Genomic DNA, 144,179 nt, shown 5'->3' with positions numbered 1-144,179 from the left:
ACATATTAAGGTTAAGATCAAAGTGCTCTTCATCAAGCCTTAGTTAGTCTAGGTTACATTTTTCATGTATATTTTTGCAAGTGTTGTAATTTTTTTCTAGAAATACTCAAAATTTACCATACCCGCTTTTATTTATTTATTATAAATGTTTAATATTTTGTCATGCATTATAATATGTCATTCTTATACCCACACAATATGCAACTGGCATGCATTACATTCATGTAGAAACATGCTATTAGGCACGTCCTATATTATTTGTTATATGTTTATATGTGATCATTCATATAATAATAAATTTAGTCTTAATTAGTTAAGATGGTAAATCAAAATTAAAGATGTTTAATTTATTGTTTTAATGAAAATATTTTATTAAAATAAAAATGGTATTCTCTTAATTAAAGCAAAATTAGAATTAGAATTAAGGGCACAATTTTAATTTTTTGCTTAATTGGATTAGTAATTAATATAATATCAATTGGAAAAAATAAATAATTTTTTTTTTTACAACTATTAAAAAATATATTGATTTTTTGAAAAATACACTTTTCCAAAATAGTGAGTGGCAGATGGAGTTATGACAAGAAGTGTAATGCCCTGGATAATCAAGACTGTTACACTGTGTATTTTACAATAGTGTCAGACTTGCTAATCAAGTCATTTGAACAATAATGTGTTCCTAAAGTCAACTATCAACTTAGGGTTAAAATATTTTTTATTGTAAACAGTTAATTTTCATTAAAACAGATGTTTAGTACATGGGATCCCAAAAACAGGGTTAAGTGACAATTTACAATCCTCAAAAGTTTAATACAAACAAAAGCCACTCTAATGGAAAAATACAAATTTTAAGCCTCTGTCCTTGTACTTTCCCTCGGTCATGGCGGTTGAATAGCTGACTATGTACACTCCGCCCCTAGAGCTCTCTAACTCATGGTTGGCCCAACTTTCCTTTGCCTTTAACTTCACCATGTAGCACTCATGAGCCAAGGCCCGGCAAGAAAACCATTATCAGCAAACACATATACAATAGTAACATCCAATCAATCTCAGTACATTCATTCAGAAATTCAACAGAATATAAGCATCAAGCTAATAATAGTAAACATGTATTTTCAAGAATATAATTTAACCAATGATACAGATGCCCATGGTCGGTGTCCTTAGGCCGAGCCCTTTGTTTACTAAGCCGACTCTGGCTCGCTTAGGTCGAGCCCATGGTTTACTTAGCTAACCCCGGCTCACAGTGGCCGAATCGCGTCCAATGCGCTAATCATCAGCCCCGGATCCCTTAGGTTGTACTTTCACATTTCACATAATAATAATACAATTACACAACACATATATCCAGATACATGGAACCTTAGTCCCAAACACAACCACATGGGTGCAATTTTGTTACCTCGAATTCCGAGCGAAGAATATAGAACAGTCCCGAGCACGATCCTCAGTCTTGAGCCTTGGTGATAATCCTATTTAATGTCTCAATGGGTAACCATCAATTTATAATTCAAATAAATACATAGGAAATAATAGCTAGCCTCCGGGACCTCGATTTCTACTAAACCGGGTAGTAGAAATCGTCTCGAGCGTTTAGGTTTGAATTCATGGGCCACCCCAAGCCTTAAACATTATTCCCCTTAATTTCCCCATTGTGAGCCACGGCTCGCCCCTTGGACAGAGGCTCAATCCTCCCGGATGGGGGACACGGGCTGCGACCTGCCCTCCTCTGAGTCACGGCGCACCTGACAAACTGAGGCCCCCCAGCCTCAAAAACTCATGTGGGTCACGACGCTTGTAGAACAAGGTCGCGATCCGAGCCTCTAAACCCAGAAAATCCTCCATTTTCTTAACATTTCTCCTCGAGCCTAACCTCAATTCATAACCCAAAACAACATCCATACCAGAATTTAAGCCCAGAATTCCCATCCCTTTGGTCAAAACATTATACCCAACTCATAATCAATTCTTACCATTATTAAATACTCAAATTCAACAAAAATTAGCTAGCAAACTAAGGCTCATTTAAACTCTAATTTCCAACATAGTTTCAGCAGAAAATTCAACATGCTGAGTATTAATTTCTTACCTCAATTACAGCTTAGATACTCAACAATACTCTAACTAATCCCAGCTTAGTTTCCTCCAAATTCCCAGCTCAATGTCCAGCTTGGTCTCCTTCAATTCTTCGAATTTCACCAAAGTTCTAGAGAGAATGAGAGAAGAAATGTGAAGGAGGTGAGAGAGAGAATTATGTGAGTTTTTGGTTCATTTCCTAAGTCTTCTGAGTATATCCTAACCCAACCAAAGACTATTTTGCCCCTTTAAGCTTATTAGTCCTCTAAGAGTTCTAAGGGGTAAAGCGATCTTTTTCCCCCGATTCCCGCTAATTCCTCAAATATTCCTACTATTAACCAATTAACCCCATCACGTCTAATAAATTACCAAATGCTCGTTCATTACCCAATAAATTCCAAAATATTCTCTAAATTCCCAAAAACTCCCTGGCTCCCCCGAACCGGGTATTTAAACCTCGTTGTGACTATTTCGCTAATCTGCTCATTAGGACCGTCTCGAGCCATATACTGCAAATATATCCACACAATAATGTGGTCTCAGCCATTTATCTCATAAAATTACATTTATGCCCTCAACGACCCAAAATTACAAATATGCCCTTGTAAGCTATAAAGGGCCCACATGCATATCTAATACTCATACACATGCATATAATATATTCATATTAATCATGCATGCCACATAGTCACGCATTTAACCAATTAAACATACATATATCCAATTATGCCCTCCTGGCACGGAAATCAAGGCACTAAGCGCTACTAATAATTTTGGATCGTTACAACTATCCCCTCCTACTGAGAATTTCGTCCTTGAAATTTACCTAAATAACTCGGGATACTGATCCTGGATCACTGACTTAAGCTTCTAAGTCGCTTCCTTGATCTTGCTATTCCTCCACAACAATTTGACTAGAGGAATCATCTTGTTCTGTAGAATTGTCTTTTTTGTCTAGGACTTGAACTGGTCGCTCCTCATATGACAAATCTGTTTGCAACTCCGAATCCTTATACTTCAACACATGAGTCGTGTCCGAGATGTACTTCCAAAGCATAGAAATGTGGAATACGTTGTGAACCCCTGACAACGATGGCGGTAGTGTTGGAAAAACTTATACAGGATCTTTATTTATTTTCATGTATATCTAATATTAAACAAATTAATACGAGATAGCCTAAAACATGTTTCTAAAATTGAATTCAAAGAGAAACAAAGAATAGAATACTTACAGTATACGCAGCGGAATTAAAGAGTCCTTCTTTCAATTTCTCTAACTCTTGTATCCTCTCTGTCGCAGAGTATTATCAAGAAACTGAACCGATCTTCTATTTTCTTCACAATCTTCCAATGTATCCTTAGAACCACCTAGACTAGTGTGGGAAATTCTCAACACATGAGATAGATATAGAGAGAAGAAGAGAAAATAACAAAGAGGCTTAGAAAAGGACTTGTGTTTAGAGAGAATCTAAAACTATCAGAAAATCTGACTTGTGACTTATCAAACTTCTTTTTGACTTCTCTCTAAGCACTCCTTTTATAGACTCAATTAGGCCATTTAATTTAATTAAAAAAATCAATAAAATAACAGCCATTTTGAAGCTCTAGGTCAAAATTATCATGGGCTATAGGCCCGTGAAATTTCCCATTTGATTATAAGCCCATTGGACTTTAAATCAAGGCCTGTATTATTTTCTATTGATTTAATTAATTAAATAATTATTTAAATCTTTTATCAAATTTATTATTTATAATTTGAACCTTGATTTAAATTTATTTATTAATTTAGATACCAATTTATCTTAATTAATAAATTTGCCATAATTTCTCTTTTCTTCTCAAAATTACACAACTCTGTGAAACTATCCAAAATTGACCTGGTAAACTTTGATAATTCTAATTGATAATTAAATCAATTAATTGAGACTATCTAGATGATTTTATCCAAGGTACAATGGGGACCATGGGCCTATGAAATCAAGCTCCAATAAGTTATCATAAATCTAACAAATAAATTTACTAACTTATTAATTCCTCGTGACTCCACTATAGACTTGGAATTGCACTCTTGAATTCATAGAAGGCTCTATAACAAATATAGATACGCTATTAATTATGCATTGTTACAACCATAATTGTCACTCAATCCTCTATAGACGGTCTACAATGAGATGGGAATAAAATACCGTTTTACCCCTCATTGTATTTTTTCCTTAAAACACTTAGTTGCATGTAAATGATATTTCAGTAAACTAATTTAATTACTGAAATGAGATCTCTATCATTTATCACCTTGAACCAAACTAAAAGGAAACCATCGTTTCACTTCTTCATCAGAAGCTATAGATGTTCATATCTATGATTAACACTCCCACTCAATTATACTACCGAGTTCCCAAGATGTAAGTATGGGCTAGTCCGTAGGGTAAGCTGGTAACGAACAAGTCAAAGAACTCAAATAATACAATCAGTTAGAATACTAACCACTCAGAATTGAGATTGAATTGACATATGGTCAACTATATGATATGACTAGAATAGATAATAACGGTATGTTTACTTATCTTATCAACTGTCAATATCGGTCCTGTCCGATGTAACAAATACATCCGATCTTATCTACTTTGCTAATGTTCTGGAAAGAACATAACACTGTAATGTGTAAGTAGATCATATCGTAGATTGGCAAGTCAGTGTAAATCCGGTGCACTGACTAATCTTAGGACTAACTTATTTTGAACATATAATCATATTTATATTCCACTGTGATTACGTCACTATAAATAAGATTAGCTATATGCTCGGGATTTAATAGAAGTTTATATTAAAAAAATAATCATGAAAATAAAACATGTGAGCAAAGTGATTGACCAAGTCAAAAAATGATTTCTATTCTTTTATTGATAATTAAATGAGATTACAAAGAATTTGGGTTTTAATTAGGGCATAAAACCGCAACAGGTAGTGCCAATCTATAAGACACTAGCCAGATCCTCTCCAGGATCTCAAAAGGTTCTATGAATCTAAGGCTTAGCATGCCCTTTTTCCCAAACACCCACACCCCTCGTAGTGGTGACACCTGCAGAAACACGTGGTCCCCCACCTGGAACTCCACGTCCCTACGCTTAGGATCAGTGTAACTTTTCTGTCTGCTCTGCGAAGTGAGCATTCGGGCTCGGATCTTCTCAATAGCTTCATTAGTCTTCTGAACCAACTCTGGTCCAAAATACTTCCTCTCACCCATCTCATCCTAATGAATGAGCAATCTACATCTCCTCCCGTACAACATCTCATATGGAGCTATTCCAATCGTTGATTGATAACTGTAGTTGTAAGAAAATTCAATCAACGGAAGGCACTTGCTCCAAGACCCCTCAAAGTCCATTACACACTCTCTAAGCATGTCTTCCAATATCTGAATTGTCCTCTTAGACTGTCCATCTGTCTGAGGATGAAAGACTGTATTGAACTTCAAGTGAGTCCCCATAGCCTTCTGCAAACCACCCCAAAACTTGGAGGTAAATATGGGATCCTGGCCTAATACTATAGATTTAGGATCCCCATGGAGACGTACGATCTCCCTTACATACAACTTCGCGTACTGATCCATAGTATACGTCATCTTCACTGGTAGAAAGTGAGTTGACTTGGTGTATCCATCTACTATCACCCACACCAAGTCATGTAGCCCACTGTCTTGGGTAAAACTCCCACAAAATCCATAGAACAAATTTCCATTTCCACTCAGGAATACGCAAAGGTTGTAGCAACCCTGCCGGTTGTTGATGCTCAACCTTCACCTGCTGACAGATTAAACATTTGGCCACGTACTCCACTACGTCCTTCTTCATCCTAGGCCACCAATATAACGTCCGTAGATCCTGATCCATCTCCGTGGTGCTTGGATGGAGTGAGTATGGTGTAGTATGGGATTCATCAAGTATCTCTCGTCTAATACCCACATCTGTCGGGACACAAATCCAACCCTTATACCGTAATAAAATTGTCTCTGAAATAGAATAATACTTAGCCACTCCAGCTAGGACGTTCCCTCTAACCTCCTGCAACAGTGCATCATCCAACTGACCCTCTCTTATCCTCTCTAGAAGGGTCGACTATAAAGTGATATTGGCCAACCGGCCCACAACCAGCTCTATCCTTGCTCTAGTCATCTCCTCTGGCAACTCCTTTGATATATGTGCAGAGCTAAATAACTGTCCCGGGCCCCTCCAGCTCAATGCATCTACCACTACATTGGCTTTCCCTGGGTGGTAAAGGATATCATAATCATAGTCCTTCACCAACTCCAGCCAATGTCTCTACCTCATATTCAAGTCCTTCTGGGTGAAGAAATACTTCAATCTCTTATGATCAGTGTATATCTCCCACTTCTCTCCATACAAGTAATGTCGCTAAACTTTTCAGTGCGAATACCACCGCTGCTAACTCCAGATCATGGGTAGGGTACCACTGCTCATACTCCTTCAACTCCCGTGATGGATAAGCAATAACATTTTCATTCTGCATCAGAACACATCCCAATCCCAATCTCGATGCATCACAATGTACTACAAACTTCCCTCCCTCCGAAAGGAAGACTCAACACTAGAGCAGTAATCAGTTGTCGTTTCAATTCCTGGAAGCGATTCTCACACTTGTCCGACCAAACGAACTTCAGATTCTTTCGTGTCAATTCTGTCATTGGTGCAGCAATCTTCGAAAACCCTTCTACGAATCGTCTGTAATACCCTTCTAATCCAAGGAAGCTCCTAACCTTTGAGGCATCCCTTGGCCTCCGCCAATCTCTCACTACCTCTACCTTAGCTAGTTTTACCTTAATCCCATCCTCACCAACAATGTGTCCAAGGAATGTCACTTATGGTAGCCAGAACTCGCACTTCTTAAACTTGGCATACAACCGGTGCTCTCTCAGTCTCTGCAATACAAGTCAAAGATGTTGTTCATGCTCTGCCTCTGAACTGGAGTAAACCAAGATGTCGTTGATGAAGACAATCACAAACTGATCTAAGAAGTCCTTGAACACCTTGTTCATCAGATCCATGAATGTTGCTGGGGCATTGGTCAAACCAAATGACATGACCAAGAACTCATAATCCCCATAACTTATTCAGAAATTCATCTTCAGTATAACACTGTCCATGACCCTCAGTTGGTGATAACCAGATCGAAGATCAATCTTTGAGAATACCGTCTTTCCTTGCAGCTTATCAAACAGGTCATTGATCCTTGGTAAGGGGTATTTGTTCTTGATGTTCAACTTGTTCAACTCCCTGTAGTCTATACCCATTCTCAGATTCCCATCTTTCGTCTTTACAAACAAAACCGGAGCACCCCATGGCGAGAAACTAGCTCTAATACACCCCAAAATAAGAAGCTCTTGCAGCTGTATCTTCAACTCCTTCATTTTCGCCGGAGCCATCCTATATGGTGCCTCTGATACTGGCTCTGTACCTGGCGCTAACTCGATGGCAAACTGAATTTCCTGGTGTGGCGAAAATCCTTGTAAATCCTCAGGAAATACATTTAAGAAATCGCGTACCAATTTGGTCTCTCCTGGCCCTGGTGGCATAACTTTGGTGGTATCCACCACGCTAGCTAGAAAACCTATACAACCTCCCTGTAATAGGTCATTAGCCCTCAATGCTGATATCATGGGTATGTGGAGTCCATACCCACGAAAACAAAGGGATCGTCACCCTCAGGCTCAAAAGTCACCATCTTCTTCCTACAATCTATAGTAGTCCCATATCTAACCAGCCAATCCATCCCTAGAATCATATCAAAGTCATCCATACTCAACTCGATCAAATCTACTGATAGTTCCCTACTATCCACCATCACTGGCAGTGCTCTAATCCATCTCCTAGAAACTACCAGCTCCCCTATAGGTAGTATAGTCCCAAACCCCGCAGTATAATACTCACTAGGTCTACACAATCTATAAATTACCTTACTAGAAACAAACGAATGTGTAGCACCAGAGTCAATCAATACAGTATATGAAGAGCCAGCGCTAGAAAGCCGACCTGTCACTACCGAGGGACTAGCCTCGGCCTCTGCCTGCGTCAAGGTGAACACTCAAGCTGGAGTCAAGTTGTCCACCTTCCCTGGTTCCTCCTTCTTTGTTGTTGGGAAGTCCTTCTTGAGGTGTCCCGCCACCCCGAACAGATAACAAGCCTTTGCCCGACAATCACTAGGATGGCACTTCCTACATCTCGCGCATTCTGGATAACTCCTCCATGTCTCACCGCCTCCCTGGCGGCCACCATAAGCACCCGACCCATCCTATCAAGACCAACAGTGGCTAAAGTGTCAAGGGTTTTCCTCTTCAAATCACTGGGGCCTCCGCCCCTACCAGACCCTGCAGATGGAGGCACCGTCCTGCGAACATCTCGTCTCGCAGCGTTATCCCTCCAGATCTTATTCTCTGCCTCTTCCACAGTAAGGGCGTTCTCAACAGCCTGAGCATAAGTCGTCTGCCCAGGTATCGATGTAATCTTCACATCCCGGGCTATCATTGTAACGACCCAAAATTACTACTAGGGCTTAAGGGCCTTGATTAGTGTGCCAGGAGGGCATAATTGGTTTATGTGTGATTTAAATTATTTAATGCATGATTATGCGATAAGCATGCTTATATGGTTACATGGATATATGAGATATATGATTATGAGTATTAGTATTAGTATGCATGTAGGCCCTGTTTAGCTTATAGGGGCATATCTGTAATTTTGACCCATTGAGGGCATAAATGTGATTATATGTGATAAATTGTTGAGAGCACATTATTATGTGGATATATTTTCAGCATATGGCTCGAGACAATCCTAGTGAGCGATTTGGCGAAATAGTCACGGCAGGGATTTATACCCGACTCGGGGGAGTCTGGGGGTATTTTTGGGAATTTAGGAGATATATTGGAGACTAATAGACATTGAGTAATTAATTGGTGATTAATTGGATGATGGGATATAAGTGGTAAATATTAGGAACACCTGAGGAATTAGTGGGAATTGGAAATAGATGACCATTATACCCCTAGATTAAGTTATATGCTAGATATTTTATGCGAGGGCAAAATGGTCATTTCCCTAGGACTAAGGATATATTCAGTTTTTCCCTTAGAATAGAGTGGAAGGTTGGGGAATCACTGAAGAAGGGAATTACCACAGGAAGCACTTTATTTCTCTCCCTCACGTTTTATGTTCTCACTCTCTCTCAAGTTTGATATGGAAGCTTTGGATCAAAGGGGAGCTTAAACTAAATTTGGACTAGGAATTCTTGGAGGAAAACAGAAGATAATTAAGTTATAATTGTAGTTGGAAACTCAGAGGAAGAAACTACTACATTGAGGTAAGAGTTTTGGACATTCAATTCTTATTTTTTCTGCTGGGTTAGCTTGGGTTTTTTGAGTTCTTGTTTATGAAATTGTTGGTGATTTTTATAAGGTTTCTGGGTTGGATCATGTGATAATTCTGGGTATATAGGAGATGAATAGCTGATGTTTTAGAGTGTAGTTATAGGGTGATTGTTGAGGTTTCGGGTGTTTAAAATAAGTGAATTTGAGCTTTACTCGTGGTTGAAGTTGGTGTTAAATTATAGAGTTTGGGGGAAAAATTTCGGGCAAGTTAAGGTGATCTTGGCTGGAAGAAAGAGGAGAAAAACCCAGGTTTTCCCTGGGTTCGCAAGGCGTGCCGCAACCTAGTTTGGGGGCGCCACAGCGCGTGTGGCCCTCCTGGCCATGGGAGCTCTCTGTCTTGGGGGGGCGCCGCGACTTGCCTGGCCAAGTTGCGACCCGCCTCCCCTTTAGTGCGAGAGCTTGCTCTCTGGCTTGGGGCAAGTCACGACCCGCCTGGGGGTTTTGAACTCTAAAGGGTTCTTAGTGTCGATAGGGCTCAGGGGATTCGAACCTAAGGGCTCGGGACAATTTCTACTGCCTAGTTTAGTGGAAATTGAGGTCCCGGAGGCCAGTTTTGCTCTCTAAGTATTTTATTTCTGATTGGAAGTTGATAGATACCTATAATTCTTGTGACTAGGTTTGTCGCCAAGGCTCAAGGCTAGGGATCATCCTCGGAGTTAATTCACTTTTTCTGCTCAGAACAAAGTTAAGAAAACTGCACCCGGTTATGTGGTTATGGTCGGACTAAGAGTTCCCTATATTTTATATGCAATGTCATATGATGGTATTATGTCATGTGGGCATGAGATAAACAACCTAAGAGTGTCGGAACTAATATTGGCACACATGGACGCAGCTCAGCCATTGGTAGTTGAGGTTAATTATATAATCATTGAGCTCGGCCTAAGCGAGCTAGAGTCAGTGGGGTAAACAGAGGGTGCGCCTAAGGGTGTCGACCCTGAATATTGAATGATATATTTGTTGTTATTAGTCTGATGATCATGGCATGTTTATTACTTGGATGATTGATTATTGGTTTGTAGATTGATATCACTTATTATGTGAATTATGTGGTCTACTGAGTATTTGATTGATGTTTTGTGAATTATTTGGTTATTGATTATTGATTATGCTATGTTATATGGTTTTCTTGCTGGGCCTTGGCTCACGGATGCTACGTGGTGCAGGTAAAGGCAAGGGTAAGCTGGACCAACCCTGATTTGGAGAGCTCCAGAGGCAGAATGTACATAGCCGACTGCTCGGCCGCCACGGTCGAGGGATGATACAGGGACAAGAGACCCTAAAGTACTTATTTTTCCATTAGATTGGCTTGTGGTTGTTTATACCCTTTGGAATTTTGTAAACTGTTCCTTAACCCTGTTTATTTTTGGGACCCCGTGTAACAAACATTTGTTTAATTGAAAATTTGTCTTTTCTGACCAAAATCTTTTAACCTTAGTTCAATAATGGTTTAGCGACACATTTTCAACTGAATGACATGATTAGCAAGTCTTGCACCTTTATTAACACACAGTGTAACTGTCTTGGTTATCCAGGGCGTTACAACCATAGCATTGAGCCCTCGAACAAACTTGTCCTGCCTGGCCGCATCTATAGGCACTAAGTCTAATGCAAACTTCTCTAGCCTATCAAACTTCAGGGCATACTCTGTAACTGTCATGCTTCCCTGTACCAGCTCCGTGAATTCATTCACCTTTGCTTCCCTGATGGCAACATTGTAATACTTCTGGTTGAAAAAATCTTTGAACCCATCCCAACTCAAGGTTGAAATATCCCTGGTCTGTGATGCCACCTCTCACCAAATACGGGCATCCTCTCTAAGCGTATAGGTGGCACAGGCCACCCTGACACTACCTTCCACCCTTATGAAATCCAGGATGGAAGTGATTATACTCATCCACTGTTCAGCCTTCAGTGGATCTGGTCCTCCCTCAAAGGTTGGAGGATGCTGTCACCTGAACTGTTCATACAGTGGCTCCCACTTGCTCCCAACCTCAAGTGGCTATACAACTGGTGCCAAAGCAGGTGGCATAATATGGGGCAGCACTCCCTGACGGAGCCTGCTGTCTTAGAAGGCAAATATGCTCTTCTTGACTCTGTACTTGGGCTTGCATATCAGCAAGTATCTGCTGCCAGTTCTCAGGGACAGGTGTTCTGAGCCTAGTCATCATCTCTAGCCTCAGACCCTATGCCAATTATTCATATTGATTGCCTTGGATGTATAGCTATCCAAGTTTATCTGCCATCAATGACTTGACAGTCAGGAAATGATGACATTTTAACAATCTTTCCATAGTCCACCATTGAAACTCAACCAACAATATGCAATCAGGACGCAAACAAGCATTTAAATATTCATTCACATATAGCAGTGATGCTAATAAGCATGCCTCATTATAATCACACAGCAGTCAAGGGCCAGGCCCCATCAATATCTCATGCTCCCTATTGATCATACATGTTAAAAAATTTATATTTCTTTCAAGCATTTAAGAATGTAATCATATATATACAGTTACCAAACCCTGAGTCAAGCTTGTCTCTAGTAGTGAATGAACATGCCCAGCCAGTCTTCAGGAACCCTTAAACCTAGACGGTTCTGATACCAAGTTGTAACGCCTTGGATAACCAAGACCGTTACACTATGTAATTTAAAACAATGCCAGACTTGCTAATCAACTCGTTTGAATAATAATGTGTTCCTAAAGTCAACTATCAGCTTAGGGTTAAAAGATTTTTTTATTGTAAATAGTTAATTTTCATTAAAACAAATGTTTAGTACATGGGATCCCAAAAATAGGGTTTAAGTGACAATTTACAATCCTCAAAAGTATAATACAAACAAAAGCCACTCTAATGGAAAAATACAAGTTTTAGACCTTTGTCCTTGTACTTTCCCTCGGCCATGGCGGTCGAGTTGTTGACTATGTACACTCCGCCCCCAGAGCTCTCCAACTCATGGTTGGTCCAGCTTTCCTTTGCCTTTACCTGCACCATGTAGCACCCGTGAGCCAAGGCCCAGCAAGAAAACCATAAACAACAAACACATATACAATAGTAGCATCCAATCAATCTCAGTACAGTCATTCAAAAATTCAACAAAATATAAGCATCAAGCTAATAACAGTAAACATGTATTTTCAAGAATATACTTTAACCAATGATACAAATGCCCAGGGTCGGCGCCCTTAGGCCAAGCCCTCTGTTTACTAAGCTGACCCCAACTCGCTTAGGCCGAGTCCATGGTTTACTTAGCTGATCCCGACTCACAGTGGCCGAACCGCGTCCAATGCGCTAATCGTGAGCCCCGACTCCCTTAGGTCGTACTTTCACATTTTACATAATAATAATACAGTTACACAACACATATATCCAGATACATGGAACCTTAGTCCCAAACACAACCACATGGGTACAGTTTTCTTACCTCGAATTTTGAGCAAAGAATACAAAACGGTCCCGAGCACGATCCTTAGTCGTTAGCCTTGGCGATAATCCTAGTTAATGTGTCAATGGGTAACCATCAATTTCTAATTTAAATAAATACGTAGGAAATAATAGCTAGCCTCCGGGACCTAGATTTATACTAAACCGGGTAGTAGAAATCGTCCCGAGCATTTAGGTTTGAATTTCCGGGCATCCCCAAGCCTTAAACCTTATTCCCATTAATTTTCTCATTGCGGGCCACGACTTGCCCTTGAGGGCTGCGGCTCCCCCCTTGGACAGAGGTTCAATCCTCCCTGATGGGGGACACTGGCCATGACCTGCCCTCCTCCGAGTCGTGGTGCGCCTGACGAACAGAGGCCCCCCAGCCTCAAAAACCCATGTGGGTCACGATGCCTGTAGAACAAGGTCGTGACTCGAGCCTCTAAACCCAAAAAATCCTCCATTTTCTTAACATTTCTCCTCGAGCCTAACCTCAATTCACACCCCAAAACAGCAGCCATACCAGAATTTAAGCCCAGAATTCCCATCCCTTTGGTCTAAACATTATACCCAACTCATAATCAATTCTTACCCTTATTAAATACTCAAATTCAACCAAAATTATCTAGCAAACTAAGACTCATGCAAACTCTACTTTCCAACATAGTTTCAGCAGAAAATTCAAGATGCCGAGTGTTAATTTCTTACCTCAATTGCAGCTTAGATCCTCAAATATACTCTAACTAATCCCAGCTTAGTTTCCTCCAAATTCCTAGCTTGGTCTCCTTCAATTCTCCGAATTTCACCTAAGTTATAGAGAGAATGAGAGAAGAAATGTGAAGGAGGTGAGAGAGAGAATTATGTGAGTTTCTGGTTCATTTCCTAAGTCTTCTGAGTATATCCTAACCCAACCAAAGACTATTTTGCCCCTTTAAGCTTATTAGTCCTCTAAGGGTTCTAAGGGGTAAAGCGGTCATTTTCCCCCGATTCCCACTAATTCCTCAATATTCCTACTGTTAACCAATTAACCCCATCAAGTCTAATAAATTACCAAATGCTCGTTCGTTACCCAATAAATTCCAAAATATTCTCTAAATTCCCAAAAAACTCCGTGGCTCCCCCGAGCCGAGTATTTAAACCCCGCTGTGACTATTTCGCTAATCTTCTCATTAGGACCATCTCGAGCCATATACTGCAAATATATCCACACAATAATGTGGTCTCAGCCATTTATCTCATATAATTACATTTATGCCCTCAACGACCCAAAATTACAAAGATGCCCTTGTAAGCTATAAAGGGCCCACATGCATATCTAATACTCATACACATGCATATAATATATTCATATTAATCATGCATGTCACATAGTCATGCATTTAACCAATTAAACATACATATATCCAATTATGCCCTCCCGGCACAGAAATCAAGGCACTAAGCGCTATTATTAATTTTGGGTCGTTATAAGAAGTCCCATGGTCTCCATTATTGGTTGAACACCGACAGGCATAGTAATGACCTCGTGCGCCTCCGTTTGTGGCCTCCCTAAGGACAGGCTTCCAAATATATTTATTTTATCTCAAGGTTGACTTCTCTGATGAGAATATAATTAGTGATGTATTTCAAGTTTGACTGATCTTAAGGCACACTAAGTCATTAATTGAAAATAATGGGTTACACTCCAAAGGTGTAACTAGGCTTTCGAGCATGACTAGTACATCTTGACCGAACTAGCGGTAGTTCATAAGTAAAAAGAGAAAAATACGTTTTTAAGTTCTCACTTATGAAATTGAGATTTGTCTCAAAATTAATTTAGGGTTAGTCTGACCTACCATAAGGCGGTCCATTAACTTTTCAAATTAGTTTATCGTGGATTAGTATTTTTTTATGTGTTTTTATATGTTGCATTCATGCATCATATTTACTTTTCCAAATTAAATTTGATATTTATTATATGTTTTAATTTATTATATTCTATTTATATATTTCTAGAAACTATGGTTTATTCTTTTAATCCTGATCTTGTACTTGAAAACTTGGGAAATCAAACCTACCTCATTGACAAACTCTTGGAAAGGATTCCATTTAATCTTAACCACATGAGAAGTTGGTACGATGGGATTCACATTGTCTTCAAAACACAAAATTTGTATGGAGCGATCTATGATCTACCACCACAAAAACTAAGTTTTTCATCTAGCTTTGATGAACATGAAAAATATGGTGAATGGATGAGATTGAATCACCTGGCACATCAATGCATGTTATCGACCATGCATGTCAACATTAAAGAAAGATATATGGTTATTGAAACTGCATACGAGATGTGGGACATGATAAAAGATGATGTTATAGCACATGCTCAATTTTTGAAATACAGGGTAAATTCGATTTACTCAAAAACTGTTCTTTAATATTTTTTGAATGCTTGATTGAACATTATGCGACTAATAACATTTTTCATATGTTCTTGTTTTGAGGGATGCAGAAATCCTTTGAGAAAAAGAGTAGTTGCATTGAAACCAAAGCGAAGAAGAAATGATGAAGACAATTGAATAAATAAAAGATTTGTTTAGAAATTTATTTTGTTTAGTTTAAAACAATTTAAATTTTTTCATTTTGGAATAGTTGATTTTCATTATGAAAGAAATTAATAAGTTATTTTTCTAGAAACTATGTTTTTTAGATTCCTTTATTTGATGAATGAACAAGTTTAGTATTTCTTTTGAATAATAAATTCAGTTGTTATTTTTTTAAATATACTTGTTCCACCTATTTCACCAATGAGTATAAATGATAATTATGAATTATTCATTATTGTGCAAATCATAGATTTAATAAGACATTTTATTCCAGCCCCAATTAAGTGAAACATATATGTGAATTACTTTTTATTGGTTTATAATTAATTAGACTCATAAAAAAAATAAAAGACAGTCTTTTATTTCAACAATTCAATGGTTCTCTCCCTGTTTATATAGCATGTTAATTAAAGTTAACCGAAAGACCTTTCTCTAATAAAGGCTCAAAAATCACATAATCATTTAGCTAATGTTCAAAGCTAAAGGAGATAATAAATAGTAAGTCAATATTGATTGACATTTATTTTAGATATGTTTAACTTTGATCAAATGCAAAGAAATTTTCTAGAAACTTTTCACGCAACATTCAAAGTAAAGTCACTGAGAGACTTGTTTGATCTGATCAAAAGGAAGTCTAAACTTGAATTTGGAATTCAAGTAGTTTGCATGTGAACTTGGAATTCAAACTCAAATCACATACAACTAGAATGCTAAGCATAATTTGTAACGAGCCAAATTTACTAATAAGGCTTAAGGGCATTGATTAGTGTGTTGGGAGGGCATAATTGGAATATACGTGATTTAATGATTAAAAGTATGCTATATGACTATTTGAATATCTGATATGCATGACTATGTGTACTAGTATGCATGTAGGCCCTGATTAGGTTAGAAAGGGCATAACTGTAATTTTGGCCCGTTGAGGGCATAACTGTATATATATGTGATAAATTGTCAAGATCACATTATTATGTGGATATATTCATGATTTGTGATTCGAGACGATCCTAGTGAGCAGGTTAGCGAAAAAGTTACGGCGGGGATTTATACCCGGCTCGGGGCGAGCCTGGGGGTATAAATGGGAATTTAGAGAATATATATTGGAGTTCATTTTGACATTTAAGAATATAATTGGTGATTGGTTAGGTGTTGGGAAGTAAGCGGTAAATATTAGAGACAATCGAGGAATTAGCGGAAATTGGGTGAAAGGACCAAAATGCCCCTAGGTGCATTTAAAGGCTTAGAATTAAAGGGAGGGCAAATTGGTCATTTCGCTTCTATAGGATAAGTGTTATCAGGTTTTATGCCTTAGTGGGAAAAGTCTAGAGTCTGAAGGAAAAGAAGGGAAAGAAAAGGGAAAGAAGAGCAGACCATTTCCAAGGTCGGTTTAGGCATATCTCCATTAGTTCTTGAGGTATTTTGGGGCAGAAACTTAGGGAGAATCAGAGCAAAATCTTGAGCTTAAGGTCTTTGATCTGTCTGGAAGAATTAGTAGGGATTTAGCAAGAATAAGCCATCCATTTGAGGTAAGACTCAAGGTAGTTCATCAGTTTTAGTATTGGTTTTGAGTTGATTTTCTAAGCAAAGTTTTGTGGGAATCCTAGGGAGTTTGGGCTGAGGATTTGAGGAGGAGAAGGTCAAGCTTGTGAGGAGGACAACCTAGGCTAAACTCATCTAGCAAAGGTAAGGGATTCTACTTTGAACTTTGTGGTTTCAGTGGCTGTTTTGCTGAGGTTTTGAATTCTAGGTTCAGCCATGGTGAAATCTTTGATTTTGGGTGCATGTGGTTGAGTTGTGTATGGTTGGGATGCTTGGGATGAGTTAGACATGTTAGAAAGCTTGTTTTTAAGTTTGGGTGAAGTTTGGAAGAGTTTTGGTCAAGTTTGGTTTGGGGAAAATCGAAGGAGAAAATGGCAAGTTTTGTTGTTCTGTGACTAGCACTACAACACTAGCCTTTGGGCACTGTAGCACTAGCCAAGTGTTCTGGGCGAGTTTGGGCTCTATTTGTAGCACTGTAGCGCCCTCCTTAGAGCGATGTAGTGTTAGGAATGAGTTTCCTAATACACAACGGAAAGGTGGTGTGGTTGGCCCAGTGTACAAAAAAATTTTTGTAACATATTTAAACTACCTTTAAATATGCGGATCCATTAATATACATACATTAATCATAAACAAGATACTAATAGAAATCATACCTCTTGAAGCCTATCAAGTGTCCTTGCTATCTTTTCGTATTTAGAACGATCTTTCTATCCAAGCCGCTCCCACGTACTCACACCAAGATCTTCCAAAGCGTTCTCTACACCTCAAGAAATGTGTGGGCACTTAGAGAATGAAGGATAGTTTATTTGTGATTCTTCTTGATGTACTCAACTCATGAGATCAAGAGAATAGGCCTGAGAATTTGTTCTTTATTTTCAGGGAGAGAGAAAACTATCGTTCTATTTTTCACAGAGCGAATGTTTTTTTTTTTAAAGTAGTCTCACTCTCTTCACTTATCTTTTCTGAATAATTTTCTGATCAGTCATACTTAACAGAAAAATTCAAAATTTAAAAATTAAATCTGTAACCATTTTACAATTTAATTTTTAATTAATTAATTATTCCATTAATGAAAAAATATGAAAAACCAAATTTTGAATTATCCATTAATTAATTAATTAAACAAATAAAATTGAAAATCCCATCCCTGAAAAGTTCTGTCCTACACGCCACACACAGTCCTGGACTGTGTGTGAATGTGTAGCTTCCTAATTTCTAGGGATATTGGTTTTTCAAATTTTATTTAATTATTTATTCAAATTTCTTTGTCAGATAAGATCTAACAACCTCATAACTAATTAAAATTTGAATTCAAATTAATTATCTTTTTAATTAATTATCAAATATAATTAATTATTTGAATAAATATTAATCTTTTAAATTCAAATCCAATTTGAACTTATCAGATTATTTTCTCCCACTCAAATAAAGATATTTAATTAATTCTACCAATTAATTAAATCCAAAATTGTCGAAAATAAATATTTAATTAATCATAATTTCGAAAATTACAATTAATTAATTATTTAATTAAATTTCGAAATTTAATTTAATTATTTAGTATAATTTCAAAAATTATACAATAATTAAATATTAATTAATTTTGTTAACTACAACCAATTTGTAATTAATTAATTAATCACTATTATCATATAATTGCATATTTGGCCTGAAGAACAAGTTTCTTCTTAAATATGTCTTTAAACTATTTTCCCTTCATATCAACTCTTACCTTGAACAGTGTTGATAGAGCCGCTATGGGGACCTATGGACCTATAATTCCAAGCTCCAATAAATTTGAGATTATTAATTAAACTCTTTAATTAAATAATCTTAATTTATTAATCTCATGATTATTCCACTATAAATATGAGACTGCACTCTTGTAATTATAGACATTTCATTTACTGAGTACTTTATAATCATAAAGCGTCCATTGATATAATCATTGCATACAACTTGACCCTCTAATAATGGTTCATAATTAATCGGGAATAAAATTACCGTTTTACCCTTTTAATTATCTCTTATTTCCTTAAGTACCATTGACTCTACTAGTGAAGGTTAATTCATAACTAAATTATGAATTTGAGCTCAATAACCTTTCAGTCCCAAAAGTCAATCCTTAAGAGAACCATCATTCAATCTCTTGCGAGAAGGTATAGAGTCCATATCTGTATACTATGTCCCCATCCATCTATATCAATGAGTTCCCAAAACAAAAGTTTTTAGCCTGATCATTCTGACAGACCCTAACAAGTGAATCAAAGAACTCATATAACATAAACAGGAGTTCATAGTAACCTCAGGATTAAGATCTATTTGTATATGATCATCAGTTGATATATTTAATTAATACTTCGAAACGGTATTTAACTAAGTATTAATAAACATATCTGGTCCAGTTCTATATATTCTCTAATATATAAAGTACCTCCACTAAAGTGTCCTACCACACTAGTGATCCGGATCTAGATCACATGTATTCATAATACTAGTGGACCGTACTTGCAGTAATTAATCTAAAGATTCCATAACTTTATTTTACTTCGAACTATTCAAGTTCATTTATCTCAAACACAATCCTCTCGTACTAATACGTGTTTGAGATTACATTCATGAACTTAGGAATTTTCCTGATATTTACATAATATTATCATAGAATAATATAGTCCATAAAATATATGCATAACAAATTCAATTTATTTATTTATTTCATAAAAGCAATGCCTACTACATATGCTTTCAAGGCACATCTCCAACATGTAGCGCTACCCTGTTTCCAGAAAGGGGTTTTTGAGTTATATTCAAGGGTTTTTGCCCGAGGGTTCGAGGTTCAATTCCACCACCCCGTTTGGTGGAATTAGAGCTTCCAGAGGGCTCGGGATTGGTCCTGAGGCTAGGTTTTGGACTTGAGGTTTGGTGATGATTTTGACCTATGGTTGTGACTAGGTTTGCGCTAGGGCTCAAGAGGGATCGTGCTCAAAGATCAAAGTGAACGAAGCTAGCGAATTTAAAGGTAAGAAAACTGCACCCGGTTATTTGTTTGTGATGGGACTAAGTGCTCCCGATATCTGTATAATGTCATAGATGGTATTATGCCATGGGACATGTGATAAATAGCCTAAGGGTGTCGTATACAATATTTGCGCACAGGGCGCAGCTTGGCCACTGGTAGCCGAGGACAGCTTAATATTCACTGAGCTCAGTTTAAGCGGGCTGGAGTCAGTGGGATATACAGAGGGTGCGGCCTAAGGGCGCTAACCCTAGTTATCATATGTGGATTGATTATTGATATGAATTGATATACTTGGTGTGATGAATACTTGATTGTCATGAAAGCTTAAACTGATTAAGTACATGTTTATGCAATATGAGATATTTGACTATCTGTTGATTGATTATGCTCTGTTATTGTGTTTTCTTGCTGGGCCTTGGCTCACGGGTGCTACGTGGTGCAAGTAAAGGCAAAGGCAAGTTGGACCAACCTTGAGACGGAGAGCTGCGGGGCTAAATGTACATAGCCAGCTATTCAACCGCCATGGTTGAGGAGTGGATCAGGACAAGAAATGCTTAACAGTATGTTTTGCCTTAGAGTGGCTAGTATTTAAATCTTGAATCTTTGTAAATGGCTTTAATCTTATTATTTTTGGGATCCCGTGTAAACAGAAAATGTTATCTATAAGAAATACAGTTTTTGGGACCAAAATCTTTTAACCCTAGTTCCATTATAGTTTCAGTAGCACGTTTTTAATATAATGACTTGATTAGCAAGTCTAGCATCTTTATAAACACACAGTGTAACGGTCTTGGCTATCCAGGGCTTTACATAATTAGTATTTTGGAAATGGAATATAATCATATTAGATAAGATTAAATAGATAATGAATAGTCATTATCGTCTTTATTATTTCTATAATTTTAACACTTGTTATACTCTGTACATTTTTTATTATGCAACACCAAAGACTTAGAAGTTGGGATTCACAAGTGGTTGTGTGAATGAAAAATTGAAAATTTTCCATGAAGTCATTTAGTGAAACAATTTAATAATCATAAAAGATTACAAAAGAGTTTGTATCTCTTTAAATGTTATTTTAATGAAGCATGATTATTATAATCACTATATTTTCTAGTTAAGTTGTACTAGAAACAATGACTGCAAGTCAAGTAAGTGAGTTACTAATAATTAACAATGATAAAACCAAAGAATATCACAAATTTTGTAAAGCATTTTTGTAGTGGCAGTGTTAGTTAGTAACTACTCCGTTACAAATGTAAAGATAGTTAAATTGTGTGTAGCACAATCTAACTATACTTAATTCATACTAGTATATGAAATGAAGAGTTTTTATAGAAAACAATGGTTGAAACACCATGAATCACGAAATGGAATTTGGAATTCAATGACATCCGGATTCTTCAACATCCAACTAAAGTTCATTGAACTTCAATTTAAAATAGGATATTCAAGATGAAGAGGAGAACAAAGGAAAGTATGGAATTTTCTAAGTTAGGTTAATGGCCAAAGGCTATGAACAGAAAGAAGATTTTATTGCTTGAATAAATGTCTTTTACTGCAACCAAACTTGAATCTGCTTACAGGCTCTTATCCACTACTTTATGCATGGATTATGAGATTAATTTAAATGGATCTCTAAGTAGTCTTTACTAGAATGGCTGACATGACTAAAACATTTGAAGATCTCGACCAAAAAAAGATTCTGTTGTGATTCTTATTCTTGATATTTACAAACGTTCTAATCATTATGAATGATGTAGAGAAATCATCAATAGAAAAGAAATAGTTAGCTGAACATTTCTAAATATTGGATTTAGAAAAGCCAAGAATGTTCTATACATTCAATTTTGTAGAGATTGAAAGAACAATCCTTAGGCCCTTTCTCAAGCAAATTATATTGATAAGAAGCTTAAAATACTTTAGTTTACAAAATCCAAGAATGGCTTTTTTGCTTTCCCGGTAAGGAGGATGTATTATCTAAAATAATAAAAGTCCATTTATTCTTTTACTAGAAAATAGGACACTAGACAACATTCCTACAACTCAGTGATAGACTGTTTAATGTATCAAATGTCATATTTTTTAATTGACATTTGCTAAACGGTGGGAATAATCAGCAGTTGTCAATCCATTTTGGATTGAGTCATTGAATAATTATAAGGACTTAGTTTTGAGTACCTTAAATATAATAGAGATTATATGTACGTGCATTTAGGTAGAGACCTAAAATCCCAATGGATGATATGATATTAAATCTTCAAAGATTGATATCAGAATCAGATTCCATAACTGTGGAGGAAACACATTAATCTAGAAATGTGTTAGACATTTCAAATTTATATGTTTCATCCCAAAATTCGATATATAACAGCTACGAGCAGTTAAATAGGCTATTTTATTTAGTTAAGTTCTTTGACATTCTTGAAAGAATTTCATACTAGAATAAACAGCTAGTATCTCATCGCGAAAACAATGGAAATACAACTATTCTAGAAGAATTATAAATCATGAGAGGGTAAAGCACATGAAATGAAGTATCATTTTACATAATTGATGTAATAATCTTGAAGATAACTTCAAAATAGTTTCTTACAAAATTGTTACAAAGACTTTGTTAGAAAAAATCGGTCAAGAGAATATGATTGACATATTAAAAGAGATGCCTCAATTTGCTTTAGGGCAAGTGGGAGATTGTTGAGAATAGTGCCATTAAAGCAATTGTAGTTGACAAATGTTTTAAATGAAATAAATAATTGAATTATTATATATATAGACTATGTCCGATATTATATGATAATATTAAGTGAATATAAAAATATTCCAAAGTTTATCTATGTTGTATTAATCTCATATTGGTATGGGAGGATCGAGCCTAAGATAATAAACTTAAATAGTTCACAATAAAATAAAGTTATGGAATCTTTAGATTAATTACAGCTAGTACGATCCACTAGTATTATGTATACATGTGACCTAGATCCGGGTTACTAGTGTAGTAGGATACTTTAGTGGAGGTACTTTGCATGCTGAGAGTATGTAGAACTGGACTAGATGTGATTTGTTAATACTTGTTTAAACATCGTTTCATAGTATTAATCAAACACATCAAATGATGATCATATGCACGATGATCTTAATCCTGAGGTTACTATGAAATCCTATATATGTCATTTGATCCTTTGATTGATGCGTTAAGGTTTGTCAGAAGGATCAGGCTAAGAACAATTGTTTTGGGAACTCAATGATATATATGGCTGGGGACATAGTTTAACAGATATGGAATCTATACCTTCTTATAGATTGAATAATGGTTCCCTATTGGGTTGACTTTTGGAACTGAAAAGGTTCTGAGCGCTCACGTCGCAAACTTGTTGTCACACAACCTTCACTAGTAAAGTTAATGGTACTCTAGGAACAAGATAAAACAAAAAGGGTAAAACGGTTATTTTATTCCCTTTTAATTATGAACTATTAATAGATGATTAACGTTGTATGTAATGATTAGATCAATAGACACTTTATTCTTAATAAAGTACTCAATAAATATATGTATATAATTATCAAGAGTTCAATCTCATATTTTTAGTGGAGTAATCATGAGATTAATAAATATAATTATTTAATTATAGAGCTTTGATTAATAATGTAATATTTATTGAAGCTTGATATTATAGGCTCATAGGTCCTTAGGGTGGCTCTATCAACACCATATCAAGGTAAGAGTTGATACAAGAGTATAATTGTAATTTGGGAATTTGAGAAGAATTTTATTCCTCGGGTCAAGTATGCAATTATATGATAATTGAGGTTGAATAATTAATTTTTGAAAATATATTTATTAATTTAAATATATAAATTTTCTAATTTTATATATATAAATAAATTAATTAATTTTTGAAATTAATTATTTTATTTGAGTGGGAGAAAATAAAATTGGTAAGTCAAAAATAGATTTGGATTTCTTGAATTTTAAAAGATGATGATAAGGATGATCATTATAATTTGAATTTAGAATTTATAATTTATAATTTAAATTTTGAAATATAGTTGTCATCTTCCTTAAAAATATTAACACCTTATTTTGTAGGAGATTGGTTTTAATTAAATAATTAAATAAAAAAATGCAAAATCCCTTAAAAGGGAATAATAGTACACGCCTAACACAGTCCAAGGACTATGCCATGCGTGTACCACTTGTACTGATATTGTATCAGTATAGTTTTTATTTTATTTATTTAATTTGAAAATAGTTTTTTTCAAATATGGTAAGTTAGACATTTACCTAAAATCAAATCTTATTATCATTATATTATTAATATTATTATTATTTGGAATAATAAGGTAATATAAATCTCTATATATATGATATAGAAGAAGAAGAGAAAAATACAACAACAAAAAAAAAACATCAGATACAACAATATACAATTCAGAATAGTTCTCAGAGGTTTTTGTTAGACAAAAACTCACTCTATTTCTTCTTCTATATTATAGTCATTCTCAGACAAGAATCTAAGTTCTCATGTGTTGAGAAATACTTGTGATTCCTAAAATACAAACCCATGTTCTCTATGTGCCCACACACATCTTAAGGTGTAGAGAATACTTCAAAAGATTGTGGTTTCAGTGATTAAAGCTTTGGATAGGAAGATCAATAAAAATACGAAAAGACACAAGGACACTTGATAGACTTCAAGAGGTAAAAGTTTATGTTCTTGATTTTTTTTTTGTTTATATATATATTTGTTACATGATTAATAGTATTGTATGATAATGTTTCTAGATTGTTTTCTGGGTCATATAAATTGTTTATATGATTATCAAAAAAATTTGTATGTTGTTGTTCTGTTGTTTCATAATAAGAATAAAACAACAACGGGCCCACCACGCACAATTTTTCGCTACGTGCTCTAATTGGTTTTCCAACACTAGCCAGGGTAGTGGCCTCAGTGAGCAGAAGAGAAAGGCCCCAGATTCTTTTGTTCCTCCTGGTTCAAATAGAAGGGCACGGGGTGCTTTCAGTGGCCGTCATGGCTGGGGAGAGAACTTGAGAAGCTTCCTGGAGTGTCCTCGGTGCAAGCAATGATATCAGGGGGAGTGTAGATTCAGAGTGTGCTTCACTTGTGGGAGTGTCAGTCATCTGAGGAAGGACTGCCTACAAGCCAGGAAAGAAGAACCGAAGAAGAGCGACAGCCTTACTCCAGCCAGAGTATTTACCTTGACCCAGACTGAGGCTGAGGCTAGTCCCTCGATCGTGACAGGTCAGATTTCTATTGCCGGTTCTTCATTTTCAGCATTGATTGATTCAGGAGCTACTCATTTGTTTGTGTCTACTAGAGTGATAGATCATTTGTGTAGACCTTGTGATATGTATGCTAGGGGATTCGGGACTTTGTTGCCAACAGGGGAACTGGTATTCTCTAGGAGATGGGTTAGGGCATTACCAATAGAGATAGACAACAGAGATTTTTCTATGAATCTAATTGAGCTAGCAATGGATGACTTTGATATGATCTTGGGGATGGACTGGTTAACATAGTATGGAGTGACGATAGACTGCAAGCGAAGAATGGTGACCTTTGAATGTGAAGGGAAGGTACCTTTTGTATTTGTGGGGACAGTGAGTGGGCCACAAGCACCTATGATTTCTGCACTGAAGGCTAGAGACCTAATGCAAGAAGGTTGCATAGGATTCATAGCAAACATACTGGATACCTCTAGGATTGTTTTAGTTGGACCGAATGAGACCAGACTAGTGTGTGAGTTTCCTGATGTATTCCCAGCAGACTTGCCAGGGTTGCCGCCACACAGAGAGGTCGAGTTCGACATAGAGTTGGCGCCAGGGGTGGATCCAATATCTAGGACACCTTATAGAATGGCTCCAACATAGTTGAAGGAATTGAATATTCAGTTGCAAGAGTTACTGGATCTAGGATTCATCAGACCTAGATTTTTGCCATGGGGCGCTCCAGTGTTAATCGTCAAGAAGAAAGATGGATCCTTGGATGTGCATTGACTACAGAGGGTTGAATAAGTTGACCATTAAGAATAAGTATCCACTGCCTAGGATCAACGATTTTTTTGACCAGCTACAGGGGAAGACGATGTTCTCCAAGATTGACCTTCGGTCCAGCTACCACCATTTAAGGATTAAAGAGTAGGACATACCAAAGACCGCATTTTGTACGAGGTATGGACATTATGAATTCTTGGTCATGTCCTTTGGATTAACCAATGCCCCAACAACTTTTATGGACTTGATGAATAGGGTCTGCAGGGATTATTTGGATAAGTTTGTGATCGTATTCATCGATGATATACTGGTGTACTCCCTGTCAGAGACAGAGCACAAGCAGCATCTTCGTTTGGTACTACAGCGGTTGAGAGAGCATAGGTTATATGATAAGTTCAGAAAATTGAGTTTTGGTTGCCCCAAGTAACGTTTCTTGGCCACATTGTGAGTAAGGAAGGGATTCTGGTAGACCCAAGCAAGATTGAGGCGATGAGAGATTGGCCTCAGCCAAGCAGTGTTCCAGAGGTTAGGAGCTTTTTGGGAATAGCAGGGTACTATCGACAGTTCGTTGAAGGATTCCCCAGGATAGCCACACCATTGAGTGAGCTGATGCATAAGAAGACCAAGTATGTCTGGATAGATAGATGTGAGAACAGTTTCAAGGAATTGAATCGACGACTGATCACCACTCCGATATTGAGTCTTCCACCAGAAAATGAGAAGTTTGTAGTCTACTGCGATGCTTTGAGGCAAGGCTTGGGGTGTGTATTGATGCAAGCTGGAAAAGTGATAGCCTACGCATCGAGACAGCTGAAGGAGTATGAGTAGAGTTATCCCACTCACATTCTGGAATTGGCAGCGGTGGTATTTGCACTAAAGGTTTGGAGGCATTATTTGTATGGAGAGAAGTGTGAAATATACACTGACCATAAGAGTTTAAAGTTTTTCTTTACTCAGAAGGATCTGAATAAGTGCCAAAGACGTTGGCTAGAATTGGTTAATGACTACAATTGTGACATTTTATACCATCTTGGGAAGGCCAATGTGGTGGCCAACGCATTGAGTTGGAAAGGCCCAGGGCAGTTATTCAGTGCGAGGCCGGTATCAGAAGAGTTAGCTAAGGAGATGACTAGAGCTAGAATTTAATTGGTAGTTGGATAGCTAGCCAATATCACACTTCAGTCCACGCTCCTTGAGAGGATCAATGAAGCACATAAGGGGGATCCACAGTTGAGAAAGCACTGGGAGGATGTCTTAGCCGGAGTGGCTAGATACTTTTCTATTTCAAAGGTGGGCCTATTGAGGTATAAGGGTCGGATTTGTATTCCAATGGATCCTAGTATCAGGCAAGAGATTTTAGATGAGTCTCATACTACTTCCTGCTCCTTACATCCATGTACGACAAAGATGTACCAAGACTTGAGAACTTTGTATTGGTGGTCTGGGATGAAGAGGGATGTAGTGGATTATGTGACTAAGTGTTTTACTTGTCAGCAGGTGAAGGCTGAACATCAAAGGCCAGCAGAGTTGCTGTAGTCTTTAGGGATTCTGGAGTGGAAATGGTAGGATATCACCATGGACTTTGTGGTTGGATTACCAAAGACAGTAGGACAGTATGACTTTGTGTGGGTGATTGTGGATAGTTATACCAAATCAACCCACTTGTTTCCTATTAAGACAACTCATCAGATGGATGGACAGTCTAAGAGGACGATTCAAATACTGGAGGATATGTTGCAGGCATGTGTGCTGGATTTTGTGGGATCTTGGAATAAGTATCTCCCTTTGATTGAGTTTTCATACAATAACAGCTATCAGGCGACTATCGGAGTGGCTCCGTATGAAATGCTATATGGGAGGAAGTGCATATTGCCCATCCATTGGAATGAGATGAGTGAGAAGAAGTATATAGGTCCTGAGGCTGTACAGAGCACCAATGAGTTGATTGAGAAGTTAAAGCTCTGACGCTCGCCTGCCAGAGTCGACATAAGAGTTACTCAGACTTGAGACACATGAGTGTCGAGTTTCAAGTAGGTGATCATGTGTTTCTCAGAGTTTCTCCCTTGAGAAGGGTGAAACAATTCGGAGTGAGAGGCAAGTTAATTCCTAGATTTGTTGGCCCCTTTGACATACTAGAATGGGTTGGAGAGGTAGCTTACAGTAAGGCTATGCCTCCAACTTTATCAGGGGTTCACAATGTATTTCATGTGTCCATGCTCTAGAAGTACGTATCAGATTCTACGCATGTGATAAGCTATGAGAACCTGGAGCTAGATCAAGATTTGTCTTATGAGGAGAAACTAGTTCAAATTAAAGACCGAAAAAATAAAGTCTTGTGGAACAAGACCATTGCCTTAGTAAAAGTGTTGTGGGGGAACAACAAAGTAGAAGAGGAAACTTGGGAGCTTGAGGCTGAGATGTGTGATCGGTGTCCCGAGTTATTCAGGTAAATTTCGAGGACAAATTTTTTGTAAGGAATGGATAATTATAACGTTCTAAATTTGATAATAAGACTTAGTGCCTTGATTAGCATGCTAGGAGGGAAATAATTGATGTAATTATGTGGATTAAATAATTATGTGATTAGAAATGCATGTGTTAGATGAATTAAATATGCATGTGGGCCCAATTTGGTTATTAGGGACATTTTTGTAATTTTTGCCTATTGAGGGCATAAATGTGAATTATATGTGTGCTGTGGTTAAGACCACAAGATTGTGGTGATATATTTGTGATATGTGATCCGAGACAGTCCTAGGCAGCGGAATACCAAAATAGTCACAACGGGGTCAAAAACCCGGCTCGGGGGAGCCTAAGGGTATTTTTGGAACGTAGCACGTATTCAGGATTTACCAGGTAATGAGTAGTAATTTAGCAATTATTTGGGTATGTCGGGGATTAAATGGGGAACTATGAGAACACTCGAGGAATTAGCGGGATATGGCAAATGACAGATTTTCCCTTGGTGGCATTAAAGGGCTAGGCATTTATCTAGGGGCATGTTGGTCTTTTGGTGGTTAGGCTAGACTTAGGTAATCTAGAATCAACCAGAAACTCAAGTTAATATCTCAGCCTACTCTCTCTCTCTCTCACGTTTCCTTCTCTCTCACTCCCTTTGGTGAGGTTTTGGAACTCTAAGGGAAAAATCATTGTAATTTCTGAAATCAAGGCTAAGATTGCTAAGGATTTGAAGCTAGAAGTACTGGGGGATTAGCTCAGGGTTGAGATCATCACAGAGGTTTTACATCAAGGCTCGGGTTTAGGGGATCGTGCTTGGGATCACGTTAATCTATCAACTCGGGACACAGGTAAGAAAACTGTTTGTGCCCGTAGAGCAGGGCATGGCCCCATTAATTGTGTTTTAGGGCATGGCCCTATTATTTGTGCTTGATATGTGTGTGAATACTTTTAAATGTTGTACAATGTTTGTATGATTGTAAATGAACGACGAAGGTCAGGAATGACGATGGCCGAGAACGGCAAAGGCCGAGAACGGTGATGGCCAAGAATGGCAAAGGCCGAGAATGGAAAAGGCTGGGAACGATGAAGACATGCTGAATGCAGGTCGCTAGGGAAAGACCCTCTATGGGTGTTGTATACACCCACTCAGTGAAGACCATAAACCCAATGCCTGGTAAATCACTTGGGTCGGCATAGGCCGCTATATGCCTAATCTGTTGTTTGTTTAAACTATATATTATTGAATTGGATTGTGATATGCTATGTGTTGAGTTTTCTTGTTGGATCTCGTCTCACGGATGCTCTATGGTGCAGGTAAGGGCAAGGGAAAGGTCGACCAGCCATGAGTTGGAGAGCATGGAGCGGCGCGTACATGTTGGGCCTACCTGGCTACCACGGCCGGGGTTGTTTTGCAGGATATGGCGTAAATAGCTACACATTTGAGTTGTAAAACATTTTTGAAAAAATATTTTAGGATCCCAATGTATAACTTTTATGATTTTAATGAGTGTCCAAATCATTCATAATTAATGTTTTTAAATGAGTTTTTATTTCAATTTAATCAAACTTTTCAACCTAACACCTCGATTAGTGAGCTAATGGGACATTTATAAATCACACGGTAATGGCTCTAACGTAGTAGTTAGTTACAACCGCGCTTCGTCCAGTCTTTTGTAATGATTAAAAAATATATTTTTTTAATTTTTTTGGGAGATTGTGTGGTAGTGAGTCATTTTCACTATACCTGTAAAACATGTTCCTCATATGGATATGTGGGCGCGACTTGACCCAAGTTTTTATTTTTTATTTCTTATGATAGCGTTCATTGTATAGTGAATAATTAAAGTGTCGTAAACAAAGTTCAAACAACTTGTTGTACGCGTACTTTTATTATTATTATTATTGTTGTTGTTGTTGTTGTTGTTGTTGTTATTATTATTATTATTAAACACTTTGGATGTTTTTTTTTATAAAAAAAAGTTTAATTATGTATAAAGAAATGTATGTTTTGTGTAAGGGTTATTTTGACTGATAATTCTAAACCTCGTGTTTGATCAAAAAGTTAAAAATAGGAATAAATAGATCTATTATTTGAACACTCTATTTTGACCTATTACCTATTTTAAAATTTTATTTTTAAAAATTAACCTTTGGACCATGCATGTATTCAAAATGTTAAAAATTCTTTATAAAAAGTAAATTATATATATAACATATTTTGTGTAAGGGTTCACGCCATTTTAAATATTCTATTTTAGCCGATTACTCGTTTGAACCCTTTATTGTATAAAATTAACTTTGGACCTCTTGTTTTGTCAAAATATTAAAAAATATGAATATATAGATAGATTATTTAAACCACATGTATTTTGGTCGATCACTTATTTGGACCCTTTAATTTTTATTGTTGAATCAAATTATTAAAAAAATTAGATCTCGTGTTTTGTCAAAATGTTAAAAATAGGAATATATAGATAAATTATATTAAACCACATGTGTTTTTGTCGATTACTTATTTGGACCCTTTATTTTTAAAATGCTAAAATAAATTATTAAAAAATTTGGACCTCATGTTTTGTCAAATTGTTAAAAATAGGAATATATAGATAGATTATTTAAACCACATGTATTTTGGTCGATTACTTATTTGGACATTTTATTTCGATCAAAGAATTAGTATTGAATTTTTGGAAATAATATTTGACTAAAATAGAGTGGATCATAATATATTTTATTTTATATAATAATTTTTAAGTCATTTTATTATATATTTATAAATGCATGCACGTTTCACTTTAATGATAATATTTTTGAAAAAATATCTCTCATTTAAAAAGACACTTATATATCTCTCATTTAAATAACTTAATTAATTTATTATTATATATAGATAGATGTTTAGAAACTAAAATAAAATAAAATAGAGTTAATTACTATTATTATTATTTATAAAAAATAGAATAAAAATATATTTTTTATAGAAAAAAATGAGAAAAATAAATAGAGTAGTTTAGAGCAATTTTAGAGTGTCACGTCATCTCCTTGAAAATAGAATAAAAAAATATATTTTTTATAGAAAAAATTGAATAAAAAACTGAGAAAAAAATAAGAAAATAGATAGAGTGATTTAGAGTAATTTTAGAGTGTCACATCATCTCCTTGGTGCTCTCATTTATATAAATATATATTTATTTTTTAATATTTTTTAATGATTAAGTACTTAAGAAGGGAATTAGAATTAACTACTATTATTATAATCTATAAAATGAATAAAAAAATTAGATTAAAGAAGAAAATAGATATAGTGGTTTGAAGAGATTTTAGAGAGTCACATCATCACCTTGGTCCTCTCCTTTATATAAATACTAGAAAACATAACCGTTCTTCGCGAAATTTTTGTAATGATTAAAAATATATATTTTAAATTTTATTGGGAAGTGTTATCCCCAAAATTTCAGCTCGATGACGTGGCAATCAGAAGTGACAGGTGGCGATGCATGGTGAGTAAATGACACATTAATAGTCAATAAATGTATTGGCTCTTCGGAGTTATGATAAAGTGATTTGACCGACCTGATAGAATTTATGTCCGACCGGTAAAGATTTTTGACTAACCAATCACCTGTCTTGGCCGACCAATGGAGTGCTTGGCCGACCAGTGAAGTGCTTGGCCGACCAGTGGAGTGTTTGGCCGACCAGTGAAGTGCTTGGCCGACTAATGAAGTGTTTGGCCGACCAGTGAAGTGTTTGGGCGACTAGTGAAGTGTTTTGCTAGACCAGAGATGTATCATGCAAGACTAGAGGAGTGCTTTGTCTATACCGAAGAGAGGTGTGCAAGAGGTGTGCTTTGCCGACGAGAGGTGCTTGCTTATGTCCTCAGTAACAGCTTCAACCCGAATCATTCTCAACTGTCGCGAGAATCTCTCAGATATCTTGGAATAATAGCTATATTATTTTTATTTATATTTTATTAATTAAAATCAGTTGGAAGAACGAAGGACCCGATAAAAGGGAGATATTTTATGTACGATCCATGAGTCTATAAATAAATGGCTCATGGCATCATTTGGGGGGATCTGATCTTTTTAGACTGAGAAAAACTCTCTAGTTTGGGGACTTTGGGACTGTTACTTGGGGTATTCTTGGGGCATTATCTAAGAGAGTTTAAAGAGAGAAACTATGTATTTTTCTACTTACACTTAAGAAACTCAGTTGGCTCAAGTTCATCTGATCTTAAGTGTAGGATATATATCACAACTCCAAGTGGATTAGGCTATTACCAATAAATTGGGGATGAACCACTATAAAATTATGAGTGTCGTGTTTTTCTCTTGAAGGATTATTTTAGTTTTGACATTTATTCGTCGTTGGCCAGAATCGTGGTCAACATTTTGGTGCTTTCATTGAGAGCCTGAAGAGAAGAAACACACGACTATCATATCAAGATGGCGCCCAAGAATACCAATGTGGCATCCAAAAAGTCAGGCACGTCAAAAGAGCCTGCTAGATAAGAAGGCCCTAGATCGCAGAACCCAGAGACTGAGCCTAGGGTCTTTCTCGAGGAGACCACTCCAGAAGTTGAACAACTCCAGGAAGCAATAGGCGCTTTCCGAGAGGAGATGATGCAATTCAATGCTCGGCAGAAGTCTTTTGCTAAAGAGATGGCTAGGCAGAGAGCTGTGTTAGAGCAGCAAAGGCGCGATATGGAGGCCAGAAGCGAAAAGATCAAACAACGACAGGAGGAAGTCGACCGGAGACATCATGAAGCAACACTTGCTCTAAAGGCAGCTACCCAATTGGCCCAAGCTAGTGCTCAAGTCGTGGCACAAGCAGCCACCCAGGGAGCAAGAAATAATAATGTTGGTCGGAGGACCACTGATAGAGCCAATTCTCGGGGACCGGACAGAAGCAGGAGTAACACCCCTGGTCAGGAAGATGATGGGGTCCGATCCAGAACTGCCTCGATGCAAAGGGAGAACTCTAGAATCCCATCCAGGAGCCACCGATCAGAAACTTCTAGAACAGGGAGTCATCGATCGGGTAGTAAAAGGACTCCACCCAAGCAGGATCAGACCAGGACTCCTCGAGATAAGAGGACTTCACAGTTCAAAGATGGGCATGGTCGTGATGAGGCTGATAGTCATCACACCAACCAGTCAAAGGATAAAGAAGACAACAACCCACAAGGAGGAAAAGACTGCCCGAGACATACCGAAAAGCCTCCACTGCACCCTGGCCAGCAGCGTAGTGGGAGAGAGCAAGTCCCGCGTAGTAAGCCCTCTGAAAAATTGAAGAGTACGGTGTTCGATCTGGTAGGAGAGCATGCTTCCCAGAAGGATCTAAGGGATGTTATCACCAACAAGAGGAGGACTGTCCCGGTCGAAGGGCAAAATCTGAACCGCCCTGCCAGTCAAGTAGAAATACTTGACGATAGTGCACCGGATGGTAATGCCTGACCAGATGGTCAAGACCTTGGAACCTCGTCAGTTGTACCAGCCATCCAAGCCCAGCTTGACGTGCTAACGGCTGTAGTGCAAGGTTTGTCTAAACGACCTTCCGGGATGGATGCGATAGACCACCGGAGTGGCAGCCCATTTTGTGCCCGGATTAGAGCAGCCCAGCCTCCGAAAAAATATAAAGCACCAATTCTGCCAGTATATACAGAAAAGGCAGATCCCATCAGACATGTTGGGAAATTTGAGGACCAGATGGAATTGCTCGGAATAAGTGACGATTATCGGTGTAGAGTTTTCCCGACTACTTTGTCAGATACCGCCCAGGAATGGTATTGGAAGTTTAAGCTTGTACGCCCTAAATATCCACGAGTCATTAGCGAGCTGGAAAAGGGCATAATTCAATCCGCCACGTGAAAATCGTCTACCCGGAGCAGCCGTTACGAGTATCCACCTCTTTAGCCCGAGTTGATCAAAGAGTCAGGAAGTATACTCGAAGGCAACAGGTCAGCAGTATGGATATCGTGAGTTGGGGCTACATCAAGCTCGAGGTGCAGCATAGATCTGGGATCCCCGACCATTTGTGAAGTCAACCACGCAATGTAAACGTGCGCATATCAGACATCACGTGTCTACTCCATTCCTGAATTCTCGGACACGCATCATAAACGTGCATGTTCAGGCACCCCACGACTGGTTTGGGCCATGCGACCCATTATCCCCCTTACCTATTGATTAGACAACACCTCATTGTCATGTTTTAGGAATTAATCATAAGTGTCACAGGGGTGACATGATGGGTAAGAAGGTCATGGGATGACCCCCATTACCAACACCCAGATATGCTCTCCCTATAAATATTGAGACCCTGGGCGTTGGAAGGGGTTGGCGTTTTGATTGTAAAAAAATACTCTGTAAGGAATACTCAAGAGATATCAATAGTATTCACTGGTGGACTAGAGGGATTTTAACCTTCAAACCACCTAAAAGAAAAGGAGTGATAACCTTCCCACAATACTAATTTCGTTAGTTTGGAATATAAATCTTTACATATTACGGTTCACTATTTAGCACTAATCCATCCTGTTTATTCGTATAATTATCTGTTGGCGAAGAATCGCATCAACAAAGCTGAATTCCATTACCTCTTGGGAAGCATTCAGGAAGGAGCTTTGTAGACAATTCAACACTACCCGGACTCCACTAGTTTATGCCAACCACTTGACAGATATCAAACAAGGAAAAGATGAGTCTTTAAAGAATTATATGTAGAGATTCATGAGAGAAGACAATAGAGCAACTGCTGTAGGAGACGAGGGGAAGATGGTTGCAATATCCGTCAGGATAACTTATCGGAGCCCTTTGTGGGATAGTATACATAGAAATCCAATTTCAACACTTCAACAATTTCTTGACCGAGCAGACAAGTATATGAAATTGGATGATGCAATCGAGAAAGAGGAGAATGGCATAAACAATCCGGGCGGATCGACTGACCCTCCTAAGAATGGTGGAAAGAAACATGGGAATATTTGGTCTGACCACCATGAAGAAAAGAAGGCTAAGTTGAGTACAAACGAAAAGCCAACCAAGTATAAACCTCAGTTCACTAATTACACCACTCTCTCTACCAACCGAGCAGAGATATATCTTGCTAGTCATGAAGAGGTTCCCTACAAGAAACCTCCACCCATCAGGAAAGAGATTAGGAAGAGAGGTATGAATAAGTTTTGTCGTTTCCATGGAGATTATGGTCACGATACGAATGAATGCAATCACCTCAAGGACGAGATAGAATTTCTTCTCCGGTCAGGCAAGTTGAGAAAGTACTGGGCAGAGACACTCGAAGGAGAAGGAGGCAGCAGCAATCCTGGGTTCAAATGACAAAGATCTCCACCCTTACAGCCCGGGCCTATGGACTTTACCTTAGACACTATATGTGGAGGTCCATACTTGGCTGAGGATAGCAACAAAGCAAGGGAGAGGTATGCCGAGGCACTTCGACATGAGAAGGAGCGCTAGGATCAGGAACCACTGGGACGGCGAGCATCTGTGGATATATTATTTCTAAATACCGCTTTCAGAGTGGTAGCTTAATTTCAAGTTGTTTTACTTGTTATTTAAGTTTGGTTTATGAGCTGGTTATTAGTCATTTAATTTTTGAACAATTTTTGTTGTTTCAGACTCGTTATTAGACACATTTTGTCCTTTTTTAATTTATGAGTAATAAAAGAGACTACGTGCAGTGTGGTCGATTCTTGCTACAAATGTGCATGTGTGTTAATTATTCGAATAGTGTTCAACTGATCGATACATTCAAGCAGTGTTCAACTGCTCGAATATTTTCAATATATTCTATGTGTTTCACGAGCAATTAACTGCTCGAACAGATTCGGTCAAGTAGAAAGTGACCTAGGATCTTTCAACCCTCGATCGATTGGGGGGCACATGGGGTATGCTGGTATATAATTTAACACAGGAAATAAGAGCACGAGTAAACATATTTGTTTTTGGGCTGACTTGTAAAATTTTGAAGTCAAAAAAGGCCATTAAGCTAACTTGTTTCACAAAGCTTAAGTAACTTGGAATTTTTCAAAATTTCAAGTTAGAAGCAAATATTCGTGTGACAATAAACCTTATGCTCATGAAATCTTAGAGCAATAAGATTGTGAGAAAGTATACTTAGCAGGGACTTATGAAATGTCTAGAATTTCTAAGTTAGAAAACTAAGTACTCATGCGAAAATATAAGGAATACATCAGAGTGACTTTAATATTCACAAAAAACTTATAACTTTTTAAGTCTAAAAAGACTTAGGATGTTTCAAGTTAGCAAAGAAAAGCAAAGTATAAATGCCAACAACTCGGCTGTATGAGAAAAATATCAAAGCTGCTAAGCAACAATTGTCTTCACAAGAAAAAAAAGTAAACTACTGGCCAGGTACAAAGTTTAGCTGATCAGGTGCAAAGTTTTCCTGGTCGGGAGAGCAGATCCAACTTCCCTGGTCGGTTGAGCATATACCATTGGTCGAGTAGGAAACTCTGTTGTTGAGCATGACTAATAGCGATGAGTCCCTGGAGTGAATCAAACAAACATGAACAAATGAATGCAAAGTGTCCGAGCAGGTGTGGGCTGTGTCCGATCAGCTGGGGCTGCATCCAAGCAGGTGTGGGATGAATCCGAGCGACTGGGCTGCATCCGAGCGGGTGTGGGCTGTGTCCGAGTGGGTGTGGGCTGTGTCCAAGCAGCTGGGGCTGCGTCCAAGCGGGTGTGGGTTGCGTCCGAGCGGCTGGGGCTGCGCCCGAACAGCCTGGAGTGCGCATCCAAGGAGTTGTTGTCTGTGTGTCCGAGGGGCTAGTATGTGTGCATCCGAGGGGACTGGGGCATCCGGAGAGTTGTGGCTCGTGTGTCTGTAGAGTCAGGCGTTGAGAGGCGTCCGATGAGATACTGGCTGGCCATCCGAGGAGCTTGTCATCTAAGGAGCTGGATTGGTGTGTCCGGGAAGTACGGGCACAAATCTGAGTGGTCTAAATAGCTAAAAGTGGCCAAGGTTATGGGTTTGATGGGCTAAAAGGGGAAGCTATTTTCTTAATTTTGAACTATGCAAACAAGATCAACAAGTTGAATTTCAAGGGTTCAACAAACTTCAAGATAACATCAATGGTTATCCTATACCCATGAGCCCGAAAGAGCAATGGAAATGGGAAGCTGATAACTACCGTTTTTATGGACATAAAAGTTAAGTCGTGGGTTTACTACAAAAGTGAAGGTTACTGACTGGATGGAATTTTTGGATGACCTCAAAAACATTTTGCTACAGAAAAAGTTTATCATACGAGTAAATCACATAATAAACTTGGGGGGCAAACGTTATCCCCAAAATTTCAGTTCGATGATGTGGCAATCAGAAGTGACAGGTGGCAATGCATGGTCACTAAATGACACATTAATAGTCAATAAATGTATTGGCTCTTCAGAGTTGTGATAAAGTGATATGACTGACATGATAGAATTTATGTCCGACCGGTAAAGATTTTTTACTGACCAGTCACCTGTCTTGGCCGACCAATGGAGTGCTTGGCCAACCAGTGGAGTGTTTGGCCAACCAGTGAAGTGCTTGGCCGACCAGTGGAGTGTTTGGCCAACCAGGGAAGTGCTTCGCTGACTAGTGAAGTGTTTAGCCGACCAGTGAAGTGCTTGGCCGACCAGTGAAGTGTTTGGCCGACCAATGAAGTGCTTGGCCGACCAGTGAAGTGTTTGGCCGACCAGTGAAGTGCTTGGTTGACCAGTGGAGTGTTTGGCCGACCAGTGAAGTGTTTTGCTAAACCAAAGACGTGTCATGCTAGAGCAGAGGAGTGCTTTGCCTATACCGACCAGAGGTGTGCTTTGCCGATGAGAGGTGCTTGCTTATGTCCTCAGTAACAGCTTCAACCCGAATCATTCTCAATTGTCGCGGTAATATCTCAGATATCCTGGAATAATAGCTATATTATTGTTATTTAAATTTATTTATATTTTATTAATTAAAGTCTGTTGGAAGAACGAAAGACCCGGTAAAAGGGAGATATTTGATGTACGATTCATGAGTCTATAAATAAATGGCTCATGGCATCATTTGGGGGGATCTGATCTTTTTAGACTGAGAAAAACTCTCTAGTTTGGGGACTTTGGGACTGTTACTTGGGGTATTCTTGGGGCATTATCTGAAAGAGTTTAGAGAGAGAAAATATGTATTTTTCTACTTACACTTAAGAAACTCAGTTGGCTCAAGTTCAGCTGATCTTAAGTGTAGGATATATATCACAACTCTAAGTGGATTAGGCTATTACCAATAAATTGGGGCTGAACCACTATAAAATTATCAGTGTCGTATTTTTCTCTTGAAGGTTTATTGTAGTTTTGACGTCTATTCGTCGTTGGCCAAAATCGTGGTCAACAGGAAGATTGTGTGGTAAGGAGTCTTTTTCACCCTACCCATACAACATTCTCCTTATATGCACACGTGGACGAGTCTTGACTCCAATTTTTTTTATGAATGTGTTCATTGTATAATGAATAATTAAAGTGCCGAAAATAAAGTTCAAACACCTTGTTGTACGTGCCATTTTCTTTATATATTTATTATTATTATACACTTTGCATGGTTTTTATATAAAAATTCTAAATTATGTATAAAAAAAATTTATGTTTTGTGCAAGGGTTATTTTGGCCGACTACCCTTTATTTTTAAAAATTAACTTTTACTCGTGTTTTGTCAAAATGTTAAGAATATGAATAGAGAGATCGATTATTTGAACACTCTATTTTGACTGATTACTCGTTTTGAACTTTTATTTTTACAAATTAACCTTTGTACCATGTATGTATTCAAAATGTTCAAAATTCTTTATAAAAAGTAAATTATATATATAATATGTTTTGTGTAAGGGTTCACACTATTTTGAACTTTTTGCTTTAGCCGATTACCCGTTTGGACATCGTGTTTTGTCAAAGCGTTAAAAATAGGAATAAATAGATAGATTATTTGAACCACATGTATTTTGGTCGATTACTTATTTGAACCCTTTATTTTTAAAATTGTAAAATAAATTATTAAAAATTTATCGAACAAAGAGTTCGTATTGAATTTTTGGAAAAAATATTTGACTAAAATAGAGTAGATCGGAATATATTTTTTTATATAATTGTGTTGTAGTTTGATTTAAATCATTTAAATATATATTTTTATATGCATGCACGCTTCATTTTAATTATAATATATATTTTTTTAAAATCTCTCATTTAAAAAGATACTTAAATATCTCTTATTTAAATTAGTTAATTAATTTATCATTATATATAGATAGATATTTAGAAACTAGGATAAAAGAAAATAGAGTTAATAGTAATTGATTTATTATTATATATAGATAGATATTTAGAAACTAAAATAACATAAAATAGAGTTAATTACTATTATTATTATATATATATATTTTAAAAAAAGTAGAATAAAAATATATTGTTTTTAGAAAAAATTGAATAAAAAAATGAGAAAAACTAAGAAAATAGATAGAGTGATTTAGAGTAATTTTAGAATGTCACATCATCTCTTTGAGGCTCTCATTTATATAAATATATAGATTTATAATATTTAAAAAAAAGAATATAATATGAGTAAGGAGATTATAATTCTTTTTATAATGATAGAAATTATAATTTTTGTATACATTTAGTAATTCTTCCACTTTTCTTTAATGTTATATATGTTTGTGTAATTCACCCGAAATTATATATATACATACACATATATTAGATCAGCACTTAAAACTGTTTTATAAATCATTTTTTTTCAATTTGCTAATACATTTTTGTTGACGCCGCTTTTCGTCAACTTAAATTGTAGAGCAATTAAACAATAAAACAATGAACCAAATGAATAATGAAGAAAAACAAGAGGATTTTTACGTGGTTCAACAGTTAATTCTGCCTAGTCCACGAGTCTATGTTATTAAGACTTGAAAGTTTTCTGGAAATTCTTCAGAGATGAATTAGCCAGAGTTTTCTCTCTAGAAAACCAAAAATCAGTCTTTTACAAGTGGTGATTCCTTCTTTATTTATAGAGAAGGTTGCAGAATTCATTCCCACATATTTCGGGAAGATATTCTGTAAATCAATTGAAATAATGATATTAAATGCATTATCTCCTATATACACGGAAACGTCCCATGAAGATCAGGAACGGATAACATATTAAATGATATCCCTTAAATATTGGGATTGCACAACAATAAATATGTTCACACGTAATGGGCTATCCCATGTGATTCATCAGATCTTCGAGATCAGCAATTGACATTGAGTCTGTCAAGACTTATGGGTCAATCACGAGCTTGTCACCCAACTTCACGCTATGCTCGGGATAGGTAGGTGATGAAGAGGCTGTCACACCCAAGCTTGCACCCCGAGCTCAAGCTATCCAGTCTGAAGGCAATTGATGAAAAATATATTTAAGTGTCATGCCATTGCCCATCGCGAGCTCAGAGAATATTTGAGGTTACACATCCTCGAGGTCGTTGTTTTACTTCAGAGAGGTTTAACATTTGGACCATATGATGTCTTCATACATTTCGAGCTCACACCTGACGAGCCCAGTTTTCGAGATCATAACTTCTTATCTCGAAATTTGGGTGTAACACTTTTCTAATCTTACATAAAAAAAATATGCGGAACTATATCATAATTTAATTTTTTTTCTCTTTTATCTTATATGATTAACACAAAAGACAAATCATAGCACAAAAAAAACCAATATTATATAGAGTCTTAATTTTCTTTGAGTATCTAGAACTTATTAACATAATAGAGTGTCTATTTTTTTTCCAAACGAACTCAATATCACCACACCATATAATCTTTTATATACCGCTTCAAAGATTGTGAACGTGACTTTTTTTTTTAAAAAAAAAGGTGATAATATATATACATTTTTGTTGCAATATATTTATCATTTTTTTCAATATATAAAATATAAAATTATATACTACAAAACTAAATATAGAAATATAAATAATATGTTAAATATATATAAATTTAATAAACTCAAAAAAATATATAACTATTGGGCAAGATTGAGTTAAATCAATCATCATAAGAAAGAGAATATTAATATTTGGACAAATTACAAATTAAAAGCCAATGAATGGTTTATTTATACCCTAAAAGTATAACCCCACAATGGTTTGTAAACCATATGGAACTATAGGAATTTTTTAAATTGTTAATTAATTCATTTGTTAAATAAAAAAATTAGAAAAACCACAAATTATAAGAAAATAGATAAATCATATATTATTGATTACAGGAAGCCACATAACCTCCATATATCTCTCATTTATATACGTATATAGATAGATAAATAGAAAAATTAGAGAAAACCACAAAATAGAGAAAATAGTAGATTAGAAAAATAGGGTGCCACCTCATCTTCTCAAAGCTCTCCTTTATATAAATATATAGATACAGATTAGAAAAAACCACAGAATAGAGAAAATAGATGATTAGAAGAATAGGGTGCCACCTCATCTTTTCATATAAATATATAGATTGTGTAATTAATTATTTCTTCTAATAAATGTTAAATAAAAATTATAAAAAAAATCACAAAATAGAGTGTTGTCTGTGTTTTCGCCACCCGAAGTCATGGAAATTAGGAGTAATTAGCGACAAGTCATGAAGTTCTTGGAGTGTGAACTCTTCCAAAAAATCCAGTCCGACCAAGTCGTGGATGTCTCCAAGTGAGGCCATGCCTCGAGGTCTGCCCTCGGGGCAAGGATGTTTCAAGGTGAGGCCATGTCCCGAGCCAATCTCTAAGTCATGGATGTCTCCAAGTGAGGCCACGCTCTAAGGCCTGTCGTCGAGGCGAATATGTCTCCACGTGAGGCCACTTCCCAAGATGCTTTCATCACTCGCCCATCTCTCAGGTCAAGGATTCTGGTTCGAGGACCTGGAGTTGATTCAAGGTGTCAGTCACTACAGGTATGGGCCACCAGAGGATCATCTGAAAACTTTTGGTGAACCTCAATTAGTAGTGTCAAGTTCGTACCCTCGACAATCGGCATTTCCCACAACACCGCTTGACACAGGAAAACGTGCGTCACATCTTGACAGTCAGAGATATGCTCCCCAAAAATATTGTACACGACTTTCTGCAATGGGCCCTGTGTAATCCGCCTGGGTCGTAGTCTCTATTTAGTGCATCCCTTTTTGTATTAATTCAGCATTAATACCCCATGATGGGGAATTTGTATCAATGATAGATGATTAACATTAATGATCCCAACCTTTATAAATAGGGCTGGGGTATCTCCTTGTAAAGGGTTCGGATTTCTAGAGGGAGAAACTCTGTAACTTAGTGTAGTATATACGTTGCTTGAGAACCTCCATTGAAGCTTGCTAAAATAAGCTTCAAGCTCACTAAATATCAAAGACTCGTGGACTAGGGATCTTTTATAGTCTAAACCACATAAAACCCTTATGTTCTTTTATATTATTTTATTTATACTCTCAGATTAAGTTGATAGCGAAAAAGGCAGTCAACATTTTGGTGCTTTCATTGAGAGCTTGAAGAAATCTTGAAGAACATAGTCATGGTGACCACTCGGAGAAATGCACCAGACGATGCAGCTCCTCCCGCTGGAGTTGGGGGAGGAGAAACCAACTTTCCACCACCGCAGGACCTCCCTTAGATGGTGGAAGACTACGACGAAAATGAAAAATACGACAGAATGGACGAAGAGTATTATGAGGAGGAATACCCTCAGCACATGGACGTCGAGGAGACGCCAAAAGTGGTCGTACTCCGCGACCAGGTGGCCACTCAGCAGCAGAAACTCGATACCCAGGAGGGTAATATCGCTGCCCTACAAGAGATGGTTAACGCCATGAGAGCTACGTTGGCGACCCAAGGGCTGTGAGTGGACCCCCCATGAAGAAGTACCATCTAGCTAGCCATCTGGTGTGTGGTATGCACCCAGTTGGAGTGCCACTTGTTGACCCTGCTGGTGTGCCTCCAGAGCACCTGGCTGATGTGGCACAAGATCCGCCAGTTAGTGTGCCCCCCCCCCCCCCCCCCCCCCGTTCACCCAGCTGGATTTGGGACCCCAACTATGCCACAGGATCGTGGAAAGGGTAAGATCGATGATAACCCTACTCCCAAGCAAAAGAAGGCTCGTCGGAACCCTAAAGACAGTCAGGCCTCAAGGCCAACTGGTAAGGGTAAAGGCCTAGGTGCCCGAGGACACTGCCAGGCCGTCAGTGCCCATGGAGTCCAGGGCGTTCTGCCCAGCCGCTCCAATATGGATTGCGCAAGGCTTGAAGGGTGTGTCCCCCCAGCACCTTGTTGCGATAATTTTTCTATGCAAGTGCACACAGTCGCAATTTGTAATAAAATGGCAAAACCAAGTATCGTCCTCAAGGAATGATTTATCAATTACCAGTCGATTAATTTCTTGTTCTATTTGATGAATTAAAATTCTTGATTTTTGTTATAAGGTGCAGAAACAATAATTGAAAATTAAATGGAATAACAACTAATAGTAAAACTTTTAATTTAATCACTGAATAAACAAATAGGATATTTAATCTCATCAACAATCCTCCCTATTATTCCCTAATGCAAAGTATGAGTTCTTCTTCTTTTTACCTAATTCAATTAACAAGTTGAAACAACAGCCTATAATCATACTATGAATTATAAACTCAACCTAAGTGACAATTTCCTATATTTCTATGGTAAATTGAACCATAAAGGTAGCATTAATCTCGACAACTTAATAAACAGTTACACAATTAATTCAGATACTCTCGTTCTAAATTAGAATTATGTCCAATATAACCACAACAGATTTAAATCTCACTTCTCAGATTTTGACTTAAAAACATATATATATATGACTATAGATGGCCAATCAATAATCAATCTATAACAACAGGTTATATGGAATAGAAGAAGAAGAAAATTGAAATTGCATTAGTTCATAACAGGGTTTCAAGTGATTCAATTAAACATCCTAAACAGAAAATTAGTTCATAATCATAATGCTAATCACAACAAAAATTAAAGATAACATCAGGAAGAAGAAGAAAAACATGTAAAAATACTCAAAGCCTGAGCCTTCAAAACCAGAACTTCTCTCCTCGTCCGTATGCATTTTCTCTTCTCTTTTTCGCCATATGAAAACCTAGGACTCGATTTTTAAAGAGGCAGGCCGCAGCTCTATGTGCACCATGCCGCGGTCCGTGTCAAAATTTCTGGGCGAAAATCTCTTTCCATGCCGCGGCCCTATGTAGCCATGCCGCGGCCCGCGCCGAAGAATTCTGGGCGAAATGCCCATCAATGCCGCGGCCCTCTGTAGCGATGCCGCGGCCCGAGGATCTCCTTCAAAACAGTGGTTCTGTTTCCCACCTAGTCGCGGCTCTACTTTGCTCATGCCGTGGCTCTTAAGGGATTTCTCAATTCTTCAAGTTTTCATCCCAAAAATGACCAACACTTCCAAATTATGTTGAGAAGCATTCTTTCTCGAAATATGATGAAAAACTTGGTTATTTCTCCCTTTCTTTGACATTTTCTTCCAAGTGCTCAATTCTTCCTGATATTCACAAAGAAAGACAAACAAAGCATAAACCCGCACTAAATGAAAGAAAAACAAAATAAAAGACTGCTAAAAACATCACCTAAACATGACAAAAACTAGACTCAACAAACTCCCCCAAACTTAACCTTTACTCGCCCTCGAGTAAAGACCAAGTTAAACTAACAAAAAGAAACAAACACAGAACGAACAAGCTAAACCATCATTACCATCCACACTGCTTTGCCGAGACTCATGAAATCTCAATTGCAATAATAATAACCAGAATTTCAGCTCAATTGCCTTAAAGTTCAATTTGTAAAGTTCAATTAGGGAAATCAATAATATATCACGAAAATGACTACAACACTTGAACTCTATCATATGTGCTCAACTCATTCCAGACAATTCCACAAACCAATTTTTCAATATGCTTGCATTACTTGACCTTCTCCACTAATGTCAATAACACGTGCTTTGAAATCAAAAGGACTTTCACAGGTTATAGCGTTAGGCTTAGGCAAGGGTAGATGAAATTTTCATTTAGGCTCACTCGTTACCATAAGCATAAAAACCTTGAAACCAGCCAAATTTCTCTTCACCACACCAAAAATCACCCTTTTATACAATTAGAGAGAGAGAGATTACAACACTTTCATCATTTTCTTCTTTTCTTTTTATATCATTTTTTTTTCAAATCACACTCCCCCAAACTTAATATTTTCTATATAAATAAAATCAAGGAGTGTGACAAAGTGATTTGTTTTTTTTTTTTTTTTTTTATAATCTCCAAAAACTTCTCTCTCTCTTCTTTTTGCACAATCATACTACACTCAAATCATACCAATACCTCACTATTTTCCATTCTTCTTTCCCACAAATTATACGCTTATGATAACAAAGGAAAAAGAAAGAAAAAAAAATAATGAAGTTAGGAAATTTAGGCTCAAATAGTATAATCAAGAACAAAAACCAAGTTTAAGGCTCAAAAAGGGTAACTAAGGATAAATTCTTATGGGTTAGCTGGAAAGGCTCAAACGATCCAATAAAATTGCCTAAATCACTTTTCAAAACACATGTCATCAATGATTTCGCCTCAAAGGCCAAATAATGCAAGTTCTATCAGATTCAAATTGTCATACCACCAACCCTAGTCAAACATATATAATAAAATCCAAAATGTTGCATTTTCAAAACATATTAAAAATTTCCCACAAAACCTTTAAATTAAACTCTAAAACAATTGAACCAAGCACACAGTTGAATTCAATTTCCTTTTCACGAGCAAGGACAAAGCAACAACAGACAAGAATGATGGCTTAACAGTTACACTAAACAACACAGAAAATAACACAACCGACTAAAAGCTAAACTAAACAAAGCACAAGACAAAAATAAAGCAAAATAAGCTCCCCCCCCCCCCCCCCCCCCAAACTTAAGATGCACATTGTCCCCAATGTGATAAAGAAAAGAACAAGGGAAGAGAACGTACCTAACGCCACATTAGTATGACGGAGGAGGTGGTGGAGGCGGCCATTGGTATGGAGAGTACTGTGGCGGAGGAGTGAAGTAATTATCATCAGCAGAGCTCATAGTCCACCTCGTTACTTAGGCATTCAACTCCTCAATGTGAACCCGCCCATACTCATTTTGTTGCACCATGAAGTCATTAAAATGCTGATTTTGCGCATGATGCGATTGGATTAAGTATTGATTTTGCTGAATAAGGTAATCCAATCGATCATGTGTGCGCTGCGTGTGCGCATCAATAGGTCCACCAATTGCCAAATTCGAAGGTGGGTTACTGGGACCTGATTCATCTGCTTCCTCCTCCTCAGCTGGATCAATGTCCACTGGTTCATCAGCCCGGCTACGCTTGTTATGCTGGCTAGAGGCAGGTGGCATAAGAGAGGCCGAAGGGAATGTCGTAAACATAGTCTGATTGATTGCCCCCATTGGCCTCCGGACTAGATCACTTGGGTAGACTGGTACCTCATAAGTGTTGCATATGGTCGAGAGGAAGGTTCCATGAGCAACACCAGCTGTAGTATTGAATCAGCTGATGTTGCAAATGCTATAGCGAATTATCCAGCCCACATCAACTTTCATTTTGGTCATGATAGCATAAACCAACAAGCTGCGCTCTCTATCAATAGTAGAAAGATGAGAGGTCGGCAATAAACGTGAACTCACAAAATAAACCCATGCCTTCGTAATTGGATTGAGCTGCCACCTGTTCATGTCTTTGGGCTTTCCATTATGATAGTTGAACCGTGCACCTTCCACACTCAGAACTGCAGCCACAACATCATAGTCTGGCTCATCTAAATGGGCCAACTGCCAATGTTCGTCCTCTTGTGCAGACAATGAAGGGAGGTCCAGTAATTGGTTAAATGAATAAGATGTCGTAGGCACCAATTTACCCCTGACAAAATTGTTCTGTTCTGCATCAAGATATGGGAAGTTGGCAAAAAATTCATACATCTGAGAGTAGTTGGCTGGTCCCACATAGGTAGAGTCGCAAAAGAAACCCCAATTACGTCGCAATATTTCAGCTCTGATGATATCATAGGCAGGGTTTTGTACCACGGTTGCCTCATGAAGCTCAAATCCCCTCTCCCTTACCACAGATTTCTTATGAATCTTTTTAAACAAGTCAGCTGCTTCCTTATTGACAAATAATTGCGTGTCATAATCAGCCGGGGGAGGTGGTGGTGGTGCTTCCTGAGTGCGGGATGAGGAGGCTTTCTTTGAGGAGGTACCTCTCGGAGGATTTCTCTTAGGACCCATTGTGTTTTTCAATACAAGAACAAACTAAACCCCCAAATTGGTTTTCAAGAACTTGAGTACAACTTCCCCTTGGTTTCACTCCCTCAAAACTTTCTGAGTAACAAAATCAACAGCCCAACCACTAATCCCAGAAAAAACAATTGACAAACCCCTTCAATGTCTCACAAGAAAAGCATAGCACAGTCCAAAATACCACAATGTAATCTATTCTCCAATAAAAAGCACTAGAATAGATATGAGACACTTACTTGAATGGCACAAGACTTCTTCTTTTTGTCTCTTTGGCTGATGGCAGTCTCAAGAATTGAGAGAGAAAAGGAGGTTTGAGTAGGTTGGCAAATTGTGAAAGTGAAAGTGAATGAGAATGATGGCTAATTTAGGGCTTTTTACCCCATATTTTGGACACGGGCCGCGGCATTACTTTGACCATGCCGCGGCCCGCATCAAATTTCCAGCCTAGAATGTCGCGGCATCATGGTATCTATGTCGCGGCCCGCCTCTTATTTCTGGGAAAAACTGGGTTTCAATGCCGCGACCCTCCTCATCCATGTCGCGACTCGCCCCTGGACTTCAAAATTCGTGGGCCTCTGGAACCCCCAATGCCGCGACATTATATGGCTATGCCGCGACCCTTAAGGATTCTCCATTTTTTTTTTTTTTTTGACATTTTTTTTATTTTTCACGTTTTTCACGATTCTAAAAGACCAAAAATAAACCAAATATCCATTGTTTACAAATACAAAAGTAAAATAAATAACAAGTAAAACATAGGGTGCCGCCTACAAGCGCTGTCGTTAACGTCATTTAGCCGGACGCTGAACCCCTCTTCAGAGAGGCTTCAGAAGGAGGATAGACTTTGCTTGATCAAAACTACCACCCAAGTAGGGCTTCAATCTCTGACCATTGACTTTAAAGGAATCACCTAAGTTGCCCCGAACTTCTACAGAACCATATGAAAAAACCTGAACAACAGTGAATGGCCCTGACCATCTTGACTTCAATTTGCCAGGAAACAGTCGCAGTCTTGAATTAAAAAGAAGTACCTGCTGCCCTGGTTGGAACTCTTTCCTGATTAAGTTCTTGTCATGCTAAGCCTTTGTTCTCTCTTTATAAATCTTGGCGTTCTCATAAGCCTCATTTCTGAACTTGTCAAGTTCATTCAGTTGCAACAGTCTTCGTTCACTAACGGCACTCCAATCAAAATTCAACTTTTTCATAGCCCAGAATGCCCTATGCTCCAATTCAACTGGTAGATGACACGCTTTACCAAACACCTACCTATAAGGAGACATGCCTATTGGTGTTTTGAATGTAGTTCTGTAAGCCCAAATCGCATCATCTAACTTTTTCGACCAATTTTTCCTCGAACTGCCAACGGTCTTCCCAAGGATGCTTTTGATTTCTCTGTTTGAAACTTCAGCTTGCCCATTTGATTGAGGATGGTAAGGCAAAGCTTTTTGATGATATACTCCATAACGAGCCAGCAATGCATCAAGTTGTTTATTCATAAAGTGTTTTCCTTCATCACTAATCAGAGCTCGAGGAGTGCCAAATCTAGTAAAAATATGTTTATGCAGAAAGTTAAGCACATTTTTACCGTCATTGGCTCTAGTTGCTGCAGCCTCCACCCATTTGGATACATAATCCACTGCCAATAGAATATATTCATTGTTGTAAGATGGTGGAAAAGGCCCCATGAAATCGATGCCCCATACATCAAACCGTTCCACTTCAAGAATCCCCTGTAAAGGCATTTCATTTCTTCTCGAGATATTACCAGTTCGCTGACATTTGTCACAATCCTTGACAAAAACATTGGCATCATCGAATAATGAAGGCCAATAGAAACCACTTTGTAATACCTTGGCCGCCGTTCTTGATGCTCCAAAGTGCCCTCCACATTGTTGAGTATGACAGTGATTAAGAATGGACTGCATCTCTTCTTCAGGAACACACCTTCTGATAACCTGATAAACACAGTGCTTATAGAGAATAGGGTCCTCCCAATAGTAGTGTTTCACCTCAGAAAATAATTTCTTTAATTGCTGCTTTGCCATTTCAGGAGGCACAATCTTGGCAACCAAGAAGTTCACTATGTTAGCAAACCAAGGGACAGCTAAAGTCTCACTTACCCCAAACAACTGCTCATCAGGAAAGTGATCATTGATTTGCACTGCTTTCTTATTTTCAGTCTCCTCCACCTCAAGTCTAGAGAGATGATCAGCTACTACATTCTCGCTGCCCTTCTTGTCACGAATCTCCATGTCAAATTCTTGAAGCAAAAGAATCCATCTAATCAGGCGGGGCTTGGCATCTTTCTTTGACATCAAGTATTTAATGGCAGAGTGATCAGTGTAGACAATCACTTTGTTACCAATCAGATACGGTCTAAATTTATCACAAGCAAACACAATAGCTAGCAACTTTTTTATTGTAGTAGCATAATTCAGCTGAGCATCATTTAGAGTCCGACTAGCATAATAAATAGACCTGAATACCTTGTCAATTCGTTGTCCCAAAACTACCCCCACTGCATAGTCACTGGCATCACACATCAACTCAAAAGGCAATTCCCAATTCAGAGCTATCACAATTGGAGCAGAAATAAGCTTTTCTTTCAAGAATTTGAAAGCCGTCAAACATTCAGCATTAAAATCAAAGACAACTCCGTTCATAAGTAGATTTGAGAGAGGCTTGGACACTTTAGAGAAATCTTTTATGAATTTTTGATAGAACCCAGCATGACCAAGAAAACTTCTAACACCTTTGACTGAAACTGGTGGAGGTAGCTTTTCAATGGTAGAAATTTTTGCTCTATCTACCTCAATTCCCTCACTTGAAATTTTATGGCCAAGAACAATCCCCTCTTTCACCATAAAATGGCATTTCTCCCAATTCAGCACCAGATTTGCCTTCTCACAACGACGCAGCACGTTCTCCAAGTTACCCAAAAAAAGGTCGAATGATGAGCCAAAAACAGAGAAATCATCCATGAATATCTCAATACACCGGTCTACCATGTCTGAAAATATGGCCATCATGCACCATTGAAATGTTGCAGGGGCATTGCATAGTCCAAATGGCATTCTCCTGAAAGAAAATGTGCCATAAGGACATGTAAAGATTTTTTTCTCTTGATCCTCTGGTGCAATAGCGATCTGATGATACCCAGAATACCCATCCAAGAAACAGTAGTAGCTATGTCCTGCCAATCTGTCAAGCATCTGATCAAGGAAAGGCAAAGGAAAATGATCCTTCCTTGTTGCCTTGTTGAGCTTGCGGTAGTCTATACAAATCCGCCACCCCGTTACAGTTCTTGTTGGAATGAGTTCATTGTTCTCATTTTTCACCACTGTCATACCACCTTTTTTAGGTACCACTTGCACAGGGCTCACCCATGCACTATCAGAAATTAGGTAGATCACCCCAACATCCAACCATTTAAGAATTTGCTCCAGTACTACTTCCTTCATTACTGGATTTAGTCTTCGCTGGGCCTCTATGGATGGCTTGCTATTCTCCTCCAATAAGATTTTATGCATCACTGTCGATGGGCTTATTCCTCTAATATCTGCCAAGGTCCACCCAATGGCCAATTTTCTCCCTTAGAACCCTCAACAGTTTCTCCAATTCTGTCTTTGACAGGTCAGTTGACACAATGACTGGTAAATTTTCATTCTCTCCCAAATAAGCATATCGCAAGTGATCTGGGAGGACCTTTAATTCCAACTGCGGTGGCTGCTGAATGGATGTTAGCGGTTTATCAGTCGTATTTGCTAATTCTTGAAACTTCTTCCAATATGGCAAGAAAGAGTTGATCCAGTTTACACAATCTTTGATCTCAACATCATCATCATCATCATCGACCTCATCACCCAATAATACTGCCTCTAAGGCATCACTGCTCATCCTTCTCTTGGAGACTGCCTTTTCTATCACATCCACACTAAAGCAACTGTCACTAGCCACCAGATACTTCATAGACTTGAACACATTAAAGACCACCTCATCTCCTTGAACTCTAAGCTTAAGCTCTCCTTTGTGAACATCAATAAGAACTTGGCTTATGGCTAGAAATGGCCTACCGAGAATAATTGGGACATCTGTGTCCTCCTCCATGTCCAGAACGATAAAGTCAGCTGGAAATATGAACTTATCCACCTTCAAAAGAACATCCTCAATAATACCTCGTGGATGTGTCAATGATCAGTCTGCGAGCTGTAAAGTGACAGTTGTTGGTTTTGCCTCCCCCAAACCAATTCTTCTAAACACCGATAAGGGCATCAGATTGATACTCGCCCCCAGGTCACATAAAGCATGTTTGCATTCAAATTTTCCAATGGTGCACGGTATGGTGAAGCTCCCCGGATCTCTCAGCTTTTGGGGTAGCTTTCTCTGTAATATCGCACTGCACTCTTCAGTGAGTGCTACAGTCTCATAGTCCTCCATCCTCCTTTTCTTTGACAGAATCTCCTTCATGAATTTAACATAGCTGGGCATCTGCTCCAAGGCCTCAGCAAAAGGAATGTTTATGTGCAGCTTTTTAAACACCTCTAGAAACTTAGAAAACTTCTTATCAAGTGTAGTCTTTCTAAGCCTCTGAGGGTATGGAACTCGAATTGGTTGCTCAATAACAACTGGCGGACTCTTTTCTGACTGTTGGTGGTCTTCAGTAACCTTTTCTGAATCAGACTGTTCACCCATCTCTTTATTCTAAACCACTGCCTGTGGAGGCCTAGGCTGCTCAGTTTGCTTCCCACTCCTCAGAGTAATTGCCTGAACTTGTTCCTTGGGGTTGACTTCAGTATTACTGAGCAAACTTCCCTGCGATCTATTATTGAGCATACTGGCCAACTGCCCAACTTGTGTCTCAAGGTTTCGAATAGAGGATCTGGTCTCAGTCATAAATTGAGTCTGAGTATTAGTGAGGGTCAACAAGGCTGCTTGCAGTTCATTAGGCCTTTCAGGTTGAGCTTGATTCATTGATTGTTGCGGCCTAGGCTGTTGTGATGATGAAGCTTGATACATGGGTGGCTGAGGCATGTTATTTTGAAATTGGCCCTGAAACTGAGGTTGTTGGCCTTGATTATTCTTCCAAGAGAAATTGGGATGATTTCGCCATCCAGGATTGTAAGTATTGGAGAATGGATTATTGAGTGGCCTTTGAAAGTTTCCCACCGCTTGAACTTGAGCATGATCCATAGGAGTGTTATTATTCATACTAATAGGCCACTGATCGACAGAATGAGAACCACCACACATTTCACACCTCACTGCCATCTGAACCGCATTAGCAGATACATGCTCTGTTGTAACTGCTTGGTCAAAGAGGCTACTTGTGTTGTTAGAGCAGTGATTACATCCAGCTCATGCACACCCGCTACCTTTCTGACTCCTGATGATCTTTCCTCAAACCATTGATGATTGTTTGTGGCCATGTCCTCTAGCAGCTCATAAGCACCAATTGCACTCTTGCTCATAAAAGTGCCACCCGCTGCAGCATCAATAATGGTTCTGGTTGTAGGACATAAACCATTGTAAAAATTCTGTACTAGCATCCACTGTTCAATGCCATGATGAGGACATCTTCTCAAGAGTTCCTTGAATCGTTCCCAAGCTTCATACAAAGACTCTCCATCATTCTGGCAAAAATTGTTGATCTCTCCCCTCAATTTAGCAGCTTTGGATGGGGGAAAGAATTTAGACAAAAATTTCTGAGCTAGATCTTGCCAGGTGACAATAGAATTTGGTTGCAGTGAGTTCAGCCAACTTTTGGCTCTGTCCCTCAGAGAAAATGGGAAAAGCCTCAGCTTAATTGCATCCTCACTCACCCCATTATATCTGAAGGTTCCACACAACTCCAAAAAATTAGACAAAGGGGTGTGAGGATCTTCAGAAGGCAACCCATTAAATTGCACAGAGGATTGCACCATTTGTAGAATAGCTGGCTTGATTTCAAAGTTGTTAGCCTCTACAGCTGGTGGGCGTATACTATTTTGTACTCCCGTCAGAGTGGGCAGTACATAATCTCTCAGGCTCCTCTCAGCATTGTTCTGACCTTGACCCCCTTGTACAACACCAGGAATTAGAACATTCATGCCATCCCCATCATTCTGTGCCATCTTCACAGATTTCTGGGCCTCCCTCTTGTTCTTTCTGATTTGCTTGCAAGATTTTTCAATCTCAGGATTCAAAGGAACAAGACTGTCTGCTCCTCTTCTGCCACACATATACCAAAATTCACCTGAGATAGACAAATTAAGCAACTAAACAGATTAGAAACAAGAGAAATCAAAATCAAATTAGAATAAAAATTAATTAGACTGATATTGATAATTGTTTTCAGTGGTCGAGGCCAAGGAACACCTTGGAGGTTAGGAGCTTCCTTGGACTAGCAGGATATTACAAATGGTGTGGAGGGTTCTCAAAGATTGTCACACCATTGAATGAGTTGACACGGAAGAATTAGAAGTTCACCTGGTCAGGTAAATGTGAGGGTAACTTCCAGGAGTTAAAGCAACGATTGATTACTGCTCCTATGTTGAGCCTCCCTTCGGATGGAGGGAAGTTTGTAGTGTACTGTGACACATCGAGACTGGAATTGGGATGCATGTTGATGCATAATGAGAAGGTTATTGCCTATGCTTCGCGGCAGTTGAAGGATTATGAACAGCTGTACCCTACCCATGATCTGGAACTAGCAACGGTGGTGTTTGCACTAAAAGTATGGTGACATTATTTGTATGTGGAGAAGAGCAAGATATACAACGACCATAAGAGTTTGAAGTAATTCTTTACCCAGAAGGACTCAAACATAAGATAGAGACTTTGGCTGGAACTGGTAAAGGACAATGATTGTGACATCCTTTACCACCCAAGAAAAGCCAATGTAGTGGCAGATGCATTGAGCTGGAGGGGCCTAGGAAAATTATTTAGTTCGATACAGATATCAAAGGAATTGGTAGAGGAGATGTCCAGAGCAAGGATAGACCTGGTTGTGGGCCGGTTAGCTACTATTACCTTACAGTCTACCCTCCTAGAGAGGATAGGAGAGGGTTAGTTGGATAATGCGCAGTTGCAGGAGGTTAGAGGGAATGTCCTAGCTGGAGTGGCTAAGGATTATTCTGTTTTAGAGACAGGTTTACTACGGTATAAGGATCAGATCTGTGTTCTGATGGATATGGGGATTAGACGAGAGATACTTGATGAATCCCATACTACACCATACTCACTCCATCCATGCACCATAAAGATGTACGAGGATCTACGAACTTTATATTGGTGGCCTGGGATGAAGAAGGACGTGGTTGAATACGTGGCTAAGTGTTTCACCTGTTAGCAGGTAAAGGCTGAACATCAGCGACCAACGAGATGGTTACAGCCTTTGGGCATTCTCAAGTGGAAGTGGGAAGACATTACTATGGATTTCATGGGAGGTTTACCCAAGATGGTGGGGCAATATGACTCAATGTGGGTGATAGTAGACAGATACACCAAGTCAGCTCACTTTCTGCAAGTGAGGACAACATATACTATAGATTAGTACATGGAGTTGTATGTGAGGGAGATTGTACGTCTCCATGGGGTTCCTATATCTATAGTATCGGACTAGGATCCCATTTTCACCTCCAATTTTTGGGTTGGTTTGCAGAGGTCTATGGGAACTCCGGTGAAGTTCAATACAACCTTTCATCCTCAGACAGACGGATAGTCTGAGAGGACAATTCAAATATTGGAGGAAATTCTTAGGGCGTGTGTACTAGACTTTGAGGGGTCTTGGAGTAAGTATCTCCCGTTGATTGAGTTTTCGTATAACAATAGCTATCAATCAACGATTGGAGTAGCTCCATATGAGATGTTATATGGGAGGAGATGCAGATCGCCCATTCATTGGGATGAGATGGGGGAGAGGAAGTATTTGGGACCAGAGCTGGTTTAGAAGACTAATAAAACTATTGAGAAGATTTAAGCTTGAATGCTCGCTTCGCAGAGCAGACAAAAAATATACGTAGATCCTAAGCGTAGGGACATGGAGTTCTAGGTAGGGGACCACGTGTTTCTGCGAGTTTCACCATTACGAGGAATAAGGAGGTTTTGGAATAAGGGCAACTTGAGCCCTAGATTCGTAGGACCCTTCGAGATCCTAGAGAGGATCGAATAGGTAGCCTATAGATTGGCTCTGCCACCATCATTATCAGAAGTTCACGAAGTATTCAACATCTCTATCCTTCAGAAATACGTCTCAGCTACGACTCATGTAATAGGGTATGAGGATCTAGAGTTACAGACAGATTTATCATATGAGGAGCGACCAGTGTAGATCCTAGATAGGAATGATAAAGTTTTGAGGAACAAGACGATTCCCTACTCAAATTATTATGGAGGAATATCAAGGCTGAGAAAGCGACCTGGGAGCTAGAGTTAGCTATGCGGGATCAGTATCCCGAGTTATTTAGGTAAATTTTGAGGAAGAAATTCTCAGTAGGAGGGGATAGTAGTAATGCCCCAAAAATACTAATAGGGTTTAGTGCCTTGATTAGCATGTCGAGAGGGCATAATCGGATATATGTGTGATTAATTGATTAAATGCGTGACTATGTGGCAGACATGATATATATGATGATATGACTATATTTATATGCATGTTTATAAGTATTAAATATGCATGTGGGCCCATTATTGTTTATAAGGGCATATCTATAATTTTGGCCCGTTAAAGGCATAAGTGTGATTATATGTGTTAAATTGTTGAGACTACATTATTATGTGGATATATTTGCAGTATACAGCATGAGGTGATCCTAGTGAGCAGATTAGTGGAATAGTCACAACGGGGTATAATACCCGACTCAAGGTGAGCCTAGGGGTATTTTGGGAAACTTAACATATATTTGAGACATATCAGGTAATGGGTAAGTATTTGGTAATTAGTTGGACATGACGGGGTTAATTGGGAATTTGTAGGATGATTCGAGGAATTAGCGGAAATTGGGGTTAATGACCATTTTGCCCTTAAGGGCAATTAGGAGGTTAGGTTGTACAAAGGGGAATGTTGGTCATTTTAATTAAAGAGATAATGTTAGGAGGTGATCAGGTAGAACATATTAGAACCTCTCAGCACATTCTCTCCCTCTCACTCATGTACTCTCTCTCTTCCTCCCTTGTGTCTTGAAGTTAAGGGAATTTTGAAGGAAAAAGCCAGGGAATTAAGCTTGGATTTGAGTATGGAGAACCTAGGGGATTAAAGCTATAATCAGTCAAAGAATTTCTCAGGAGATTAGGCCATCAAGTGGGGTAAGATTCTAACTTCTAATTACTAAATTTTGTTGGGTTGGTTTTGTTCAAGGGTGCATGGATTGGTTTCTAAATTTTGGATTTTAGGGAGGATTAAATTAATATATAGGCTATATGTGCTATTTTTGAAATGATAATAAGAGTTCTAGACTTGGTATGAGTTTTGGTGTATAATTGGGTTGGATTTTGAGGTTGTAGTTGGGAAAAATGCTGAAGAAAAAAACCAGGGATTTCTGGGTTCGCGGGGGCCCGCCGCAACCTAGTTCATGGGCACCGTGGCCTGCGTGCCTAGAAGACCTTGGGAGGGTTGGCTGTCTTGAGGGTATGTCATGACCCTAGGGGGAAAGTCGCGGCCCGCCTCCCCCCATAAGTAAGAGGTTGCGCCTCTGACTTGAGATGCGCCGCGACCCTTAGGGCCAGGTTGCGGCCTGCATTGGCAGCCATAGCCTAGGTTGGTTGTAAAGATCGGGTATTTAAACCTAAGCGCTCGAGATGAATTCTACTACCCGGTTTAGTAGAACTCGAGGTCCCAGAGGTTAGTATTTGTTTCCAAAACATTTAATTAGATTAGAATTTGATAATTATCCATTGATGCTTGTGACATGGTTTACCATTAAGGCTCAGGACTAAGGATCGTGCTCGAGAACATTCTTTATCAATTGCTCGGGATTTGAGGTAAGAAAACTGTACCCATGTGGTTGTGTATGGGACTGAGATTCCCTGTCATTGAACATATGTTTTCTGTGAATTATATATTTGTTGTGTGTGATTTGAAAGTACAGCCTAAGGGTGTCAGGGCTGATGATAAGCGTATTGAACGCAACTCGGCCTATGCGAGTTGGGATTAGCTAAAGAACTAGAGACCTTGGCCTAAGCGAGCCGGGATCACCTAAATAACTAGAGGGCTCAACCTAAGGGTGCCGACACCTTAATATTTGTATTACAGATTGAGTTAATACTTGTATTCTGTTGATTAATTGAACTGGTTGGATTGAAGTTTATTATATGCTATTGTTGTTGTCTACGTGGTGCAGGTAAAGGCAAAGGAATGTTGGACCAACCATGAGTGTGAGAGCTCTGGGGCGAAGTGTACATTGACAGTTGCTCGACCGCCACGACTGAGGGAATTAGAGGAACTAGAGCTCTAAACTGTGTTTTTCCATTTAGACTGGCTACTGTTGTTTTAACTTTTGAGAGTCGTTTCCACCTTGTAATTCTTATTTTTTGGATCCCATGTATTAAATGTTTATTTTAATGAAAATCAACCATTTTATAATCGAAATCTTTTAACCCTAACTTGTTAGATGACTATAGAAACATCTTTTAGTTCAAACGACCTAATTAGCGGGTCTTGCACTATTTTAAACACACAGTGTAATGGTCCTGGTTACCCAAGGTGTTACAAAATGTTAGGGTAAATTGTTAGATGGATAAAAGCATTTTATGAGCATTGTTTAAACATGATTTGGTGAAATTATGCTTGTTTTTTTTATATAATTTGTGAGTATAATGGTGAAACAATGTTTTGAAATACACATGTGATGCCTCAAGTGATATTTGATTTTTAAGTAAATAAAAAAAACATTTTATTTCACATTTAAATGGTGTTTTTATCAAATTAATACATGCAGATTTTGTGTATATTTTATGAAGAAAATATAGTTTTTTATCCATGTTTGTGATTTTAAATGAATTAATAGTTGCTGGAATTTTTGATTAAAAATAGGAAATGTCTTTTAAATGAGATAAATAATGTTAGTGCATCAAATAAATTATATCCTAAGCTATGTATATATAAATGTGATATTTTAAAAATATAAATATGAATTTTTCACATTTTTATGGTTTAATTCACTTATGATTTTTAAAACAAAATGAATAGATGTTGAAACTTTGAGTTAATAAGCTAAAATAATTATTTTGTTTAAAATTAATGAGTCTTACAACTAAATAATTCAAGTCTTAAATAATATAAGTGAAATTTCATTTTTCCCACACTTTAAATTATATTATTTTTCACATTTCAACATGTAATTTTTTTATTGATTTAGAATGGCTATTTTATAAAGGAAACAAGAAATTTATTAAATATTTCTAAATGGCTACAAATTTTGTATTTTCTATGCTAGTTAAAATAATAAATGGAATTATTATTAATGAGAAATTAGGAACATGCTAAATGACTTATTTTATAAAGTAAATATAATGTCTTAAATTGTTCAATCAAACTTTGGGATTTAAAGAAACAACGTGCCCACATATGCGTGTCGCTTGCAAATACATTTTTACGTTAAAAATATGCATATTGTTCAATCATATAGTTTTACTAATCAAACCATTTGACTGATCACCTCTATTGAACATAATTTGACTATTTAATTCAAATCGTTCATGACTTACAACAATTCTAATCATATAGCGGTCGTTCAACTCACGGAGATAATAGCAAATAATATTATCAACCTGCACGCAGAAGATCCCAAGAAGATATAAGATATAAATGCATAACACCATTCTACCATGGCTACAAAAATCACTGAAGATCTACAAAATATAAAGAGGTATTCAGGCACCTCTTAGATCACAACTACTAAAATCACAAGGTACTTTCTACTTGTTTCAATCATTTCATTGGCCAACCGTGCTTCCCCTACCCCAGTCTCCAGCTCGAGTGCCAGTATTACATAGTAATCATTGGATTTACAACAGTGCGGTCTGAGTGCACATACTATATTTCACAATAACCCAACAATTAAATTATCCCAGTAGCTAGCCAGATTCACATATCCATAATAAATTCACACACCAACTGGAGTCCCCCCTGAGTACCTCAGTGACGAATCAACAGACTTTCGATTGTGCTTCCCCTACCTCGATCATCAGTCCATAGTCAATTGGTCGTGCTTCCCATACCCCGACCATCAGTTCATAGCCAATCGACCGTGCTTCCCCTACCCAAGTCACCAACTCGAATACCAGTATTACCTAGTAATCACTGGGTTTACAATGGTGCGGTCCCAGTACACACACTAGATTTCATAATAATACAACAATTAAATCAACTTGGTAGCCAATCACATATCCATAACAAATTCACATGCCAACCGAGTTCCCACTTGAGTACCCCGATTGCGAATCAACAGACATTCGATTGTGCTTCCTCTTACCCCGATCTTTAGTCCATGGTCAATCAGTCATGCTTCCCCCTACCTCGACCATCAGTCCATAGCACATCAATAGTGCTTCCCCCTACCTTGGTCATCAGCACGAGTGCCAGTATTACCTAGTAATCACTAGATTTCATTGGAACATTCTGTACACTTACTAGTACCCCCTAGCCATTACTAATTCAACCCTTAATCAATATACTATAAAGAACTAGAACAAATAATACACTAGCATGTTTCAAGTTGTAGCCAACAAAGTTAAGATTAACTTACAACAAAGCAATTTACAAAGTTCACCCTAGTCATACCAACTGCATAGCATCGCAGAGAGGTGAAACTCATTCATCGACAAAGTACCCATAGATATAAAATCAAAACATGCTAGCATAATCATACAATTTGTTGTTCTTAATTACATAGACAAAGTAAGTACAACTACAAAATCAATTATATTCTAAATTGCCTAAAAATGCACTTATGTTCACATATCAATCTTTCTCAATTATTGAAACACCCATATCACATAACTAGGAAATACATACACGTTCATAGAGTCTGCGTCTATTGATGCAGTTTTTTGCCAACAGTGAATTATGAAAATAGCTGGGGTGGATTAATGCTTAATGGTAAACCGTAATAAGAAAATGGTATTTGAAAACCCTAGAAACGAAATATCAAGAACACTCGTCCCCTTTGTATGTGGTTCGGAGGTTAAAATCTCCCTAGTCCATGAGTCTGTATTATTACTGTTTATCTCTCTCTAAATTTTGACAGAACTTTTGCATTACAGAGAAAAACCACTACTCCTCTCCCTATCCAAGGTCTTAGTATTTATAGAGAAATTCCCAGGATAGGCATTGGGGTCATCACGTGAACCCAAATCCCTCGTGTGACCTGTCTCACACTAATAGCGGATATTACAATTTATATAAAGGTATGGTCTAATCATTAGGTAAAATTGATCATGGGTCATCAGGGATAACCAGACATGTGATGTCTGATCATGCACGATTATATTATGTGTCTGGGATTTCAGGGATTTGTGAACATGTAATGCCTGTCCACGCACGTCTATATAACGTATCCAGGTTTATAAAGATCCAGGGAAATGACAGATCTTTAGAATACCCCGAGCTGAGTGTAGCGTCAGCTCGTGTCTCGGATGCTATGCTTCATAAGTATTTCCAACTCGTGCCTATTGCTTTGTATTCATTAGCTCATGCCATTTACCTGGGGAATCGTGTTGTCTTTGAAAGGAAATATGAACGTGTGGATCATCTATTACAGTTCTTGGCTAGCCAGCTGTATCTAAGCTTTCTAAAAGACTCGTGCTGAATTCTAGGACGTACATTTGCCCCCCCCAAGTCCCTGCTCGTGTTCTATGACGTCATTTTCTTACTTACATGGTGGGCACTTTTAAGCTTCTGTCACGATTATCCAGGTTTGCACATTACTTAAGTACTAGACACGTGGAGCGCCGCAATTGGTGTCTATTTGGGTTTTGAGGATTGCATTAATGGCCTGGCCAACTTTTTGCTGCCGTCTCGTCTTTCGAAACACTATCCTCAGATCTTGCACTAGTTTGATCAGATGGTCCACGTCATTTTATGCCTTTTACATATAAATAAGGTTGGCAATTTCCAAGATTCAACTCCTTTCATTCGAAATCTTCCTACATCTTCTCTCTTCTGCATTTCCAAACCATTCTTCCTTCTCAGAAAAATCCAAAAACCTTCTATTGGAAAAACCCTCAGATACCAAGTTACTCAGTTACTCAAGAGTCTTCCAGGAACTCTCCCCTGCAAAGTCTACTTCTTTTATTTAAGAACACACTGTAAGTCTTTTGGTTTTGAAGAAATGTTTCCTTTACTGGTTTCTATGTTGTTTTTTTATATCATGCTCATCTGCACTTCACCGTAGTCAATATTAGGTTGTTCTCCAAATGTTTTTGGCACATAGGCTTCGACTTAGGTTTACTGAGTAGGTCTTAAAATATCTCTAGAACTGTGATATTCATAAAACTGGGTAATTTCTGGGTAAACTTGGGAAATTTATGGTGAATTTTAGGAAATACCCATTCAGGATATGGAAGATGAAAAGTTTTTAGGGTTCGAAACTAGGTTGCTTAGAGGTTACACTTCTTGGGTGGTTTTTCTTTAAACTTCCCCCCAAGGAGAATAGTGGCCTGATTTTCTGACACACAAATCCCTAAACATCAAGGGTCTGTTGAGGTACCTAGGCACGTATCGTAGGTAGCGCGTGGCATCACACCGCGGGCTGAGATTACCTCAGCTCGTGTATTAAAAAGCCTCAGCCTTCCTTTGTATTTTCTTGCCTTTATAAAAATTCTAGGTCGTTTACTAAGTGATCCATTGTTCTTGTTTTCCAAGCGATCTAATGGCGCCCAAGAAGAGTGCACTCAAGAAGAGCGCAGGCGGCTCATCGTCTCAACGAGCCAACGAGGGAAAAGAGGTTGCCTCCGAATCCCCTATCCCTCAGTTTGGCCCCATGGTGGAGGAGGAGGTCGTGGTCGGACTTGATGCATTCTTCAAGGAAGAGAGAATAGTCTCCAAGATCACAACCCAACGAAGGGTCAACAAGATAATGTTGTCCAACAACATTGAGGTCTGGACTGGCGTCCTCATTGCTCGGCCTCCATTTGAAGGGGAACGGAGCTGCGCACCACTCTAGGAGGATTTTGGGCCTGGAGTGATGAGCACCTAAAGGCAGGACCCTTCCTTCCTCTCGATCAATAATTTGTTGACTTCCTCAATTACATGAAGTTTGCATCATTTCAACTCCCCCAAACTCATACCGACTGCTGGGGGGGTTGAAGTACCTTTTCCTGAAGCACGAGTGGGAGGTCCCCACCCCTGCAGATATTCTCTACTTTTTCTGCCTCAAGGCCAGCTCGGATCAACATGGGCGAGGTGAGGGGTTTTATTACTTGACCCGATTCCCAAACTCGCCCGCAGTCATCGAGCTGCCCAGCCATCCCAATGACTATAAAGATCAATTCTTTATGTTGAATGGGTTTTGCAACTGCGAACATCGATACGTCAATCGTCCTAGTAAGTCTTCTTTCCTTTCTTAGCTCGTGAAATTATTCTCTTCGTATCTAGAGTCTTCTCGCGTGTATACTAACTGAGTAGTATCTTCATACAACCATTTTTGCGAGGACGGCCAAATTTGTGACCCTTGGGGTTCAATATGACACTCTATCGAGGCTTCCATCTAACGAGAAGGATTACTGCCAGCTCGTGTCTGACGACACGATTTTAGCATGTAAGTTAATTACTGAAGGCCAGACTCTGGCCTTGAGAAGAACACGGGCTAACATCTCGATAGTCCGCGAGATAGCGCCTATCCCCGAAGGGGGTGCTAAAGCCGATGAAGGCGAAGAGCAAGAAGAAGACGAGGTACCTCTCATGCAAAAGAGTCGAGCTCCCGAGGCTGCTCGGGACCCTGATGTAGAGCGAGCTTCATCGGGGGCAGCAGCCGGCCCCTCCGGCCAAGGTAACCCATACCTCTTTAGGGACTTAGATAGGGTTGTCGCCGACCTTAGGCTAGTTAGCTTTAACCCAAACCAGCTCGTACATCGTCACCCTAATGACCTAGACCGTAACATAACCCTGCTTCAGTGCATGGATCATTTAGTGTTACGTCACGACATGGGCCATCCCAGGGGAACTGTAGCTGTAGACAACACCTTATCCTTTAGGCCAGTCTTTTTTGAAGAGTATGGAACCAACCTTAGGTCATGGGTCTCCCTGCACCAGGGTATCCTTGTCCTTGGACTTAGGCAATACGTAGAGCAGTCCAGCCCCAAGATAGAACCTGAGCTTGAACCTCCCCTAATCCAAGAAGCTGTAGACTTAGGCTCCCCTTCTCCTATAGCGATTTCGAGGTCGGAGGTCGTGGCAATAGACTCCTCCTCTAGCTCGGAGGGTAGGAATTTTTGTTATATCGAATATATATTTTATGTAAACTAATGACTTTGTATGTATATTAACACCCTTCCCAAGCTTTTTCAAGCGAGGAGATGGCACAACAAGGGGTTCGTGATATCCGCACGATTTTCCAGGAGGGAAAACTAGCTCGGGGCCACTCGTAAAGAAGCTTCGGCTTACATCAAAGAAGGTGCCTCATGCGGCAGGAACGACCTCGAAATCCCCGGCTAAGGGGAAAGGCCAGAGCTCAACAGCTCTCGCTGCTCAGGAGAAGAAGGGTCTGCCTCCACCTCCCCCCCGATTTCCACCCGCCTCTACTCGGGATTAGGCAACACAAGTTGATCCCCCAGCGCCTATCATCCCCACCGCCTCCATACATATTTCGGTCTATTCCCAGGACCTGGAGAAGATCCCAGATACCTTTCGGGGGAACCTCTATGAGACGGCTAACCATACGGTGGAGCATTTTTACAAGGCCAATCCGAAGGACCTTAGGGTGATCGAGGAGAGGAGCTCGGAGAACATTATGGAGTCCGCGCTAGGGATGAACCTTGCAGCAGGCCAACTTTCCTTAGCCAAACATACTCTTTTAATTTTATCCCAGCGTGTGTCTAACTTACTTCTTTACTTTTTGCAGGTGGTCTTGGCTCAGCACCGTAGCATAACTCGGGCCAGGGCCAGGAATAACGAGCTTCGACCCGAGCTCTAGGCTGCTCAGACGGCCTTGAGTGGCTCCCAGAATACCTTTACAACTGCTCAATAAGGTGAGCTGGATGCCAAGGTTGCTCTTGCAGCGTCTCAAGAGGGTGAGCAGACTGCAAAGGCTGCCTTGGTTGCTCTACAAATCGAACTCGTAGAGGCCAAAGCCAAGCAATTGGAGGCCGAGATTGCTGCCAAGGAGGAGAAGGCAGCCTCGCTAACCTCCATGGAGAGCATGTTGTACCACTGCTGGGCCTTCAACTAGGATGGCAACTTCTCCTTCCTGGCCTCTGAAGTGTGGGATCCCTACCTCGAGAAGTTCAAGGCTCGGATTCAACAAGAGCAGTCCGAGACTGGGGAGGCCTCCACCACTAGCGAGCAGGAGATCGAGGAGGTGACATCCTCAGAGCACCCTGGAGGGTCTTAGTTTTCTTTTGTCTTTGTTCACCTTATATATATATATTTTGTAAACATTTTCCGTGTTGACCCGGTGCAAAGTTATTCTCCTTGAGACAATTTATTTATAATTGGAATACCTACTTTTTTATCCACCTTTATTTTCTTTGACTTTTCTTATGTTTACGACTTGTACATTCAAAATCTTAGGAAATGAATTTTAGATCAGGATAGATATTTTAATTTCGGTTAAGTGTTAGGCCTTAGACCTGGTTATATCCGGGATTTTGAATATTTCAAACTTAGTTCTTGTTAGGTTTTGTTGTTATCCCAGGCTTCTAAGGAAGCCAATGGATCTTCAATTTTGTTAACTTCTAAGTCGTGGGCCTGGTCATGTCTAGTATTTTCAATTAAAACTTAGTTCGTGCTAGATTTATTGACACCTCGTGTTTTTTAGAAAAAACATTAATTAATCAATTTTACTAACTTCCAAGTTTTGGACCTGGTTATATCCAGGATTTTTAATGATTTAGAACTTAGTTCGTGCTAGATTTATGGACACCTCGTGTTATCCCAAAAGAAAACCTCAGTTAATAAATTTCGCTAGCTTCCAAGTTTTAATCCTTCTCGGGTTATATGCTCCCCAAGTAATCAGAAAGTAAACTTTCTTGGTTGCTTTGGACAAACGCTATCACACAAACTAATACATAAATGAAACTATATGAAAGGCAAGAAATACATAATGATTCCTTTATTTCTTAAATTAAACGGCTTTTATCACTAAGCCTTACATAGACGGGTGGCATCATCATTGATAATACTTATTTAGGTGCATAGCATTCCAGGTCCGTGGGACTGTTTCTCCATTAATTCAAGTTAATTTGAAGGTTCACTCATGTACGATCTCTACTATTTGGTAGGGCCCTTCCCAGCTCAGACCTAAAGCACCATCTTTGGGGTCCTTGTTAGCCAAAAAGACCCTCCGAAGTACCAGGTCACCCAAACCATAGATACGCCTCCTGACCTTGGACTTAAAATAACGAGTGATTTTTTGTTGGTAATGTGCGAGCTGTAGCTGCGAATCCTCTCATTTTTCATCAATTAGGTCAAGAGATGCACTGAGCAACTCATTATTCCGCTCCTGGTTAAATTTATGGAGCCTGTGCATGGTTATCTTTGTTTTGACGGGAAGTTTGGCCTCGCTTCCGAAAATCAGGGAGAAAGGGGTGTGCCCCGTAGAAGTTTGGTGGGAGGTCTGGTACGCCCATAGTACCTGTGGGAGCTGCTCAGGCCAGACTCCTTTGGCCTCGTCTAATCTTTTATTAAGGCTTGCTTTTAGGGTCTTATTCATGGCCTCGACCTGCCCATTGGCTTGTGGGTAGGAAACCGAAGAGAAACTTTTAATTATCTCGTGCCTCTCACAGAACTCGGTGAAGAGATCACTATCGAACTGAGTCCCATTATCCGATAAAATCTTCTTGGGCTGTCCGAATCGGCACACAATACTCTTGACTACAAAGTCAAGGACTCTTTTTGAGGTGATCATTGCCAGGGGCTCGGCTTCTGCCCACTTCGTGAAATAATCAATGGTTACCACCGCATAGCGAGCTCCTCCTTTTCCTATGTGTAAAGCTCCTATCAAATCAATTCCCCATACCACGAATGGCCATGGGGATGAGATCATTTTTAGCTCGACTGGTAGAGCTCGGGCGACTGTGGCGAACCGCTGGCATTTTTCGCACTATCGAACATAGGAGATGGAATCCTTTGATAAAGTGGGCCAATAATATCCCTGCCTTAATAGTTTTAAGGCCAAGTTTTGCCCCCAGCATGATCCCCACAGAAGCCTTCATGCACCTCCTGTAAAATAGTTTTGGCCTCCTTTGGAATAACACATTGTAGGAGAGGCAAGGAATGGCCACGTCGGTACAACGCTCCATCCATGATTACATATCTTGGAGCTTGATAGAGTATCCTTGTCGCAACTTTTCATTCATCAGGAAACTTCCCTATTGTAAGATACTCTATTATGGGAGTCATCCAGGTCGGCCTTGTGTCGATCATCTCGACCTCCATCGGGCTCCCTGCCACACTTGGGCTCTCCAAGAATTCCACCGGTACTATGCTCAGAGTCTCGGCTTCTTTGGAGGTAGCGAGTCTCACCAAAGCATCAACGTTGGCATTTAGCTCATGAGTGATCTGCTCGATGAGGCCATATTCAAATCTCTGATAGCTCTTTCTTCACTTTGGCTAGGTAAGCTGCCATCTTGGCCCCCCGCGCTTAGTATTCCCCTGACACTTGGTTTACCATGAGCTGGGAATCGCTATAGCACTGGACAACCCTGGCCTTCAATTCCTTTGCCACTCTAAGCCCGGTCAATAAAGCTTCGTATTCAGCTTTGTTGTTGGATGCCTCAAACTCGAACCGTAGCGTGGAGTGGAATCGATGCCCTTCTGGAGATATCAAAATGATCCCAGCTCCAGACCCGTTCTCGTTAGATGAACTGTCCATGAAGATTCTCCACAATGCCATTATTGGTTCTCTCAATAGCTCCACTTGAAACCTGGTGCACTCAGCCATGAAATTAGTCAGGCTTGACTTTTGATCGTAGTCCGTGGTACATACAGTATTTCGAATTGGCTGAGTTCGATGGCCCATTTTAAGAGACGTCCAGATGCTTCACGTTTCTGCAACACTTGCCTTAAAAGTTGGTCGGTCGTGACGTTGATTGAATGGGATTAGAAGTACGGTCTAAGTTTTTTAGAGGCCAGAATAAGGCAGAACGCCATCTTTTCCATTAAGGGATACTGGGATTCAGCTCTGAGAAGTCTTTTGCTTATATAACATCCCGGTTTTTGAACCCGATCCTCTTCCCGGACCAGCACAGCACTGGCTGCATTTTCTATAACAGACAAGTAAAGGAGAAGAGGCTCCCCCGCCACTGGTTTAGACAATACTGGTGGCTCGGCCAAATGTGTTTTTAGATCGTGAAATGCCTGTTCTCACTCCTCAGTCCATTCAAACTTCTTATTTCCTCGGAGCAGGTTATAGAATGGCAGGCACTTGTCAGTGGACTTAGAAATGAACCGATTAAGGGCTGCCACTCTTCCAGTCAGACTCTAGACATCTTTATGCGACCTGGGTGGAGGCATTTCTAATAATGATCTGATTTTGTCGGGGTTCGCCTCTATCCCTCTAGTATTGACTATGAATCCCAAAAAATTTCCTGATGCCACTTTGAAAGTACACTTCTGGGGATTCAACCTCATATTATATCTCCTTAAGATCTCAAAACATTCCTTCAGATCGGGAACATGGTTATCGGCAGTCTTAGATTTGACCAACATATCATTGACATACACTTCCATGTTTTTCGCGATCTGATCAACGAACATTCTGTTGACCAATCGCTGGTAGGTTGCCCCAGTGTTCTTTAGCCTGAAGGGCATAACTTCAAAATAATAAACATTCATTGGAGTCATAAAGCTAGTATTCTCCTAGTCCGCGGGGTTCATCGCGATCTGGTTGTACCTAGAATATGCATCCGTGAAGGATATGAGCTCGTGCCCTGCGGTGGCGTCCACCAACTGATCAATTGTTGGCAATGGGCAGCAATCATTGGGACAAGCTTTGTTTAGGTTGGAGAAATTGATGCAGGTCCGCCACTTTCCATTTGGCTTTGGGACCAGGATAGGATTTGTGACCCAGATCGGATATTTAGCCTTGCGAATAAACCCGCATTTTAATAACCGAGCTACTTCTTCTTCCAGGGCTCAGCTCGGGTTGTACCCAGATGCCTCTGTTTCTTGGATTTCACAGGCACGCTTCTATCCAAGTTCAGGGTATGCATGATCACACTCGGGCTTATCCCTACCATATCTTCATGAGACCAGGCAAAAACATCTAGATTCCCTTGTTAAAATTTTAACAGCTCTGCCTTCCTCTCATTGCCAAGATTTTTCCCGATCTTAACGACTCTCAAAGCATCTCTGGGATCGATGTTTACTTCTTCAAGCTCTTCAATAGCTCGGAGCTTAGATCTATCTTTGCCTACCCGTGAATTGATATCATCACTTGGGGTAGTATCCCTGCCACTGGCTTGCTGAGGTTCTTCCATTCTAGGAGCAGTCCTTGCTTCCTGGGATTTCTCGCCTTTGTCCTGTACGACCATCATTTGTTGCCCGGGTTGTGATTTTCCCTTCATGGAAATGTTGTATCATTCCATGGCAGCAAGCTAATCACCTCGGACAGTACATATTCCCACAGATGAGGGGAAGTTGATTACAAGGTGGCAGACATATATTATGGCTTCGAACTCCATTAATGTAGGTCGACCCAAGATTGCATTGTACGCAGTCGGACAATCGACGACCACTCACTCGAGAAGCTTGGAAACAGTTCTTGGTCCTTCACCCAAGGTTATCACTAACTCGATTGTTCCAATAGCTGCCAATCCCTCGCCGGAAAACCCATACAGCATCAGGGAGGTTGCTTTTAGCTCTGTTATGGACAATCCCATTTTTTCTAATGTGGACCTAAATAGTAGGTTCACAGAACTTCCATTATCCACTAGTGTCCTCCAAACCCTCCGGTTGGCGAGCTGGACGGTTATGACTAGAGGATCGTTATGCGGGAATTGGACATGGATAGCATCTTCTTCAGTAAAATTGATTGGTTGTTTCTCCAATCGCCGCTGCTTGGATAAACGATGCTCCTGGACAAACTCAACTCCTTTGTGAGATCTCAGCTCATTGATATACCTCTTCTAAGCACCTCTGCTCGAGTCTGCCAGATGAGGGCCTCCGAAGATGGTTGTTATTTCTCCTCCTGTTATCGGAGGAGGGGTATCGTGATTCACCTGAGATCCTGTCTAATTCGCTGGGGCCTCCGGAGCTGATGGAATATTTTGTCCAGTGAGCTGACCGAGAGTTACTCAATTCCTACCATACTAAGCCAATGGTCCAGACCTGATGAACGTCTCGATCTCATCCTTCAAGTGCCTGCAATCGTCAGTGTTGTGACTGATGTCATTGTGGAATTGACAAAATTTTGAGGGATCTCTCTTCGCCCTTTGATTCTTTAACGGCTCTGGCTTTTTCCACGGAAGGTGAGCATGATTCGCCAAGAAGATGCGATCTCTAGTATCTGTTAGGTTGGCATAAGTCATATAGATCGACTTAAACTTCTCCACGAGCTTGTTTTTCTTTAAACCGCTCTGGCCGCCCTCACCATTTCCCTTCCTCTTGTTACTTCCCCCTTGGTTATTATGGGTAACGGTTTGAGCCGTAGCTGCAACATCCGTTACCGCTCCAACGGGCTGGGTAGGGACATGGCTGGTTTCTGTGACTGAAGCTCGTGCTTCTTCCAAGTTGATCCACCTTTGAGCCTTGTTTAGGAACTCATCCATGGTGTTCATCCCCTTTCTTTGGAATTCTTTCCATAGGTCGCCTGGACAAGAATTCATGTTCTCATCGCCATGAGCCTAGAACTTTCATCCGAGTCTCTAGCTCGCACAGTAACATTGGCAAACCTACTCAGATATGCTTTTAGAGGCTCTCTGGGCTGCTGCTTTACATTTACGAGGGAGTCTGCCTTAATGTGAGCCGCCTGAGAAGCCCAGAATGCCCTCTTGAAATCAGAGGAGAAACTTTTCCACAAGCTGATAGAATGTTTCTTGTATTGCTTGAACCATTATCTAGCCAGCCTGACCAGAGTTGAGGGGAATACCAGGCACCTCAGCCCGAGTCCAATATTGTGGGCCATCATCAGGGTGTTGAACATTCCCAAGTTGTCAGATGGATCTCCATTTCCATCGAATTTTGACAGATGGGGCATTCTGAAACCCGGCGGGTATGTTGTTGCTGCGATGTTTGGAGCGAAAAGTTCGAGCTCATCTTCTGAGTCATATTGATCTTTTTCCTTCTCCGATAGGAGTCTTTTCATCAGCTCCTCCATCTGGGCTAACCTTTCGAGGGTTTGGTCCTTGTTTCCCTAGTTGTTATGGGGCTATTCAGCAGCTCCCATTCGATTGTACGCGTTCGGCGAGTTATTGTCCCTCCAAGTTTGAGCTTACTTTGGTGGGACATTCCTGTTATCACGTACTTCAGAAGGACCTCTCTCGTGGTGAGTACCACTGACTCCATCGCGAGCTGGATTTCTCCTTTGTGAATTTTGGCGATCTCGTAGATCGGTCTGTGGATCGACCCGAGGGCTCTGAACCAAACTCAGCTGGTTTCTTAAATCTGCGCCGGACCTACCACTTCGATGGCCCTCAGTCCAATAACTTCCATTAGAGAAACTTAGAGCTCGCGGTTGAGGATGTGTCTCTAGAATATTCCTGCGTGCTTGTGGGGCAGCGACAGGAGGATTTCTCCTGCTATCCCCATAGTAGGAACGTTTCGCGCAGAATGAGGTGGTATTGGATGCCTTATGGGCGACGGGGGATGCCTGACTGGCGAGACAATTCTTGTTCCGTCAGGGCAAACCAAATTAGCCCGTGGTTGCTCTGCTCTGCCATTTCTAACTCTCTGTGTCTAGTGATCTGATCATGATGCAGGGGGATCGGCTGGAAAATGTCGTCTTTGCGAGTTTTCCCTAGTCCTTCTACGTGGGTTGCCATGGGCACTTCCAGGTGCATTCGACGGTGGTACTGAACTCGAAGTCGAGGTCCTAACTGACCGGCTGACTTGCCGATGGCCCCTGGGAGGGCCATCAAACGGAATTTCTTGGTGATCTTGTGCCATGGGCGCAGAACTCGGGGTTGAGGTTCTAATCGATTGACTTGGTTTGGATAGACTATCCCGGTGAGACTTATGAGTTCCACCTTGCCCCTTTTCGACATTGACGTCGGTTGTAAGAGGGGGTAGCCGAGCCAAAACCTCCTCAATTTGTTTGTTTGCTTTGGTCAAATGGCTCCTTAACTACATGTTTTCCAACTCTACCGTAGTCAAGTAATCCGGGTTCAGATTCGGTGGTAATGATGCTAAACTCCCAGTGTCACCGTGGACCATCGGTTGTTTTCCCGACTGTTGCTGGATCTCAGGGTTTTATTCATCAGAAACAGCAGTATGGTGAGCCTCCTGCCCACCATACTAATCCGTTTCATTACCGTGTCTCGAGCGAGTATCCACCATGATGAACTTTGATCTGAATATTTTATAATAGCACTAATCAGCAGCTCTCAATGAAAGCACCAAACTGTTGACGCGGTTTTTCGCCAACAGTGAATTATCAAAATAGATGGGATGGATTAGTGCTTAATGGTAAGCCGTAATAAGAAAATGGTATTTAAAAACCTTAGAAACGAAATATCAAGAACACTCATCCCCTTTTTACGTGGTTCGGAGGTTAAAATCCCCCTAGTCCACAAGTCTGTATTATTACTGTTTATCTCTCTCTAAATTTTGACAAAGTTTTTGCATTACAGAGAAAAACCACTACTCCTCTCCCTATCTAAGGTCTTAGTATTTATAGAGAAATTCCCTAGATAGGAATTGGGGTCATCACGTGAATCCAAATCCCTCGTGTGACCTGTCTCATACTAATGACGAATATTACAATTTATATTAAGGTATGGTCTAATCATTAGGTAAAATTGATCATGGGTCATCAGGGATAACCAGACATGTGATGTCTGATCATGCACGATTATATTACGTGTCCATAATTTCAGGGATTAGTGGAAAGGTAATGCCTGTCCATGCACGTCTATATAATGTATCCAGGTTTATAAAGATCCAGGAAAATGGCAGATCTTTAGAATACCCCGAGCTGTGTGTAGCGTCAGCTCGTGTCTCGGATGTTATGCTTTATAAGTGTTTTCAGCTCGTGCCTAATTCTTTGTATTCATCAGCTCGTGCCATTTACCTGGGGAATCGCGTTGTCTTTACAAAGGAAATATGAATGTGTGGATCATCTATTACAGTTCTTAGCCAGCCAGTTGTATCAGAGCTGTCTAAAAGATTCGTTCTGAATTTTAGGACATACAACGTCTTAATAATATCTAAGAGTACATAAATCATGTAGTTTATATACATCAATTTAATCAACATATGAGCTTTTACTTACCTCAGGTCCTTAGATATATAAGATTTCTCAGCAAGAGCTATCAACCAAGATTTTTCCCATAGTCCTTAATCTTATCCAAGGATCGTAATTTAGTTAATCACCAACTCACCAAAATATGCACTTTAAAAATCTAGTGCATACTAAGAATGATAAAATTAACAAAATGATAATATTAGTTATCATCTAATAATTGCTGTTACTTCAAAGTCTAACCATTTAATAAACACAATCACAGAAACCCTTATTATTATTAGTATTGACCCAAGTTATACTAATATTCATATTGACAAAACAATTATGAAACAACTCATGTAAAATATCAAAGCCGTTTAAGTATAGCTAATTTAAAACAGAGTCCTTAGTTACGGATAATTTCTCTATGTCCACAACCTGTTAACTTAATTCAACTGGTTAAAACAAATAGCTTAATTCTCAAACTTATAAGCCTTGAATTGATTTGTCTGGAAACTATTATTTTATTCTTCTGAAAAATCCATAATAAGCCAAGATAAATTATTCTTTTAATTGGAAACTTTTGCCTTTATTAAAAAAATTAGGATAATCAAATCATGATAATAATATCGCTCATTAATTTCCTCTATAGAAATTGTTTTCATTAAAATGGTCCAAGACCTTAAGTTTGAAAAGACTGGAATTAAATAATTTAAAAACCACTTGCTTCTTCTTTTTAATCCACCCAAAATCATATTGTAACCATTTTTTCCTTTTTATAACAATTCCAATATTATTATAAAAATCATACAAATAATATTATAATTAAATACTATTTAAGCATAAGAAATGCTTACTAATATGATTATTATTAATAATAATTATACTCAGCAAACTTCCTTTCACAATTCTTGTACACAAAAATCCATCAAGACGCTATTTTATTTTCAATTATAAAATTGTTCTTCATAATTTGCCTCTTCAACTCTAGATCACTTCCCGTTAAAGTACTCAAGTTCTTAACCATCAATTTAATGAAAATTAATTGTGAATTGATTTATAGCTCACAATTTAAATTTCGTTTTTATAAAGATTATGGCTTAGCTTCAAAGTTCTATCAAAGATTTTGAAATCGTAAATTTCCTTGGATATCAATTTGACACTATCATGAAAGTCGTATCAATGACTCATAATACTATGTCGCTTATAATACTTCTTAATCGAGTACTACTTTAGCCCCGAGCGATATTAGTATACGACTTAAAATTTATATTCATAATTTTCTAATCTTTAGAAATTTCTATTCTAACCGATTCTAAAAAAACGAATGATTTTAAAAAATTTAACTCAACACAAGTCCATAAGTTTTCTAATAAAATGGACAGCATAACAGCTGCAAATCGGATACCCCTAAATTTTAAATCATGCACACATAACATAAAACATTCCCAGAGCAGACAGACATATAAGAGTTCAATTTAGTATAATAATTATCTCTTAACATACTATGAACATACATAATTGCATCTTAGTTTCCAAACTCGCAATTAATTTCAAAAATCCAAACACAATTAAAATTGGGGTTTGAAATTATACCCAATGCTCGGGATAGTGGTGAAATTTGGAGCTCGAAACGAGCCTTGGGCCACCCTATTCCTTTGTCGGCCGAAGCTCACGCCTGAGCTCCAACGAACATGGTGGTGGCGGTACCACCCCACGATGGTGGTTTGGGAAAACAGTGACTGGGCTTCAAGCCCAAATATCGAGGAACATCATGGTGGTGGTGGTTTCTCTTCGAATGGCCTAGAATAGCCTGATTTTCTCTTTGAAGCTTCAGACCTCCATGAGTATTGACGAATACCCTTTCTTTTTATGACCATTAGTGAAACCTATCCTGGTGGGTTTTGAAGCTTAGACCACAAGGAGTATGGTGGTGTTGGTGGTTTGCCTTGGGGAGGCATGGGGTGGCCGAATTTGGCTTGGAAAGCTTCCGAAAGTTTTGGAGAAACCCAAAAGCCAAACAACTTCAAGGACTCCATTGAGGGCCTTAAGCCGCGCATGAGCAGTCCTCCTCGCGAGGGTCAAAGTTTCGGTGGCCGGTGGAGCTGCTGGGTTGGCATGTGTCATCATTGGAGCTCGGAGCGGCGGCCATCGGGCCTGGCAGAGACCAGACACGAGAGAGAGATAGAGAGAGACAGAGAGACAGAGAGAGAGAGAGAGGAAGCTTCATGAAGAGAGAGAAAGAGAGGGAATCCGTGAGAATGAGAAAAGTCTTTAGGGTTTCAGATTTTTCTTTTTATTTAATTACAAAAATATGATTTTTGATATATTAATTCATTTTCAATTAACACAATTTCTTTTTATTTAAATTAAAAACATATTCATATTTATTTCCAATAATAATATACCATTGGGGTGATCAAAATTTCTTTTATTTTGAATCTCATAATTTAAAATATAAATATTTTATTCTTGATAAATCTCATTTATCAATTTAAAGATTTATTATTATTTATTTCTCAATAAATAATAATACAATTTAACAAAAGTAAACTCTTTAAATTCAATTTATTCTCCATTTCAAAATTTTAATGTCACTTAGTAATTATTCCAAAGAATAATACATAATTTGGGATATAAATTCATCTGTTATCCCATTATATAATTAAATCAACACCGATTTAATTTTCATAAATTTCCAATTAAATTGCCTTCTTAAATAAATATTATTTTTCCCTTAAATTCTCATAGTAGAATTTGCAGGATGTTACAGTTGTTCACCTGAAACATTCTTTTCATCAAAAAAGTTAAAGGTTTGATCTATTAATTGTTGTTTTTTTACACCCATGGTGTTTTGGGGTATTCATTTGATGAAGTAAGAATGCCCTAATCTATTTACTTTGTATAACGTTACTCAATTCATATTTATTAGAAAAATATCACTTGATAGAAAATGTTCACATGCAATTTGAGCCCAATAGTTTAAAATAAAAATGTAGTGTCTTTATGCAGTCTTTGAAAATAAAATAAACTAATAAATCCAACTGACATAAATAAAACATAAACCATAACACATAAATTCATAAACTTTCTTGGCGCTCAGCTAGATCGTTAGTCGATCATGGGACACCCTGCGTCATATATGCCTAGACAACGAAACTTCCCGCATCACTATGCATGCCAAGGAGAAACGCTATTCCCTACCTAAAAGGGGGAAAGTAAGGGAGCGAGCTAAAAGCCCAGTAAGGAAGTACAAAGAAACATACAACAATTTCAAGAAACACAAGGAAAAACTACATACATATCATAAACTCATGACATATCATATCATATTGACATCTTAGTCATATCATAATCATAAACATAATCCTAAGACTTCATAATCATAAACATAATCATACATCATTTGACCATGGCACCCCTATTGTTCATATCACATCGTGAGTTAACCAGCAAAAGCATAAACTGATAAGACATCCTCTATGGGGTAAACAGGAACTCTGGTCCTTGAATAACCTCGGCACGTCCGCCCTTTGAGTTATGCCATATCCTTAGTAACTCATTTGTTGTGTCGCGTTCAGTACACTAGCAACCAACCGCTTTTCATACAATATTCAAGCTGACATACAACAATTCATAACATAACATAGTAACTTATACTTTTCATAACACTTTAGCTTACCATGGTTCATACTTTCCATAACACCTAAGTCACATTTGTTTTAAATTAACAAAATCCCAATTATTATTTTAAATAAAAATAAAATATGACAACTTTTCTATTTCACATAAAATAATTAATTTAACATAAATAATTAGTTCTTAATAATATATATATATATATACTCATTTTCTTTATCAATGTTTCTAATTTAATAAATAGAATAAATAAATAATTTAATATTTTAATAATTTAAGACTTTGAGGTCACCAAATTTTACATCTAAGTTATAAAATTTTAAATTAAGTTGGAAAATCCAAACTATCAACCCATTTACCTAAATAAATTTCTTAGGCCCATTTTAAAAATAGTTTTACTTAACTAATTATTTGCAATAATAATAAAAAAATTGCATTAATAAGAATGAGAAATTACATTTTTTTTAAAGTGTGGAAAATTTATTTTTCATTTATAAGGTCTAAAGTCTAAATTAATTTAACATATATTTTATATCTTTTATTTTAAAAGTGACCATGAACTTAAACATTTCAGCAAGCATTATATTACATTAACTCTGAGGCATGAGTTTTCAAAACATATTTTTACTATCATTTTAATTAAAAGAAATTTACCATGATACCAAGCAAAATTCAGCAAGTAATACTATTCATAACTCAAATTTTTATTAAGCGATTTTAACATAATAGTCTAGTATGTTTGACAAAAGACTCGCAACATATACATGTTTTTTTTTAAAAATAAAATAAAATTTCAGCACATGTTATATTTAGTTTCCGTATCTTTTAAAACATGCATTCTCACATAAAATCATATGGTTTCTCAACAAACGTATGAACACATGTACAAAATTTATACCTTTTATTATTTTAACATATAGCACGACTCATGACATAATTTAATCTCTTTATAAACCATTTTTGCATTTTAACATCCTAGAATCATAAAAATTCAGCAACCTAAAATCACTTGGTATTCCAAAAATGCTCATAATTATTTAGAACAAGGAAACACTATAACTCAACATACCATAGTTGAAACCCTCATGTTCAAACAACAACAAATAAAAAACTCAAATCCAATTTCTTTAAATCATATGAACCCAAAAAAAATACAACATCTAATAATTCTATCATGCTTTGTAAGAGCAAAATAAAATAAAGATTCAATAACAACATGAAAATCATTACCCTAGCCGAAACCCTATTCTTCTTCTCCTTCTTTCTTTCTTCCTCTCTCTCTCTCTCTTTCCGTGCTCTCTCTTTCTCCCTTTCTCTCTCTATGCTCGACATCCCACCACAAATAAGCCTCCAAAGCCCATTTGTTTCCCCTCTTAACCTAGCTAGACCCTAGAGACAATTACCCAAAATTGTGGCTCCAATCTTTCCCTTAATTTTTGCATGGAAATCAAGTCAATCAAACAAAAAGGGAAACTAGATCACACTTCCCTTACCACATTGACGCGCACACACCTCTCACTCTCTCTCCCTACACACGGCTAGCACACACACACACCATCAATTCTTTCCAAGTTTACTTACCCAAAATAGCTAGAAGACAACTAATAGAAATATCCACCAATATTTCTATATTACATTAAAATAAATAAGAGAAAAAACTCTTTCCCATTTTCATGTCACACTCACGCCCACTCTTTCTATTCCCTCTTCCAATTTATTTCTCTCTTTTTTTCTTCTAGATTAACTAAATAAAAATAAACAATTAATCAATAGGAGAATATACACTATGCATGGAAACTAATGCATGCTCGCCATGCATACCATGCATATGCACGCACACACACACAAGTGCTCTAGTCCATCAACACTAAGCATGCACTTCCTTGCACACAATCAAATCTCTAGAACTCACAAAATGAAATAATTAAATAAAACAATTAATAATTTTTAATTCACATAATTTCTACCGAACAATTCAAAAAATTTAAAAGTAAATTTCTAACACTTAACAATTAATAAAGAATATATAAAGCACAAAATTTAATAAAATAAAAAAATTGGTGCGCTACAGATGAAGATGGTATTCAGGTTATATATCGAGTGCTCTTTTTTATGGATTTTTCTGTATTGCCGAATATATTTAGTTCTACGTTTGGTTTTTCATTTTGGTAGATTTTTGTACGGCACATTAATTTTTCTTGGTGGGTTTTGTGATTTAATTTGGCTTACATGTAGAGTTTATGGATTACTATAATGGTGTGGTCAATGTAATAGATTTCACTATATTAATCTTTCTCATGTTTTCATCATCATCATTTTCCATACTTAGTAATTCGGTAATTTGGGTGTTGTTTTGGATAAGTCTATGTACCAACTTAGTAGTTAAATAACACATTCATTCTTTTTAAACATTGCTCCTTTCTAATTTATATTAGTAGCAATCTCGAGGAGTTATTTTCCATACATGTATGTATCAATTTAGTTGATAAATGTGATATTATTTGCTTGTAAGTTATTATAGTTTCCAAAAATTTGTTGTTTATTAATCTATTGATAATTTTTTGACACTTTGTGTGTATCAAGATAGAAGATAAATTGTAACGACCCAAAATCGCTAATAAGGCTTAGGGTCTTGATTAGTGTGTCGCGATGGCATAATTTGTTTATGTGTATGTTTAATTAGTTAAATACGTGACATGCATGATTAATATGATTATATGAATATATTATATGCATGTTTATGAGTATAAGATATGCACGAGGGCCCCTTATAGCTTATAAGGTTATATTTGTAATTTTGGCCCGTTGAGGGCATAAATGTGATTCTATGTGATTTATGATTGAGACCACATTATTATGTAGATATATCTGCAGCATATGGCTCGAGACGGTCCTAGTGAGTGGACTAGCGAAATAGTCACAGCAGGGTTTAATACCCGGCTCGGGCAGAGCCTAGGGGTATTTTTGGGAACTTAGAGAAATATTTTGGGAGTTATTAGATAATGAATAAATATTTTGTAATTAATTAAATATGACAGGGTTAATTGATTAATGATAGGAACACTTGAGGAATTAGCAGGAGGAGCGGAATGACCATTTTACCCCTTAGTGCCCTTAATGGACCAATAAGCCTAGAGGGGCAAATAAGTCTTTTGTTTAAGCAAGGGATAAACTCAGTAAAATCCTAAGGAATAATCAGAAGATTTTGGAAGACTCTCAGCTCATTCTCACCTCCTCTCACTCACAGTTCTCTCCCTCCCTCAAGCTTGAGGAATTTTGATGAATTGAAGATTGGAACCAGGGAAATTCAGCTGTGGGAACCTAAGGATTAAGCTGAGTTCAAACAAGATTATTGTTGGGGAAACTAGGCTACAATTTGAGGTAAGAGTTCTAGTCTGATACTCTAATTCTGTTGAGTTTATGTTAACAGGTTTGAGTTCCATGGGGCTTAGTTTTGGTTCGCTGATTTTGGGTGCTAGGAAGTGTAGAGATTGTTAATAAGGTTGGACATGATGTTTAAATTGCAGGGATAAGGATTCTTGATTAGGATCTAAATTTGGCTAAGAGTTTGGTTGAATTATAGAGGTATTTGGCTGGGAAGGATGAGGAGGTAACCCAGATATTCTAGGTACGTGGGGGCGCGCTGTGACCCAGCTCATGGGCGTCGAAAACCGCATGTCGAGAAGGCCTTCGGTGTGCTCCCTATCGTGAAGGCTCGTCGTGGGCCTAGGGGGCAAGTCACGGCCTGCCTCCCCCTGAGGCTTGGGGGTTGGGTCTCTGACTTGGGGGCACGCCGCGACCCTTATGGCCAGGTCCCTGCCAGCCCAGGGGATTTTGGCCTAGGTTTGTTTTTCTTAGAATTAGAAGGGCTTGGGGGTTCAAACCTAAGCGATCGGGACAATTTCTACTCCCCGGTTTAGTAGAAATCGAGGTCCCGGTGGCTAGCTAATGTTTCCTAAATATTTATATGGATTAGAAATTTATGATTACCCATTGGCCACTATGACTAGGTTTATCGCCAAGGCTCAGGACTGAGGCTCGTGCTCGGGACTGTTTTGTATTCTCCGCTCAAAATTTGAGGTAAGAAAACTGCACCCTTGATTGTTATGAACGGGACTGAGATTCCCAATATTAGAGTATGTGTGTTGTATGAATGAAAGATAGATATGGTATATGGGAACGAATGGCCTAAGAAAGCCAGGGCTGATGCCTTGCGCACAGGACGCGGCTCAGCCACTATGAGTCGGGGTCAGCTAAATAAATAATGGACTCGACCTATGCGAGCCGGATTCAGTTGAGTAAATAGAGGGCTCGGCCTAAGGGCGTTGACCCTATACATTTGTATATTGATTAAGATATGCTTTTGATCGTACATGTTTACTGTTATTAGTTTGATGCCTGTGATTTGTTGAACTTCTGGATGACTATCTTATGATTGTTTGGATGCTGTTACTGATTATGTATTTGTTGTTTTGGTTTTGTTGTTGGGCCTTGGCTCACGGGTGCTACGTGGTGTAGGTAAAGGCAAGGGAAAGCTGGACCAACCATGAGTTGGAGAGGTGTACATTGTCAGCTGCTCGTCCGCCACGGCCAAGGGATAGTAAAGGGACAGAGCCTTAAATTTCGTATTTTTCCATTAGAGCGGCTATTGGTTGTACAAAACTTTTGAGGATTGTAAATTGTCACTTAAACCCTATTTTTAGGATCCCATGTAACAAACATCTATTTCAATGAAAATTAACCGTTTATATCCAAAACCTTTTAACCCTAATCTGGTGATTGACCTTAGGATCATATTTTTATTTAAAGGACTTGATTAGCAAGTCTTGCACTATTTTAAAATACACAGTGTAACGGTCTTGGTTATCCAGAGCGGTTCATAAATATTCAATAATATCTAAATCTATAAAAGTTTTTGGATGCTTATTTATATGATAGTATCTAAATGTGATATTTTGCTTTTCAGAGTTCCAGATTTGGATACTTACTAGTAGCTACTTAGGAGTAGTTAAATGTATGCATTTTGATAACCTCATCTATATTGTAGTAACTTAATGCTTCAGTTTTCTTTTAAATGTTTCTATTCTCAATACTTGGTGATATCGTAACATGTCATTCAAAATAGTTTTATATACTTTAGAGTAGTAAATACTACTTGTGTGTTTGTTATTACATACTGGTTAGTATTGTCTTATGTGGTACATTTTAGTAATAGTAGCAATCACGTTTTTTTCTACACTGTTTTTCATTTTCAGATATGGGACTTGTATTTCAAAGTCGAGGATAAAATTGGTGGTAAAATACATTTTTGGGGGAAAAGTAATGTTATTAATGAGATTAAGAAAAAAATTATCAAATAATCATTGGAATATGTTGATGTCCACCTGTTTTGGGCACTTATAGGATCTTAACTCTTATGTTGACACAATTTTTTGCCAATAGATAATTATACGAATAAGTAGGATGGATTAGTGCGAATTGGTAAACCGTAATATGAAAAAAATTGTAATCAAGATTTTGGGAAACTAATAGCAATAGAAAGATGGTCACTCCCTTTTTTAGGTGGTTCGAAGGTTAAAATCCCTCTAGTCCACCAGTCGATATTATTGATATCTCTTAACTATTTCTTACAGAGTGCTTCTTTACAAAAAATATCCCAACCCCTTGCACTATCCAGGGTCTTGATATTTATAGGAAGATGATATCTGGGTAGGTATTGGGGTCATCCCGTGACCTCTTCATCCATCAAATAATTTATGTGACATCGATGATTAATTCCTAAACCTTGCAGTGAAGTGTGGTCTAATCAATAAGTAATGGGGGATAATGGGCCGCATGGCCCAAATCAGGTATGGGATGTCTGAACACGCACGTTTATACTACGTGTCCAATAATTCAGGAATAGAATAGACACGTGACGCCTGGGATATGCACGTTTATATTGCATGGTTGGCTTTACAAGGATTCGGGGGTGTCAGGCCTCTGATGCACTACGAGCTTAACCAGCTCAGGCTGGTTAAATTAGGGGATGGTAACAAATAGCTCTTGGTGGACGGTTGACACGTGGCAGACCGAGTCAAGCCCTTTTCTTTAGTTCGCTGAAGTGCGCGGACATTTAGGGCATACATTTTCCCCCCAAGCCCCTGCTCGTGACTTATGACGTCACCTCTGATCTTCACAGTGGGGACTTTTAAACTTTCCTTCTGACTCTTCATGTCCTGCCCACTATATTGGTACCGGACACGTGGAACGTCGTGGTTGGCCACTATTCGAATTCCGAGAATTGCATTAAATGGCCTAGCCACCTTTCTGCTGTCGTTTTGCCTCCGAGTTATGACCCTTGTATCTCGCATTAATTTGATCGGATGATCCTTGCTTTCTCATGCCTCTTACATATACATATGGTGGGCAATCTTCAGTACTAGTCACTCTTCGCTTGAAATTTTTTCCTCATTTTCTCTTTTTGAGTTTCAGAAGTCCTTCTTCTGGTCATAATCCCAGATATCCCCACGTTCTTGCCACAAGAGTCTCTCAAAAGTACAGCTTTAAGGATTCAACCAGGAATCCTACCCTTATGCTTTCTGGAACTTTCATTCGGAAAAACACACTGTAAGTTCCCTATCCGTTTGCATGTTTTGATTTCCCTGTTTCTTTGATAGGCAAATTTATTTCTTAGTTGTAAACAATTGGCTGGTTTTCAGTGCATAGGTTCCAATTCTAGGCATATTGATTACACTTAGAAACATGTCTAGGAATGTGATGTTCATAACTAGGGGACTTCTAGGTAATTTTCAGGGTAAATTTTTGGGTATGCCTATTCGGATTATGGAAGGTGAGAGGTTTTTAGGGTGCAAAACCGAGTAGCTAAGGGGTCACGCTTCCTAGGTGGTTTTTCTCTCAAAACATCCCTTCCATGGCAAGCAATAATCTGCCCTTCCTGACATAAAGATCCCTAGAGATCAGGGATCCGTTGGGAATCTGGGCGCGTGACTATGGCAGCGCATGGCTTCACACACCAAGGGCTGAGATTACCTTAGCCCGTGTATGAAAATCATTTCTTCTCGCGCTGTTTTCCCTTTTCTATTTTTAGGTCGCCTATTTAAGTTTTTCCTGGTTCTTGTTCGTTAGGCCACCAGATGGGACCCAAGAAGAATGCGCCCAAGAAAAGCATGGCTGGATCGTCATCCCAGCAGTCTAGCAAGGGGAAAGAGATTGAAGTGATTTCTCCCATCCCCCAATTTGGTCCCACGGAGAAGAAGGAGGTCGAGCTGGGACCTGACGCTTTCTTCGAGGCGGAGAGGATAGTCTCAAAGATTACGACCCAAGGGAGGGTCAACAAGATTCTACTGTCCCATAACATCGAAGTTGGGACAGACGCTCTTGTAGCTCAACCTCCCATCGAGGGTGAGAGGAGCTGCGCGCCTCTTGATGAGAAGTTCGCGGCCTGGAGCGACGAACACCTCACGGCCGGGGCCTTCCTACCTTTGGACCAGTACTTCGCGGATTTCCTGAATTATGTGAAGCTGGCCCCCTTCCAACTGCCCCATAACTCCTACCGTCTACTGATGGGGCTGAGGTACCTCTTCCTGAGGCATGAGTGGGAGGTCCCTACTCCAGCAGACATCCTTTATTTCTTCTACCTCAAAGCCAGCCTGGATCAATGGGGACGAGGCGACGGGTTCTACTACTTGACCCGTTTCCCAAACTCTCCTGCAGTCATCGAGCTACCCAGCCACCCCAATGACTTCAAGGACCGGTTCTTCATGTCGATGGGGTTTCGTAACTACGAGTACCACTACTTAAACCGTCCTCATAAGCTTTCCATTCTCAGCCCACGGCTAAAAAAACTTTTTTCTTTCCTTTCTATTTTTTCGCGTGTATACTGACTGGAACAACGTCGTGCAACCATCTTTGTGAGGATGAACAAATCAGTGACCCTCGCAGGTCAATACGACCCCTTGGCGGGGCTTCCATCGAGTGATAAGGACTACCGCTAGCTCGTGTCTGATGAGACAATGCTGGCATGTAAGCTGATCTAGGCCAGACTCTGGCCTTGAGGAGGGCGCGGGCCAATCAACCAGCAGCCCGCGTGATGGAGACCATTCCTGAGGTCGAGGTCGCGGCTGGCGATGGTGACCTCGACCTCAGGAGGCTGCCCGGGATCCAGATTTGGACTGAGCTCAATCAGGGGCAGCAGCCGGCCCCTCCGAACAAGGTAACCTCTATCTCTTTCGGGACCTAGATAGGGCAGCTGTGGACCTTAGCTTAGTTAGGTTTAACCCACACCAGCTCGTGCACTGCCATCGAAACGACCCAGACCTCAATGTAACCCTGCTCCAATGTGTAGACCAGTTAGTACTGCGTAATGACGCGGGCCGTCCTAGGGGTACCGTAGTAGTAGACAATACGTTGTCCTTTAGGTCAGCCTTCTTTAAGGAGTACGGGACCAACCTTTGGTCATAGCCCTCCCTCCTAGAGGGTATAGTTGCCCCTGGACTTAGGCAATACGTGGAGGAATCTAGCCCCGAGGTAGAGCCTGAGCCGACACCTCCCACAATCCAAGAAGTGGTTGTTTAAGATTCTCCTTCCCTTGTAGCAGCCCTAAGGCCGGAGGTCATGGAAGTAGACTCTTCCTCTAGCTCGGAGGATAGGAAATTCTTTTACTGTGTTGTCAATAATTTTCTTTTGAGGAATGTGCATGTATCCTTAACATATTTTTCATTCTTCTTTTCTGGCGAGGAGATGGCAGAGAGGGGAGGACCTGACATCCGATCGATGTTCCCAAGAGGGAAGCCAATCGAGGGTCCCCTCGTCAAGAGGCATCGGCCTTCTACTAAGAAAACACCGCCCCCGGCTGCAACCACCTCTCAATCCCCAACTAAGGGGAAAAGCTCGGGCCCAGACCTACCGCGAAATTTCCTCGCCTTCCTCCACCTCTTCCTCCTGGTCGAGAGCCGATAGCATCGGTTGGTCCCCAAGCTCCGGTGGTGCCTGCTGCCACAGTTCACATCCCCGTCAACCCTCAAGATCTAGAACTGATTCCAGACACTTTCTAGGGGACCGTCTACGAGACGGCAAACTACTCGGTGGAGCACTTCTACAAAGCCAAGCCCACCGATCTGAGGGCTATCGAGGAGAGGAGCCCTGAGAATGTGATGGAATCTTCTCTCGGGATGAACCTCATAGTAAGTACTTATTCCGACCACTTTTTACATCTTACTTTTCGGGAATGTGTCTAATGGTTCCTTTGCTTTTTGCAGGCGATCTTGGCTCTCCACTACAGCATCTCTCGGGCTAGGTCCAGGAATGAGGAGATTATGGCTGAGCTAACCACAGCCCAAGCTGCTCTCGCCGCATTAGAGCAGAACGAGCAGACTGCTAGGGCTGCCTTGGCGGTAGCCCAAGCAAGTGAGCGGGAAGCGAAGTCTGCCCTCACTACTGCCCAAGCAACTGAGCAAGAAGGGAAAGCTGCCCTAGCCACAGCTTAAGCAAGCGAGCAGGAGGCAAGAGCTACTTCGGCAGCTCTCCAGGTCGAGCTTTAGGGGGCCAAGGCAAAGTTGTTGGAAGCCGAGGCGACCGTCCGGGAGGAGAAGGAAGCGTCAGCATTCTCCATGGACAGTATGTTGTACCATTTTTGGGCCTTAAACCAAGACGGTAACTTCTCATTCATGGCCCCCGATGCATGGGGACACTACCTGGAGAAGTTCAAGGCTCAGCTACAATTGGAGCTGCCAGCGGTGACTGAGACCAGGGAGACCTCTGCTGCCGGCGAGCAGGATGCTGAGGAGGTGACGTCCTCGGAGCGACCTGAGGGGGGCATAGGATTTTTCTTTTTCACTTTTATCTTTTGTAATTATTTATTACGAGGTTTTTCTCCTCGAGACAATTTTATGATTTTAGTTATTTCATTATTTATTTTTCTTTTTAATATGAAGTGTTTGGTAAAAACGTAGTTCGTGTTAGTTAATTGACTGTTTTTCTTTGAGGTTGCAAAGTACTGCCATTCAATTTTAACCAACTTCTAAGTTTTAGGACCTGGTCGTGTCCAGGACATTTAATTTAAAAACTTAGTTCGCGTTAGTTTTATCGACACCTCGTGCTCTTTAGGAAAAACAATGGTTAATCAATTTAACTAACTTCTAAGTTTTTTAGGGCCTGGTTATATCCAGGATATTAATTTAAAAACTTAGTTTGCGTTAGTTTTATCGATACCTCATGCTCTTTAGGAAAAACACTGGTTAATCAATTTAACTAACTTTTAAGTTTTTTAGGACCTAGTTGTATCCAGAACATTTAATTTAAAAACTTAGTTTGCGTTAGTTTTATCAACACCTCGTGCTCTTTTAGGAAAAACACTGGCTAATCAATTTAACCAACTTCTAAGTCTTTTAGGACCTGGTTGTATCCAGGACATTTAATTTAAAAAACTTAGTTCGCGTTAGTTTGATCGACACGTCGTGCTCTTTTAGGAAAAATACTGGTTAATCAATTTAACCAACTTCTAAGTTTTTTAGGGCCTGGTTATATCCAAGATATTAATTTAAAAACTTAGTTCGCGTTAGTTTTATCGACACCTCATGCTCTTTAGGAAAAACACTGGTTAATCAATTTAACTAACTTCTAAGTTTTTTAGGGCCTAGTTATATCCAGGATATTAATTTAAAAACTTAGTTCGCGTTAGTTTTATCGACACCTCGTGCTCTTTAGGAAAAGCACTGGTTAATCAATTTAACTAACTTCTAAATTTTTTAGGACCTGGTTAGGTCCAGGATATATGCCCCCAAGTAAGCAGAAAAAGATCTTTCTTGGTTACTTTGAACACGCTCTTTTAAGCCTATATGCATAGGAAAACATACGATACAAGAAATATACTCCTCATTTTTTAATAAAACAGGGTGGGTTTTACAATTAAGCCTTACAAAAGCACGACTATTGGTAATATTTCTTTAGGTGCACAATCTTCCATGTCTGTGGGACTGTTTCCCCATTAAGCCGAGTGAGCTGAAAGGTTCCTTCCTTCATAACCTCTATTATTTAATAGGGTCCTTACCAGTTTGGTCCCAATACTCCGTCCTTGGGATCCTTACCGGCTAAAAAGAGCCTTCGGAGCACCAGGTCTCCTAACTTAAAGACGCGTCTCTTGACCCTTGAGTTGAAATAACGAGTGATCTTTTGTTAATAATGTGCGAGCTGGAGCTGCAAATCTTCTCATTTTTCGTTAATTAGGTCGAGGGACGCGCTGAGCAATTTGTCGTTCTGTTCTTGGTCAAATGCTTGGACTCTATGCGAGACTATCTTTGTTTCGACAGGAAGGACGACCTTGCTTCTGAAAGTCAGGGAGAAAGGAGTGTGCCTCGTCGAAGTTCGGTGTGAGGTCCGGTATGCCCACAACACCTGGGGAAGTTGTTCAGGCCAAACTCCCTTAGCTTCATCCACCCTCTTCTTAAGGCTCGTTTTGAGCGTCTTGTTAATAGCCTCGACCTGCCCATTAGCCTGGGGGTAGGCCACGGAGTTAAAACTTTTAACTATGCCGTGCCTTTCGCAGAATTCGGTGAAGAGGTCGATATCGAACTGGGTTTCATTATCTAACACGATCTTCTTCGGTAGTCTGAATCGGTAGACAATATTCTTAACAACGAAATCAAGGACTCTTTTTGATGTTATTGTCGCTAGGGGCTCCGCTTCTGCCCATTTCGTGAAGTATTCAATAGCCACCACCGCATAGCGAACTCCTCCTTTTCCCGTGGGCAGGGCACCAACTAAGTCAATTCCCCATACCACAAATGGCCACGGGGACGAGATCATCTTCAGCTCGACTGGCGGAGCTCGGGCAATCGTGGCGAACCGCTGGCACTTGTCACACTTTTGGACGTAAGAAATCGAGTCCTTTGATAGAGTGGGCCAATAATATCCTTGCCTCAATATCTTCAAGGCCAGGCTTTGCCCCTCAGCATGATCCCCACAAAATCCCCCATGCACCTCCTACAGAATAGTCTTGGCTTCGCCTGGCGAAACACATCGCAGAAGAGGTAAAGAAAGACCACACTGGTACAACATCCCGTCTACCATTGTATACCTCGGTGATTGGTAAAGTATCCTCCTCGTGTCATTTTGCTCTTTAGGTAGCTTTCCTGTTGCGAGGTACTCGACTATGGGAGTCATCCAGGTCGGCCTGACATCGATCATCTCGACCTCTCTTGCGGTTTCCTCTATGCTTGGCCTTTCCAAGAATTCCACCGGTACCAGGCCCAAGGTTTCGGTCTCCCCAGAGACGGCAAGCTTCGCTAAGGCGTCAGCATTGGCGTTCTGCTCCCGAGGTGTCTCTTCAAATAGGTTGTACTCAAATGCGGACAGCTCCTTCTTTACCTTGGTCAGGTAGGCCACAATCTTGGTTCCCCGTGCCTGGTATTCTCCTGATACCTGGTTTACCACGAGCTGGGAATCGCTATAGCACTGGATGGAGCTGGCCTTCAGCTCTCGGGCCACCCTTAGCCCAGCCAATAAAGCTTCGTACTCGGCCTCGTTGTTGGATGCTTCAAATCCAAACAGTAACGCGGAGTGGAACTGATGTCCCCCTGGGGATATCAAAATGACTCCAGCTCTAGACCTGCTCTCATTAGATGAACCGTCCACAAAGACTTTCCACAAGGCCCATACCAGTTCTTCCATTGGTTCCTCTTGGAATCCCGTGCACTCTGCCACAAAATCAGCCAGAGCTTGGATTTTGATCGCAGTTCGCGACACGTATAGTATCTTGAATTAGCTGAGCTCAATAGCCCACTACAAAAGACGTCCCGATGCCTCAGGTTTCTGCAAAACCTTCCTTAAAGGTTGATTGGTTATGAAGTGGATTGAATGGGACTGGAAATACGGCCTGAGCTTTCTGGAGGCCGTGATAAGGAAGAACACCATCTTTTCCATCATCAGATATCTAGATTTGGCTCTAAGGAGCCTCTTGCTAATGTAGTAGACCGGCTTCTGAGACTGGTCCTCTTCCGTGACAGTCAGGTAAAGAAAAAGAGGTTCTCCTGCTGTTGGTTTAGACAACACGGGTGGCTCAGCTAAATGTGACTTTAGGTCGAGGAAAGCACGCTCGCACTCATCGGTCCACTCGAACTTTTTATTTCCCCGGAGCAGGTTATAGAATGGAAAACACTTGTCGGTTGATTTGGAAATGAACTGATTAAGGGCCGCCACCCTTCCTGTCAGACTTTGGACGTCCTTTCGTGATCAGGGTGATGGCATTTCGAGTAGAGATCTGATTTTATCGGGATTCACCTCTATTCCTCGGGTGTTGACTATGAAACCCAGAAATTTTCTTGACGCAATCTCGAAGGTACATTTTTGGGGATTCAGCCTCATGTCGTACTATCTTAAAATCTTAAAACATCCCTTCAGATTGGGGACATGGTTATTGGTGGTTTTCGACTTGACCAACATGTCGTCAACATACACTTCCATGTTTTTCCCGATCTGATTAGCAAACATCCTGTTGACCAATCTCTGATATGTAGCTCCTGCATTCTTCAGCCCGAAGAGCATGACCTTGTAACAATAAACGTTGGTTGAGGTCATGAAGCTCGTATGTTCCTGGTCTGCAGGGTTCATGGCGATCTGGTTATAGCTCGAGTATGTATCCATGAAGGAAATGAGCTCGTGCCCCACAGTGGCATCCACCAATTGGTCAATTCTCGGCAAGGGGAAGCAATCTTTGGGGTAGGCTTTATTCAGATCAGAAAAGCCGATGCAAGTCTGCCACTTCCTATTGGGATTTGGGACCAAAACAGGATTGGCGATCCAGATCGGGTATTTTTCCTCGCGAATAAAACCTTACCTTAAGAGTTGAGCTACTTCCTCTTATAAGGCCTCAGCTCGGGTCGTGCCCAGGCGCCTTTGTTTCTGGGACTTCGCAGGCACGTTTTTGTCCAAGTTGAGGGCGTGCATGATGACGCTTGGGCTAATCCCTATCATATCTTCATGAGACCAGGCAAACACGTCTAGATTCTCTTGCAGAAATCTCAGCAGCTCCACCTTTCTCTCATTACACAGGTTTTTCCCGAGCTTCACCACCTTCGAGGGGTCTCTTGGATCGATGTTCACCTCTTTCGAGCTCTTTGATGGCTTGGAGCTCGGATCAATCTATGCCTATCCTGGGGTAGATATCATCATTCAAGGTGATACCTTCCACGTTGGCTTCCTGAGGTTTTTCTATCTCCGGAATAGATCCTACTTCTTGAGATTCCTCACTTCCGCCCTGAATGGTCATCGTCTGCTGTCCGGGTTGTGATTTTCCCTTCAGGGAAATGCTATAGCATTCTCTGGCAGCGAGCTGATCACCTCGGACCGTACATATCCCCGTAGAGGAGGGGAATTTGACTGTGAGATGGCGGATAGAAGTTATGGCCTCAGATGCCATCAACGTAGGCCAGCCCAGAATAGCATTGTACGCAGTGGGACAATCGATAACCACGAAATCGAGGAGTTTAGAGACAGTTTGGGGTCCCTCTCCCAAGGTTATAACTAACTCGATTGTTCCTATCACTGCCGACCCTTCTCCAGAAAATCCATACAGGATCATGGAGGTGGCCTTCAACTCGGTTACGAAAAGTCCCATTTTCTTCAGCATGGACCGGAATAGCAGATTCACCGAACTCCCATTATCGACTAGTATCCTCCTAACTCTTTGGTTGGCGAGCTGGGTAGTTATGACTAGAGGATCGTTATGGGGGAACTAGACGTGACCATCGTCCTCTTCGGTAAAAATGATTGGTTGCCTCTCCAATCGTTGTTGTTTGGGTAGATGCTGCTTCGAGACGAATTCCACTCCGTTATGAGCCTTCAAATCGTTGACATGTCTCTTTTGGGCACCTCTGCTCATGCCGGCCTGATGGGGGCCTCTGGAGATTGTGGATATATCTCCTCCTATTACAGGAGGAGGGGTATCCTAATTTATCCGGGGCCTGGGTTGATTTACCGGAGCTTCCGGGGCTGGTTGACCAGTAGGAACCCGGTTCCGCGCATATTGAGCCAAAGGTCCAGCTCTGATGAGTGTCTCGATCTCATCTTTCAAATGCCTACAATCGTCAGTGTTGTGGCCAATGTCATTGTGGAATCGACAGAACTTGGAAGGGTCCCTCTTGGCCTTCTGGTGTTTCAAAGGCTTCGGCTTTTTCCAGGGGAGGCGGGCATAGTTTGCTAGGAAAATGTGTTCCCTAGTGTTTGTGAGCTCGGTATGAGCCGCGTAGACTGGCTTAAACTTTTCTGCGGGCTTGTTCTTCTTCAAACCGTGTTGGCCGCCGTCACCCCTTCCTTTTCTCTTGCCTCCACCCTCTTGGTTATTCTGGGCAACGGTTTGAGTCATTTTCACGACATCCGTTTCTGCTCCAACGGGCTAATCAAGGGTTTGGCTGGCTCCCGCGACCGATGAAAGAGGTGCATGAAGGTTTTTGCGGGGACCACGCTGGGGGGCAAAGTCTGTCAAAAAAGATCCTAAGGAAAGGATATTTCTGGCCAACCATGAATGAAGACTCAATGGAGTTCGTGCGGAGATGTGACAAGTGTCAAAGATTTTCCAAAATCCCATGAGCAGCCCCCAACGAGTTAAAGCAAATGCAGAGTCCATGGCCCTTCGCAGTTTGGGGAATAGATCTAATCGAATCTTTGCCTACAAGAAAAGGTGGTGTAAAGTATGTAGTGGTTACCGTCGATTACTTCACCAAATGGGCCGAAGCTGAATCACTGGCAACCATAACGACCAAGAAAGTTCATGACTTCGTAGTCAAGAACATCGTTTGTTGATATGGATTGCCAAGGAAGATCGTCTCGGATAACGACACCCAATTTGACGGTGATCTATTCAGGGACTTCTACAAACAGCATGGTATTATCAAAAGCTTTTCTTCAGTCGCTCATCCCCAAGCGAATGGGCAGATCGAAGCAGTTAATAAAATGCTGAAGGATACACTGAAGAAGATCGAGAAGAAGCTAAGGGAGCATGGCCAAAGCAGTTTCCTGATGTTCTTTGGTCATATAGAACTTCCCACCGAACAGCAACAGGTCATACCCTGTTTTCCTTGGCCTACGGGTATGAAGCTATGTTGTCTGTCGAGTTGGATCCACCCTCGCACCGCAGATTACCATACGACCAAGACTCTAATAGCCAGCTATTGATGGAATCCCTAGACTCAATCGATGAGAAGCGTGAACAAGGCCAACTCCGAGTAGCTATGTACCAGCAGAAGGTCGCTCGGTATTTCAACTCTAAAGTGCAAGAAAGAAAATTCAATGTCGGAGATCTTGTACTCCGAAGAGCTTTTCTAAACACCCGCGACCAAGCTGCTAAGGTACTCGGGCCTAATTGGGAAGGGCCATACCAGATCGATGAGGTCCTTCACCTAAGCACATATAAACTTGCACGCTTAAATGGAGATCTCGTTCCTCACTATTGGAATGGAGAACACCTGCGCAAGTATTACCAATGAAAATTCTTCTTAAAGAATTGGCTTGTATTAATTTTACTTTTTACAAGTTTTGAAAAAGGGTTGGTCATTTTATGTGACTGATCGCTTATAAGTGTAAGATCTTATTGATCACTCATACAGACATAGTCCATTTATTACAAGAAATAAAAGGGATTGTGCGCAGCCAGTCATTTCTTGCCAATCATTGTATGTATTACAAGTATTTGCTCATTACGTGTGTTGTTTTGCTGTATTATAATGCTAATCATATTGCTACGAGCAGTAATGTTCGAACAGGTTCTTGTCAAGGCAAGTGACCAATGACTTAAAGCTCCTCGATCACTTGGGGGGTATATAAGGTACAAGTAAGCAAAGCATATCGTTAAAAGGTGTGTAAACACATGAGTAAAATAAGTGAAAGCATGCTAGGGTACTTAGAGTATTTTTTAAAAAAAAATTATTTTGTTAAATCAAACCAAAGTGCTATGCTAAGTTCGGTCATGCGAACAGATGTTATAATAAGATGCAAATATATTATAATATCAAAATGTATCCTTTTACACCACGAGTAGTCACTACTCGGATGTAATTGTTCAAATAAAAGTAAAAGCTGCCCATGCAGCAATAAAAAAAAATTCTTTACATCACGACCCGTAGGTCGTGCAGTTAAAAAGATGAAAATAAAAACAGGAAAAGACTAAGGAGCCGGAGGATCTTGAGGAGGGCCCTGATTGACGACGTCAGCAGCCTCATTGTCTGCCCCGTCCATCCCAATGGCCAGCGAGATCTCAGAGGAAGCAGGAATCCTTGCTCTTTCTTCCTCAGCCAGTCGAGCAGCACAGCAAGCTCGCTCGGCGTTTCTTGCATTCTCAGGAAGGTAATTGAAGTTGGCACCCTAGTTGTGCTTCCAGAAATCGTAGAAGCATCGGGGAGTGGCATTCTTATACCTTTCTAAGTTTCTAGGATTGGCTTTCTTAAGCTCCTCGATCCAGCCCTCCAAGGTAGTATTCTCCTGTCTACTCGCAGCCAAGTCCTCCTCGAGTTGTTTAGCCGCGTGGTAATTGACGCGGTTAAACTCCTTGAACTGGTCCCTCTGATTGATGGCTTTGTCCAGAGACTTTTTCTTCGCCTTCAGCTCCTCAGCCAGTTTATTCTTCTCCTCAAGCACCATTGCAAGTTGTTCGACATATTTCTCTGCGGCAGCTTTGAGTTCATCAGCATGTCGTTGCTCCAAAGATTTGGCCTGCTCGGTAACAACACCCGAGTGGAGACGGCCGGCAGTAAGGGTCAGCATTGCCTGCGATTAAAGCAGAAGTTAGACTAACTGTAGAATATAGAAGGGCTACCTCTGCAGAAAAAGATGACTTACACTGGTAAACTCATTTAAGGCGCAGTTTAGGATCAGATCGACGTCCATCGCATCTGTCGTGGCCATCGCCTCTTGGAAACGGTCGTGCTTTACAATTTTCGCGACCCTATCCTTGACCGATATAAAGGCACGACTAGTTATGTTACCCCCAGTCGAGGCAGGACCGGCCTGCTGAGTCTGGTCGGTTCAGGCCGCTGGAGGTGGAGTCGATCCGGCTGGAGCAGGGGGAGTCTGCTGCTCGCGAGGAGAGGGTGGAGTTGCGTTGGCTGAGGGCCCGTCCTCCAGGGGGCCTACATTGTGAGGCTTCTTAGCCTGAGGTGCTTTGCTGCTTTCCTCAGGATGCCTCTTGCTTGCCTTCTTTTTGCTCCGGGGAGCCGTGGGAGTCTCGGGAGTGCTGTAAATGTCGAACACGTTCACGGAGTCCATGTCTGGAAAAGAAGCAAAATGTCAAAGAATGAGATAGTATAAATGACTAAGTATATTACACCAGGAAAAGAAATAAAGAAAAATTGCAAAGTCAAATACCCAAGCTATTATTACTGGTCGCTATACTATAGACTCTACTAGTCTTATACTCACTCTCTGACATGAAGAAGTTTGGACCTAAATTTGGAGCATATTTAAAATTGTTGTCGCCGTCGAATAGGTGACAGGGAATTGGCAAGCTATCTAAAAGCAAAATAACTGTACCATTCTCATCTGAAGACTCGTCCAAGTGTTCGACAGGCTCGGTGGCCTTCTTTTTCCTCTTCCCCAAGGGGGCAGAGGGCCTCTCTACTGAAGGTGTGCCAATGGGTTCCCTGATCGTGACCCCGGTTGGTCTCCTTCGTGGAGGCGACACTGGTGGTTGCTGCTCGGGTTCCTCCTCAGCTGTGGCACTCCCTGCTGTTGACTCCCTCATGTCCTGATGAGGGGCCAAGAGGCCAACCAGCCTAAGGTTAGCCTCTATGACTAGATATTTGACGCTTTTTTCTACGTCAGTCATGCTGACCAAGATGACTGATCTCAACTCCATGTCTGGTCGCAACCACCTGCCTGAAAGGCATTAAAAGTTTAAGAGAATGTGGAGAAGAACACTAAATAAAGAGTAACAACCAGTTATACAAAGGTTTTACCTCCTTGAGCAAAGGCCAGATTGTCCGCGATCATGTTGGTCGTGAGGAAGTACTCCTGGTAGTACCTCCCCACATTCGATATATGGGTGGTGTCAGTCAGGAAGGTGCGCCGAGTTTCCTGATGACAGAATGAAAAAAGCTCGTGCCTTCTTAGTTGGGGTTAGACTTGAGGTTAAACAAGTAGTTAACCTCATGAGGAGTTGGCACAGGCCATTTTTTGTGGCTGTACAGGATAAAAAGTGCTGCGAGAATTCTATTGGAGTTATTTGAAAAGGGGCAACTCTGAAATAGTTGGCCACCCCTTGGAAAAATGAATGAAGAGGCAAGGTAGCCCCTGCCTCAATATGGAACCTCGACCAGGCGCTGAAAGCGCCTTCGGGCAGGTTCGCCCGTTGGTCTTGGTTAGGTCGGACTAAGGTCACCCTCGTGAGACCATACTTCCTGATGTAGTTGGCGATCATCCTGATCGTCACTCGGCTCTCAAGTACTAAATACCACTCAACATCTGGTTGAATGGCATGTCAGGGCTGAGCGTGTCTTTGGATATTGGGGTCAGGAACATTTTCTCCTCGACCACAGGTCGAGGGAATTTCAGCCTGAGGAGCAAGCTTATGTGAAGGATTGGGGGTTTTCTTTTTCTGGGCTTTGGTTTTAGTTCGAGCCATATTTTGAGCAAGGACAGGTGAAGTGTTTGAAGTGACACGAGAGTATGGGATGTCAGGTATCAGTGATGATGGTTGCTCCTCGTCCTCAAGCAGTTGAGCCAAAAAGTCATCGTCGATAGGTCTTTCTCCCCCCCATGGATCTTGCATGTAAGTTGCGAACAGAGAAAGGAGGAGATAAGACGCACAGCCTGAGAGCTTATGTTGAAAGTTGGAATAACATTGCTCGCGTTTACGACCAACAACATTCTAACAGAAACACTAAGTTCTATGCGAGCAGTTTTAAAAATGGATCAAAAAGTGAAAGTAAAAAGTTTTTCTGGAAAAAGCTTTTTCGACTCCGAAGGGGCGGGAAAAACCCAGTTTTTCAACTATCCTAAAAATCAAATTTTTACTTTGATTTTACGCCCTAAACTTACGATCTTGACTATCAAACTGGCTCCCAACTCCTAAAAAGCAAAACTACACTACCCTATCAAGCATCAATCAGTATACACTCAATCCTCATGCATTCCTACCCAAGAACACGAAAAATTTCAGAACTCAAAACAGGCATGTGACAGTATGCATGGCATGTTAGAGAGCATGAAAGTTGAAGAAAGTTACCTAGATGAAGATTAGAGGTTCTAAAATGAAGCAACTTTGGATGTGGGAACAGAGGATCTTCATAACAAGCGACGGATGATCTTCAAAGTTTTTGAGCTCTGAGATGAAGTTCTTGAGGGTTCTTGGCAAGAAAATGGCGAGTAAAAAGTGAAAAGGTAAATTTGGGGATTATTTATAATGGCTGAGATATGATGAAAATGGGTAATCATGAGTTACCTTTTTTAAGGTATGGGGGAGTGTAATAGCCGTCAGAAGGATTACTTGGAAATCGAAAAGGCGTGATTGGACGTGATTAGGTCACCTTTTTCGAGGAAGCACGAATGTCTCTGATAGATTTCGTGGGGCATACAAAAGGTTAGTTTCCTAAGTTTACTTGTTGCTGGTTGCAATAAATAAACTTGGGTGGCAAATGTTTATCCAAAAAATAGTTGTGGATGGCGTGGCAAGAATTTTCGACATGTGGCGGACACGTGGCAGAGATGCTGCTCGCTCATCGACCAGAGATGCTTCCATATGAGGGGTTCAAATTTTATATACGACCAGCCTAGTCGTATACTCTGTTTATTTATGTATAAATTTGTATAGTTGTAATGATTGCCGAGAATAGCTCTTCATTATAACCTTAATATTCGTTTATTAAGGAAAGATATGATTAATTGACTCATGTAACCCTCCTTGAGCCTATAAATAGTCAAGAAATAGCTCAAGGGGGGATCTTTGGATCTTTTTCCGAATTGTATTGCTATTATCATGAAACTCAGGAACCCTAGTTCTTTGATCACACCTTTGAAGCTCAATATCAATAATAGTATCAAGTGGACGTAGGTCATTACCAACCACTGGGGCCGAACCACTATAATTCTTGGTGTTCTTTACTTTCCATTAGATTGTATTCTCAAGCATCGTACTAATTTCCTGTCGTATACTTGACTCCGTGCCGTTGGCTAATTTGAGGGTCAACACAAATATATATATAAACATACACATATACACACATAAATACATATATATATATAAACATGCACACACATTGATGGACCCAAAACGGGTTTGTTTTAAAAATTTATACTCGCAACCGCACAAATCGTTCATATAGAATAGTGATCGTGTAAGCAAGGATATCGAACCCAAAGGAGTTGTCTAAAATAAAAAAGAAAACTATTTTAAACCAAAATTAATAAATTCTAACCTAGCTCCAAAGATTGATGAGTTTTAATATTATGAACATAAAATAAAAGATTGAAAATCAAACTATTTAAGAGAATAAAAATAAAGCAATTATGATTTTTAAAATAAATTGTAAAAGGAAGATTATTAAGATACTAGAATCCACAAAATGTAAGTTTAATAATACTTATTAGTGTATTGATTCCCAAGTTTTAGTGATAATTAAAATAAGTCAAACTATCATTTTCCAAATAGATTTATACTTTTAAGAACAAATTATTTCTAAAAAAAATAGGATTTTTCTTCACTTTTCAAAAAGTATAATTTCAAAGTATTTAATGTGAATCAACCTAATGAAACAATAAAAAATTAAATAACATTATTTATAAGGCAAAACATAATATATTTTTGTTCTAAGCATGGATGTGTACAATTTAATGACACATCTTGCACAAAGAATATTATGTTTTTGCAAAATGAAGAACAAAGTGCATATTATCTAACAATCCAAAATATGAGATATTAAAGATTAAAGAAATTCATGAAGAAGAAAAATCCATAAACTTTATTACATTACAATGGAAATCAACATACAACATATATATTACCTAGTTACAAGTTGCTTCATCATGATCTTAATAATCTTATGAAAAAGATTAAAAGCACATAACTAGAATATAAATTACAAAATAAACAAAATACATACTTGAAAATGCTCTTGAAAAACCCAAAATGGAAGAGAGAATGGTAGAGAGGAAATGGTAGAAAGAAGATGGTAACCAAAAATTAAGCACCCCAAAATGGTCTTGAAAACCCTTATTTATAGCCAAAATGAGAGCATTAAAATAATCAACTTAAATTAATTAAATTGATTAGATTAATTAAATTATTAATAATATGGCAAGTAGGGGTAAATTATAGGGTATAATGATGATGTTGTGGTTAAATATGTGGAAAAATTGGGTAAAAAGGTGGCTTTTTGGACATAGTGGGCAAAAGTACATTGTGGACATTTTTTTTGGGCTCAAGAGGGGAAATGACAGGGGAGAAAGTGGCTGGGTGGCAGGTGGGATTCGGTTGGGCAGGAGGCTTAGTGGAGTGCTGTGCCGAACTGGGCTGGCTGGGCTCAGGCCTGGTGCTGGCTGGGAAGGCTTCACTGGTGGGCCAAAGGGGTGCACAGGCCCGTGGGGGCTGGAGGCTGGGAGAAGGCCACACGGGTTGGACCTGGGAGGAGGAGCTGGGCAGGCGGGCCCACGAGGCAGGTAGGCTATGCAGGAAGGCGTGGGCCTGGGCCGTGGTTGGACTGGGCAGGGAGGAGCTGGGCGTGGTCCAGGTTCATGGGCTGAAAAGAAATGCCATTTTTTTATAATTTTCTTTTAAACCTACACATCTCTCTTATTTTCTCTTCTTTATTTTTAAGCATAACAAAAATGCAAAGTTCATCCTACAAAATAAGTAAACATTAAATTATAATAAAATATTTTCAATTATAAAATAAACTATATTAAATCCATGAAAATATTAATCAAAATTTAATTTACATTGGCAATTAAGTTCAATAAAATTACATTTTTAACTTTTAATCTAAAAATATTAATTTCAAATAATTAAATTACAACTCATTATAATAAAATATCTATAAAAACACACAAAAGTATATAAAATCATGATAAGACTAATAAATTCAAAATTACTTAAAAACTTAATAAATTAATTAAAAACTCAAGAACTAAGGAACAATTAGCATATAAAATATGGTAAAATAACTCTATTTTGTATAGTTATCACATCCCCAAACTTAAAGTTTTGCTAGTCCTCAAGCAAAACAAAAATTAAAACACACATTTTGTTTATTGATAATATAAAAAGGATTTTCTCAAAAATTGCACAATGAAAATAATTCTAAAACATTATTATGGATAAAAGTTAAGCTTATGTAATTAATTAAATTATCAATTTTTCTTCTTTTTTTTTTTAAATGTTTTCAAAAATTATTTTTCTTTCAAACTTATAGGAATAAAAATATTCTTGTTATGAAAAATGTAATTTTTTGTTATAAGCAAAATTGACCCTATAATTAAAAACAAAGCTTAAAAATTATTCATATTTTTAAGAGAACTAAACTCAAACTCAATCAAGATTTTTATCATTGAAAATGAAAAATATCACCGAATTTTTTTTTTTGATTCTTGGCATTTTAAGAAAAATGAAATTTTTTTGAATTTTTTTAACAAGACAACAATATATATAGTTTTTTTTAAAAAAAAAAACTTAACACAATTCTACCCTAATATTCAACATAATGAATGGTAACCAACCATTAAACTCACTATGGCGCACCAAGTAGGAGCCCGGTGCTGGTGCTCGGGCCTGGTGCTGGCTAGGAAGGCTTCATTGGTGGGCTGAAGGGGTTCCCAAGCCCGTGGGGGCTGGAGGCTGGGAGAAGGCCACACGGGCTAGGCCTGGGAGGAGGAGCTGGGCAGGCAGGTCCACGAGGCAGGCAAGTTGGGCAGGGTGGCGCAGGCCTGGGCCGTGGTTGGACTGGGCATGGAGGAGCTGGGCGTGGGCCTGGTTCTTAGGCTGAAGAGAAATGCCATTTTTTTTTTTTTGGTTATTTTCTTTTAAAACTACACCTCTCTCTTATTTGCTCTTCTTTATTTTTAAGCATAACAAAAATGCAAAGTTCATCCTACAAAATCAGTAAACATTAAATTATAATAAAATATTTTCAATTATAAAATAAACCATATTAAATCCATGAAAATATTAATTAAAAATTAATTTTCTTTGGCAATTAAGTTAAATAAAATTACATTTTTAACTTTTAATCTAAAAATATTAATTTCAAATAATTAAACTACAACAGATTATAATAAAATATCTATAAAAACACACAAAAGTATATAAAATCATGGCAAGACTAATAAATTCAAAATTACTTAAAAACTTAATAAATTAATTAAAAACTCAAGAACTAAGCAACAATTAGCATTTAAAATATGGTATGTAATCGGGTTTGACAATGTTCTTTCCGGACCTAAGAGTTAAAATTGATTTGACTTCTCCATTATGACTAGACTTTCCTATCTCATATTGACCTTTTGGATTAGGGATAGGTTGACTAGGGAATGTTCATTTTTCTCTATCAGCTAAAGTAGTAGCGAGTTATCCTACTTGTGTCTCGAGTTTGGTGATTGATTGAGATTGATTTTGTAGGATTTGTTGAGTGGATTGCATAAATTGTTGTAAATTATCTTCTAAGGAAGGTTTCCTTTGTTGAGGATATGGTTGATTTTGTGGGGCATGAGTTTGGTTTTGCGTGTTGTATTGGTGCCCTTGATTCATTTGAGGTTGGTCTTGTCCCCATGAAAAGTTTGGATGGTTTCTACAATTTGGATTGTAGATGGATGAAAATGGGCTATCATTTGGTTTCCCATAAGCATGAAGAGCATTGGCCTCCTCAGAAAAGACTTCATGGTAGGAAGGACATGATTGGGCATTATGGCAGGGACTAGAACAAATAGAGCAAACATCTTTTCTTGGTTGTATTGAAGAATTTATAGTTTGGCTTATGGCTAAAGCTTCAACTTTTCTCACTAACTTTTCTAAGGATGTTCTTAAGTCTAATTCATATTTTACTTCATACCTTCCTACTCTTTTTGGTGAATTAGTTGACTTAGACCTAGGATCAAAATAATTCCATTGTTGTGAATTGACAGATAAATCTTCAAGGGCGTCCCAAGCCTCTTGTCCTTGAAATTTTAAAAAAATTCTAGTATGCACAGATTGAATCATTTGACGATTAGAGAGAGCCAAACCATCATAAAAATATTTTACAAGTCTTCATTTTTCAAAACTATGATGAGGACATTTTAATAATAAATCTTTAAACATTTCCCAACATTCATAAAACTCTTCATTATCTTTTAAAAAAACTCAGAGATTTCTCTCCTTAGACTATTAGTTTTAGACATATGAAAAAAATTCAGCAATAATTTATTATAAAGTTGATCCCATGTAGTTATAGACCCTGTGGGAAGAGAATTTAACCCAGCTTTTGATTTGTCTTTTAATGAAAAACGAACAATCTTAGTTTGATCGTCTCATCAGAAAAATTTTGAAATTTAAATGTTGAGCAAATTTCTAAGAAATCTTTGACATGCATGTAAGGATCCTCTCTATCTAACCCATAAAAAGATGGCAACAATTGAATGATTGATGGTTTAAGCTCAAAGTGGGTAGCATAAGTGGTAGGAAGAACGATACATGAAGGAGCATTAGATGAAATAGGCGCAAAATATTCAAGCAAAGCTTTTTCAAGCACAACATTTTCATCAACAGGATTAGCAATTGGCGCCATGATGCTCAAATTTTTACTAACACTTTCTATTTCTAACAAAGATAAACGTCTTTTTACTAATCGATTTTTAGAGTTACGTTCTCAATGGTGCATAAAAATTTCACAAAGCAACAAAGATAATCTCAAACAAACAATTTTCTGATGTGGAAGATCAGTAAAAACTGCTACCACAGAGCATACTAAGAATTTTTAGATATTTCACAACAATATAATTTTTATGGTTCACTTGCCCCAGGTCTATTTGATTCCACTTACTCGCACACTACTAACAACTCCCTGAGATTAATTAGTAGAGGCGGATTGGGAATTTTGTTCAAAATTCCTTTAAGCAAAAATTTCTTATGGTGAAAGGACAAGATTTAGGTTTCTCTTTTTTTTCAAGTATTTTTTTTCACAAATACATAATAAAATGATAAAAGATAAAGAAAAATACGGCAAGATTAAATAAGACTATCCAAATTTAAGCAAGAGTAGGGAGGCATTGCATGCCATTAACCATAACTAAAAATAAGGTAAAAATTAGAAGGCACAAGTGCCATAAACTAAAACATAAGATAAAAGACTAGGAGGCAAAATTTTCATCAACTAGCTAGGAGGCACAATTGCCATCAACTAGTAACTTGCAAAAATAAAATAAAATAAAACTACAACAAGATAAATAAAGAAAATTACAAAAAAGTTTAGGAGGCACAAGTGCCGTTAAATAACAAAGAAATACAAGGAATAAAACTTACAACTAAATTAGGCGCAAGTGCCATCAACTATAGAAATTAAAAAGATAGATTCATAGGAGGCACAAGTGCCGTCAACTAAAAAAATAATAAATATAAATATATAAGTAATTTTTTTTTTATGAGTGGTAGAACCGTCTCAAATTTTCTCTTTATCTTTGTTTTTTAGTTTTTATATAAATATATATATTTTCTTATATTTTTGTATATATAGTTTTTTTTAAGTGCAAAAATTAAAATAACTAGTAGAAGAATTCACTAACCTTGAGATAAATTTTGTTTCTTTTCTTGAAAATCCCCGGCAACGGTGCCAAATACTTGATGGACCCAAAAATGGTTTGTTTTAAAAATTTATACTCGCAAGCGCACAAATCGTTCATATAGAATAGTGATCGTGTAAGCAAGGATGTCGAATCCAAAGGAGTTGTCTAAAATAAAAAAGAAAACTATTTTAAACCAAAATTAATAAATTCTAACCTAGCTCCAAATATTGATGAGTTTTAATGTTATAGACATAAAATAAAAGATTGAAAATAAAACTATTTAAGAGAATAAAAATAAACCAATTATGATTTTTAAAATAAATTATAAAAGGAAGATTATTAAGATATTAGAATTCACAAAATGTAAGTTTAATAATACTTATTAGTATATTGATTCCCAAGTTTTAGTGATGGTTAAAATAAGTCAAACTATCATTTTCTAAATAAATTTATACTTTTAAAAACAAATTATTTTTTAAAAAAAAATTGGATTTGTCGTCATTTTTCAAAAAGTATAATTTCAAAGTATTTAATGTGGATCAACCTAATGAAACAACAAAAAATTAAATAACATTATTTATAAGGCAAAACATAATATTTTTGTTCTAGGCATGGATGTGTACAATTTAATGACACATCTTACCCAAAGAATATTATGTTTTTGCAAAATGAAGAACAAAGTGCATATTATCTGTGGATGCTCAATATTCCACGCCCTTAAAAGATCAAAGACGCCTAAATAAAGGCCTAAGTGAGTGTTAGAGTCACCGCCTCACTTGACCGCACCCAGGCGCGAGGCCGTGTCCATGCCGCCTCGTCCACACGAGGTCGTATCCCTGCCACCTCGTCCACGCGAGGCCACGCCCGAGGCCCAGCCGCGAGGCCATGTCCCTGCCGCCTCATCCATGCGAGGCCACGCCCGAGGCCCAGCCGCGAGGCCGTGTCCCTGCCGCCTCGTCCACGCGAGGCCACGCCCGAGGCCCAGCCGCGAGGCCGTGTCCCTGCCGCCTCACCCACGCGATGCCATTCTGCCTCGGTCGTGTGAGGCCCTCGTCATGGCCCAGCCGCGAGGCCGTGCCACCCTCTCGGCATCTCGTGAAGGCCTCTCCCAAAGACTAACGCGTGTGAGACAACCTCGTCCCAATGGATCTCGTCCCAAGGCCTCGCGTGCATAATGACAGTGGTCGAGGTGGACCACAAGAGACAAAAAGAGTACGAACAAGGTACCTCAAAAGGGGTATGTACATGCCTGCTAGGATCAAGGGACGGGCCTGACACCTGTGCTCGACAAGTCGTGGCGGTTGGGAATGGTACAAAGAGTGGCTACACCACCACCACATCTCTGACACCTGTACAAAGCGAGTGGTGGAGTCATGACCGGGTACAAAAGATGAGGTGCTCCCATGGATTCTGACTGTGTACCAGAGCCGACACCACTCTCATGTTGGTGTACTCGTGTACCATCTGGTCCCCTGGACCACCATGTACCCAGGGCCATTAGAGCCCACTATATAATGAACCCCAATTCCACATGGATGGGGGTTGGAAAATTGATTGTAGCAAGTCCATCTTAATGAATGAAAATTGATTTCACCATTGTTCTGTTACAATTGTTCTTAGAGTTGATACTTAGATTCTGAGAGTTTTTCTTTGCATAATCTTAGCTCTGTGATTTTTCCGACTTAACTTAGTTGACGAGTTCTCACCGTCAACAGTTTGGCGCCATCTGTGGGAACTTAAGTTCCAAGCTACTGTTCTACCATTACTTCCAGCAAGAAGAAGTGCCAAGACGTTCAAAGCGACTCAGGGAGCCACGAGAGGTGGAGGTCCACCTTAACGGAGTCCAGCTGAAGGCCTCCATGAAGGATCCCCCTCCACCCAGAGAGGTGGAGCCCCCAAGGGACCCTGAGGTTCACGAGGGTGATAGAGAGGCCTCGTCACCGGGCCTCCCGCTTGTAGAGAGTCCTCCAAGAGCACCATCGGGAAATGCTAACATGTTCCTGCTCCCTAAACCACCACAAGTACCGAACTCCAGCCGACAGGACCTGGGCCCTTCTACGCGTAGGCACGATAAACACCCCCGGGTCCATTCCGTGAGCTCGAGTTTGAAATCTCGATTCTATGAAGAAGAAATACGTGAGCTCCATCGTAAGAACCAAAGGTTGGAGACCACCCTGGAGAACATGCAAGAGGTGCTGAATGGCCTATTGCAGAGTAAGTTAAGCGTGACCTTGCCCAAGAGGAAGGAGAAAGGTCGGGAGGGGGTAAAGACCACCATACCAGTAGATGATGGGAGGACCCGACACTCTTCCAGTAACACCCCCCGAGCGAAGCAACGCGAACATCCTGAACCACCAAAGCAGGCCCAGAAACCGGAGCCAAGGACCAACGCTGCCCCTCGCAACGAGGACGAGGTCACCTCTAAAAGAGCACCCTCAGATTTTCGGGAGGAGCTCAATAAAAAGAGGGTGGGTAAAGGGACCACGCCCCCTATGGCGCCTTGAGAGGGCAAGGGAAAGGTGGATCTTAACCCGTCCGTTTTGAGGGACTCTCCAAGCAAGAGGAGGCAGGACCTGGACACAGAAATGAGGAGCTTGCGAAGCAAGATCGGCACCGCCTCTGGTGGTCAGGCTTTTGAGGAAGAGTTCGACCATGAGTCACCCTTCGTGAGGGAGATTCAGGCCATCCGGCTCCCTGCCAACTTTAGGGAGCCCAATATGACCCCCTACGAAGGAAGCACGGATCCAAAATATCATCTATATACATTTAACGACCTGATGAAGCTGAGGGGAATTGGCAGCGGGGCGAGATGTCATTGCTTCGCTGTCACATTAAGAGGACCTGCATACAAATGGTTCAAGAGGCTTAGACCGGGGTCCATCCGATCTTGGCAGCAACTTTTTGATGAATTCCTCCAGCAGCACCACGCCGTGCGAGATTACACGATGCCAGGCACCAACCTCGCCAATGTGAAGCAAGGAGAAAACGAGAGTCTGAAGAGCTATATCCACCGGTTCAATATGGAGGCAGCTAAGGTAGGGAGCGTGACCCGCCGAGAGTTGAAAATGGCCATCACAGCTGGAGTACACCTAGGGAGCAAGTTATGGGATAACATGCTCAAGAGAGAGGTCACGGACTTGGATGATTTCTACGAGCGGGCACAAAAGTACATTCGCGTGGAGGATGGTCACGAGAACCTCAAAGCTGGAAAAGGCACATCGCCCCCGTAACCTTCAGTTCGGGAAAACCAAAGCAGTACAAAGAAGAAGGGGGTTTATGAGGGAACGAGGGACGATCAACCCCGGAAGCACCAACGCTCTGATGAGCGCATACAGAGCCCCTAAACCTTTTACACAGACCTCACCCACGCGAGAGAGGATATTTTCGTTATGAACGAAAACCAGGTCCCTTTCAAAAGGCCCCCGCCAATAAAAAAAGATCGGTCTAAAAGAGACCCCAGCAAGTATTGCCAATATCACAAGGATATCGGCCACACCACCGCGGAGTGCAACCATTTGAAGGTGGAAATCGAGGAGCTCATCCGCAGGGGACATTTGGGCAGATATGTGTGCAAGGAGAATCAAAGGCCAGAAGAAGGAGTGTCCTCGCCGTGGGCATGAGGGGTGGCCCCAGAAGTGCAGGGAGAGGTTAGGACCATCTTTGGAGGACCAAGATTCGGAGGCGATTCAAGGAAGGGGTGAGACAAGTACGCCAAGGAGGCCAGACGAAGTCCACCACCTTGCGTTTCAAGTTTGGAGCAACGCCCCCCGAAGAGCTTCAAGGGCGAGAATGAATCGATAACTTTCACTGAAGAAGATGCGCAGGGGGTGCATTTCCCTCATAATGACCCCCTGGTGCTAACTACCCAGCTTGCTAACATGAGGGTACATCGGGTCTTGGTGGATAACGGGAGCTTTGTGGACATCTTGTATCGACCAACGCTAGAAAAGATGGGATTGGGCCTCTGCCACCTAAAGCCTTGCACTACGTCTTTGTATGGGTTTACGGGAGATTCGATACAGCCCCTGGGGGCAATCGAATTAGCCCTCACCATGGGGGAGCAACCCAGGCAAACCACCGTAATGGCTAACTTTGTCATGGTGGATTGCACCTCAGCCTTCAATGCGGTATTAGGGAGACCCTCTCTAAGAGAATTGAAGGCGATAACTTCTGTGTATCACCTAGCTATGAAATTCCCAACCCCCGAGGGAGTAGCATGCGTGAAAGGGGAACAGAAGGAAGCGAGGGAATGCTATAACATGTCCCTCCGCACAGCCACCAAACCCTCTGTACCGATGGCAATGGTCGTGTATGAAGGAGCAACCCACACAATTTGGACCCACGAGTTACGGATCATCTTGAGAGGTGCTACCAGCGACGCTTAGGCACTCAGTGCAAAAAGAACCTATGTTTAGTTTGTTCCTTGTTGTTTTAGCTTAGGTATGTAAGAATCAAAGAGGCTACCTAGGTAACCTCCTAGTTAGATGTAACCCTTTTATTTACAAGGTTGGTTGTAAACCGCATGCTATGAATGAAACTGTTTGCAACTTCATGTGTTACTTTTCTTCGCTACGCGGGCATCAGCCAAAGTGCCTGCCGAAATAAATTTCACCAAACACTTGGGGGGCAGGACAGGAGGCATAAACATGCAGCTAGCAAGGGGAACCTAAAAAGGGCTCCTAAAAAGGACCCTTTAACGGAGGATCCTAAAAAGGACCCATTGCCCTCCTAAAAAGGAGGCTCTTAAAAAGGACCCTCTACCAAGAGGATCCTAAAAAGGACCCTCTAATAGGAGATCTTAAAAAAGGGCCCTCCATTAGGAGGAGGTGGCCCGGGAAAGTAAAGCAAGCGAAAAGTAGGAGAATCCAAAGAAGGACCCCTTGCACCAGGATCCCAAAAAGGATCCTATGCACCAGGAGGACCGTAAAAAGGACCCTTTAACGGGAGGTCCCAGAAGGACCCCTTATATTGGGGCCTTAAACGAAGTCCTTGGCCCTCCATCAGGAGGACCCAAAAGGGACCATGACCCTAAAAAGGGACCCTTTAACGGGAGGTCCCAGAAGGACCCCTTATATCGGGGCCTTAGGCGAAGTCCTTGGCCCTCCATCAGGAGGACCCAAAAGGGACCATGACCCTAAAAAGGACCCTTTAACGGGAGGTCCCAGAAGGACCCCTTATATCGGGGCCTTAGGCGAAGTCCTTATATACAGAAAACAGGGAGAGGACCTTGCAAGGCATCCCTTGGGTTCACAAGGATTAGCTACCCTTGTGAACATCAAGGAGGCCAAAGGGTCTTGCAAAATATATAAATATATATAGTAATAATACTAATAAGTCTAGAGCGGCCACCAAGCCGTCTAGCCAAAAAGGGTCCTAAAAGAGACCCTTGTAAAAATAGTACTATGAATAACGATGAGAGGGATGCTTCTCGCAAAAAATAATAAGCGCGCTCAAGAATATATAAAAGGATAGCTAGGACCCAAGGGGTCAAAATATCCTTAGAAAAGTAATCAAGAGGCACCAAAAGAGGTCCCAGTGAACCCTTTCACATGGGCTTCAAAGGACCTCCAGCCTGGTAAATAAAAGAGGGGAACCAACCAAACCCCATCATACAGGCTCAAAAGGACCTCAAATGCAGTGGAATAAGGGATAAATAGCCACACATGTATATATAAATTGAAAAAGAAAGTTTTGAAGATAGTACAAGATTTACACAAAAAAAAAAAGAAAGAGCATACACCCATAGCGGGCTAGCTGACAAAAGTTATGAAATAACAACATCAGGGCTTCCTGCCACAGGCGCTCCACACGGCCACTCGAGCAACGGCGTGCTCACCGAAAGAAGAAAAATCGAAATTGCGGTTCTGCCTCCACACGCTGTAAAGGGCACGATCTATGGACCGGTACTCAATGGCAGCCTTCTCCGCCTCCAAGGAAGCATTTCTCTCCTGCAACGAGGCGACATCGGCCCTAGCAGCCTGGAGTTCGGCCCTGGTAGCCTCGACCTTAGCCTCTAAATAAGTAACCCTCTCCTGCGACGTTGCCGCGATAGCCTTGGTCGCCAGGAGTTCGCTCTTCAGGCTGGTAACTTGGTCCTTCAGCTTTGTGGCCTTGGCAACCGCCTTCAGCTTCCTTCTCGACGAGTCAGCAAGTTTGGTCCGGACCATTTGCAGATCAGCCTGAGTGTTCTCAAGCTCTTTCTCAAGCTCCTGGATCCGGGCCATGAGGCAGTCCCTCTCAGTAGTAGACGCGGAGAGGTTGCTAGACGAGTCGGCAAGCCACAAAGCCACGGTATAGGCCTGCACAAGAAAGTTAATGACAGCAACAATAAGTAACAAAAAAAAATTATGCATGTACATCTATACATAATAGGGCCGACCCGAGGTGCAGGAACTCACCCAAGCCATGGTGTGCCTTAGGTTTTCCCCAAGGTCCGGCAGAGCAACATTCCCAAGACCATTCCAGTCAGATACGGGGAGGCCTGAGGCAAGTTGGATGTACCGCTGCTCGTAAGACGTCGCCATCCGTGTCACCCAGAGGCACCTGGCTGGGTGAGGACAGACGACCCGCTCGCCGAAATGGGAGGGGGCGTGGTAAAAGTGGAAAAGTGAGGCCCCGGTAGATCAGAGGGAGGCTCCGGAAGATCGGCGAAATAAGTCCCTGATGGTCCAGGGTCGAGAGGAGCCTGAGTGAAGGCGTCATAGCCCTCAGGGTCAGGGCACACATAACACCCGGAATGGCCTGCTGGTCTTGAGAATGAGGGGCTATGTCCGGATCATAAGAGGCACATGGAGGGCATCCCCCAGGAGATGGAGGAAGCTGGTGAGGTCCCCCGCGGTCAAGGGGGGCTTCCTCTGGCTCTTCCTCAGCCTCATCGTCATTTGGGCAAGGCTCGGCCAATACCCCCTTCATCTTCACGGACCCTGAGATGGTCCACAACAACTTGGGGTCCGAGACAGGGGACAATTTATGGCAGTTCAGATTCTTCACGGTGAATAGGCACACCGCCTTTTTCGTAGCGGGGCCAGCGCTGAGGAACTTTCTCATGTCTCTCGCTTCCGACCCGACAACTGTGGGTTCGGCGAATTGCTCTGCATAATACACGCCATGGTCGATATGAACGTAAGTCATGAAACAATAAGTTGTAAGAAAGTAAAAGAGAGACTGTGATGCTCAGGGTACTTACTGGAAGTGGCCGGGAAGTCCTTGCGGACAGAGAGGAGGCCTTCCACGAAGAAAAAGTCCTGCTTCTAGGACCCCGGGTTGGACTACGAGCCCTCTATCAAAGAGGCCTCGTTGTTGGATTTTTGTAAATAGTAAAAGCCCTTTGACTTGGGAAGGGGCATGAGGTTGTAGAGGAAATGCACCTCTGTCGCCGTAGGAGCACGTTTCAACAGCTTCGTAAATGCAACGAAAAGGCAGCTTAAAGTCAGCCAGTCATTGGGTGCCAGCTGAAGCGGGGCAAGGTCGAAGTAGTTGAGGACCGCAACAAAGAACGGGTGTAACGGGATGGTACCACCCGCCTTCAGGATGTGCTCGCTGAGGGCCACGAAGCCGGGCCTAGGACAGTCAGCCCGGCATGTCTCCTGAGGAACATATAACGCGTACTCCGAAGGGACGCGATAGTGATCCACAATGTCCCTCAGTTTGTTTTCGGACACACGCGACACCAGTTCGGATGCCAGTAGAGGAGCATCGTCCCGTTCATTGGAAGTCACCTGTCATCGTGCCCTCGGCATATCTGCAAACCCAAAAGAAAAAAGGTGAGAAAGAGACAGAGCACTTGACCCTCCATTTTTTCATCCTAGCAAGAGTCTTCCATCGGGGGACCGACAGCAGAAGTGCTAAGCTAGGGAAAATCGAGACCAAGGGTTGAGGAGAAGCGGGAGCCGCTCTATGACAGTCATCAGGTGAGGACGGGCTGGAGGGCTCAGGCGGAAGGTGTCCCTCCATAAACTCTAACTCTTTCTGCAGCTCTAAAAGGGTCACCCTAAGGCTTGCTACATGGTCACTAAGGTTTGGGGGGAAAGGTGCTCCATCTCCTCTCGACACTGAGTCAATTTCGCTCTCCACCACCCAAATTCTACGCCTAAGTCCAGCCATGTGCTCAAGATGGCGGATACGGGCTTGCCTTAAGGAGTCATAGTCCTGGTAAGAGATTTCCTCAGGGGACTCTAAGTCTGAGGACAGGTCAATAAACTCAACCCCCGGAGGTGTGTCGAATGGACCATCACTAGCCATGAGGCCTCGTTCCGAAAGCCAAGAAGGGGTTCACGTGTAAATGAGGGGATGGCTAAAAAATACAAAGGAATGGGCTTAGGGCCTCTAGATGCAAGCGCCCTAGATGATTCACTACGGGGTATAAAAAAGAGGGGCATGCAAATGGTCAAACTCACTGCAAGCTCAGGCCAAGGTACCCCATCCTGAGTAATGCTAATTTGGACCCAGTGAACGTGAGGGAAAAAGAAAATATACCTCAAGTAGATAAGAAGGAGCGTTGTCGAGGTCGAAAGGAGGTCGAGGGCCAAAAGCACCAAATGGTCGAATATACGCGTCTGCAAAAATAGACCAAAAGGATGTGTTAGCCTCCAAATAGACATAGCAAAAAATTAGCTCATATGTATAAAAAAAAAAGAAGAAAATGAAATGAAAAAATAAAATGAAGGAAATTATGGAAAAAATGAGGATGTGGGGGATTGAACTCCTTACCTCTTAAAAGAGGAAGGATTCTGAAAACCACTAAGCCAAAGAAGTGAGGTGAAAATAATAAGCCTTGCATGTAGGCCTATTTATAAGAATCAAGGAGAATAGTCTACAAGAGCACCTAAAGGTCCTCTCCTAGACTGGGGGGCAAGTGTGGATGCTCAATATTCCACGCCCTTAAAAGATCAAAGATGCGCGCTAAGGTCCCATAAAGGCCTAAATAAAGGCCTAAGTGAGTGTTAGAGTCACCGCCTCGCTCGACCGCACCCAAGCGCGAGGCCGTGTCCATGCCGCCTCGTCCACGCAAGGTCGTGTCCCTGCCGCCTTGTCCACACGAGGCCACGCATGAGGCCCAGCCACGAGGCCGTGTCCCTGCCGCCTCGTCCACGCGAGGCCACGCCTGAGGCCCAGCCGTGAGGCCGTGTCCCTGCCGCCTCACCCATGCGAGGCCATGCTGCCTCGGCCGTGCGAGGCCCTCGTCATGGCCCAGCCGCGAGGCCGTGCCACCCTCTCGGCATCTCGTGAAGGCCTCTCCCAAAGAGCTACGCATGTGAGACAACCTCGCCCCAATGGATCTCGTCCCAAGGCCCTGCGTGCATAACGACAGTGGTCGAGGTGGCCCACAAGAGACAAAAAGAGTACGAACAAGGTACCTCAAAAGGGGTACATACATGCCTGCTAGGATCAGGGGACGGGCCTGACACCTATGCCCGACAAGTAGTGGCGGTTGGGAATGGTACGAAGAGTGGCTACACCACCACCACGTCTCTGACACCCATACAAAGCGAGTGGTGGAGTCATGACCAGGTACAAAAGTTGAGGTGCTCCCATGGATTCTGACTGTGTACCAGAGCCGACACCACTCTCCTATTTGTGTACTCGTGTACCATCTGGTCCCCTGGACCACCATGTACCCAGGGCCATTAGAGCCCACTATATAATGAACCCCAATTCCACATGGATGGGGGTTGGAAAATTGACTGTAGCAAGTGCATCTTAATGAATGAAAATTGATTTCACCATTGTTTTGTTACAATTGTTCTTAGAGTTGATACTTAGATTCTGAGAGTTTTTCTTTGCATAATCTTAGCTCTGTGATTTTTCCGACTTAACTTAGTTGATGAGTTCTCACCGTCAACATTATCTAACAATCCAAAATATGATATATTAAAGATGAAAGACATATATGAAGAAGAAAAATCCATAAACTTTGTTGCATTACAAGGGAAATAAACATACAACATAAATATTACCTAGTTACAAGTTACTTCATCATGATCTTAATAATCTTATGAAAAAGATTACAAGCACATAACTAGAATAGAAATTACAAAATAAACAAAATACATACTTGAAAATGGTCTTGAAAAACCCAAAATGGAATAGAGAATGGTAGAGAGGAAATGGTAGAAAGAATATGGTAACAAAAAATTAAGCACCCCAAAATTGTCTTGAAAACCCTTATTTATAGCCAAGATGAGAGCATTAAAATAATCAACTTAAATTAATTAAATTGATTAGATTAATTAAATTAATAATAATATGGAAAGTAGGAGTAAATTATAGGGTGTAATGATGATGTTGTGGTGAAATATGTGGAAAATTGGGTAAAAAGGTAGCATTTTTGGACATAGTGGACAAAAGTACATTATGGACATTTTCTTGGGCTCAAGAGGGGAAATGGCAGGAAAGAAAATGGCTGGGTGGCAGCTGGGCTTCGGCTGGGCAGGAGGCTTGGTTGAGTGTTGGGCCGAACTCGGCTGGTTTGGCTCGGGCCTGGTGCTGGCTGAGAAGGCTTCACTGTTGGGCCGAAGGGGTGCACAGGCCCGTTGGGGCTGGAGGCTGGGAGAAGGCCACACGGGCTGGGCCTGGGAGGAGGAGCTGGGCAGGCGGGCCCACGAGGCAGGTAGGCTGGGCAGGGAGGCGCGAGCCTGGGCCGTGGCTGGACTGGGCAAGGAGGAGCTGGGCGTGGGCTAGGTTCTTGGGCTGAAGAGAAATGCCCTTTTTTTTCTTTTGAAACTACACCTCTCTCTTATTTGCTCTTCTTTATTTTTAAGCATAACAAAAATGCAAAGTTCATCCTACAAAATAAGTAAACATTAAATTATAATAAAATATTTTCAATTATAAATTAAACTATATTAAATCCATGAAAATATTAATTAAAATTTAATTTACTTTGGCAATTAAGTTCAATAAAATTACATTTTTTAACTTTTAATCTAAAAATATTGATTCCAAATAATTAAACTACAACAGATTATAAAAAAATATCTATAAAAACACAAAAAAGTTAATAAATTAATTAAAAACTCAAGAACTAAGCAACAATTAGCATATAAAATATAGTAAAATAACTCTATTTTGTAGAGTTATCACGCATACACTGTATATATATACACATACAAAGTTAGTAAAATAAAATAAAAAACACATATACACCTCACACAAACATATACCACATAACACATATATATACACGACACACACATATCACATATCACACAAACACACATATATATACACAAGACACACAAAAATATATATACACGACACACACATATGTATATATATATATATATACATGACACGCACACACACATATATATACATACACATTTATATACATGACACACGCTTCACACTTCTCACCCACATATATATAAAAAAAATAAAAATAAAAACAGAGAGATAAATTAAATAAAAAATAAATGAAAAAATAAAAAAATACAAATATATATATATAAACATACACATATACACACATAAATATATATATATATATAAACATGCACACACATACACGGACCCATATAGATATATACACACATACATATATATACACATAGAGATAAATATTTATATCAAAGAAAAACACAACTCTAAAAAAAATATTAAATCAATTATATATAATTTATATATATAACAAAATATACATATATTCACAATGAGGGACTAAAAATATACCTCAAACACAAATATGATGGCTGGAAATCACTCATTCAACAGAGAGAAAAAGAAATCGTGGAGGGAGAGATTTATGGTTTTCATAGAGATAATGAAAGGATAAAAACAAATTAAATTGTAGGGAGGCTAAGGGAGGGTCGAGGAGCCTTAGGGACGTCGAGCCTCTGTCGGGGGAGGTCTGGGGAGGTGGGGAAGGGACTTCGGTGGTGCTGGAGGCAAAAATTGTAGAGGAAGAAATGAAGAAGAGGACTTTGTGATCTGGTATATATGCCATTATTAGTGTCACCCTAATAAAACCACAAGTCACCTCTAATGAACATTGTGAAGAATCAAATGTGCAACAAAATGGGAGATCAATGAACAAATCAACACAAAAATAGTGAAAATTTGTAATCTTTGGAGCCTTGTGGCGTGATTTCCCTTGAGGACAATACATATGATTCATATCAAGAACATCAATATTGAACTTCATACAAAAATTAGAAACTTCTTCTACTAAAGAATCCCATCCATTGTCTCTCATCATTTTGTAACTGTTTCTTGCATATTTTGACTAAATCCATTGCATTCACAATATCTTGATCATCTTTTTGAAAGACTTGTGACAACTCATTTGTGATCCCAAGAATATTCTTCACCAAATGCAAGCTAAATACAAAATCATATGTTTGCACCATTTGTAACATAATAGACGCTTCATATTTTTTCTCACTATTCAATCTATCATTTGTAATTTCCTCAAGCACATCAATAATAGATGAGAACATGATAGTGAACCTTACCAAAGTACCAAAGTACCAAAGTGTGATCTCCAACGTGTATCACATGGACGCTTAATTCCACGTTCTTGATTTTGGCCTCTTCCACTCAAAAGTTCTCCACCTTTTAAGCCTTCGATGACTTTAAGAGCTTGTTTTTCCCGGAGAATGTCATGACGCTTAGATGAGGCTCCAACAACATTCACCACATTAGACACTATGGTGAGAAAAGTACCTATTTTTTCATAAAAATATAAATCGTTATACATATAAATTTTTAATGAAACAAGTATTAGTAGAACATGAATAAAAAGGAAAATACTTATTAAATCATGTTTTTTTGCCACACCCAGGAGTGCTAATTATAGTTGATAAGAAAAACAGTGGACAAAAAAAGCACATTCATTCTCCTTCATGATAATACTTTTCAAACCATTAAACTCTCCACTCATGTTATTAGCTCCATCATACCCTTGATCTCATAATTTGGATATGCTCAACCCATGCTTTGAAAACAACTTTTCAATTGCTATCTTAAGTGAGATCGCAGTGGTATTAGGAACATGTTCAATACCGATGAATCGCTCAATCACACACCCTCTCTTGTCCACATAACGAAACAGTACGACCATTTGTTCCTTTATGGATACATCACGAGATTCATCAACTAAAATCGAAAAAACAACATCTTCCATATCTCTAATAATAACATTAATTGTTTCCATAGCACAAGCGTTTACAATGTCCTTCTGAATCTTTGGCGAAGTCAGTTTAAGATTCTCAGGAGCATTTTTTAAAGCAACAACTCTAACTTCCTCGTTATGATTAGCAAGAAACGTTAGAAGTTTGAGAAAGTTACCTTGATTATTAGACTCTTGGGACTCATCATGACCACAAAATGCAAGACCTTGTCGTACAAGAAAGCGAATACAATCAACTGAAGCAATTAATCGAACACGATAACTTATCTGATCTTTGATGTTCTTCTTTAAAAAAAAAGTGTTCAATTTGTTGTTTTCCATCCATTAAAGCTTCACATTTTTTGTAACACTTGTAATGACTACTGTTGTGATTTCCGACATGGGCTTCAAGTAGGCTCATTTTCTTCAAATTTGAAAAACCCTCACTAACAAATGTGTTGCCACCAGCTTATTTTCCAATGCTTGATTTAAAAAGATAGCAACATAGACAAAATGAAGAATTCTTACTTACGCTATATTCCAACCAAGTAGAAAATTGATCAAACCATGCAATGTTGAATCGACATTCCTTTGCTCCATATAATTTCTTAGGAAATTCATGACTTCTTGGTTGACAAGGCCCTTGCTGTAGATAATGTCTACGAATTTCATCTTGAATATTTGGGTGGTAATTGGAAATTGGTGGTCGCAACCCAGGATCGGTAGGAAGATTAGTCATATCAATTGAACTTGAAGTACATTTTTTTTAACTATCAAAATCTACTTCAGGAAAATGTGATATAATGTAAACTTTCTGTCCTTTTGAATTGTCTACCTCCACCTCAGGAAAATGTGACACATTTGAAGCTCTTCTATAATATTTTTCCATATCTGTGTCAAATATAACTATAAAATATCAAGTTTATATAATTTGTATTCATGTGTATGCTATATATGCAAGTGCACACATTTATATTAATTAAAAATATCAAATAAATATAGCACAAATTTTTATATATAATTTGTATTCTTATCCATACATGTAATTACACATTTATATCAATAAAATTATCAAGTAAATATAGAACAATTTTTTTACATAATTTGTATTTATATTGATGAAAATAGCAAATAATTATAGGACAATTTTTTTATGAACAATTACACATACAGTTTTTACATAATTTGTATTCATAAATACACATTTATATTGATAAAAATATCAAATAAATATAGAGAAATAATTTTATTTTTATATAATTACACATACATACCTGAAGAGATATCTCTTCTTCAAGTGATGAGTGAATCCCAATAATTATTCTACTACAATTTTTTTAGATCATTATAATAATTGAAAATTAACTAAAAAAAAATAAAAACTACACTTCTTAAAAACTACAAAAGTTTCAAAGAAGTGTTTTTGATAAACTAAAACCAAATTTGGTGATTATATAGTTGAAAACTAGATAAATTTTAACTCCAAAAACAATGTGGGACTTTGTAATTCTTTTTATTTTAGTGCTACAAATATGTTTACATGTAATTAAATATTAGTTATGGCAATTGGTGGGATGGCAAAATTGTTTACTTATTTCATAGAATGAAATTTGTGGGATGGCGAAATTGATACTCACACTCTCTTGGAGGTCTTTGGTTTGAATCACATGGGTCACATTTCTTTGTTTATTATTTTTAACAATGAAAATTCACATACTTTCATATGTAATATTTTTTTCCAGCTCGTGCCTAGGTCCCAACAAGTTTTTAGCTGCGTCCGCCCGTGGATGAGGTCATTAAGCACTATGCCGATAAGAAAAATGAGGTTGGCTTTAAAATATTCTATTCAAGATTTGATTTTTTTTCTTGTTATTTTCAATCTTAGAATGTAATAGCATTATAATGTTTTTGTACTAATTAATAGTATTTTTGTGATAGGAATACTCCAATCTAGCTGTTAATGAGGCTGGATTGGTTTCTTGTAAGCGTAGTGTCAAACCAGGAGTTCATACTCAAGATCCATTTACATCTGAGTTTGGTTTTGCTAAGAAGACTCATTTGTCCAAGTCCAATCCAATAATTAAAACTATCAAAGGATTGTAACCTTTTTCTTCTGACTTTGAGCATACTCCTCATTTTTCTAAGCAATTGGCTTTTGACCAATGGTGTCGTTTTGGATATAGAGAAAATAATGGGTAGGGCCAAACAACATTATTAATTTACATAATTATTTGAATGATTATTTTTAAATAATTTTTTTATGAATGCAGAAAGAAGTTGTTTTTAGACGAGAAAATAAAGCCTCGTCTCCATTTTGGTGTTGGTGAGGTGGATAACAAACAATGATTTTATGATTTGTTGACTTGAGGAAGAAATCTCGATATAATGATTAGAGATTTTGATTTTTGGATACTTTTCATAATTATTTTTTCTTGATACAAATTATTATATTAATTAATATGCAACACATAAATATTGCATTTTACTACCCGAGGAAGCAAATTAGATACGGCGAGAGTATTTGTATTTCAGCAACAACAACAGATTCTTTTTTTGGTTAGCGGATCAACTAATTATATAAAAAATATTTGAATTTTGGAAAGAATGCAACAGCAATACTAGACAATAATCCAATATTTTGTGGAATGCAGTTGATTTTATATTGATGCATGTACTCATTGAGGATTTTCCACAATGGGTTTTATGTATATTTAATATTGGTAAGCGATATCTTGAGGTGTACAACTCTATAGTAGGAACAAATGCATCTCTGAGGAAAGTATCAAAAGCGATGAGACCCTATGCAGTGTTGTTGCCTATATTATTTGCTAGGATTCAGATTTTTATGAGTAGAATGAATATATTTCCAAATGCCCATGAGTTTGCTAACAAGAAAGAAACATATCCTCTTGAAGTTTTCGTGGTGCCTGATCTTCCAGAACAAATTGATAGGTACTTAATTGTATTCATTCATTGGTTAGAATTTTTAATTTTTTTTAATATAAACTGAATTTTATTAATTTTGGTTATGTTTGGTAAATTTTTGTTTTTGAATTTTTAAAACACAAAAATATTATATTATATTATATTTTATTTTTGTTTTTTTATTTTTATTTTTAAAAAATAAAAATATGTTTGGTAACTATATTCTATTTTTTATTTTTAAAAATAAATGATAATAAGTGTGTTTGATAACTTTTATTTTTATTTTTTGTTTAACAATATAAAATAACATGTTGATTTGAAGAAGAGAAGAAAACAAGAAACGAAAAGTCGAAAAAAATTTTTAAAAAAAATTGAAAATAAAAAAAATTCTATTTTAAAAATTTAATGAATTTTAATTAAAATTATTAAAATAATAAATAAAAATAGAATTACCAAACACTTTTTTATGTATAATTGTCATTTTTTTAATTAATTAAATAAAAAATTATTTTTAAGTGTTACCAAACAACACCTTTGTGATTATAGTGACTGTGGGATTTTCATCATCAAATTTTTTATTTTTTTTTGCGTGGTGAAATTAAAAAGTTGCCTAATCTGATGTCAGTGGATGTGTTTCGCAATACGTTTTGTGCTGAGTTGTATGTCTATGTAAAATAGAAACAAGTTGTAGGTTTCCTTTCTAAATCTAAATTTCCTAGTAGATATGAGAGATCAAGGGTTGTTGACAATAAAATAACTATTCATATTTGAAGGCTACTGTACGCCCTGATTTTCCCACGGGCTGATTAACGAGCTGAGATACGGCCTAATCATGACTACCACGTGGACATCCCCAAGACTGGAGTTGCCATCATAGGATCCTACCTCCTTAGCTCAAGGTAACCCAAGGGTTCGCCAAGATTGCTCAAGGACTGAGTCTGGACTCTGAAGGCCGCAGGTCGAGGTAAGCATCCAGCTCGTGGTACGAGCTAGAGTTGGAGTTGTGACCTTTTATAAAGTCAACCACGCAAGGTAAACGTGCATATATCAGACATCACTTGTCTGATATACCCCTAACTTCTCGGACACGCAGCGTGAACGTGCGTATCCAGACACCCACGACTGGGTTGGGCCATGCGGCCCATTATCCCCTTACCTATTGATTTGACCACACTTATGTGTCAGGTTTAGGAATTAATCATGAATGTCGCAGAGTTGACATGATAGGTAAGAAGGTCACGGGATGACCTTCTTACCGACTCCCAGGTGCCTTCTCCTATAAATATGGAGACCCTGAGAGTTACAAAGGGTTGGATTCTATTATGTAAAAAATACCCTGTAAAAGAAGACCAAGCATATAGCAATAATATTGACTGGTGGAGTAGAAGGATTTTAACCTTTGAACCACCTAAAAAAACGTATTTTGTGTCACCATTCCATTTCCAAGATCATTCATCTATTTCGGTTCAACATAAGCACTAATCCCTTCCTCTTTATTTTCTTAATTACCTGTTGGCGAAGAACCGCGTCAACAGTTTGGCGCTTTCGTTGAGAGCAAGTTCGATTGGTGCTGTCGCAAACATCCAACCATGGTGACTACTCGATCCAGACACGGTAACAAGACGGAACAACATGATGGGCAGGAGGCTCATCATGTCGCCATCCCCGACGAACAAATTCCTGAGGTCCAACAGCGGCCAGGAAAACAGCCGGTGGGCCAAGATGACATCGGAAGTTCGGTGCCCCGGCCACCTAATCCAAACCCGGGTTATTACACGGCTGTGGAGATGGAGAATGCTCAGCTAAGGAGCCAGCTAGCAACAGCTAATTAGCAGATCAAGGATGTGTTGGCCCGACTAACCCCTCTTACAACTGACACTAACGTCGGAAAGAGGCAAGGTGAGGCTCATAAGTCCCGCCGGGGTAATCGGTCCAGACATAGCCATTCGGACAGACCTCCGACAGCCAACTCCATTCCTTCATCGCACCATCGAGAGGCAAACTTCGGAGAAATGCCTAGAGCCGAACAATAGCAATACAGCCGTTCAGTCAGAACTTCAACTCCCAGCTCCCAACCAACCTCGAGCGCGCCCAGGAGAGCTCGAGAAAATTCCAGAAGGAGATACAGGGAGGGCTCGAAACATCAGCCCATCCCCAACAGCCGTCCCGCACCTCGTCCTGATCGCCATGCCCGGGACCTGCAGGTTGGCAGGGCCGAGAGGCCCCCACCTAATCTCATCCGTTCTGACGGAACCAGGATCGCCTCTTCGGTCAGGCATCCTCCCTCTCCAATAAGATATCCATCTCCTCCTCGGCCCGTCCGAGACATTTTGGCCTATGGAAGTAGCAGGAGGGACCCGCATTCTGCAAGGCCCTCTCGACGTAGCAGGGCGCCGAGAGAAAGCCCAGATCCTCACCGCCAAAGACGGACTCCGAGCCTCTCTAACGGGAGCTACTGGACCGGCAGTCGTCGGAGCGACCTCTCTGGCAGAGACCTACGCCAGCGCTTAAGCTCATTGTAGAGTCCTCGAGCCACCCAAGGGGGCGACCTGCGAGATCGCCTTAACTCTCACAGAGGAGAGCCAGTGGGAGGTGGTAGCCATGCTCGTTCAGGGGGAGACCTGTCCGAAGTACGTAACGGTGGGAATGCCCCAAATAACCTATCTCAAGATAGGAGGGGCAATAACCCACCAAATATGTACAATGGATCCGGAGCTGTTGAGCAGCCCTAGAATAACCAAGGAAATCAGGACAAAACCCTCGAGCGCCTGGCTCAGATGGAGGATCTGATGAGGAAGCTCCTGTCGGAGAAAGAAAAAGATGAATATGATTCAAGGGACGAGATGGAGCTCTTCGCCCCCAGCATAGAAGCAATGGCTTACCCACCTAGTTTTCGTATGCCGCACCTGTTTAAGTTCAATGGAGACGGAGATCCGTCAGATCATTTGGGGATGTTCAACACCCTGATGATGACCCACAACATTGGCCCCGAGCAAAGATGTTTAATCTTTCCTTCCACACTGACTGGACCAGCCAGGCAGTGGTTCAAGCAAAGAAAAAGGCAATAAATCAGCTCCTGGAAAGCATTCTCAGCTGATTTCAAAAGGGCATTCCGAACCTCCCAGGCCGCCCGCGTCAAGGCCGATTCTCTGGCCAACGTGAGGCAGCAGCCCGATGAAACTCTGAAGGCTTACCTGAGCAGGTTCGCGAACGTCGCTGCTCGGGCTAGAGATGCGGACGATAGGTCCAGGCTCATGGCCCTGAGAACTGGAATCGTCGTCGGAGGGGAGCTCTGGAAAGATATACAAAGGAAGGGAGTTAGCTCAGTGAACGAATTCCTTAATAGGGCCCAGGAATGGATCAACTTGGAGGAGGCCGAAGCCTCAGCTACAGGAACCAGCCAGGTCCCTGAGTGTAACATGCCAGCCTTGATGGCATGTTACAAGCTAGGATGGCGCTCGGTCAGATGCGCACGCGAGGGTGCAGGCTGGTGAACATGCTGATGCCTAGTTTGTACGGCAGTGGCATTTTCGTAAATATCTTCAATATTGGCCAGAAATGGACGGGACTGGGTAGGTTCCATATTGAAGGGTCAATGAACGCAATGGTATGATAGGATTTGGGAGATTCGGAGAATTGGCGAGCTGGAAGCCAAATATGTCTCCCAAGTAAAAATCATATATGTTCATGGTAGAAGGCTAAAAGCTTAGAAGGCTCTTTGTAGGGGGAGCACCTGGTCTCAGCTCTTCACCACCCCCTGGCGCAGGTGCGTCAAGTGAGCTACTACTAGTTGGGAGGACTAGTAGGGCGGGCATATGAGGACCACGAGGGGACTCATATGTCTCCATGAGTAGGAGTACTCATGGACATTACCGGGCCGCCCTGGTAGTGCGTCGAAGTGTGCTGCCAGAGGTTTAAGGGTACGGTTCCCTTGGCTTGCCGGGATGCCGCTTGCATGGAACGTGGCCCAAACCTTCGAGAGATGTCGTGGTGCGCCATGGCCACGAATCTTTACACGAGATGGCACAGGAAGTCATTCGTGGGACTTATTAGCATGCAAGCATTGGAGGGTGCACTATGCTTGAGCAGGACAGAGGTCCAATGTGTGCTACTAGTCTGGCAGCCAGTCTCGAGGGCCTGCCAACATGCATGATGGTATGGTGCCTTGAGGATTGGACCATGGACGTATGGGAGTCCTTGGTCTGTGACGTGAGCTAATCGGATAGTAGCGAATGGGACATGATAGGAGGTGTTGGCACGTCAGCTTGGTGTTGGCTCTCAGCCAAACATGCTACCTTGACTTGCGAAGGTCTGGGTGAGCATCGGTGTTAGGATTTGCCTTCCCATAGTGAGAACCTATGGATAGTGTGAGTGTCTTGGCTAGATAGCCTTGATGCATGTTTGCACTCATAGATGCTGGAGAGCATGACTCAGCAAGAGTTGTTCGAGAGACGGAAGTGTGCAGAGGCACATGGTCGCGGGAAAAATGTGCCCATTGTTATTCAAAGGGTTGGAAGGCTGACCTTGGCTCAGAGGAGTCAAGATGCCGCACGGGCATTTCCGTTGTCAAAATGTCAGCCCTTGACACTGAGCAGCCCGCTGGAGTGGGGACAGAGGTCGTGACAGTGACCCAAAATGTCACACAGAATAACCAGCTCGGTGGAGGCAAAAGAAAAGGTAACGGCGAGAACGGCCAGCACGGCCCAAAGAAGAATAAGTCTGTAGACAAGTTTAAGCCCGTCTACGCGACTTATGCTGAGCTCACCCAGTCTAGGGAGAATATCTTCCTAGCTAACTCTACTCGCCTCCCCTGGAAGAGGCCAGAGCCGTTGAAGCACTAGAAGGGGAAGAGAGACACCTCCAAATTTTGCCGTTTTCACAATGATGTTGGCCACAATACCGATGATTGCAAGCATTTGAAAGATGAGATCGAGACTCTCATCCGAGCCATCCCCTTGGCCAAGTACGCGTAGAACAGGGTTCCATCAAGTTGACCTGCTCCGAAAGTCCCGGCCAGTCAGCCCGGATCTCGGGTAGATCAGGACGTCCCTCCTCCCGTGATAGGAGGAGAGATTTCCACAATATCTGGAGGTCCGCATATGGCTGGCACAAGCAGGGGTGCCTAGAAGAGGTACGTAAACGAACTTAAGGCGCATAATGGAGTAGAATTCGTCCCAGAGCAGCGCCTGCCAAAGCAGCAATGATTGGAGAAGCAACCATTCATTTTTACAGAAGAAGATGCGGACCATGTCCAGTTCCCTCACAATGACCCTCTGGTCGTAGCAGTTCAGCTCGCTAACCGAAGGGTTAGGAGGGTGCTGATTGATAATGGGAGCTCGTTCAACCTTCTATTCCGATCCACATTGGAGAAGATAGGTTTGACTGTCGCCGAGCTGAAGGCGACCTCCATGATGCTGTATGGTTTTTCGGGAGAAGGATCAGCGGCAATAGGGACCATCGAGCTGGTGATCACCCTAGGAGAAGGACCTCGGACTGTCTCCAAACTCCTCGAGTTCGTGTTCATCGACTGCTCCACTGCGTACAACGCAATTTTGGGACGACCCACACTCATAGCCTTTGAGGCCGTCACTTCCATTCGCCATCTCGCGATGAAATTCCCTACTTCCACGGGAATATGCACTGTCCATGGTGATCAGCTCGCTGCCAGGGAATGCTACAACATTTCCATGAAGGGAAAATCGAAACCCGGGCAGCTAGCAATGGCCATCCAAGGTGGTGGAGAGGAATCTCAGGAACCCTTAGCTGATCCTGGGATTGAAAAACCTCATAGTGCCGAAGGGGAAAATATCGTCTTGAGTGAGGATATTGATCCCCGAATCGGCGAAGATAGGTCCGAGTTCCAAGCTATTGAGGAGCTCGAGGGAATAAACATCGATCCGCAGAATCCTTCACGGATGGTCAAGCTCGGGAAAAACCTCTGCAACAAGAGGAAGGCGGAGCTGACTAAATTTCTGCAGGACAACCTAGATGTGTTTGCGTGGTCACACGAGGACATGGTGGGAATTAGCCCGAGTGTCATCATGCACACCCTTCATCTGGATAAAAGCGTTCTTGCAAAGTCCCAGAAGCAAAGACGCCTAGGAACAACCCAGGCTGAAGCCTTAGAGGAAGTAGTAGCCCGGCTCAGGAAATGCGGCTTTATCCGTGAAACCAAGTTTCTGATTTGGGTTGCCAACCCCGTGCTGGTCCCAAAGCCCAACGGGAAGTGGCGGACCTGCATCGACTTCTCCGACCTGAATAAAGCCTGCCCCAAGGATTGTTTTCCATTGCCAAGGATTGACCAATTGGTGGATGCCACGGCGGGGCACGAGCTCATGTCCTTTATGGATGCGTACTCAGGCTACAATCAGATCGCCATGAATCCGGCGGACCAGGATCACACCGGCTTCATGACTCCGACTAACGTTTATTGTTACAAGTTCATGCCATTCGGGCTGAAGAATGCCGGTGCTACGTACCAAAGGTTAGTAAATAGAATGTTCACACACCAGATTGGGAAGAACATGGAAGTGTACGTTGATGACATGCTAGTTAAGTCAAAGACTGCCGATAACCATGTTTCCGACTTGGAGGAATGCTTCAAGATACTATGGGAGTGTGGCATGAGGATTAATCCACAGAAGTGTACTTTTGGAGTCGCGTCGGGAAAATTCCTGGGTTTCATCGTCAATACCCGAGGAATCGAGGCAAACCCCGAAAAGATCAGATCGTTGCTCGAGCTTCCCTCACCCAGGTCGCGCAAAGAGGTCCAAGGCCTAACAGGAAGGGTGGCAGCCCTCAATCGGTTTATTTCAAAGTCCACCGATAAGTGCCTGTCATTCTACAACCTGCTCTGAGGAAATAAGAAGTTCAAGTGGACAGAAGAGTGCGAAAGCGCTTTCCTCGACTTGAAGGCACATCTGGCCGAGCCACCCATATTATCCAAACCAAAAGCAGGAGAACCTCTTTTTCTCTACTTAGCTGTCACGGAGGATGCAGCCAGTGCCGCATTAGTCTAAGAAGAAGACCGGGTTCAGAAACCAGTCTACTACATCATCAAGAGACTTCTCGGAGCTGAATCCCGGTACCCGTTGATGGAGAAATTGACGTTCTGCCTTATCACGGCCTCGCGAAAGCTCAGGCCGTACTTCCAGTTCCACTTAATACACGTCATGACTGATCAGCCTTTAAGGCAGGTTTTGCAAAAACCTGAAGCATCGGGACGTCTGTTAAAGTGGGCCATCGAACTCAGTCAGTTCGAGATTTTGTACACCCCACGAACTGCCATAAAAAGTCAGGCCCTAGCCGATTTTATAGCAGAGTGCACAGGATTCCGGGAGTATCCTGCAGAAGACTCACCCCAGGTCACCTTGTCCCAGGTGTCGTGGAGGATCTTCGTAGATGGTTCATCCAATGAGAACGGCTCCGAAGCTGGAGTCATTTTGATATCCCCTGACGGACACAGGTTCCACTCGGTGCTGAGATTCGGATTCAAGGCCTCCAACAACGAGGCCGAATACGAAGCTTTGCTGGCTAGGCTAAGGATAGCCCAGGAGCTGAAGGCGAGCTCCGTTCAGTGCTTGAGTGACTCCCAGCTCGTGGTAAACCAAGTTCTGGGCGAATATCAGGCACGAGGACCGAAGATGGCTGCCTACCTGGTAAAGGTGAAAGTTGAGCTATCTGCGTTTGGGCAAGGCTCAATCGAGCAGATACCTCGGGAGCAGAATGCTAACGCCGATGCTCTTGCCAAGCTTGCCACCTCCGGGGAGACGGAGACCTTGGGGTTAGTGCCGATAGAATTCTTGGAGAAACCAAGTATAGAAGAAGCCAGGACGGAGGTCGAGATGATCGACGCTAGGCCGACCTGGATGACCTCCATCCTTGGGTATCTCACCGAGGGAAAGCTACCTGAAGGGCGCAATGATGCGCGGTGAGTGTTGTATCAAGCTCCCAGGTATACGATAGTAGACGGGGTACTGTACCGACGTGGACACTCCCTGCCTCTCCTGCGATGTGTTCTTCCAGGCGAAGCAAAGGCCATCCTGCAGGAAGTGCATGAGGGTTTTTGTGGGGATCACGCTGGGGGTCAAAGCTTGGCCCTAAAGGTCTTGAGGCAAGGATATTACTAGCCCACTCTGTCCAAGGATTCGATCTCTTATGTCAAAAAATGCGACAAGTGCCAGCGGTTCGCATCAGTTGCCCGAGCTCCCCCAGTTGAGCTGAAGATGATCTCTTCCCCATGGCCATTTGTAGTTTGGGGAATCAACTTAGTTGGCGCCCTCCCTACTGGAAAAGGCGGGGTCCGCTACGCCGTGGTGGCCGCCGACTACTTTACGAAGTGGGCTGAGGCAGAACCTTTGGCAACGATAACTTCCAAAAGAGTCCTCGACTTCGTGCTTAAGAGCATTATCTAACGATTCGAGCTGCCCAAGAAAATCATTTCCGGCAATGGGACTCAGTTCGACAGCAACCTTTTCACTGAGTTTTGCGAAAGGTACAGAATTGTGAAAAGTTTCTCCTCCGTTGCCTATCCTCAGGCGAATGGCCAGGTCGAGGCCGTCAACAAGACTCTGAAGGCGAGCCTCAAGAAGAGATTAGATGAAGTGAAGGGGGTCTGGCTAGAACAGCTCCCCCAGGTTCTCTGGGCATACCAGACCTCGCATCGGACTCCTACGGGTCATACTCCTTTTTCCTTGACCTTTGGGAGTGAGGCAGTCCTCCCCATGGAGATTAAGGTACTTTCACATAGGGTCCAGGCATATGACCAGGATCGCAACACTGAGCTACTTTGCACTTCCTTCGACTTGATTGATGAAAGACGAGAAGATTCGCAGCTCCAGCTCGCACATTATCAGCAAAAAATCACTCGTTATTTCAACTCAAAAGTCAAAAAGCGCACCTTCAGCATTGGCGACCTGGTCCTCAGAAGAGTTTTCTTGGCCGGGAAGGATCCCAAAGATGGAGTATTGGGACCGAACTGGGAAGGACCATATCAAGTCATCGAGGTCATTAAAGAGGGAACTTATAAATTAGCTCGGCTTGATGGAGGGGCAGTCCCACGGACTTGGAACGCCATCCATTTGAAGAGATATTATCAATGATTCCCTTGTAAGGCCAAAAAGGTCATTTTTTATGTATTGCGCAATGAGAATTAACTTTTTCGTTTATGATTGTACATATTTACGAGTGTAGTCTTAAGTAACCACAAAAGACCCTTTCCCAGTTACTTGGGGGGATACAGGAGGAGCTAAATGGTACTTAACTTACGAGCTAAGATTGAAAGGCACTTACAAGGACGATTGAAGTAGTGCAGCTCGCAATTTCGGAACCCTGTCGACATAAAGAATTGATCTTTGAAGTCATTGGGGTGGCTGGGCAGCTCGATGACCGCAGCCATGTTGGGGAACTAGGTTAAGTAGTAAAACCCGTCACCTCGCCCCCGCTGCTCCGGGCTGGCCTTGAGGCAGAAGAAATAAAGAATGTCCGCAGGAGTGGGGACTTCCTACTCCTGTTTCAGGAACAAGTATCTTAACCCTGCCAACAAACGATAAGAGTTGGGGGGGAGCTGGAATGGGGCCAACCTCACGTAATTGAGGAAATCAGCAAAGTACTGATCCAACGGGAGGAAGGCCCCCGCCTTGAAGTGTTCGTCGCTCCAGGCCGAGAACGCCTCATCAAGCGACACGCAGCTTCACTCACCTTCTGCTGGAGGTCGGGCAATGACGGATCCTCTCCCCAGCTCGATGTTCTGGGAGAGGAATATTCTGTTTACCCTCGCTTGGTCAGTAATCTTTGAGACGATCCTCTCCGCCTCAAAGAACGTGTCGGGAGCCACCTCAAGCTCCTGCTCCACTTCTAGCCCGAAGTTGGGGATAGGGGATTCGGCCATCACCTCCTTTCCTTTATCTTGGCGGGAGGACGAGCTGCCTGCAAGCTTCTTGGGAGCATTCTTCTTGGGTCCCATCTGGCTGCCTAGCGAACAAAAAGAAGAAATTTTAGAAGAAGGCGACCTAAAAATGGAGAACAATATGTGTTTCCTTGACATGAGCTGAGGTAAGCCCAGCCCTTGGAGAGTGAGACCACGCGGTTCTATGAACACGTGCCTATGCTCCCAACAAATCCCCGATTGCTCGGAATTCATGTGTCAGGAGGGTCAGGATAGAATTTTACCTTGGAGGGAAAGTTCCAATAGGCAAGAAAGGCAAAACCGCCTGTGAAGCGTGCCCCCTAAGCTACTCGGTTTTGCACCCAAAATACTAGATATTTTGAACTAGCATCCCAAAAATCCTACCCAGAAATTTTCCCCAGAAAATTCATCCTGTAAACCATGCTCCTAAATGATTTTCCACTATAAAGATACCCTAACCTAAAAGGCTTTCACCTTTCATTACCACAAAAACCAGCAAACTCTTGCATGCGGCTACAGTAAATATTTACCTAAGCTACAGTGAAAAATAATTTCAACACATGCACGGTCAGAAGACTTCCTGAGTGTTCTGGTTGAGAAGAGGATGAAGGAATCGCCTGGGTTGGGGCTTCGTCGGAGTAGGTGATTCCAAAGCTTTGAAGGAGCCCTTGCACCTGAGTTTCTGGAATGCCGAAGATGGTAACCAGAAAGAGAAAAAAGGGGGGATTTTTTAGAGCAAGAAGAAAAGGAAAATTTCTGAAAAATTTCAAATGAACGGGTGGCCCATGCGTAAGGTGGCCACCCCTTTTATATACAAGAAGGGCCACGTGAGGAGGACCGTTGGATTTCCCTGATGTGGGATCCAAGGCCCTCCACTCGAAAGACGAAACGACGGCTGGGCATAGGCTAGGCCATTAAATGCGGTTCTCGGAAGACGTACCGTCACCAACCACGATGTTCCACGTATTCGGCGCCTGCGTAGAATGTGGAGTATGAAGAGTTTATGGGGAAGCCTAAAAGCCCCTACTCTGGCCCTACACGATGTCGTGTACCACGAGCAGAGGCTTGGGGGGCAGATGTACGCCCTGATTTTCCCACGGGCTGATTAACGAGCTGAGATACGGCCTAATCATGACTACCACGTGGACATCCCCAAGACCGGAGCTGCCATCATAGGATCCTACCTCCTTAGCTCGAGGTAACCCAAGGGTTCGCCAAGATTTCTCAAGGACTGAGTCTGGACTCTGAAGGCCGCAGGTCGAGGTAAGCATCCAGCTCGTGGTACGAGCTAGAGTTGGAGCTGTGACCTTTTGTAAAGTCAACCACGCAAGGTAAACGTGCATATATTAGACATCACGTGTCTGATATACCCCTGACTTCTCGGACACACAGCGTGAACGTGCGTATTCAGACACCCACGACTGGGTTGGGTCGTGCGGCCCATTATCCCCTTACCTATTAATTTGACCACACTTATGTGTCAGGTTTAGGAATTAATCATGAATTTCGCAGAGTTGACATGATAGGTAAGAAGGTCACGGGATGACCTTCTTACCGACTCCCAGGTGCCTTCTCCTATAAATATGGAGACCCTGGGAGTTACAAAGGGTTGGATTCTATTAAGTAAAAAATACCCTGTAAAAGAAAACCAAGCATATAGCAATAATATTGACTGGTGGAGTAGAAGAATTTTAACCTTTGAACCACCTAAAAAAACGTATTTTGTGTCACCATTCCATTTCCAAGATCATTCATCTATTTCGGTTCAACATAAGCACTAATCCCTTCCTCTTTCTTTTCTTAATTACCTGTTGGCGAAGAACCGCGTCAACAACTACCTTTATGAATCTGACTTTCGTGGGGGCTGTTGACAATAAAATAGCTATTCATATTTGAACATATTTTATTTTATATTTGATGTTTTGTGATACATTGACAGAAATCCTATCCAGTGGTTTTCATTTAGCGAATTTAATTCTATTTAGTAGTAATTTTATTATTCCAGTTTAATTATATTTAGTAGAATAACATTTTGTACGCCCTGAATATCCGCACACTTCAGCGAGCTAGAAAATGGGCTAACTCAGTCTGGCATGTGTCAACCGTCCATCTGGAGCTGTATGTTACCATCCCCTAATTTAACCAGCCCGAGCTAGTTAATCATTTAGCTGTTCCTTAGAGCCATTGTGTCAACATGATGAGAGCCACGAGCTAGCACCACCTTAAGCTCGTAGTGCATCAGAGGCCTGACACCCCCGAATCCTTGTAAATTCAACCACGCAATATAAACGTGCATATCCCAAATGTCACGTGTCTATTCTATTCCTGAATTCTCGGACACGCAGTATAAACGTGCGTGTTCAGAAGTCCCACGCCTGATTTGGGCCATGCGGCCCATTATCCATCCCTACCTATTGATTAGACCACACTTCACTACAAGGTTTAGGAATTAATCATCGATGTCACATAAATTATTTGATGGATGAAGAGGTCACGGGATGACCCCAATACCTACTCAGAGATCAATCTCCTATACCTTGGATAACGCAAGGGGTTGGCTAATTCTTGTAAGACAAACACTTTGTAAGAAATAGTGAGGATATATCAATTATATTGACTGGTGGACTAAGGATATTTTAACCTCCGAACCACCTCAAAAAGGAGTGACTATTGTTTCCTTGCAATTAATTCTCACATCCTAGAATACTATCATTTTCATATTACGGTTTATCAATTAGCACTAATCCATCCTATTTATTCGTATAATTATCTTTTGGTGAAAAACTGTGTCAACAGTTTGGTGCTTTCATTGAGAGGATTTAGATTAGTGCTATCATAAAAACTTGATCATGGTGGTTACTCGGTCGAGGCATGGTAACGAGGCGGATCAACATGATGGGCAGGAGGCCCACCATGCTGCCATATCCAACGAACCAAACCCTGAGGTCCAGTAGTGATTGGGAAAGCAGTCGATGGGCCAGGACGACATCGGGAGTTCGGCACCCCGACCGCCAAATCTGAACCCGGGTTACCTGACGGCGATAGAAATGGAGAACATACAGTTGAGGAGTCAGCTATCCAGAGCAAGTAAGCAAATCGAGGAAGTCTTGGCCCAACTACCCCCTCTTGCAACCGACGTTAACGTCGGAAAGAGGCAAAGCGGGACTCACAAGTTCCGCAGGGATAGTCGGCCCAGACCCAGTCGATCAGTCAGAACCTCAACCCTGAGTTCTGCACCCATGTCACACCATAACGAGGAAGCTATGTTTGAGGAGTTCCCCATGGCCAATCAACAATTCAGTCGATCAGTCAGAACCTTAACTCCTAGTTCGGCACCACCATCGAACGCACCCAAAAGGGCTCGTGACAGCTCACGGAGGAGGTTTGAGGAAAGCTCGCGCAGACAACCTGCTCCAGCCAACCCTCCCATGCCGCGGTCATACCACCGGGCACAGGAAGCTGGAAACGGCAGAATAGAACGACCGCGGGCTAGTTTAATCCGGCCGGACGGGACGAGGATCGCTTCACCAATTAGGCATCCCCCTTCTATGATAAGATACCCATCTCCCCCTTGTCCTGCTCGAGATATTTCGGTGGACGGGGGCAACAGAAGGAATCCTCCTCCCACCGTTCCTGCCCATCGCCCACGAGAACGTGGGAATGTTCCAGATCCTCACCCCTAGCATCAGGCTCTAAGCTTTTCCAATGGGAGCTACTGGACCGAGAGCCACCGAAGTTGCAGATCTGGTGGAGACCTGCATAACCATTTAAGTTAGGCACAAAGCCCTCGAGACGCCTCGAGGGCCGACCATCGAGATCGCCTCAACTCGCAGAGGGGGGATCCATCCAAAAATGATAGTCATGCTTGCCGAGAGGATGGTCTTTCTGAAGTACATGGCAGTGGGAATGTCCTACCAAACCAAGCTTGAGCTTGGAGGGACAATAACCTGCCTAACGCGTACAATGGAATTGGAGTTGTTGAACAGCCCCAGAACAACCAAGGGACTAAGGACCAGACCCTATAACGGTTAGCTCAGATGGAGGAGCTAATGAAGAACTCTTGTTAGAAAAGGACAAGGACAAGTTGACTCGGGCGATGAGCTCGAGCTCTTTGCCCCCAGCATAGCGGCCACGACATACCCGCCGCCGGGTTTCCGAATGCCCCATCTGTCCAAGTTCGATGGGGACGGGGACCCGTCGGATCACCTCGGCATGTTCAATACCCTGATGATGGCCCATAATATCGGCCCCGAGCTGAGATGCTTGATTTTCCCTTCCACCTTAATAAGGCCAGCTAGACAGTGGTTCAAGTAGGGTAAAAAGCAGTCCATTAGCTCGTGGAAGAATTTTTCTGCTGATTTCAAGAGGGCATATCAAGCTTCTCAAGCGGTCCGCATCAAAGCTGACACCCTGGCGAACGTGAAGCAATAACCCGGGGAACCCTTAAAAGCTTACCTGAGCAGGTTTGCAAACGTTGCGGCCCGAGCTAGGGACGCAGATGATAGTTCCAAGCTCATGGATTTGAGGACTGGAATCCTCGTTGGGGGTGGGCTGTGGAAACAAATCCAAAGAAGAGGTGTCAGCACCATGGATGAATTCTTGAACAAGGCACAGGAGTGGATAAACCTGGAAGAGGCACGAGCATCGGTCGCGGGAACCAGCCAAACCCTTGATCAGCCCGTTGGAGCGGAAACGGATGTTGTGAAAACGACTCAAACCGTTGCCCAGAATAACCAAGGGGGTGGAGGCAAGAGAAAGGGGAGCGGCAAGGGCGACCAACACAGCCCAAAGAAGAACAAACTCGCAGAAAAGTTTAAGCCAATCTACGGGGCTTATACCGAGCTCACGAACACTAGGGAACACATTTTCCTATCAAATTTTGCCCGCCTTCCCTGGAAAAAGCCAGAGCCTTTGAAATATCAGAAGGCCAAGATGGACCCTTCCAAGTTCTGTCGATTCCACAACGACATTGCTCATAACACTGACGATTGTAGGCACTTGAAGGATGAGATCGAGACACTCATAAGAGCCAGACCTTTGGCTTAGTATGCACGGAATTGGGTTCCTACTAGTCAGCCAGCCCCGGAAGCTCCGATAAATCATCATAGGGCCTAGGTAAATCAGGATACCCCTCCTCCTATAATAGGAGGAGAGATAGCTACCATCTCCAGAGGCCCTCATTTGGCAGGCACGAGTAGAGGTGCCCAGAAGAGGTATGTCAATGAGCTAAAGTCTCATAACGGAGTTGAATTTATTCTAGAGTAGCATCTACCCAAACAGCGGCGATTGGAGAGGCAACCAATTAGTTTTACCGAAGAGGATTCTAGTCATGTCCAGTTTCCACATAACGATCCTCTGGTGATAACTGCACAACTCGCCAATCAGAGAGTTAGGAGGATGCTGGTTGATAATGGGAGTTCGGTGAACCTGTTGTTCCGGTCCACGCTAGAAAACATGGGGTTGTCTGTAGCCGAATTGAAGGCCACCTCCATGATGTTGTATGGGTTTTCCGGAGAAGGGTCAACAACGATAGGAACAATCGAGTTAGTATTAACCTTGGGAGAGGGACCCCGAACTGTCTCAAAACTCCTCGAGCTCGTGGTTATCGACTGTCCCACTGCATACAACGCAATTCTGGGCTGGCCTACATTGATGGCATTTGAAGCCATAACTTCTATTTGCCACCTCGCAATCAAATTCCCCTCCTCTACGAGGATATGTACGGTCCGAGGTGATCAGCTCGCCGCCAGGGAATGTTACAGCATTTCCATGAAGGGAAAATCACAACCCGGGCAGTAGACCATGACCAACCAGGTCCTAAAACTTAGAAGTTAGTTAAATTGATTAACCAGTGTGTTTCCTAAAGAGCACGAGGTGTCGATAAAACTAATGCGAACTAAGTTTTTAAATTAATATCCTGGACACAACCAGGTCCTAAAAATTATAAGTTAGTTAAATTGATTAACCAATGTTTTTCCTAAAGAGCACGAGGTGTCGATAAAACTAATGCGAACTAAGTTTTTAAATTAATAACCTGGACACAACCAGGTCCTAAAACTTAGAAGTTAGTTAAATTATTTAACTAGTGTTTTTCCTAAAGAGCATGAGGTGTCGATAAAACTAACGCGAACTAAGTTTTTAAATTAATATCCTGGACACAACCAGGTCCTAAAACTTAGAAGTTATTTAAATTGATTAACCAGTGTTTTTCCTAAAGAGCACGAGGTGTCAATAAAACTAACGTAAACTAAGTTTTTAAATTAATACTTTGGACTCAACCAGGTCCTAAAACTTAGAAGTTAGTTAAATTGATTAACCAGTGTTTTTCCTAAAGAGCACGAGGTGTTGATAAAACTAACGCGAACTAAGTTTTTAAATTAATACCCTAGACACAACCAGGCCGTAAAACTTAGAAGTTGGTTAAAATTGACTGGCAATACTTTGCAATCTCAAAGAAAAACGGTCAATAAGCTAAAACGAACTAAGCTTTTACCAGACACATAAAAAAAAAATAAGAGTCATAATAAATAAAGTAGATTGAAATAAAATTCAGGGTAACTGAAATTAATTGTCTCGAGGAGGAAAAACCTCGTGATAGATTATTACAGGTAAATAAAAAAAAATACAAAAGTACTAACCCCCCCTAGGTCGCTCCGATGAACTCACCCCCTCGGTCTCTTGCTCGCCGGCAGCGGAAGCCCCGCCAAAGTATCGTATTGACCCCCAAGGGTCACTGATTTGGCCGTCCTTGCAAAAATGGCTGCACGATGATGTTCAATTTAGTACGCGCAAAAAGAAATAAAACAATATGGTGATTTCGCGAGCTGAGAATAGAGAGAACTTACGAGGACGGTTGAAATAATGATTGTGAAACCCATTCGACATAAAGTACTGGTCTTTGAAGTCGTTGGGATGGCTGGGCAGTTCGATGACTGGAGGAGAATTCGAGGAGTGGGTTAGGTAGTAGAACCCGTCGCCTCGTCCCCGTTGATCCAGGCTAGCCTTGAGGCAGAAGAAGTAAAGGATGTCTGCAGGGGTGGGGACCTCCCACATATGTTGCAGGAAAAGATACCTCAGCCCAGCCAGCAGACGATATGAGTTCGGGGGGAGTTGAAATGGTGCTAGATTCATATGGTTGAGGAAGTCGGCGAAGTATTGATCGAGGGGGAGGAAGGCCCTGGCCCTCAGTTGCTCGTCACTCCAGGCTGCGTATTCCTCCTCAAGCGGCGCGCAACTCCTCTCCCCCTCATAGGGAGGTCGGGCAATAAGAACACCAGTCCCAATCTCGATGTTATGGGACAGCATAATCTTATTGACCCTCCCTAGGGTCGGGATCTTCGAGGCTATCCTCTCCGCCTCAAAGAAAGTGCCAGGTCCCATCTCGACCTCCTTCTCCACTGTGGGACCGAATTGGGGGATGGGAGACTCCACCTTGATCTGGGTCCCATCGGATCGTTTAGCGAACAAGAATGAGGAAAAGCTTAATAGGCGACCTAAAAATTAAGAAAAAAAAAGAGAGAGCAAGAAGAAGCGATTTCCATACACGGGCTAAGGTAATCTCAGCCCGTGGCGTGTGAAGCCACGCATTGCCATAGTCACGCGCCCACATTTCCAATGGATCCATGATCTCCGGGGATCTTTGTGTCAGGAGGGGCAGATTATTGCTTGCCTTGGAAGGGAAGTTTTGAGAGCAAAACCACCTAGGAAGCGTGACCCCTAAGCTACCCGGTTTTGCACCCTAAAATCCTCTCACCTTCCATATTCCAAATAGGCATTTCCTAAATTTACCCAGAAAATAACCCAGAAAGTTACCCAGAAGTCCCCTAGTTATGAACATTACATTCCTAGACGTGTTTCTAAGTGTAATCAATATGCCTAGAATTAGAACCTACACGCCAAAGACCAGCCAGAAACAACCTATTGTTTACGACTAAGAAATAAATTTGCCTATCAAAGAAACAGGGAAATTGAAACATGCAAACAGACAGGGAACTTACAGTGTATTTTTCCAAGTGAAAGTTGCAGAAAGCGTAAGGGTAGGAGTCCTGGTTGAATCCTTAAAGCTGGACTTCTGAGAGACTCTTGTGGCGAGAACATGGGGATCTCTGGGATTATGATCGGAAGAAGAAGAACTTCTGAAACTCAAAAAGAGAAAATGAAAAAAAAAATTCAAGTGAAGAGTGACTAGTATGAAGATTGCCCACCTTATATATACGTAAGAGGCATGAGGAAGCAAGGACCGTCCGATCAAATCAATGCGAGATATGAGGGTCATAACTCGAGAGGCAAAACGACAACAGAAAGGTGGCTAGGCCATTTAATGCAATTCTTGGGATCCGAATAGCCGCCAACCACGACGTTCCACGTGTCCGGTACCAATGTAGTGGGCAGGACATGAAGAGTCGAAAGGGAAGTTTAAAAGCCCCCGCTGTGAAGATCAGCGGTGACATGATAAGTCACGAGCAGGGGCTTTGGGGACAAATGTATGCCCTGAATATCCGCACACTTTGGCGAGCTAGGAAAGGGCCTAACTCGGTCTGCCACTTGTCAACTGTCCATCCGGAGCTGTTTATTACCATCCCCTAATTTAACCAGCCCGAGCTGGTTAATCATTTAGCTTTTCCTCGAAGCCATTGTGTCGACATGATGAGAGCCACGAGCTAGCACCACCTTAAGCTCGTAGTGCATCAAAGGCCTGACACCCCCGAATCCTTGTAAATTCAACCACGCAATATAAACGTGCATATCCCAAATGTCACGTGTCTATTCTATTCCTGAATTCTCAGACACGCAGTATAAACGTGCGTGTTCAGACGTCCCACGCCTAATTTGGGCCATGCGGCCCATTATCCATCCTTACCTATTGATTAGACCACACTTCACTGCAAGGTTTAGGAATTAATCATAGATGTCACATAAATGATTTGATGGATGAGGAGGTCACGGGATGACCCCAATACCTACTCAGAGATCAATCTCTTATAAATACTGAAACCCTGGATAGTGCAAGGGGTTGGCTTATTCTTGTAAAACAAACACTTTGTAAGAAATAGTGAGGAGATATCAATAATATCGATTGCTGGACTACGGGGATTTTAACCTCCGAACCACCTAAAAAAGGAGTGACTATTGTTTCCTTGCAATTAATTCTCACATCCTAGAATACTATCATTTTTATATTACGGTTTATCAACCAGCACTAATCCATCCTATTTATTCGTATAATTATCTGTTGGTGAAAAACCGTGTAAACACATTTCGTGAAGCATTTTCTATTAGGTATCTTATTATAGCCATGTGTTATATTATACATAATTCTTAGTTGTAGTCATACATTATACACTTTGGTGATCATATATAATATTATTAATTATTTAAGAGAAAAATTACATACATCTACGTCACTACAATAATTACAGGTATTAGCGGCGTGGGTATTAGCGGCAGGCTCAGTCTACCTGTATTGTATAGGCTATTAGCGGTGGACTAGGGGGTCCGTCGCTAATAATGTTCAAGTATAAAAAAAATAAAAATATTTATTAGCGGCGGACTATCCGTCGCTAATAGTATTAGCGGCGGGTAATCGCTTATATTAGGGACGGACTACCTACCGCTAATATTATCTACTAGCGGCAGACTATATGTAATAGTGGCGGGCCCCGCCGCTAATACTTTTACGGTTTAACACCCCCATCTCCTCCTTCTCCCAAATCCCTGAAACGCATTTCTCCTCCACCGATCCTCCATATCTCTCTATCTCGGTATGTATATGTTTATTTATATATTTTTTTTTATTTTGATATTAATTCTCAGGTCTAGTATCAAAACCTTGTAATGAATGGTCTCAGGTCTCAGGTCTCTCTCTCCCTCGTGTTCTTTCAAAGGGTTCGTCCGTGGTGCTCCTCAGTCCCGTCACCACACAGTGGTTCTCTTCTCTCCTCGATCTAGACGTCATCCACCTTAGCCTCTCGGCTACGCCCACTCTCTCTCTCAATCAGGTAACACAGTGACCCACAAGCACAAAATTACATCCATTTCAATTTTTGTTATGTTTTGCTCTCTTCAAGGGGAGTTTATTATCTCCATAGTTAGAATTTGCGTATAATGTAGGGTTGTCTACTCTGTTTTTTTTTAATTCTAATATTAAAGGAATGTGAATTTTAAGTTTCTAACAGTACTCACATGAAGGTTAATCCTAAATTTTACCAATTTATAAAATGAAATTGGTAAAATTTTACCAGTTTTTGTTATGTTCTGCTCTCTTCAAGGGGCTTTATTATCTCCACAGTTAGAATTTGTGTATAATGTAAGGTTGTCAACTCTGGTTTTTTTTAATGTTAATATTAAAGGAACGTGAATTCTAAGTTTTTAATAGTACTCACATGAAGGTTAATCCTAAATGGTCTCAGTCCCTTTGAAAGAACACGAGGGAGAGAGAGACCTGAGACCATTCATTACTTTATTGAAGTTTTTGTCCCTCTAGATTCTGATGTAGATTTCTTGTTATTTTCTTTTTTGTCCCTCAAGTTTTGACCCTCTGCTATTTTATGATGTTTTTTTTTCTCAGTCAGGGACATTAATATCAAAATGAAAAGTATCAAGTGTTTATGTCCGGGACATTACTCTCTGTTCTCTCTTTCTATCTCTGATTAGGTAAGGGTTTTTTTCTTTCTTTCTCGTATATTTATGGTTTTTTGTTCATTAATTTTGGGTTACCATTTATGATTCTAATGTTAATGTTACTCATTGAGAGTAATATATTTTGGTTTATGAAATGTAATTTATTTTGTATGAACCATTAAGTGACCGGTCATTGGAAAATATTTTGGGTTCTTAGGCCATGCTTACTGATTGTGAAATTTTTATTCATTTTTTAAGTCTTTTCAACAACTGTCTAGGCCAACATCTCTCTCTTTCTCTAAATATATATTATTTATTTCTTCAATTGTATATGTATATTGGTAATGAATGTATATATATATGTAGGAGTGGTACAAACATATATAGAGAAATAAAAAAAATGTTTATCACCATTTCTGCCAGAATATTCTTGATCCCAAATTCTCAAGTATATATTAACTCAACGTTCTTTTTTCTCAAATTTTTATATTTGTACTTGTCTTTTATAGATTTGAGAGAAGTATAAAAATAATCAATTAATATATATTAAAGTTAATTAATTAGTAGTTAATAATATATATTCATCTTTATTTGTGGTCAGAGTACGTACGCCCGGATAATATTTATAAGAGTATTATTATTTAGACTTGTTTCTGCTGTTAATTTATTCTTTAATTATAAAAAAATATATATTTATATAATGAATATAATTAAAGATATTGTTTTTTGTTGTATATATTATATAAATTAAAAAATAGTAACGTTACAATATATTCCAATCCTATTAAAACACATACCACTTGAATTGATTTAATTCATTCTTGTTATATTAAACTAATAATTAGTTTCATATTTGAAAAATAAACTAGATTTAATTATAGTAATAAAATTAATAATAAAAAAATGTTAGTATTTATTAAAAAATTATAAACATAAATTTTAATTTACTTTAAAATTATTAAATTATAATTATTAATTTGGTAATTATAAATAGAAAAATAATTTAATTTTAGAATAATTAATTAAGTACTAAGAGATCATAAAACTAAAGTTTGTCCAGGAATAACACTTCTCATAAGACATCATAAAACATTTAAAGTAATAAAACTTTTTAAAATGATAGGATTAGGACAGTTGCCTTTTTCTTCCTTTTCTTATACTCTCTTATAACACTTTAGATGGCGATTGACAAGACTTGGACAACATTGAGAAATCGTGGTTGTCAAGAATATTGGAATGGTCTGCAAGTTTTTTTGAGGATGGCGTCGGAACATAAAGATTCTGATGGAAGAATTAGGTGCCCGTGTGTGAGATGCAATAATAATAGATTTGAATCTTTGGATGTTGTTCGGGCACACGTATTCGATAGGTGTTTTCATCAAGCTTATGATAAGTGGATTTTTCACGGCGAGGTAGAAGAAATTGTTGCTGATGAGGTGGTTGATGAGAATGAAGACGATGAAATGATTCACGTTGTGGAAGACTTCCTTTTACCGACAACTGAGGAAGTAGAAATGGAACCTGGTGAGAGTCAGTATTATGACGAGTTATTTGAGGAGATTGAAGCGGAGTTGTATCCTGGATGTGATTGGATTTCATCCCTGAACTTTTTAGCAAAGTTATTGCATCTAAAAGTTAGAGGGAAGGTGCCTAACAACATATTTGATGAATTGCTGAAGTTGTTAAAGCTTGCCTTTCCTAAGGAAAACAAAATTCCCAGATCATACTACGAGGCGAAAAAGAGATTGAAAAAATTAGGGTTAATAAAAATTAGGGTGAAAGGGATGGCAAGAAAGACAACCTCTAGCTCTACAGATCAAAGTCAGTCCCAAGCAAATACTGCTCCTACGCCTAATGAAGATATGACTACTATGGCTCTAATGATGAAGGCAATGCGTGAGACGATTCAGATGGTGGTACCTCAGCAACCCGGTAACCTGTATGCCCACGGTTTGATAGTTTTCTGCAGAGGTATTTGCCACCAAAATCTGAAGGTGGTACATCTTCTTAGAGTAGTACTGCCCATCCTGACCTTCATACACCGCCACAGCAGTAGTACCAGAATCCTACACAGTATCTGCCATAGCAGCAATACCAGCCTCCTCCACCGTATCCGCCACATGTGTCATCGCAACAACCTCCTCAGTATGAAAATCAGTACATGTTTGGACGCTCTTCCCAGTCTCCTCCACTATATTTTAACTTTACTGATTTTCAAGGAGGATCGATGCAGCATCCACTACCTAATGTTAGGTATGGGGAGGTTGGAGGTTCGTCGCAGCAGCCATATGTTAGATATGGTGAGTTTGGGGGCGGGTCGCAGCCACAGCCTCATGATCAGTTTGGGGACCTCATGCTTGGATGATCTTCATAGCAGCCTTATATTCTTTCGCCGCCACAGCCACAACCACAACCGTAGCCCTCACCGCAACAGCCACAACCACAGCCATTGCCCTCACTGCCACAGCCACAACAAAATGTTGAAGATGAGGATAATTATAATATTAACCTTAATGAATTTGTTTAGTTATTAGTTTATGTATTTTGATTAAATTAATATTGTATTTATTTTAATGACAATAGTATTATTGGCTAGTTTGATAAATATTAAAACAATTCACATTAATTTTAATGTTAGTTATGTTTAAAATAATTAATTGGTTATTTTGTTAAATTTTATTATGAATTATTTTTAAAAATATTTAAACTTAATAAATATTAATTTATTTAAAATTATTTTTAAAATATATAATAAAAACATTATTAGCGGCGGACCCCGCAGCTAATAATGTCGTATCTGACACAGGTATTAGCGGCGGGATCCGCCGCTACTCTCCGCCGCTAATAATATGTTATTAGCGATAGTGTGTCAATCTGCCGCTAATAATCATTATTAGCGACAAACAACGTGTGGTGGATCATTAGCAACGGATTGCCGCTGCTAATGCTAATTTGCAGCAGACCATCCCGCCGCTAATAGCCTTTATTATGTGGGGGAATAAACATGCAATTACTCACCTTATGAATAGAACAATATGCTACTAAGACAAGCCTCTTAACTTGTAATTTTCTTATATATATATATGTTTCATTTATAAAATGACATAAACCATGAGGTATTATAGAAATTCCTAGTGTAATCATTTTGTGATAAATTCTTATTTAACGGGTTTGATATAGTCATGTTTTATACTTGATTGTATTTACATGTTTAGTTCTAATTTTTATTATATACCATGTGGTAGTAATATGACCTTTTATTCCAAGTATCAAATGATAAATTTTAACTTTGAACATATCTATCAAAGATTAATTTAATAAAATACCAAACCATTTTTAATGTATTTTATTAAACAATCGTTCAAAGCGTCCAAATCGTCAACTGAGAACCTCAAAATTAAATGTAAATAGAATATAAATACAAAATGATGAAACTATAATTTTACTTTCTCTTCATATTCCAAGGATGCTTGATTGGTGGATTTTTGCATGTTTTCATGTTGTGGCATTGTTCCTGACACCTTCCCACACTTATATTGATTTTTTTCTTATGGGCACCTCGATATCGTTGTTTCCTTGCTCTACTTGGAGGTCATTTAGTGGCAGGTAGTAGTACATCAATAGCTAAAATATCATATGGTACTTCCCATTTGTATTGCACCAATTTTTTTATTTTAATTATTTTTGTGCTTTATTTTATTTTAATTGTTAAGTGTTAGGGATTTATTTTTAATTGTTTGGTAGAAATTATGTGAATTTAATTTGTTAATTGCTTTATTTAAATATTTTTAATTTGTTATTT

At 40.5% G+C, this 144,179-nt stretch overlaps 1 protein-coding gene and 2 non-coding genes across 3 annotated transcripts; 2 read left to right on the top strand and 1 right to left on the bottom strand.

Moving 5' to 3' along the window:
- Positions 1–47,994: 47,994 nt before the first annotated feature.
- LOC133792253 (uncharacterized) lies at positions 47,995–117,267 on the bottom strand. The gene is made up of 7 exons (XM_062230161.1): positions 116,820–117,267; positions 116,278–116,480; positions 109,937–110,116; positions 95,905–95,989; positions 95,208–95,341; positions 94,492–94,841; positions 47,995–48,070 (listed from the first exon to the last, which is right to left on the bottom strand). The coding sequence occupies exons 1-7, from the start codon at positions 117,265–117,267 to the stop codon at positions 47,995–47,997; spliced, it is 1,476 nt and encodes a 491-aa protein (XP_062086145.1).
- LOC133792975 (small nucleolar RNA R71) lies at positions 53,488–53,594 on the top strand. The gene has a single exon (XR_009874438.1). It is a non-coding gene; the product is annotated as a small nucleolar RNA R71 (small nucleolar RNA).
- Positions 102,317–102,422, top strand: LOC133793226 (small nucleolar RNA R71). Its single transcript, XR_009874681.1, has one exon. It is a non-coding gene; the product is annotated as a small nucleolar RNA R71 (small nucleolar RNA).
- Positions 117,268–144,179: the final 26,912 nt, after the last annotated feature.

Source organism: Humulus lupulus, chromosome 7 (genome assembly GCF_963169125.1).
Source record: "Humulus lupulus chromosome 7, drHumLupu1.1, whole genome shotgun sequence".
Taxonomy (NCBI): domain Eukaryota; kingdom Viridiplantae; phylum Streptophyta; class Magnoliopsida; order Rosales; family Cannabaceae; genus Humulus; species Humulus lupulus.
The sequence above is the reverse complement of the archived record's forward strand: the minus strand, read 5'-3'. Positions and strand labels throughout refer to the sequence as shown.

Excerpts from the sequence above, each read along its gene's own strand:
- LOC133792253 (XM_062230161.1), bottom strand. The coding sequence starts at position 117,267 with ATGGAAAACAACAAATTGAACACTTTTTTTTTAAAGAAGAACATCAAA. Across the intron at positions 116,481-116,819 it reads TGTGATTGAGCGATTCATCG|GTACTTTTCTCACCATAGTG; the intron begins GTATTGAACATG and ends ATGAAAAAATAG. Across the intron at positions 95,990-109,936 it reads CGAGAAGGAAGCTGAAGGCG|TGTTCTTCTCCACATTCTCT; the intron begins GTTGCCAAGGCC and ends CTCTTTATTTAG.